Here is a 110,756-nt window from a genome sequence, read left to right as displayed (position 1 = left end):
CAAACTGACAGGAGTAGCCAACGTCCCTGAAGACAAACTCAGGATCCAAAAAGATCTAGACAAACTTGAACAATGGGCCCTATCCAATAAAATGAATTTTAATGTGGTGAAAAGCAAAGTCTTAAATTTAGGTAGGAAAAACCAAAGGCACAAATACAGATTGGGCGAGACCCGGCTCAAAAACGGCAACTGTGAGAGGGATCTTAGAGTCCTAGTGGACGATCACTTGACTATGAGCCAGCAGTGTGCTGCAACAGCCAAAAAAGCTAATACAATCCTGGGTTGCATAAACAGAGGCATAGAATCAAGATCATGTGAGGTATTATTACTGCTTTATAAAAGCCTAGTGAGACCACACCTGGAACATTGCAGCCAATTCTGGTCACCATATCACAAAAAAGATGTTGAGAGTTTGGAAAAAATTCAGAGAACAACTAAGATGATCCAAGGCCTGGAGACTAAAACATACGAAGAGCAGCTGTTAGACTCGGGTTTGGCTAGCCTAGAGAAAAGAAAAAAATAGGGGAGACATGATAGCAGTGTTCCAGTATCTGAGGGGCTGCCACAAGGCAGAGGGAACCAGGTTGTTCACCAGAGCACCAGAGGGAAGGATGAGAAACAGTGGTTGGAAACTGACCAAACAGAGAAGCAACCTGGAATTAAGGAGAAACTTCCTGACAGTGAGGACAATCAACCAGCTGAACAGCTTGCCACCAGAAATCGTGGCCGCTCTATCCCTGGAAGGTTTTAAGAAGAGACTGGACATTTACCTGTCTGAGATGGTATAGGTTCTCCTGCTTGAGCAGGGGGCTGGGCTAGAAGACCTCCAAGGTCCCTTCCAGATTCTATTGTATTGTATTGTATTCTACTCTACTCTACTCTACTCTACTCTACTCTACTCTACTCTACTCTATTCTATTCTATTCTATTCTATTCTATTCTATTCTATTCTATTCTATTCTATTCTGACTTAGTAAAGCCACATCTGGAATGCTGCATCCAATTTTGGTCACAACATTACAAAAAAGATGTTGAGACTTGGGGAAAAATGCAAAGAAGAGCAACTAAGATGATTAAAGGCCTGTAGACTAAAACCTATGAAAAACGGTTGCAGGATTTGGGTATGGCCAGTCTAAAGAAAAGAAGAAATAGGGGGGACATGATAGCATTATTCCAGTATTTGAGAGGTTACCACAAAGAGGAGGGGGTCAGCTTGCCTGGCAGAAGCCCACTCTCTTTCCCAGTTTAATTCTCTTTTAGAATTAAATAGGACAGAATGGGACAATTAAATTAAATAGGACAGAATGGGACAATTAAATTAAATAGGACAGAATGGGACAATTAAATTAAATAGGACAGAATGGGACAACTTGCTGCAGCCAACTCATCATAGGAGAACTCGCTGCAGGACAATTCAATGCAGGATAACTCAAGAGAGGGACAGATAAATCGCAGTGGGCCTTGTCTTGCTTTAGATTTGAACCTTGAACCCAAAGCAAAACAAGGCCAGCTACAATTCGCTTGTCCCTCTCTTGAGTTATCCTGCATTGAATTGTCCTGTGGTAAGTCGGCTATGGCAAGTCAGCGGGGTGAGTCGGCTACAGCAAGTTGTCCTAGACCCAGCACAGAAGTAGAGCTCTCTCATATGTCGTTTTCAATAGTTTTAATATTTCTGCTCTCCCTGAACTTTTACTAATATGTTAGATATTGAGAAAATCGTTCACAGACCTTACGCCTGTAACAAAGAAATGCAAACAAATATCAAGAAAAATATTCTGTTTGTATGATTGCGTGACTCCCAAGGGTGAAGACAATTAGCATCAATCAATTGTATTTTTTCAGCATTTAAGCACTGTAAAACTTCTGCTTAAGCTTGTATGTGATCATACTGCCATCTTCTGGCACTCAAAAGTATAGCCACCAGCATTAAAATGATCTGGCATTGTCTATTTGTGTTACAGATGGTAGGTAGGCAGGCAGGCAGACAGAAAGATATATAGATAGATTATAATAGAAATATTAATCACAAAAACAAATCATTTTTCAGAATCCTTGCAACTGTGGAAAGCATCCGTCTGTGTATTCGAAGAGGACATACAGGATGACAATTGGTCCTGTTTGGCATAGGCATTTTGTGACATCCTTTTTTCTCTTGCAGAATAACTCATTGCAGGATAAAAGCAGAAGGAATAATATTTTCCAGTGTATTCTTAGCCAGTTGCTTTTCAGTGTTTCCAGATATATTAAGTTGATAATCCTTCTTCAAGTCTAGAATGTAGAATAACAAAGTTGGAGGAGATCGTGGAAGTGTTCTAGTCTAGACCATTCCAGACAAATGGTTGTCTAATCTCTTCTTAAAATCCTCCAGTGATGGAGCACCTTCACCCTCGTTCTACTGGTTAATTGTTCTAACTGTCAGGAAGTTTCACCTTAATTCTAGGTTAGATCTCTCTTTGAGAGGTTTCCATCCATTATTTCTTCTCCTGCCCTCAGGTACTTTTGAGAATAGGTCGACTCCCTCAAATATAGGAAGGCTGCTATCATGTCACCCTTGGTCCTTCTCTTCGTTAGACTGGACATACCTAGTTTTCGCAACCATTCATCGCATACTTTAGTCTCAGACACCTAATCATCTTTGTTGTTCTTCTCTGCACTCTTTCTAGAATCTCAACACCTTTTTTGTATCATGGTGATCAAAACTGGACACCGTATTCCAAGTGTGGTCTTACCACTGCAGTATAAAGCTGTACCATCACTTCTCACGATCTTCGTGATATCCCTTTGTTGATGCAGCCTAAGACTGCATTGGTTTTTTTGGCAGCTGCAATACACGGCTGGCTCATATGAAACTGGTGGTCTACTAAGTGAGACACCTAGATCCCTCTCACTGCTATTGAGCCAGGTACCTCCTGTTCTATTCCTGTGCTTTTGGTTTTTCCTACTTAAGTGCAGGACCTTACTTTTTCCACCACTGAATTGCATTTTGTTGGATAGGGCCTAATGCTCAAATCTGTCCAGAGCCTTCTGGATCTTGAGCCTATCTTCAGAAATCTTAGCAATTCTCCCCCATCTTAGTGTCATCTGCAGATTTGATAAGTTCCCCTTCTTTCCCTCATTTAGATCATTTATGAAGATGTTGGAGAGTACTAGGCCCAAGAATGAACCTTGCAGTACCCCACTGCATACTTCTCTCCATGTAGGTGTAGTTCCATTAAAGACTACATGCTGCGTGTGGTTAATCAGCTAGTTATAGTTTGGAAATGTGGAAAACAAACAAGCAAATAAATAATTTCTGGATGACTATAGTGCAAGTGATCACTAGCAACAGAGCTAGATGATTTTTTTCATAGCCAAACCATTTTAAAATGGTTTCTAAAATTCTGATCAATTAAAGCAGGGGGGGAAAAGTTAAAACTTATCTGATTTAATAACTAAATGAGGAACTCTACCTTGATTTATAGCAGGAGTTCCCCCACCCCCAGGCCACGGTCTGTTTGGAGCTGGGCTGTGCAAGCGGCAGACACTCACACGCGTGTGTGAAGCTTCATTTGTTCGAGCAGCAGGTGCACCATTTTCCCTCCCCCGCCTGTCCACGAAGCCGGAAAGGCTGGGGACCCCTGATTTAGAGGTCCATCATTTCCATCGGAATTTTAAAGAGGCCTTTTCACCTTCTTTTCTGATACTATGTGGGAAGAACCAACATTGTAGAATTTAAAAATGCTGATAAATAGGACTGGGGTAAATATAATAATGTTTTCAATTGTGCAGAACCCGCTCCTTTTTACAAAGAAGAAAGGTCCCAGGTCAATGTAGGAAGCAGCCTCAGCTCCAAGGCTGTGATGCAAAGGAGCTAATAAATGCACAGTGGAAAGTTTCTGCTCGTTCTCCCGGTTTTCCAGCTTATGCAGCTGGCCTGTGGCTTCCGTGTTATAGTAAAGGCGACACTGCTTCAATCCATATCATCCTTGGCTTCACACAATTACACAATATGGTAGGATAATTGGGGCCCCTAATTAGTCCTATGGCTTACAGCTAGTCCTCACTTAATGATGGCACTTGGAACTCGAATTTCCATCATTAAACAATGTACTCATAAAGTGCAACATTACATTACTGCTGGCACTTCCCAGCACTGCCTGTCGCCATCATTAACTGAGGATTCTGGGTCATTAAGCATGACCCAGGTGGCTCATAAGCAGACCAGCAGGTAGGTAAGGGTGATGTGAAGGTACGGCACAAGACTCTGCACGAGCATGGTAGGGCCGGGAGTGGCTGCTGCCAGCCAGGTGTGTGTGTGTGAAATGACTTACTAGTGACTTTCTTTGCCAACCTCCCCATTGGCTTTGCTCAGCAGGAAAGGTTGCACAGGGTGATCACGTGGCTGCGGGACATGCAATCATTGTAATTGTGAGCAAGTTAGGAAATGCCCAAATTGCCACCATGTGCCTTGGGGACACTGCAAAGGCCAGAATTATGAGGATTCATCGTAGGTTTCCTTGCTCAATGCTGTTGTAACTTTGAATGGTCACTGAATGAGTGGTCATTAACTGAGGACTACCTGTAAAAGGGAGTTGGGAGCAATAGTTAGGGCCCTGCAGCCTCCTCCAGCCTCCAAGTGTCCAGAAAATGGCACGAAATTAATGGTTGGTTGCCACAGATGCCTGATAGCTGCACTTGATGGTCAAAAAAGTCAAGATGGTGGCTGCAGTGATGTAATTGAAGCTTCACATATTTTTTATGTGTAATGCATGTAAAAACAGATGGAGCATTGATTGCTTTCTACTCTGCACACACTTCTGGCAGTCACCAAAGCGGAGCTTCCTAAACTTACAATGCTTTCTCTCCCTTTTTACAGACAGACCTGGGGTGTGCCAGGCATTTCGCTGTTCAAGTTCTTATTTTATTATTTAATTTAAAAGTGAAAACAATTCATTTATTTTATATTTTGATGAATTTTATTCATTATTTAATATAACATTTTATTACTGTAAAGTTTTAAGAATTATACACAATATTTAATTATATATTCTATTTATTTTTACAAATATAAATTAAAATTAATAATACACTGGCCATTCTTCCTAAAAGATTTATTATCTAGCAATAAAGCAAATTCCATTGTATCCTCGTATTCGTGACAGTCTTAATTAAAGAGCACTGCATGTTCCATCTTTCCTCCCTTCTCAATTCTGGCTGCAAAACCTTTGACATCCACTAGGTGGCAATAAAGAGGTACAGAAAGCTCTAAAATGCTGCCATCTAGCATGTGCTGAGCTTCTTGCAGATCAGATCCAACAATTCTGCTACCAGTGTTTATTTGACAAGCAGATTCCTTCCCATTGCCTGACTTCTTAGGAACTGGAACCAGTTCAAAGGCGTGAAATGGGGAGGAAGAGACATGCAAGATCCTTTGTTCTCCTGTCTTCTCTAGCTGGCCCGGCTGTACAGAAAGGTATCCAATAAAATTGATAGGAGAAGGAAAGGCAATCAGAACATCTCACCTTTATCTCTTGCTTTCATCCCAGTGACTGGATTGGTTTCAGATCTTTGGGCCTTCCATTGGTATTCAGCTCTTTCCTTTGTGGGAAAGCAAGGGAGGCTGTTTTGTTTTTTAAAATGAGAACCTAACCCCGTGGTGGTGAACCTATGGCACATGTGCCACAGGTGGCACACAGAGCCCTCTCTGTGGGCACGCGCACCGTCGCCCCAGTCCTAGGCCTTCTGATGGGTTTTATAAAACCTTTTTGCTTTAAAAAAAGGTTCAATCAATCAATTTCAACGTCTCACAGGGGGAAAAAAAGATCTCGCAAAGTTGGAATTGATTGATTGAACATTTTAGTCCCACCCAGTCTGCCGTTACCACCGCAGCCACGCCCACCCAATGGGCCACGCCCACCCAATTGGCAACACCCACCCAAAGGGCCACGTCCACCCGGCACCCGACGATACGTAAGAGGGTTTTGAGTTGCAGTTTGGGCACTCGGTCTCTAAAAGGTTCGCCATCACTGCCCTAACCCTTAGATAGCAGATAACGAGGCATCTGAAGCATCTTCATTCTGGCTCTTGAAAGCTCGTCTAAACTGAGCCCCTAGTTCCAAAACCAGGTGTAAGTGTGCAAAGGGACACAAACAGATTTAGATTTTCCTTCCTGGGTCAGTTGCACCCTTCCAGCAACAGCCACCCCAACCCCTCCAGGGCTCTCTAGCTGTCTGGACCTAAGACTTATTTATTTATTTATTTATTTTAATTCCATTTATATCCCGCCCTTCTCCGAAGACTCAGGGCGGCTTACAAGCTTAGCAGTAGCCTTCATTCTATGTATATGCCTGCTTGTTAGGGCTTTCACACACACCCCCAAGCGGCATTATTACAAAGTCAGCTTAATTGCCCCCAACAGAAAGGACATAGTCAATCTGATTTCTGTGTTGACCGTCTGGTGATGTCCATGTGTACAGCCGAGTGCAATGACCATCATATTCTCTTGACAAAATTCTGTCAGCCTGTGCCCTGCTTCATTTTGTACTCCAAGGCCAAACTTGCCTGTTATTCACGTTGGAGGCTTCCAAGTCTTAACACTCTGCTCAAGCTGGAAAAGTTGTAACATCCTGGTCAAATGGTTGTTCATTCTCTTCTTAAAAACCAGTGATAGACCCAAAGGGGCTTTTCCAAAAGGCCACTAGACTTTTGTTTTTTTCTTTCTTGAAGATGTTTCGTTTCTCACCCAAGAAGCTTCTTGGATGAGAAGAGAAATAGGACAACCATGACCTGGATGGCTGAGAATCTCCATAGACCTCCAGCGATGGAGCACCCATCACAACTTCTAGAGACGAGCCATTCCACTGATTAATTGGTCAGGAAATTTCTCCTTATTTTTAGGTGGATTCTCTCTTTAATCTTCTGCCTGTTGCCCTCGGGTGCTTTGGAAAACAGGTCAGCCCCCTCTTCACCACTATCTGGGGAGGATCTTTATTAAAAAGGCAAGAAAGTCCAACTTCATTGGAAGGCATAAGGAGGAAGCAACAATGGAACAGCAGAGCATGAGGAAGGAGATCCTGGGTTTCAGGAGGGCAGGGGATTGGACTAGAAGACCTCCAAGGTCCTTTCCAGGCCCAGGATTCTCTGCTGTGATTTGTTCAGCCACCAACTGAAGATGAAATCCCTTGACTTCGTTCCTCCCTACCCATTAATACAGAATATATTGTTATCAATATTTATTACACGGACAGTTGCATCAGCACGATTTCATTGAAATGGCTTCATTGTTCCTTTTGCAGTTCCTTCTGTACCGCTCAGAGATTATTTTAATGATAAGTGGTTTAATGATTTAACAATAGGATTTAAATTTAGTAAAAAGAAACATGGCCTGACTCTGCCTGGCAACCCAGATGTAGAGTACCTTGATTGCAATTTGGTGTCTCTGATTCTCCTATTATCAACTTCTCACAGAAAAAAGCCCCATAAAATAAGAGCTTCTTTACCAGGAATTTGCTGCTGATGGTCAGGGTATGTTAAACTGACATTTTTTTCCCTTTTTTGTACTTGGCAGCGATCTGGTGCCTCTGAGAGAAACTAGGAGGTTAAGCAATCCAGGCCTTTCCCCTGGAAAGCTGCCAAGAGCACTCACCTGGATTCAAAAAAGGGTGGGGCTTCCAAGGTGTGGTTGCAGAATATCCAATCATTGAATCATAGCAGAGTTGGAAGGGACCTTGGAGGTCATCTAGCCCGACCCTCTGCCCAGGGCAGGAGACCCAATACCATTTCTGATAAGTGGCTGTCCAGTCTCTTTTTAAAAACCTCCACTAATGAAGCACCCACAACTTCTGGAGCCAAGTCGTTCCATTGGTTAATTGTTCTCAGAGTCAGGAAAGTTCTCCTTAATTCTAGGTTGAACCTCTCCAACCATTACTTCTTGAACCATCTTGTATTTTTGGACACTTCGCCTCCACTCCAGCAGAGGTCAATTTGCAGTTGGTGCTGCTGTTGCCAAGTCTCAGGTAATGGTACTCCTGGTGCTCCAAAAAGGGACATGGAAGAAGTTGTGAGTTGCTGGCCTCCATATAGCCACCACACCTTTGGGCAGGTAATTGAAATGCCTGCATACAGAGAGCAGCCACACTTACGGTGGCCAATATGAGGTCAGGCAGAGGAGGACATGGACCATTGAAAAGGAGGACCAAGGGGAAAAGGACACACCAATAGTTTAACCTTTTTCACATCCACGACAAAAGTTATAGGAAAAAGCTACAAAAAATGTACTTAGGACTATATGTACGGTATACGAATACACCTTTTCGAGCACCAGATAGACTATTTTTTTAATCACGTTACTTTTCCAACAAACCTTTATATTCAAAAATAATATGCTAATGATACTTCCCCTTCATGGATTACTGCCTTGTTGTGGCGAAGGGGCTTGCGTAATTCAATGAAGCTATGAGCTATGCCGTGCAGGGCCACCCAAGACGGAAAGGTCATAGCAGAGAGTTCTGACAAAACGTGATCCACTGGAGAAGGAAATGGCAACCCACTCCAGTATCTTTGCCATGAAAATCCTATGGACAGTACCAAAAGGCAAAACGATATGACGCTGGAAGATGAGCCCTTCAGGTCGGAAGGCGTCCAATATGCTACTGGGGAAGAGCAGAGGGCTAGTACTAGTAGCGCCAGAAAGAATGAAGCGACTGGGCCAAAGCCGAAAGGACGCTCAGCTGTGGATGTGTCTGGTGGTGAAAGGAAAGTCCGATGCTATAAAGATTTTTTCTCCATAGCAACCTGGAATGTAAGGTCCATGAATCAAGGAAAGCTGGACGTGGTCAAACAAGAGATGACAAGACTGAACATCGACGTCTTAGGAATCAGTGAACTAAAATAGACAGGAATGGGTGAATTTAATTCAGATGACCATCAGGTATACTACTGCGGGCAAGAGTCCCTCAGAAGAAATGGAGTAGCCTTCATAGTCAATAAAAGAGTAGGAAAAGCAATACTAGGATACAATCCCCAAAATGACAGAATGATCTCAGTTCGAATCCAAGGCAAACCATTCAATATCACAGTAGTCGAAGTCTATGCCCCAACCACCAGTGCTGAAGAGGATGAAATTGACTGGTTCTATGAAGCCCTACAGCACATTATAGAACTAACACCAAAAAATGATGTCCTTATCATCATGGGGGATTGGAATGCTAAGGTAGGAAGCCAAAAGATAACTGGAATAACAGGCAAGTTTGGCCTTGGAGTACAAAATGAAGCAGGGCACAGGCTGACAGAATTTTGTCAAGAGAATATGATGGTCATTGCACTCTTTTTCAACAACCCAAGAGACGGCTCTACACATGGACATCACCAGACGGTCAACACAGAAATCAGATTGACTATGTGCTCTGCAGCCAAAGATGGAGAAGCTCTATACAGTCAGTAAAAACAAGACCAGGAGCTGCCTGTGGCTCAGACCATGAGCTTCTCGTTGCAAAGTTTAGGCTTAAATTAAAGAAAGTAGGGAAAAGTGCTAGGCCACTCAGGTATGAATTAAATCATATCCCTGTTGAATATACAGTAGAGGTGACAAATAGATTTAAGGAATTAGATCTGATAGACAGAGTGCCTGAAGAACTATAGACAGAGGTTCACAACATTGTACAAGAGGTAGCAACCAAAACCATCCCAAAGAAAAAGAAATGCAAGAAAGCAAAATGGCTGTCTAAGGAAGCTTTGCAAATAGCTGAGGAAAGGAGGGAAGCGAAAGGCAAGGGAGAAAAAGAAAGATACACCCAATTGAATGCAAAATTCCAGAGAATAGCTAGAAGAGATAAGAATGCCTTCTTAAATGAACAGTGCAAAGAAATAGAAGAAAACGATAGAACAGGGAGGACCAGAGATCTTTTCAAGAAAATTGGAGAGATGAAGGGAACGTTTCATGCAAAAATGGGCATGATAAAGGACCAAAATGGCAGGGACCTAACAGAGGCAGAAGAGATTAAGAAGAGGTGGCAAAATTACACAGAAGAACTATACAAGAACGAGCTTAACGTCCCTGATAACCACAATGAGGTGGTCACTGACCTCGAGCCAGACATCCTAGAATGTGAAGTGAAGTGGGCCTTAGAAAAGCTGAGCAACAACAAAGCTAGTGGAGGTGACAGTATTCCAGCTGAGCTACTCAAAATCTTAAAAGACGATGCAGTAAAAGTGCTACACTCAATTTGCCAGCAAATTTGGAAAACTCAGCAGTGGCCACAGGATTGGAAAAGATCAGTTTACATTCCAATTCCAAAGAAAGGCAGTGCCAAAAAATGTTCAAACTATCGCACCGTTGCACTCATTTCACATGCTTGTAAAGTTATGCTTAAAATCCTACAAGCTAGACTTCAGCAGTATGTGGATCGAGAACTACCAGAAGTACAGGCAGGATTTCAAAGAGGCAAAGGAACTAGAGATCAAATTGCCAACATACGCTGGATCATGGAGAAAGCTAGGGAGTTCCAGAAAAACATCTACTTCTGCTTCATTGACTATGCTAAAGCATTTGATTGTGTGGATCACAACAAACTGTGGCAAGTTGTTAAAGAGATGGGTGTACCAGACCATCTTATTTGTCTGCTGAGAAACCTATATGCGGGTCAAGAAGCAACAGTGAGAACTGGACACGGAACCACTGATTGGTTCAAAATTGGGAAAGGAGTCCAGCAAGGCTGTATACTGTCACCCTGCCTATTTGACTTACATGCAGAGCACATCATGAGAAAGGCAGGGCTAGATGAATCAAAAGTTGGAATTAAGATTGCCGGGAGAAATATCAACAACCTAAGATACGCAGATGATACCACTCTAATGGCAGAAAGTAAAGAAGAACTAAAGAGCCTCGTGTTGCGGGTGAAGAAGGAGAGTGCAAAAGTTGGGTTGAAACTAAACATTAAGAAAACCAAGATCATGGCATCTGGCCCTCTCAATTCGTGGCAAATAGATGGGGAAGAAATGGAGGTAGTGACAGATTTTATTTTCCTGGGCTCCAAGATCACCGCAGATGGGGACTGTAGCCAAGAAATTAAAAGACGCTTGCTCCTGGGGAGGAAAGCCATGGCAAATCTAGACAGCACACTAAAAAGCAGAGACATCACCCTGTTAGCAAAAGTGCATATAGTCAAGGCTATGGTCTTCCCAGTTGCAATGTATGGCTGTGAAAGTTGGACCATAAGAAAGGCTGAGCGCCAAAGAATTGAAGCCTTTGAACTATGGTGCTGGAGAAGACTCCTGCGAGTTCCTTGGACTGCAAGGCGATCAAACCGGTCAGTCCTAGAGGAGATCAACCCTGACTGCTCTTTAGAAGGCCAGATCCTGAAGCTAAAACTCAAATACTTTGGCCACCTAATGAGAAGGGAGGACTCACTGGAGAAGAGCCTAATGCTGGGAAAGGTTGAGGGCAAGAGAAGAAGGGGACGACAGAGAATGAGGTGGCTGGATGGAGTCACTGAAGCAGTAGGCGTGAGCCTAAACGGACTCTAGAAGATGGTTGTTGTTGTTGTTAGCTGTGAAGTCGTGTCCGACCCATCGCGACCCTATGGACAACATTCCTCCAGGCCTTTCTGTCCTCTACCATCTTCTGGAGTCCATTTAAGCTCACGCCTACTGCTTCAGTGACTCCATCCAGCCACCTCATTCTCTGTCGTCCCCTTCTTCTATTGCCCTCGATCTTTCCCAGCATTAGGCTTTTCTCCAGTGAGTCCTTCCTTCTCATTAGGTGGCCAAAGTATTTGAGTTTTAGCTTCAGGATCTGGCCTTCTAAAGAGCAGTCAGGATTGATCTCCTCTAGGACTGACCGGTTTGATCGCCTTGCAGTCCAAGGGACTCGCAGGAGTCTTCTCCAGCACCATAGTTCAAAGGCCTCAATTCTTTGGCGCTCAGCCTTTCTTATGGTCCAACTTTCACTGCCATACATTGCAACTGGGAAGACCATAGCCTTGACTATACGCACTTTTGTTGACAGGGTGATGTCTCTGCTTTTTAGTGTGCTGTCTAGATTTGTCATGGCTTTCCTCCCCAGGAGCAAGCGTCTTTTAATTTCTTGGCTACAGTCCCCATCTGCAGTGATCTTGGAGCCCAGGAAAATAAAATCTGTCACTACCTCCATTTCTTCCCCATCTATTTGCCAGGAATTGAGAGGGCCAGATGCCATGATCTTGGTTTTCTTAATGTTAAGTTTCAACCCAAGTTTTGCACTCTCCTTCTTCACCCGCAACAAGAGGCTCTTTAGTTCTTCTTCACTTTCTGCCATTAGAGTGGTATCATCTGCGTATCTTAGGTTGTTGATATTTCTTCCGGCAATCTTAATTCCAACTTTTGATTCATCTAGCCCTGCCTTTCTCATGATGTGCTCTGCATATAAGTTAAATAGGCAGGGCGACAGTATACCGCCTTGCTGGACTCCTTTCCCAATTTTGAACCAATCAGTGGTTCCGTGTCCAGTTCTCACTGTTGCTTCTTGGCCCGCATATAAGTTTCTCAAGAGACAAATAAGATGGTCTGGTACTCCCATCTCTTTAAGGACTTGCCACAGTTTGTTATGATCCACACAATCAAAGGCTTTAGCATAGTCAATGAAGCAGAAGTAGATGTTTTTCTGGAACTCCCTAGCTTTCTCCATGATCCAGCGTATGTTGGCAATTTGATCTCTAGTTCCTCTGCCTCTTCGAAATCCTGCCTGTACTTCTGGTAGTTCTCGATCCACATACTGCTGAAGTCTAGCTTGTAGGATTTTAAGCATGACTTTACTAGCATGAGAAATGAGTGCAATGGTGCGATAGTTTGAACATTCTTTGGCACTGCCTTTCTTTGGAATTGGAATGTAAACTGATCTTTTCCAATCCTGTGGCCACTGTTGAGTTTTCCAAATTTGCTGGCAAATTGAGTGTAGCACTTTTACTGCACTGTCTTTTAAGATTTTGAATAGCTCAGCTGGAATACTGTCACCTCCACTAGCTTTGTTGTTGCTCAGCTTTTCTAAGGCCCACTTCACTTCACATTCTAGGATGTCTGGCTCGAGGTCAGTGACCACCTCATTGTGATTATCAGGGACATTAAGCTCATTCTTGTATAGTTCTTCTGTGTAATTTTGCCACCTCTTCTTAATCTCTTCTGCCTCTGTTAGGTCCCTGCCATTTTGGTCCTTTATCATGCCCATTTTTGCATTAAACGTTCCCTTCATCTCTCCAATTTTCTTGAAAAGATCTCTGGTCCTCCCTATTCTATTGTTTTCTTCTATTTCTTTGCACTGTTCATTTAAGAAGGCATTCTTATCTCTTCTAGCTATTCTCTGGAATTCTGCATTCAATTGGGCATATCTATGTTTTTCTCCCTTGCCTTTTGCTTCCCTCCTTTCCTTAGCTATTTGCAAAGCTTCCTCAGACAGCCATTTTGCTTTCTTGCATTTCTTTTTCTTTGGGATGGTTTTGGTTGCTACCTGTTGTACAATGTCGCGAACCTCTGTCCATAGTGCTTCAGGCACTCTGTCTATCAGATCTAATTCCTTAAATCTATTTGTCACCTCTACTGTATATTCAACAGGGATATGATTTAATTCATACCTGAGTGGCCTAGTGCTTTTCCCTACTTTCTTCAGTTTAAGCTTAAACTTTGCAAGGAGAAGCTCATGGTCTGAGCCACAGGCAGCTCCTGGTCTTGTTTTTACTGACTGTATAGAGCTTCTCCATCTTTGGCTGCAGAGCATATAGTCAATCTGATTTCTGTGATGACCGTCTGGTGATGTCCATGTGTAGAGCCGTCTCTTGGGTTGTTGGAAAAGAGTGTTTGCTATGACCATCGTATTCTCTTGACAAAATTCTATCAGCCTGTGCCCTGCTTCATTTTGTACTCCAAGGCCAAACTTGCCTGTTATTCCGGTTATCTTTTGGCTTCCTACTTTAGCATTCCAATCCCCCATGATGATAAGGACATCATTTTTTGGTGTTAGTTCTATAAGGTGCTGTAGGGCTTCATAGAACCGGTCAATTTCATCCTCTTCAGCACTGGTGGTTGGGGCATAGACTTCGACTACTGTGATATTGAATGGTTTGCCTTGGATTCGAACTGAGATCATTCTGTCATTTTGAGGATTGTATCCCAGTATTGCTTTTCCTACTCTTTTATTGACTATGAAGGCTACTCCATTTCTTCTGAGGGATTCTTGCCCGCAGTAGTATATCTGGTGGTCATCTGAATTAAATTCACCCATTCCTGTCCATTTTAGTTCGCTGATACCTAAGATGTCGATGTTCAGTCTTGTCATCTCTTGTTTGACCACGTCCAGCTTTCCTTGATTCATGGATCTTACATTCCAGGTTCCTATGGAGAAAAAATCTTTACAGCATCGGACTTTCCTTTCACCACCAGACACATCCACAGCTGAGCGTCCTTTCGGCTTTGGCCCAGTCGCTTCATTCTTTCTGGCGCTACTAGTACTAGCCCTCTGCTCTTCCCCAGTAGCATATTGGACTCCTTCCGACCTGAGGGGCTCATCTTCCAGCGTCATATCGTTTTGCCTTTTGGTACTGTCCATAGGGTTTTCATGGCAGAGATACTGGAGTGGGTTGCCATTTCCTTCTCCAGTGGATCACGTTTTGTCAGAACTCTCGGCTATGACCTGTCCGTCTTGGGTGGCCCTGCACGGCATAGCTCATAGCTTCATTGAATTACGCAAGCCCCTTCGCCACGACAAGGCAGTAATCCATGAAGGGGCTAGAAGATGGTAGAGGACAGGAAAGCCTGGAGGAACGTTGTCCATGGGGTCGCGATGGGTCGGACACGACTTCGCAATTAACAACAACAACAATACTTCTGAATTGATTATGTGCTTTTGAATTTTAATTTTACGGTGAGATCTGCAATCTCCAATCTACACGACTTCTAGATGCAAAGGGGCCTGGATTGAAGGCAATGTTGAAATCAGGAAATCAACAGCTTAAACCTGTCGCAGTTGCTGGCTGGGGAATTCTAGGAACTGAAATCCACAGGTGTCAAAGTTGCAGACCTTGAGAAGCCCTGATCCAGGCTGTCAAGGCCAGCAGGAGGAGGGAAAGGAGACGCAGACAACTTACTGTACATGCGCACGCTACACAAAGGTATCGACGACTACACCTGCAAAACCAGACCAAAAGACAGAGAGAAACAGAGAAACCAAGCTAGAAAGATTGTTAGATGGAGAGACAGCCAGCCAGCTATAAGTATTGACAGACCGAGAACGAGAGAGAGAGAGCGGAGCCCGCTGGCCTCGGAGGGGGGGCTTTGCCGGGAGGTGCCCAGGCCGGATCCGCTGCTCCTCGGGCGCTCCTCCCACCGGCCGCTTGCCCGGCCGCGCTGCAACCCGACCCGCGGAACTCCCGGCAGCCGCCGCCGCGAGGGCAGGCGTTCGCCCGTGGCCGCTCCCTGCAGGGCGGGCCTCGCCGTCCCTAAAAAAGGAAGCGGAGCCGGGCCTCGCGGCTTCCCGGGCGAGGACGAGCAGGTAAGGCGGGCGAGGCCAGGTGGCCGGAGCGGGTCCGGGTCGGGTTGCAGCGCTTCCCTCGACGGGGCGGAGGAGGGTCCGGGCGTCGGGGCGGCCGCGAGCCACCTTCGGGCGGTCTTCCCCGAGCGAGCGGGGCGCCGGGAGCCCGAGGGTGGCGGGCAGGGCACGGGCGCAGAGCCCGGCTGGCCCGCCGCGGACCGGCCTTGCTTGGCGCGCGGGCCGGCCCCCGGGAGGCCGGAGAGCGGCCGAGGGCTTCTGCTTCCGCCCGCTGCGCTGCCCGCAATTCAGCGGCCGGCGGACCCAGGGGGCCGCGCTGGGCTGGGATTCCGCCGCGCGTCTCTTGCGGGACGAGAAGTTGCAAAGCGGCCGCTCCGTCGATCTGCCACGAGGCGGGGGCAGGCTTGGTGGGCAGGGAGTGTTTGCCCCAGCTCCGACCTTGCTGCGAAGATTCAAGCGGAATCCCGGGAGGGGGAAGGGGCAGAAGGTTGCAGAAGCGCAACGGTCAAGTTGAGGACGGTTTGCAGTTCCTTTAGTGCAGCGTTTCCCAACCTTAGGAACTTGAAGATGCGTGGACTTCAACTCCCAGAATTCCCCAGCCAGCTATGCTGGCTGGGGAATTCTGGGAGTTGAAGTCCACGCATCTTCAAGTTCCTAAGGTTGGGAAACGCTGCTTTAGTGACCCTTCAAAGTTACAAAGGCACAGGTGACTTAGGACCGTTTTTCACCGTTGCGACTTTTGCAGCATCGCCTTGATCACGTGATCAAAACTCAGAGGCTTGGCAACTGCCAGCTGCATTGGCCGCCAGTTGTCTTCCGAGTGAGGTTCAAGGTTTTGGTAATGGTTTTCAAGGCCCTACATGGCATGGGTCCGGATTACCTACGGGAGCACCTACTGCCGGCGTCAACACCCCTCCGCCCTGTGCGCTTCCACAGAGAGGGCCTCCTCAGGGTGCCTCCGGTCAGAGAATGTCGGCTGGTGGCCCCCAGGGGGAGGGCCTTCTCTGTGGGCGCCCCGGACTTATGGAATCGGTTGCCGGTTGAGCTCCGGACAGTGCCCAACCTTCGCTCCTTCGAACGCGATCTGAAGACTCACTTGTTCGAACAAGCCGGCCTGGCCTGATGGGGGATGTGTTGGGGTTTTTATTGCGGTTTTTTTATACTATTATTTATTGTTTTAGCTCGGGCTTATATTTAATTCTCTTTTAACTTTTGTACTTGGTATTTTATATGTGCCCTGTTTACCGCCCTGAGTCCTTTGGGAGAAGGGCAGTATACAAATATAAGAGCCTTGGTGGAGCAGTGGGCTAATGCCTCCTTAAGTAACACCAGCTGCCTGCAATTACTGCAGGTTCGAGTCCCACCAGGCTCAAGGTTGACTCAGCCTTCCATCCTTCCGAGGTAGGTAAAATGAGGACCCAGATTGTTGGGGGAAATTAAGCTGACTTTGTAATAATGCCGCTGGGGTGTGTGTGAAAGCCCTAACAAGCAGGCATATACATAGAATGAAGGCTACTGCTAAGCTTGTAAGCCGCCCTGAGTCTTCGGAGAAGGGCGGGATATAAATGGAATTAAAATAAATAAAAAAAAGTAAAAGTAAAAAAACCTAATATTTATGACCATGGCTGTGTCCCAAGGTCACGGGATCCCCTTTTGCAACTTCTGACAAGCAAAATCGATGGGGAAGCCAAAGTCACTTAACAACCATGTTATTTAACAGCTGCCGTGGCCCACGACGCCAGGCTGCGCAAGCGGTGGGCAAGCACACGGGTGAGTGAAGCTGCCTTTGTGCGAGTGGCACACATGCATGCGAAACCATCCCCTCCCCTCCCTCCCTCCCTCCCTGCTGCCACCGCTGCCGCCACCGCCAGTCCGCAGAGCCAGAATAGTTGGGGAAAGGATCACTGGGCTAACTTATTGGGAAAGGATAAATAATAATATGGAGCGGTTTATCTAAAACAATCCTGCGTCCCGCTGTGATTTCAACGGTGTCCTCTTTTTCCTTTGTGCTTGCAATGCAGCGGGCCAAAGGCACATAAGCTCTGGCTCTGCTTTTGCTCAGGTCTGCACAGCTTTGCCGGGAGCCCAAATATACACCGTGTGCATGTCAATAACATTCTGTTGTACCTTCAGCTGAAGCAGTGGGCAAAGGCAAGCGGGAGTCATAAATGCGAGCTAGCCCAAATTTCGATCACACGACCGCAGGGATGCTGCAATGGCCAGAACGTTGAAAATGAGTTGTAAATCCATTTCTTCAGTGCCCTCATAACTTTGAACAGTTGCTGAATGGACGGATGTCACTCAAGGACTGCCTGTATAATCCTACAGTTAGTTCCAGTGGGTCATATCGCTGGTGCTGAGTGTCTCTGTTGCAATGCAGACCTTAGTCACACTGTAGGCTATTGAACTGAAGGGGAAACTCAAATCCTTTGGCCACCTAATGAGAAGGAAGGACTCACTGGAGAAGAGCCTCATGCTGGGAAAGGTGGAGGGCAAGAGAAGAAGGGGACGACAGAGAATGAGGTGGCTGGATGGAGTCACTGGAGCAGTCGGCGTGAGCTTAAATGGAGTCCAGAAGATGGTAGAGGACAGGAAGGCCTGGAGGAACGTGGTCCATGGGGTCGCGATGGGTCGGACACGACTTCGCAGTTAACAACAACAACGAGGCTATTGAAAGAGGGCAGAGGAGGAAGAGGGGGCTCTGGAAAGGTCAGAGAAGCTAACCCAAGGGTGCTTTTCTCAAAAGGCAGCTGGACTTTCTTGGTTTTGCTTGTTGTTTTGCTTGGAAACATTTCCCTTCTCATCCAAGAAGCTTCTTCAGTTCTGACTGTAGAAGTTGAAATCTCTTCAAGAAAAAAACAAAGTCAGTTGCCTTTTGAAAAAGCACCCTTGGGACAACCATGACCCGGGTGCCTGAGAATCTCCATAGACCTTCAGAGAAGCTGAGTTAGAGCAAGCAGGAGAACCGTCTAAAAGGGTCTCAACTTCGGTGCCAGCAGGAATGCCAAGTCTTCCCTAGCTGCTGTGGTAGAGATTTTGACCGTAACCAGGAGAGGCAGCTGCTGTGCGGTGCAGCAGGATCAGGACTTGTGACTCTGCCGACGGTCTAATGTTAGGCTGTCGGTAGTGGGATGGCTTGAAAAGGGTCAGACCAGTTCTTGAAGGCAATTGACCACACACCCTGCACAAGACGTTGCTTGCACACCTGAAAAACTGAGAGCAATCCTGTTAAAGTGACCAGATGTGTTCTTCTCTAAGCAGCCGTTTAGAGTTGCTGGCCTCTTTTTTTCCAAGCCAGGCCCAGAGTGGAACAGGCACAACCGGAAATGTGGCTCCAAAATTTTCCATCGCTCCACGTTGAGCGGTTGCAAAGCAGATGGAAATAAGACTAACTGACAGAATTATCCAGTGGGCAGAGGCTGGATTACGTTGCAAGGCAGGAAGCCAAAGTGAATTAGTTGGTTTGCATCCAGCCTCTGGGGGTTTTTATGGGTACCTTCCCTGTTTTAATCCTTTTGTTTGCTTTCAGTTACTTATTGAAGCTTCAGGGCATTAATAAGTATGTGGCGACATATAATTGATTTTCTGCCTGTGCAAAGATTGTCTCCTGGGTAGAAATTGGAGCAGAGACACATGAGGGGCTGCCTTGGGGAGATTGGGCCTGCTCATAAAATGGATGCCAGGCAGATTAAGTCTGCCAGCTTTATACACTCATGACTCATCCAGCCTGGAACAGATGTCGAAATTTCCACTTCTTGGGGAACTCCTCTGGTTTTGGCCCAGCCCACATTAGGGATGCCTTTGCAGTTCTCCCCAAGCTGTGTTGGGGTTGCCATTCTGAGGATTCCCCAGCCAGCTAGATTGGCTAGGGAATTGTGGAAAAGCATCCCCAGTATCTGGAGAGTGCCAGCCTATAGGGAAGGCTACACTGAGGACGTAGTTAGGCCAGAGGTTGGATTTATTTGCAAGAAGCTACGTAACCAGAATTTGTAGTCATACGGTGAGCTCACTAGCTAGGACAGACCGGGGAAAAAACTCTACCCAAAGGCTAAAACTATCTTTATTGAAATGGGCTATTGAAATAGAAGGGACGCGTTGGCTCTGTGGGTTAGGATGCTGAGCTTGTCGATCAGAAGATTGGCAGTTTGGTGGGTCGAATCCTGAGTGTCGTGTAGCAGAGTGAGTGCCTGTTACTCGTCCCAGCTTCTGCCAACCTAGCAGTTCGAAAGCATGTAAAAATGCAAGTAGAAAAATAGGGACCACTACGGTGGGAAGGTAACAGCGTTCCATGCGCCTTTGGCGTCTAGTCATGCCAGCCACATGACCACGGAGGCGTCCTTGGAGAAGTGCTGGCTCTTTGGCTTTGAAATGGAGATGAGCACCGGCCCCTAGAGTTGGAAACGACTAGCACGCATGTGCGGGGGAACCTTTATTGAAATAGACTGTTACCAGTTTGATTCTGCGTGACCCCTTCCTCCTCCATATACACATTTGGCTTTGGGAGGTGTCTACCTGAACTGCTTCCAAAGTTCCGGACTTAAAAATTGTTTTAGTCCTTTCGCCTAGGCTGCATCGCCTCTGTATCTACAGAAATCCCCTTTCTAGGACAACTCAATGTGGCCAACTCAGCACAGCCAATTGGCCATGGCCAACTTGCCATGGCCAATTCGCTGTGGGTCTTCAGTCAATCAAAATAGAGCTGGAAGGGACCTTGGAGGTCTTCTAGTCCAACCCCCTGCTCAAGCAGGAGAACCAATACCATTTCAGACAAATGCCTGTCCAGTCTTTTCTTAAAAACCTCCAGTGATTTAGCACCCAAAACATCTGGAGGCAAGCTGTTCCACTGGTTAATTGTTCTCACTGTTAGGAATTTCTTCTTAATCCTCAAGGTTGCTTCTCTCTTTGACTAGTTTCCATCCATTGTTTCTTGTCTTGCCTTCTGGTGCTTTGGAAAATAAGTTGACCCCCTCCTCTTTGTGGCAGCCTCTCAAATACTAGAATACTGCTATAATGTCACCCAAGTCCTTCTTTTCTCACTTCTGGTTCTGCCTCACAGCGATGCAGCTGAGGGACTGTAGGGCTTCACACACTGTGGCTGTTTTTGCCCTCCCAGGGTACCCTAAATGGGTCTGATATCACCTGGAGAGGCAACAAAGAAGGAGGGGCACCCCGATGATCACGGAACAATAGCAGTTGATCCGTTCATTCCGGGGGAAGACCTCCAACCTGACAGGAGAAAGGTTAGCTGCACACCAGCGACTCTAGCCCAAGCTGCCAGCAGCTGAAGTCCAAGAGCACAAACCAGAACAATGGTGAACAGAGTGCTTGGAACTAGGTGAGAGTATCGATCATCTCTCCTCTATTTTGTAACTGAATCATTGGAAAAGATCCCCAAAGCAAGAAATCCTCTGAAAGTGAAAGGAGGGGATCACCATAGACAGAAGCAGTGAATTAACTTCCAAGAGGGAAAGAAATATAATGAAATGAAATTAATATTACTATAGTCTGGATAAATCTGAAAATTAAGAAAATGTTAAGATTTTATATCCTAAAGAGTATTGATGAATTTTTTTAAAAAATTATTTGTTTAAAAAGTTGGAAAAGAAATAATTACTGACATCTAGTGGAGAACTAGAGCATAGAACAATAGCATAACACTGACTCAGAAATTGGTAAGATGCCTAGAAATAAAGAATAATCTGTTCCCTTGAATTTTAATAACGTTCAGCTAAATAGAAAACTGCTAGGAACAAAGAAAGAAAACATACTGGGCCACCCATAAGCTTAAGTGTCTGCAGAAAAAAAAACTTTAACTGTTGTCTAAACTCAAGGATCGTTTGCAGAGAAAGAAAATCTTTGACTCTTGGCTAATCTTCTATGGGGGGAATTTACTGGAAGGCTTTAGGGTGGTGAAACATTTTGCTGCAATTCTGACTAGTTGATAATTCAAAGACCCCTGAACAGAAGAATTGTTATAAAACACTGCTTCCACTGATGCCTTGATAATTGGAAACACATTTGTTTACAAAAACCATATATAAAGATAAGAACTATATAAGACTTGGTTGTTTGGATTTTAAGATTGACTGGTTTGATAAGGCTAAACACAGAGACGATGGTATGGGTGAAAGACTATCTGGAGAGAGGAGACAAAATGGATATTGCATACCTATCTAAAAGTGACAGGAAACCACACCTAATATTCCCTTCTGAAGGACCTAGCCTGGAACATCAGAGATCTGCAGGAGTAATACTCAGATGAGACAAATACTTTCCAGTAGGAAATGTATGCAATGCTACAACAGATTCAAGTGACAATGGTTTCAAACCACGATGAGATTAAAAACCACTTTGTCGACATAAATGAGCACATCTTCAATTTAAAATCACAAAAAACTCTCAGAAAACTACAATAAAGAATGAACAAACAAACCAGATAACAGAACACAAACTAGAAGAAAGTGACTTAAACAAGGAAGCTACAAATGAGTAGAACTATAACTTAACACAAACAGAAAAAAAAATCTATAAAATTTTGCCACAACAATGAAAATGGAAAAGATATCTGTCAGGACTTCAAAACAAAGTTGAGGATAAGAAAAAAGATTTAATAAAATGGATTATAGAGCTGCCAGGAGAATCATTAGAGTCTGGGAGACAAAAAGCAGACATCATATACAACTTGTCTTTTTCACTCCCAACAATATTTACAAAAATACAGGAATCCCCTGGCAAGTAGAATATACTAACTTGGAAAGCTACTTGGCAAAAGAAGAAGGCCAGAGTTAGATTCAAGAGACCTGATTTGACTTACCAGATGGAGTACTACATGACTAAACGCTTGTTTGAACATGGTTAAAAGAATAGATAATTTTGGATATAATGGAGCTATAGTAAGAGGGATAAGAGACATAAGTGGTATAGTATTTTTATAATATATGACCTATAAAAATATTGGCTGATGTGAATGAAAAGTTAGGACATTTAAAGGTAATTAATTTTGAGAGAAGTATGACCGAGAAGAATGATTTGAATACTGAGGGAAAATTAAGCTTAAATAAGAATTGTGAAAACAGGACATATAGTGACTTAACCAGATAACTTTTACAAATATAATTGAAACATAAGCCAACCAGAAAAGATGTTATATGTGGATGTTATAAGATATATAAGTAGTATAGTATCTTTATAATATATGAAATATGAAAATATTGGGATGGCATAGGTAAATGAAAAGTTTGGATATTTAAAGGTAATCAATTTTAAGAAAATTATGACTGATAAGAATGGTCTGAATATCAAGGGGAAATTAAGTATAAATAAGAATTCTGAAAACAGAATGCATAGTGATTTAATAAGATGACTTTCACAAATACAATTGAAATCATATATATGGATGTCATTGTTACTTGTACAAAATATAGACAAAAAATGTCTATATCCAACTTTGTATGCATCGAAAGTATTAAGAAATATCTGTCTAATGCTGACAAAGGAGAATATTACTGGAAGAAGGGAAGATCAAGAAAACAGACTTAATATATTATGGAATTATAGAAATTAATTATTATTGATTGTTTTTTAAATATATGAACCCAGATAACATGCTGTTTACTAAACACTAAAGATTGTTATTGTAAAAAAAATCAATAAAATATACTAAAAAAAGTCATTTTTTCTAGACTAGTCATACCCAATTCTTGTAAACATTCTTCATATGTTTTGGTCTCCAGGCAAGGCCGTGCTGATTTTTTCACCCAACGTATCTTTGGTGTAGCTTATGTTCAATTAAGATTGTATGAAATCACTTGCATACACTTAATGCAATTAGTTCCTCTTTTAAAACTGGCAATTCTTTGCAATTATGAGGGAGGGGGATTTGAGGGCACCCACACTGAAAGTCTTCAGGGCCCAGATATACCCATTTGGTACATGTTTCCCTGCTGTGGATGTTCATGCCCACCAATAAACTTTCCAAGCATCAGTTTAATATTCCTCTTTAATAGCAAAAAGTGCCTTTCTTCCTGTGTTTGCTGAGCCTTATCATAATTTATTCTCTTTTTTATTGCAGGGACCGTCTGCAGGGCTGACTGGTTGCTAGAGAGTTGCACAAAGTTTATTGCCATGGTACGTGGTTTTGCTTGCTTGAAGTCCCAGGCGGTGCCTGGCGTACCCTGCATCTGATCAAAGGTTCAGTGTCCTGAGCTGTTGGCTCAGGGCAATTAAACAGATGGAATAAATCTTCTGGAGAGGGTAAATGTTATTCTTGGGAACAGCTAATATGAGGGCTTGGCGTGGCAGCGAAGGTGGCAGTTGGCCAAGTGTGATGTGTAGTTGTATTCTGCTGCACAGTATAATTGCCGCTGAAGATAAAACCTTTTCTGGTCAGGGTAAATCTAAATTCAGTTCCTTTATTTTGGGTTCAATGAATAGGGTGACCCTAGCCATTGTGTGCCATGAATGGTGGTTTAAGGCTTTGTTTCTTATGCCAAGGTAGCCAATTGTGTCCTCAGCAAGCCATAGTTAAAGCTTGGTTTAGCACTAGGTGGAAAACCCAGATAACTTTCCTTCCCTTTGTTACTTTCATTGTGTAGACAAGCACCGGGGCCATTTGAAACTGCTTTGTGTCAACTGGACTTTGTCAAAGCCAATGGGGTTCAACCTGGCCTGCTCCCCTAGTGAGGCTGTGGCAGAAGATTTTCTCCAGCTTTTCTTTAAGTGGCAGCAAAGCTTCTGTTGCAGCCCAGCGCTACCCACAGGTCTCTGACCTGCTCTGCAGGTGACCCTGGAAGCTAAAAATTCACCAGCAGTTTCTGGCGTAGGATGACAGCTCCTAATTACTTCCTCGAGAGCCAGTTTGATGTAGTGATTCAAGCTCTGGAGAAGCAGCAGCATGCGACTGGGGGAATTTGGGCCAAACCCTCCCTTTTAGGTCCAGGAAGAAGAAGGCGTGAGGGAGAAACTGCCAAGGAAATTGCAGGGACTAATTCTCGAGGTCATCAGGAGTCAAGGCTGACTCAAGGGAGAGAGACAGCTTGGTGGGTTGATTAAAGGCCCCAGGCTAGAAACCAGGAGAATTTGGGCCAAGCTCTTCTCATCCCTAGAAAGAAGAAAGGCAAAACTACTTCTGAATCTGTGAAGTCTTGTCCAGCAGTCAAGATTGGTTTGGAGGCACGCACATACAAATTCCTTGTTTTGGGTCTGAAGGGCATTTGGCTCAGCGGCTGTTCCCAAATCCATTTCTGGGATTAATCACCTTTAATCTCCATTTCTTCTGATCTCGCCTGTATCATCAGAAGAGCCTGTATCATCTGAACTCGCCTGTATCATCAGAAGAGCCTCCATCTGAGGGAGGGAGATCAAGGGGTGTGTGTAAACCGCTTTCTGACTTTCTGAGAGGATAAACATCTTTATGAAACTCAGCAGGAGGGGATGCAGTGAGCAGATGGAGCAGGGTCCTTTAGTCTCACAGAGTTCAGGAAGGGGAGGAATGGTCTTCCCTTGGTGTGGGAGGGGGGAAACAGAGAGTTGCTGACTTGGCACTCTTGAGTTCAGGTACAGTCAACTGGCTCTTTGAAATTAATCTTGTTTCCTCTTCCTACTGGGGCAGGACAGCCCCCTCCCAAGGCAGCTGGTTGGTTCCTTCTGATGCCCCTGTTTGTCCTGAGCTGCAGTTTTGGGCAACTTGCTCATCAACTCTGCAACGTAGACATCCCACCCATCACAATGTCCTTGTGCAAGATGAGCACAGTGAGCGGGCATAATGGAGGAGATCCCCTTTGCCCTTACCTGCCGTGGCCTTATCCCCTGTCACCAGATCCTGCAGTTTGAACAGGATTTATTTATTTATTTATTTAATTGGATTTATATACCGCCCTTTCCCGCAGGACTCAGGGCGGTTTACAGAGTATTTAAAACAAGAAATACAAAAGTTAAAAACAATTAAAAATAATTACAACAGTCCCTGAAAAAGTAAAAAAACCCAATTAAAATTAAAATTAAAATTCTCAGCCTGGGCCAGAGAGCTCGAAGAGCCCGGTCTTCAGGTCCCGGCGGAATGAACGGAGGTCGGGGGCAGTCCTAAGCTCCACGGGCAGCTGGTTCCAGAGGGCAGGCGCACCCACTGAGAAGGCCCTCCCCCTGGGTGTTACCCGCCAGCAATCTTTTACCGCCGGCACCCTGAGAAGACCCTCCCTGTGGGAGCGCACTGGACGAAGGGAGCTTGATGCCGGCAGCAGGTGTTCCCTCAGATATCCCAGACCCAAGCCATGTAGGGCTTTATAGGTCATCACCAGCACCTTGAATCTCACCCGGAGGGCAACCGGAAGCCAATGCAGCTCGCGGAGTAGAGGTGTTACATGGCAGTATCGGGAAACCCCCATCACAACTCGCGCGGCTGCATTCTGCACCAGCTGAAGCCTCCGAGTGGTCCTCAAGGGCAGCCCCATGTAGAGAGCGTTGCAGTAGTCTAAACGGGAGGTCACGAGCGCATGAGTGACTGTGCGTAGGGCATCTCGGTCCAGGTAGGGTCGCAACTGGATGCTATTTTATGCACTGCGGTCAGCAAAGGTTTATGCTGAAATACATGTATTAGCTTTTAAGATGGCCCAAAACATTGGTTGCTTCCATTGCAGAAGTTAACACAACAAAGAATGTACTAGGACACTCTCTGTTGGCTAACCGAGATGAATTTTGCAAAGTCTAAATTGTTGATATCCTGGGAGGTTGGAGAAAGTTGGTCTGAATTCAGCACTGCTTCCTTATCCCCATCCTCTTGTGCTGCAAAGTCTTCGGCTTACAGCCATTTCTTTAATGATGGTTTAAATTTAAAATGGCATTGAAAAAAGTGACCTATGACCGGTTTTACACTTACAACCATTGCAGCTTCCCCACATGGTCTCGGGTTTGGGATTCGACGTCTTGGCAACTGGCATGGATTCATTACAGTTGCCCTCTCGCGAGGTCATGGGATCTCCATTGCAACCTTCCCAACTGGCTTCTAACAAGCAAAGTCAATGGGGGAAGCCAGATTCACTTGATGACAGCATGATTCATTTAATAAACGACAGTGATTCACTTTAAAAATGTGGCAGAAAGAAGTTAAAATGGGACACAATGCACTTAACAATTCTTTTGCTTAGCAACGGAAACTTTGGGCTCTATTGTGGTCATAAGTCAAATATTCCTTGTAAATCTGGACTTTTTTATTGCTTCCTCTGTTTTTACAACTCTCCTGGGGTTTGATTTTTGACATTCTGTGGCTTTAGGCAGGAAACAGAGGAACCATCAAAGGGACCTCCAACTTCAACCCTGAGGCTGATGCCCAGAACCTCCGTAAAGCTATGAAAGGCTTGGGTGAGTCCTCAGCTTTATTCTTGATTTATTGCTGTGAAGTTGTAGTGTTTCTGCCTCAAAGTCCCCTTTGACCAGGCCATTAGGAAGCATGAAAAGATCCTCTTTTCCTACCTGGCACCCTTGGATTGGAGCTCCCAGAATTTTCAACCAGAAGCTTATTATGCCTGCTGTGAATTCCCAAAGGTGCTTTTTTCAAAAGACAACTGGACTTGGTTTTTTGTCTTTGAAAATGTTTTGCTTCTCATCCAGGAAGGTTCTTCAGTTCAAGAAGAGAAGGAAGTCCAGTTGCCCTTTGGGAAAAGCAGCTTTGGATGATTAAGTGTCTCCATAGACGTCCTGCTGGGAATTGTAAGCCCTGCCCAGCTGGAGGTGGGAAGGCTAAACTTGTTTTGTGCAGAGAGTGTTCAGAAAAGAAATCGCACAGAGATGCATCAAAGAGACCATGAGAAATAGTAGAGCCTTGGTGGAGCAGTGGGCTAATGCCTCCCTAAGTAACACCAGCTGCCTGAAATTAGTGCAGGTTCGAGTCCCACCAGGCTCAAGGTTGACTCAGCCTTCCATCCTTCCCAGGTAGGTAAAATGAGGACCCAGATTGTTGGGGGCAATTAAGCTGACTTTGTAATAATGCCACTTGGGGGGGGCAAAAGCCCTAATAAGCAGGCATATACATAGAATGAAGGCTACTGCTAAGCTTGTAAGCCGCCCTGAGTCTTCGGAGAAGGGCGGGATATAAATGGAATTTTAAAAAAAAGCCTTGTTCTGAATTAGGTCCAAACTCTGGCATTCTCTCCTCAGATTTGTGTTTCCTGTGGCCTTGCTCTGGAGGTCCTGATTAACTGGATTTTCCTGTTTGCTAAACATGTACTTGATCTCACCTACCAGCTTCTCCCCATATTCTGCTCCATGGATTCTAGTTTCAATTGCTTGGTCCTCTTTCTTGCCCTTCTCTGAATCTTCAGTCTCTTGTCCCAGGTACTGATGAAGATGCCATCATTGACATCGTGGTCAACAGGAACTTGTCCCAACGGCAGGAGATTAAGATTGCCTACAAATCCAGTATTGGTCGGGTAGGTAGCACTGAATGTGAACTCTGGGACTGGATTCACATATAGACTGCAAATTTGAGGGGGCTGGAAATTGCATAAAACTATTAACATCAGCAGTGGAATGAATAGCGAGAAAATTTGAGAAGAGCCACATCAGGTATGTGTGAATCTGGGGCTTTCTCCTTCTTGATGTGGAACTGAATCATTCTTAGATGGTCTTCACAAAGAGTGTGACTTCTTGGTTCTCCTGGATCTTTTGCTGGGTTTTGATGCCACTTACTTCATTTTACGCTGTGTATGGACTTAAAAATAAGATGCTAATATGACAGGGATTGTTCTCATGCCTGTAGGGCTGTGTTTAGAACACCGGTGTGGGTTAAAGACCCATGGCTATAGAGCTGTGAGAATGCTGAAAGTAGACATCCTTATGGTGAAGTTCCTCCCTGTTCAGTGATGGTTGTTGTTGAGCTTTCTAAGCTTGAGGGATCAACTTAAGAGCTGTATGGGCCTGATTACTGGAGGGATCATCTGGCTTCTATAACAGTGGTCTCCAAACTTGGCAACTTTCATAATCATAATCGTAATAGTAAAGTTGGAAGGGACCTTGGAGGTCATCTAGTCCAACCCCCTGCTCAGGCAGGAAACCCTATCCCATTTCAGACAAATGGCTGTCCAGTCTCTTCTTAAAAACTTCCAGTGTTGGAGCATTCACAGCTTCTGGTGGCAGGTTGTTCCACTGGTTAATTGTTCTAACTGTCAGGAAGTTTCTCCTTAGTTCTAGGTTGCTTCTCTCCTTGATTAGTGTCAGACTCATCTAAATCATTTATGAAGATATTGAAGAGTACCAGGCCTGAGACGGAACCTTGTGGTAACCCACTGCTTACTTCCCTCAATGTAGAACTACACACTGAGTGTGGTTTGTCAGTCAATTACGAATCCCTCTGGTGATGATGCTGTCTATCCCACATTTTTCTTTTCTTACCAAGAAGTAGGTTGTGGTCTACTTTGTTGAATGCCTTACTGTGTTCAAAGCATTTCGCTGGTCTACTAATTTAGTCATTTTGTCAAAGAATGAAATAAGTTTGGTTTGGCATGATCTGTTTTTAACAAACTCGTGCTGGCTTCTAGTTATAACTTTATTTGTTTCTAGATATTCACAGATCTGTTTTTTTGGTTATCTTTTCCAATATCCTCCCAGGTATTGATGTTAGGCTGATTGGTCTGTAGTTCTGTGGGTCTGAGTTTTTTTCCCCTTTCTTGAAGATGGGAACCACATCAGCTCTTTTCCAAACCTCTGGTAGATCCCCTGTGCTCCAGGATTTTTGACAGATACAGTAAAACTCTGGGATGTAATCCATCAAAACCAATCATAAATCCCAAGAAAACAAATCAAACAATGAGGTAGGGAGTGATGAGAAAAAAGAAAAACTTAAACAATAATCAGGAGATGCAGGAAACATACCCACAGACAGGCATAAAGGTCTTAAATGCTCAAAGCCTGGAGAACAAACAGGCTCTTTTATAGGTGTCTGCATATTTTTTTCCGAGGGGGCGGAGTTATGAAAGTGATTGTTCAACTGCATTAACCCAGGGATATCTGTCAATAGAATTGATTGTTTTTATTGCTAATGCAAACCTTTTCTTTGTTTGGAGATTGATTTCCCCCCCACACACATCTGTCTTTCTCTGTTTCTCTCTCTATCTCTTTGGAAAATACACTTTGTAAATGTTTAAATAAGGAGCCGAATCAACTATTATTAAATAATTGAAATGAAAGATAAATAGTGTTGGGCAGGAATCAGGTGTGACTTAGTGCGAACAAGTGACTGAGTCCAGATTTGCCCCCAAAAGGCACATTTATTCAGCTGAACAAAGGTGGGCCCTCCCATAAAATGGAAAGAACTCTGAATGCAATTCAAAGCAAACTATAAAAATACCCATGCCTTTTGTGGTTTTGATCATACATTTAACCCACAGGCTTGTGGTTTTCTTATGGAACTTTCTACACCCTAAAGACGGGTTAGGCCCGTATTTTATTTGCAATTTCTACATAAGATTCTTTTGTCGTGAATATTAGAATCCTGATAGGTTCCTTTGAAGAGTGATTTTAGGGCTTATTTGAGGAGAATTGGCTTGAACAAATAACATAAGTGTGTGCTATGAGGTAACAGGTTTCCTAAATAATAAGGTAGATGGTAAGGTAATGGAAGATGGCAAGATAAGATAAGATAAGACTTATTGTCATTTTTTCAGTGAACACACTGACACGCATTAAAAATGAAATTCTGATACCCACTCTCAAAAGTGTATGTGCGTATGTGTATATAGATAGATAGATACACATATACATATGCTTATTTATACATAAGCACACACATCTATACATATACATACATACATACGTGTATGTGTGTGTGTATTTTGAATACATAGCAGAAAGATTGATACTATATGGAACAAAGTAGGAGACAGGGAAGAAGCAGACAAGTAAAAAAAATGGCCCTGAAAAATTTCAAGCCAAATTCATTAGTCACTGCTAAATTTACAAAGATAATGTCAAATGTGAGATTCTGTGGTCACAAAAAAGGTTAATCTTGGTTTATGTCCTTAAAATTAAAAAGCCAGCTGTCATACAGCTTTGACTTCTGCCTTGAAGGAAATATACCAATTTTAGAAGAGAATTACCAGTAGAACTAAGATTTAATTTTGGGTGGTGCACTTGAAACAAAAAATGACACTAGACATTGTGATGTTATTTAATCATTTTCTTTCCCCAACAGGATTTGATTGATGACCTGAAGTCTGAACTGAGTAAGAATTTTGAGAAAGTTATTATTGGACTGATGACCCCCATCACTCTTTATGATGTAGAGGAGCTGAAAAGAGCAATAAAGGTTTGCAAAAATTTTAACTACAACAAAGAACCAGAGACTTCTGTGGAATTGTCCATGAAGCTGTTTTATATCAGACCAAGACCTGTATCTCAAAAGGTCGTCTGGATTATATTCTTTGAACAATTTGCTTCAAGGTTCCAGGAAGTGGGTAGCATGGAGATGCCTTACTCATCTCTAGATGTGACTTGCAACATGGATCCAGCTAGGTCTTGGGGGAGGTCAAAGAGTCAAGGTGATCTCTGCAGCTACATGTTTGAAGCTCCACCCTTATTGTACAAGTATTGACACACGTTGACATTTGAGCAGGGCGTTGGACTAGAAGACCTCCAAGGTCCCTTCCAGACCTATTACTGTATGTTCCATGTAAGAAAGAGGCGAGCAGTTACAGCCATAACTGTAGCTCTACGTTTTGCTTCCTCTTCCCCTAAAGATGCCCCAGCATATTGTTGACTATGTCAAGTAGGTGTGTCCAACCTTGGCAACTTTAAGTCTTGTCAAACAAATGTGCTTCTTGGGTTGGAGCCCCCTTTGTAGAGTCTGATATTAGAGAGACAGTAAACCATGGGAATTGTTTGGAAAATGGGGATCCAGTGAGCCTCCTGAATTTGTAGGAATTTTCTCCATCCATTCCTGGTTTTTGTCCCCCTACTTTGGGGTAGGGAGCACCTATGACAGTGTGCACCTATGAGAGCAGGAAATCTAGTTTTCCATCCTTTTGCAGCCGGCATTTTCATACTATAAAATTCCACACAGTCCTTCAGCTTGAGATCTACAAGCTTTGGTTTCCACCTTCAGGTTGGTCAAAGTTATTTTGAAGCCTGGAGATGTTCCTAGAAAAACCTTGCTTTGGTTGGCATTTGCCCAGCCTTGGCGCTCTGTTGAAGTACTTTGTCTGTCTTTCAGGGAGCTGGGACAGATGAGGGCTGCCTGATAGAAATCCTGGCATCTCGTACCAATGAGGAAATCCGAAGGATTAATGACACTTACCACCGTCGTGAGTATTCTGTCCCATAGCCTTCCTCACTCACCTGCAGTCAGTTCACGGAGCTTTCTGGAATCATATGGCCAGCTATGCTCTTATGGCAGCTGGAAGTCCTGAATGCCATTTGCATGTTATGTTTGGTGATGTGCAGACCTACCCTTGACCCACAGACCTACCACAGAGAATGGTTTTAGATACATTCCCCAGAATTTGTGCAGAACCAATCTTGGAGTCTAGTAGTCATAACTGTCTGCAGGCCGTGGTCAAAAAAGTCAAGATGGCGTCTGTGACGGTGCACATGAAAAATCAAGATGGTGTCCATGATGGTGCACATAAAAAATAGGCAGAGCTGTGATTGCACCATTGCTGTCAACGATTTAAGGGAAATCAAAATTGAACACCAACGTTGTGAATATTAAAATTATATTTATTATAGGATTTCTGTCAGATCTAAGTCCAAAGATGACCCAATGAATCCATTTCTTTATTTACTTTCACCCAGTGAACATAATCTTGCCAGACTAAAGCTGTAACCTTCTACTTATCGAATATACCCTGGGAGGTTCTAGTGGCCCCACAGTGGTGGCGAACCTATGGTACGCATGCCAGAAGCAGCAATCAGAACCCTCTCTGTGGGCACCCATGCCATGCCCCAGAGATGGCAACCGTCCCTCTTCAAGCCGAGTTCCCATGTGGCTGGATGCATCCTGGCATGGCTGGCTTCCCTCCCCCCACATCCTGTCTCTCCTGCCCTCGCATGCTCTCCTTTTCCTGGGGACGACCCACTGCATCGCCTCCTCAGCTCTTGGCTGGCCATCCAGCTCAGAGGCTGCTTCTTTGAACTGCTGCTGGTGGGCTGCAGAGCCCCAGCGTGTGCCGGTCAAGGGGCCAGCAGGCTGTGGCTGCTGACGGACACCGTTGGTCCCCATGCGCTCACTGGCCTCTGTGTGCGGGGGCCGATGGTGTCAGGCAGCAGCTGCCCCAGCCCTTGCCTCACCCCATGGCAATGGCACCCCTGCCCTACCTCGCCACACCCCCCAGGATGAGCCTCCTGCCTACCGTCCTGCCTGCCAGAGACCCCCTGGATGTCCTCCATCCCTGCCCACCCCCCCACAGGCATCCTTTCCAACCAGCAACATTGAGGTGACCACCCCCAGCTTGGCCACCCCCACCCAATCTGCCATGACCACCACAACCATGCCCACCCAGTGGGCCACGCCCACCCGGCACCCGGCAATAAATAAGTGGGTTTTGGGTTGCAGTTTGGGCACTCAGTCTCTAAAAGGTTCACCATCACTGTCTGAGGGTATGATTATCCTGAATCTTTTCCTCTCTCTCCCCTACAGCTCAGGACTGCAGAGTCTAGTCTTGGGCCTCTCTCTGGAAAGGTCAGGCATGAAATACCAGGTTTACAGTTAAACTGATTTACTGGTACTCACACCTATGCGCCGGAATCTTCTCAGATAATGGTTAGCACCTGATAGGAATTACATAAGGGTCAGTGGAAATGGAGGGAGATTGGACTTAGTTCGCTTGTGGCTATATAGGGATTCTAGGCTGATCCCTCTTTTCACTCCGACCCCAGGTTCTGCCAGTCCTTCCAGTACAGGAATGTGCTGCTTTCTCCCTAACCCTAACCCTAACCCTAACCCACACAAATGCCTTCACCAGCTTCACACTCCATCACAGTTAGTTACAGAATCTTGCAACTCTGAATATGCCTCCCCCCTCCCTGCTTTTATCCTAAAGACAGGTAGGGAGGGTCCCTTCAGCCTTCTCTATCCCATTTTTCCTTTGGACTCCATTTCTTGTATCCGACCATTGCCTTGGCTGGGGCTGCTCCTCCTGTGCCTCAAGGTTATTCTCCCAACCCTCTCCATCTGCAGACACCATCCTGACTGCTCTGATCATGCCTTGCAGACTCCCCTGCAAGTGAGTGGTTGTTTTTCAAGAAGCTGCCATAGTTGTGACGCTTTCCTCAGCTCCACCAATTGTCTGAATGGGACTGTGGTGCTTTCTTGAGATAGATCTTTGGGCCTTTTTGCAGAGTATGGAACCACCCTTGAGAAAGACATTGTTTCGGATACTTCCTCCAAGTTCCGGAGAGTCCTGGTATCCCTGTCGACTGTAAGTACTTGGCTCTTCTTGTCATGCCTCCAATCACACTTCACATAGTGGATGCATTCACACCGCACCCTAAATCGTGGTAAATCGTGGTTTGTTTTTGTTGAGCAAGCATTTTTGCAGGTGTGAAAATGAATCATGGCTTGTTTGAGAACATTTTGTGTTACTTTGACCTCTCTTTGCAGTTCTGTGTAGTGGTTCAGAACTTGTGTGTGTGTGCAAAACAGAAGCTAGGAATAAGTTAGGAATGCAAACAATAGTCCACGTGTCTCTTTGGGGAACGTGATGTTAAACTATAATTGGTGTAGTAAGCCAGCAATGAACTGTGATTTCTGTGTATCCTATTCAAAAATATTCAGTGATTTTCACTACATTGATAGCATCCACTGGATTCCCATCCTTCATCTCTATGATCTTTTCAAATTGGATTGAAGACCTAGGATTTTCAGCACATTCTATTAAAAAATCATGCTCTCTTTTGGTGGGTGATAAGCTTTCTTGGGCCTCCTGCACGGACAAGGCCACAGCTCACAAATTCTAAACTGGGTTATAAGTAAAGTACTGAGAACTTGTGATGGGTTGAGAGGAACCTTCTCAACGATACCTACATCCGTGTGAGAGTTGCCCTCTTTCAAACTCGCACAGATCAGAGTTTTAGGGGAGGATTTGGCATCACGCTGATCTTTTTTCAGCTTATTTATGGCCCTCCACTTCAACCCAGTTTCTCTTTTTCACTGGGTAAGGTGGCTTGTTGGGCTACCCTCTTCTGCGGCTGGGTAAAGAGACCTGTTCTCAAGGTCCCAAGGAAAGATTTTTAAGAGATTCGTTTTCCTGCATCCCACTGAGGTGGGAGATGATTCTGCTGAAGGTCCTTCTCATTGGCTCCTTCCACCTGCTCATGCCATGTCTGGAACTGCTGCTGGGCTTCACTTGCCTCCCCCCTGCCTTTTCTCCCCAGGGCAACAGGGATGAAAGTCCGTATGCTGACCAGGGGCTGGCCAAGGAGGATGCTCAGGTGAGTACCCCATTTGCGGGAATGAGTAGGCAGTTTGCTGCTTTATTTCCAAACTGCTTTTCTTTTAAACTGGGTATAACTTAACTCCCACTCTTTGCCTCCTGAAATCCTCCAGGAGAAAGGTAGGTGAGCACAGGTGGACGATGCAGGGCCTGTTGAAGACCACCAAAATTTAGCAGCCAAATGGCAATTTGGGGTGACACCATGAATGTCTCCTTATCCCCACCCCATTGTGTGTCACATGCAGACCATTATACTGGTTGCATTAAGACCTGGTAAGCTTAAAACAATTATTGTGCACCACATTGCATCCTCAGGGCCCAAAATGATTAGTTTTACATCCTCAGTCACGTCCCAGCTTTACAACTGCGTGCCTTACCGCTCAGAGGTGGACAGTTCCATTTCTTTATCTGTCTGAAGTTGCCCATCCCTCCCACTACCTGTGAAAACACGAAGGAAGCTACCATGGGGACTGGATTGGTGCGGATGTGTTAGGTTGTGGTTCCAAACCTCAAACCCCACCCACCCCCTGCCTGTTCTTTCACCGCCTTGCAAAATCTGCTCTTTGTGCTTCTTTCCTCTAGTGCCTGTATGAAGCAGGAGAGAATAAATGGGGCACCAGTGAGGGCCAGTTCATTACCATCTTGTGCTCCAGAAGCAGGAACCATCTGCTGAAAGGTAAACAATCAGGGTGGCAGTGTATCCTTGTAAAAAAAAAGAAGCACCCTGGGAACGACGTGTATTCTAGAGCGAACGCTAAAATGGGATCTAAGCTATACTAATAGGCAACATGATGATCGGTCAGTTGTAGGCTGGGAATGAGAGTTGCAGCAGCAAAGTCCTGCTGTTTAACTTTTTTGTTTACTTCTAGTCACCATGATACAAAAAAAGATGCTGAGATCCTGGAAAGGGTGCAGGAAAGAGCAACAAAGATTGAGGCTAAATCATACGATGAAAGGGCATGTCTAGTCTAACAAAGAGAACTAGAGATGTCACAATAGCTGCCTTCCAATTCTTGAGGGGCTGTCACAGAGGAGTGGGTGTCAACCTATTCTCCAAAGCATCGGGCGGGGGGCGGGCGGGCAGGACAATGGGTGGAAGTTTACCAAAGAGAAATCTAACCTGGAACTAAGACGAAACTTTCTGAACAGTGAGAACAATTAATCAGTGGAATGGCTTGTCTTCAGAAGTTGTGGGTGCTCCATCACTGGAAGCTTTCAAGAATTGATGGCATAGCCATTTGTCTTAAATGGCATAGGATCCCTGCTCAAGCTGGGGATTGGACTAGAAGACCTCCAAGGTCCCTTCCATCTCTGGTATTCTAATGTTCTGTGCCTCAAGGCATGATGGTGTGATTCCCCTATTACCTGTGGCTACCATAGACTAGCCTAGGTCGTTTCTTATTTCAGTTCATTCAGGATATTTGCTGTTTTCAAATTGGAAATTTGAATATAGAAATAACGGAACAGAGATGCTCATAGACATAGCTGAGTTTCCAGGTTTGGGAGTTTTGGAACTGCTTTTCTTTTGTTTGCTAATAAAAATCTTTATTTATTTAGTATTTGATGAATACAAGAACATTGCTAACAAAGATATTACAGAGAGTATTAAATCCGAGATGTCAGGAGACCTTGAAGATGCCTTGCTGGCAATAGGTGAGGATTTCAAGTTTTGTAGTTCTCACTTTGTAGATAGTCCAGCTGCTCTTTGTTTAATCAACACCTTGAAGGTCACAACAACAAGGCTTCTCTTTTTCTGGGCTGTATATTTAGGGCAGTATTTTTATCCACCACTAGATGTCAGCACCAGTCCATCTTTCAATTCCCCCCCCCCCCTGTAAACTTAATTCATTGCTTCCCTTTAGAGGAGGGTGGAACAGACACACACCCCTCACATTTGGAGGAATTTAACTTCTGGGGTTTTTCTTTTTTTCTCAGGAAATCTTCTCAGGTAGAAGAGAGAAAATCAATATTCTTACCCAGTTCAGTCACACTGTTTACAATCATGCTTAGTTTGGTGCTTTTTGGCTTCAGCCGCATGTAGCTTGGGCTAGATTCCTGAATGACACTAGCCTTTCTTCTGTCAGCTTTTGGAGAGTTTTCCCCAGATGTCCTGATCGACCGCCATCTCCCCAGGATCGACGGGGCTTCCTTGCCGCCTCTGCGGGGCAGCTTTTGGCCCATTTAGGGTCCCCAAACAGAAAGAAATCAGCCGTAGAGGGATCGCGCAGAGCCCGTGATCCCTCGGCTGTTGCACTAAACTGCACAGAACCAGAAGCCTAACTGCCTTTCTTTATTCTCCTCTCTTCTCAGTAAAATGCATGAGAAATAAACCTGCCTACTTTGCTGAACGGCTGTACAAGTCTATGAAGGTAAACATCATGCATAAAAACAGCTGCAAACTGAGTAGGAGCTCTGTAATAGGAGTGCCTTATTAATGGATTGATTTCCTGTAATTACACGATCCGGGCACAGGCATTGCATGAAAAAGGCTGGTGTTTAATCCCTGGCCTCTCCAGAAAAGGCTGGATGATGCTGTCCTGGGGATTCTGCAAAGTTCTGGCATGAACAAGAGGCGCTCTGTCAGGGTTTCCCAACCTCAGTGACTTTTAAGATGTGTGGACTTCAACTCCCAGAATGCTGGCTGGGGAATTGTAGGAGTTGAAGCCCATATATTTTACAAGTTGAGAAGCACTGACTAACAGCTTGATTTAGCCCAATTAGCAGGTGCTGATAGAATATTAATAGTTCAGGGTTGAACTGTGAGGTCCTTGATGCTCTCTGAGCATGGTGGCTTTTAGCAACCGTTTCATGGCCAAACTCGTTAACATCCTCGGTGCTATCTTGAAGTTGAGCCGTGGCAACTGGACTTTTTTTCTTTTTGGTTTGAAATGATTGGCTACTTCTTCAATCTAAAGAAGCTACATAGATAAGCAGCAAAACATTTCAAACCAAAAGGAAAAAAAGCCCTGTTGCCACGGCTCAAATTCCAGATAACTGTACCTAGAGGACTGAGAATCTCCCTCAGTGCTAGCTCACCTAGTTTGATGATATTAACTAGTTTGGTAATGAAATGTCTGCAAGAAAACAACCATGCTCAGAGCGTCAAGGACTCCACCATTAGCAGGTGGCTGTTTTAAAGGGGACAAAATGTTTTGCTGGCTGAAGTCCAGCAGGTGGTTGACTTGGCGTGTCTTTCTTTTCCAACCCAAAACCAGGGGTTAGGGACCGACGATGACACTCTGATTCGCCTGATGGTCTCTCGCTGTGAGATCGATATGATTGACATTAAGGCAGAGTTCAAGCGCGCGTATGGACAATCCCTCTACTCTTTCATTAAGGTGAGCTGCGGTGTTTGACCTTATGCAATTTCTGCACAGTATCACATTGGTCCTGCACAGAGGATTGGAGGTGTGCCCAACAAACTGTTCCAATGTTACTGGAGCACTTCCAGCCAGTCATCTGTAGGTTGCGATGAAAAGCATCAAGATGGCAGTCAGAAGGGCACGACTGAAACTCGGCTTATTTTCTGTATGCCGTGGAACTTGGGCTGCATCATCACGGCACCATCTTCCGCTATACCTTGTGGGCACTCTTGCTTTTTTTAAAAAAATCCCATTTATATCCCGCCCTTCTCCGAAGACTCAGGGCAGCTTACAATTTAAAGCACAAATCAACAAGCTTAGCAGTAGCCTTCATTCTATGTATATGCCTGCTTATTAGGGCTTTCACACACCCCCAGCGGCATTATTACAAAGTCAGCTTATTGCCCCCAACAATCTGGGTCCTCATTTTACCTACCTCGGAAGGATGGAAGGCTGAGTCAACCTTGAGCCTGGTGGGACGTGAACCTGCACTAATTGCAGGCAGCTGGTGTTACTTAAGGAGGCTTTCAGGAAAGGCAAGAGTGGTTCACATTAAACACATTGTGAACTTTATTTTGCATGCCTGTAATTCAGAGGTAATGGCTAAAGTAGGGGCCGTGAACCGTGATTTGCTTGAATTTGCATCCTTTCAATAAAATGAAACGGAACTATGCTTTGTTTTTCCCTTCTAGGGAGACACCTCAGGGGACTACAGGAAAGTTCTGCTCCTTCTGTGCGGCGGCGAAGACTAAGAGATTTCCAGATTTCTTCCCCATCTTGACACTGAAGCCATCTGCCTGGCTGTCCCCATAGGACAAAGGAGGGGGAACTATGGCTCTTTTTATGACTTTGGACTTCAACTTCCAGAATTCCTAGGCCAACATGGCTGGCTCAGGAATTCTGGGAATTGAAGTCCACGAGTCACAAAAAAGGCCATAGTTTCCCACCCCACTGTAGATGACAAGTAGTTGAACCTTTTGTAACAATGCTTTTAATAATGCCCACCATATCATGCTAACATTGATTGTGCCTTCTAAATTTAAAAAGAATTTTAGTCCCTGCTTTGAAACAGGTAAACAATATGCAGTATAAAATGAACAATAGAATAAAATATTTTAAAATTTTGGCTCCTTCTCATTTATACTCCAGAAAGATGAGGTTTTTATTGAATACAGGTAATCAAGGTACAACAGGCCGTTTAATGAATGCTCAAAATTACAACACACTTCCCCAAAAAGCTACATAACAGACCTCATTTCAAAGTTGCGATGGCTGCAACAGCCCTGCGGTCGTTCACTCTTACACTCCTGTGCAGGATTCCCCCTCCTCTCCTCCCATCCCAATCCACTGAGACCCCTCAGTGCTTGGGCCTGCTTGCCACAAGCACACCATGCTGCACTTACCTTCCCAAGCTCTCCAGGCCTCAGATTGGGGGGCAGGGGGGGAAGGCCTGGTGTCCTTGGGCCCCGCAGGGACAATCCAAATGCGGTCATTTTGTCCCGGCTTTTTGTGAAGAGAAATTGCTTCATTTTGCTGCCTTAGAGAAGCGCAGAAGCTTCTGAATGCTGCAAAGATCTTCTGCAGCCCTGCGCAGACTTTGTCAAGGCAGCAGAGAGGCCCTTTGGTCCCCAGGCTGTTAGATGGCGACCCAAATTCAGACCTGTTCTGTGGTCGGGATCAAATGGTGGCCACTTTCCAAATTGCGCCACATGGCTACGCAAAGAAGGAAGCCATCCCAGCGCTCTAGAAGACGGCAAGAGCTGTTCAGAGGGGAAGGGAGGAAGAGGGGGCTGGCCACCCTCCGCTTTCCTGCAATGGTGGGACGTCTCCTTCCTGATGGCAAGATGGAGGCTCCTTGCATTCTGAGTTCCAGAGATGCGTTTCTCACCTGCACCCCCAAAAGGAGATTGATCGTCAACTGAGTTTGTGATGCTGTGTTTTACACTCCGGCAGGGAATTTCTCTAACATGGAGCTTTAACTCCAGGGCAGCAGAAATCTTGCAGGAAGACAGCTACTTCAGACAAGCTGATGCCATTTATGAGGTTCCTGCTAATTCTCCTTCCCCTACAGCTCACGTCAAGGGAGTTTTGTTAAAAAAAAACCACAAGTATAGGGGGGTACAAGCCATTCTTTATGCTGGAGTTTAGTGGTTCAAGTCAGCAGAGGGTTAAAAGAAAAGTCCATGAATCGTTTATATAGATATACATCTTCTAGTGAGCAATGAGCAATTTGGTATCCACAATGAACCACCCAGACTGAAACATGCCAAACAATCTAGAAATCCCGTCTATTGATCTTTTTTGAAGGCAATCAAGAGATTCATTTGTATATATTGAACTGCAAACAGAACCTGTCATATCTTTCCTGCACCATGCCAGATTTTGATGCTTTAGTTCCAGGGATGTAACCGATTCCCTTCCCCCCCCCCAATGTGAGCAGAGAAGTCTCAACACCATGGAGCTGAAAAAAGAGGTGTTTTAATTTTTGCCCCATCTAAACCACTCTACAAGTAATCTGTGAACAGTTAGTTCACAGTTAGTTTCCAGATCAATAAAGGATTTTTGCTGTTTCAATAAGAACCTTGTTTCAAGATGAGGAATACCATAGTAAAATAGTAAGTTTTACTCTCAACTCTGCCAGCCAGAGGCTCAAATCCCACTGAAGGCTCCTTTACAGGTGTGGTGGTCTCAACATGTCGCTCTTTACTACCCACAGCCAAACTTTCTCCTGCATAAGCCCATCTGCCAGATAATCACTCCAATGGCTCCATGAAAAGTGAAGCATATTAAGCATATTAAGGCAAATCAAAGAAAATCTGGTATCTGCTTCACAGATACCAGATTTCTCCAGATGTTGGACCATCAAAATAAATACTAAATACCCCAGACATTTATTTTTGTAGGAAATAGTATTTTTCCCTTGCATAAATAGTTGCTTAACTAGAGCAGCTAGTCCATTTTCTCCTCTCCCTCTAGGCGAGGCTGGATGTTGTCCCTCCACCTGGTAGGCTCGGGCACGCAGGGATCGAATGTCCACCTGGGAAAGACCCGCTTGTACAAGGTCATCAGCACTGTGTCCTGGGACTTCAGCTGCCCGTCAAACTGGCACTTCATGTGGCCATGGGTTCCTGGCAGCAAAGAGGAGATGGAGAGTCAGGGCACGCAGCCAGTGAGGGAGGGAGATCTGCTGGGCCAACACCCCAAAAACTTTCACCCACTTACCCAGAGGTTCCTTGATATGGCCGCGGCGGCCCCACTTGGTCCGGAGCTCCACTGGTTTGAACCACAGGACATCCTCTGCAGGGGAGGTATAAGGAAGAACTAGGAGTCCAGTACGGTTCAGAGCAACCCCCGAGATCATAGTCATAGACAAGCAAGAGTTGCATAAGTTCTATAAAGTAAGGATACCCAGCACAGACCTGTGTCTGTGTTGGGGAGGGAGTGGATTCCTACAACGCTGCATGTGGGAAGCTGCTCTAGCAGAGCGACTGACAGCTGAGCACTGCCCGTGTTCTGAATGGGTCCATTTCTCTGCAAGAAACTACTCCCCCAACTTTAGTTACAATACCTCTGTTGAAGAACATGTAGCGCACAACAGCCAGCTTGCTGAAAATCTTGAACGGGTGGCCACTGAGCACCAGCCGTTTGATGACTAGTCGGCTGGGATCTACACTGAGCAGGGAGCCCGTAGCCAAGAGATTCTGTGCTCCTGCAAAAAAAACAACAAAAAAACAAGTGAGAATCCTGTGGCTTCAGGGCCAGATGGGCCCAGGGCCCAACTTCAGGTTGGGCAATTGATAACCAGCATTTGCATTGCCTCCAAATCCAGCCCATGTGGCTCTAAGATCAGCAAAGGGGCAGAAAAAGTACCGAGGCTTAAATCCAAGCCACATTTTCAGCTACCCTCACTGATAATGTGGCCACCAAATGGGATAACTGTATGGCACAGATGGACCATAAGGCATTCAGCATAGTGGTTGGGACTGTGGGGAACTGTAGTTCAGCGACAAGTTTATTACCACTATCTGCAACTTTTAATACAGATCTGAAAGAACCAGAGTGACATCACCAATAAAACAAGTCCAAGGCAAGGCATAAGATCCTTGGCAAGCTTTGCTGGGCAGAAAGCCCCACATCAACTGTCTTTACCCCACACCACCCCTCTCGGAAAAAAGGATCTGCTCTGGGACATTCCTTTCCTAGGCCCCAGAGAGAGCCAAGCTTATAAGCTAGGACAGGACAATATGTCACAGAGGAAAACACCATTTTTCCCAACTGCTGCAGAGCAACACTTTCCCTTCCTGGCACCCTGCAGACAATCTGAAACCCACCCACCCGTTTTCAAGCTTTAGAATGAAGGAGAAGGCAGTCCTACCCATTTGTAGCTAACAGGAAAAGGAGGCAAAAATCTAGAAATGCCCGCAGAAGAGGTGGCAGCAGCGGCAGTAGCAGCTCACCAGAGGATACCAACGCATGAGAGCCCATATTGACCCAATTCTAAACTCACCGTCACTCTCTTGTTTGAACAGCAGCACCGAAGCAGGTGGAAAAGTAATGGGAGCGTAGATTGTAGCCACCACAGCAGTATCAGCATGGAAAAACTTCTCCAGCTTGTGTTTATTCGCTGAAAGGGGAGGGGGGATTGCAGGTTTAGTTTAGCTTGACTGAGAGAACATTTGTAGCTCAGGGTTGACATGAGGGGCCCTTACTGTCCCCGGAGCGTGGTTGCTCCCATGCAGCTCTTCCAAGACCCAACTATGTAACATCACCAATGCTAGAAAGTTTACTCTCAGCTTATATGCCTGTGGCTTGCCCTGTCCGTGTTGGTGGAGTGATCGTGGCGATTCCTCAATTAGGCTGTTGTTTGTCCGAGTTGGGAGTTCCTTCATTGGGGTATTGGTTACTGTTTGACTTTTGATGTAATGTTAACCTTGGTGTTTAATCTAAGCATACATTCTGACATTAAGCCACTTACTTGTCCTTTAAAATTAAAAGAATTTCTATCTCACACTTCAGCTCAGAAAAGCTTCTAAAGTGGCTTACAGAGATCAAAAGCAAACAGTGTGTATCTTTGCATTTAGAGTTTTAAATGGTATGGCACAAAAAGTGGATCAGGGAAAGAAGCTAAATAAACTTATTTTATCAGCTTAAGTTTTAAAATATGGGCTGACTCTTGCAAAGCTCGTGACTCTCAAAAGGCTGCAGTTGGAATGTGGGGAAAACCTGGCTGCAGTTTCTTCAAGGGAAACTCTTAGATGAAACCGCTGATTATCTACTATCAAACTGGTGCTGACTTTTAGCAACCACATAGACCTTCTCCATGTGGTATATCCCTAACCTTTAGCTCCTTGAAGACTGTACTCCTGTAACTAAGTCCATTCACCTCACTGCCGGTCACCTTCTCTTTCCTTCCACCTTGACTAGCATCAGAGCCTTTTCCGTGGAGATAGGCCTTCATGTGATGTGTCCAAAGAAAGATAATTTGAGTTGGTCATTTGTTCAAGTGAGAACTATGGTTTGGCGTGATCGATGAGCCACTGGTTTCACCCATCACAATATTTGAATATCTTTTCCAAATACACATGATCAAAAGGAGGCAGAAAAGAGCTGATCCACCATCTCATCTCCTTGCGTTCTGAACTAGATTTGAGCCACTCAGACAACTGGGTTGGGTGGATGTTGCCCTAAAAGAGGCCTAATAAGACACTGACTTTGATTCAACCTTGTCAAACGCCCTCCAACCAAACTAGAAATTTCACCCAGCCCTGCCCTTTCTGACCACCTCCCACTCTCAGCACAAAGGTCATTAAGAAGCAAAAACAAAAAAACAAAAAAACCCCACAAGGATTTCTATTCCTTCTTTAGACAGGATCCTGCAGGGACGGATGGAAACTAATCAAGGAGAGAAGCAACCTAGAACTAAGGAGAAACTTCTTGACAGTTAGAACAATTAACCAGTGGAACAACCTGCCTCCAGAAGTTGTGGGTGCTCCAACACTGGAAGTTTTTAAGAAGAGACTGGACAGCCATTTGTCTGAAATGGGATAGGGCTTCCTGCCTGAGCAGGGGGTTGGACTAGATGACCTCCAAGGTCCCTTCCAACCTTACTATTATGATTATGACTTCACCTCCCCTAGGAGGGGTTGAGGACACAGTCCCCCCACCTGAGGTGTGCCGAGAGTAGAGAGGGGAGGCCAGGAACCGGCGGAACCCACAATGGATTATCACATCTTCTTTGGACTTTACTGGCTCGCTGTATCCTGGATGGCGTCTCACCAGAAGGTTCAGCACAGACATCTGGAGACCATAAAAGGAGGAGTCAGAGGCGGAGCTTCTCAGGCCCCAGAAGCCTCAGACCACCAAGGGATCCTCAGCTGGATTCAGACCTCTGAGAGAAAAGTCATTTCTCCTAGGCTTTGAGCCAGTCACAATGAAGCCAGGCTTTCACATCCCTTGTCCCAAAGACAAAATATGACCACCTCTCCTCTTGGGACTCACCTTCTGCTCATAGGGAAGCAACGTGAAAAGCACCAGAGGCTCCTGCTTCTGCTGGAAACTCTCCATAACAGAAACCGGGACATTGCAAAGGTGGATTGTAACGTACCAGCCGACCTGCAGAAGGAGCACCTGGGCAGGTTACATGGAAATCCTGGCACCCTCACAGCACAGAAGGTAACAAAGCCGGATTAAACTCTGCTGGTTTGCACACTTCACTCAACATCTTTCCCAAACGTAGTGGAGAAAATCCATTCTCAAACACCAGGTTGACATTTTTCCACATTTTCTTCTCTATGTCAACCTCTTTTAGCTCAGCATTATAGGAACTAAATGCAGATGTTCCTCAGGTTAACCCATGGGTAGGCAACCTCGGCTCTTTTATGACTCATGGACTTCAACTCCCAGAATTCCTGAGTCAGCACCAGTTGAAGCCTCCGGGTGGTCTTCAAGGGCAGCCCCATGTAGAGACCATTGCAGTAGTCTATACGGGAGGTAACGAGTGCGTGGGTGACTGTACGTAGGGCATCTCGGTCTAGAAAGGGGCGCAACTGGTGTACCAGGCGAATCTGGGCAAATGCCCCCCTAGCCACGACTCCAATATGATCTTCAAAACTGAGTCGTGAATCCAGGAGGACGCCCAGGTTGCGTGCTCTATCAACGGGAGGTAATATCTCTCCTCCTATAATCAAAGATGGAACCTCTTGGACTAAACAAGATGTCGGTACGTAAAGCCACTCAGTTTTGGCCGGGTTGAGCCGGAGCCTGTTCTTTCCCATCCAAATCTGTACCGCTTCCAGGCAACGGGACATCACATCGAGGACATCACTGGGTTGGTTCGGGGGTGAGATGAAAAGCTGGGTATCATCAGCATATTGATGATACCTCACCCCGAAGCCATGGATGATCTCTCCCAGCGGCTTCATATAGATGTTGCACAGGAGGGGCGAGAGCACCGATCCCTGAGGCACCCCACAACTAAGGGGCCTTGGGGTTGACCTCTGCCCTCCTGCCAACACCGTCTACGAACGGCCCGAGAGGTACGAGGAGAACCATCGTACGAACAGAAACTTTCTGAAAACAAATTTTGGAAATAGGCAGAGTATTAGCACTACTCCATCAACGTTCATAAGTTATACTAAGGATATTATAATTATGAATTGTATCTTCAACAGTTGGGGAATGCAGATCCTTCTGGTCTCAGGTCTGTATCAGCCCCTTTCCAGATCAACATGAACAGAGAGAATCAGGAATAACAGAGTCTTTGCAACCATGAAAATTCAAGATACATTTTCAGGGGACATTCAAGCTTGGTTTTGAAACCAGAGGCAGCTGAATTCTACGCCCAAATTGGGTGCATCGTACTGAAATTAGGCTAACATCATCCTAACCAGTCACCCAACTATTAAGTTAAACGTATTATTGCTTTCTTCTAAGTAGAGAGGCCTTCAGCTTTTTTTGAATTGACCTTTCACTCGCGAGGTCATGGGATCTCCATTGCAACCTTCCCAACTGGCTTCTAACAAGCAAAGTCAATGGGGGAAGCCAGATTCACTTGATGACAGCATGATTCATTTAATAAACGACAGTGATTCACTTTAAAAATGTGGCAGAAAGAAGTTAAAATGGGACACAATGCACTTAACAATTCTTTTGCTTAGCAACGGAAACTTTGGGCTCTATTGTGGTCATAAGTCAAATATTCCTTGTAAATCTGGACTTTTTTATTGCTTCCTCTGTTTTTACAACTCTCCTGGGGTTTGATTTTTGACATTCTGTGGCTTTAGGCAGGAAACAGAGGAACCATCAAAGGGACCTCCAACTTCAACCCTGAGGCTGATGCCCAGAACCTCCGTAAAGCTATGAAAGGCTTGGGTGAGTCCTCAGCTTTATTCTTGATTTATTGCTGTGAAGTTGTAGTGTTTCTGCCTCAAAGTCCCCTTTGACCAGGCCATTAGGAAGCATGAAAAGATCCTCTTTTCCTACCTGGCACCCTTGGATTGGAGCTCCCAGAATTTTCAACCAGAAGCTTATTATGCCTGCTGTGAATTCCCAAAGGTGCTTTTTTCAAAAGACAACTGGACTTGGTTTTTTGTCTTTGAAAATGTTTTGCTTCTCATCCAGGAAGGTTCTTCAGTTCAAGAAGAGAAGGAAGTCCAGTTGCCCTTTGGGAAAAGCAGCTTTGGATGATTAAGTGTCTCCATAGACGTCCTGCTGGGAATTGTAAGCCCTGCCCAGCTGGAGGTGGGAAGGCTAAACTTGTTTTGTGCAGAGAGTGTTCAGAAAAGAAATCGCACAGAGATGCATCAAAGAGACCATGAGAAATAGTAGAGCCTTGGTGGAGCAGTGGGCTAATGCCTCCCTAAGTAACACCAGCTGCCTGAAATTAGTGCAGGTTCGAGTCCCACCAGGCTCAAGGTTGACTCAGCCTTCCATCCTTCCCAGGTAGGTAAAATGAGGACCCAGATTGTTGGGGGCAATTAAGCTGACTTTGTAATAATGCCACTTGGGGGGGGGCAAAAGCCCTAATAAGCAGGCATATACATAGAATGAAGGCTACTGCTAAGCTTGTAAGCCGCCCTGAGTCTTCGGAGAAGGGCGGGATATAAATGGAATTTTTAAAAAAAGCCTTGTTCTGAATTAGGTCCAAACTCTGGCATTCTCTCCTCAGATTTGTGTTTCCTGTGGCCTTGCTCTGGAGGTCCTGATTAACTGGATTTTCCTGTTTGCTAAACATGTACTTGATCTCACCTACCAGCTTTTCCCCATATTCTGCTCCATGGATTCTAGTTTCAATTGCTTGGTCCTCTTTCTTGCCCTTCTCTGAATCTTCAGTCTCTTGTCCCAGGTACTGATGAAGATGCCATCATTGACATCGTGGTCAACAGGAACTTGTCCCAACGGCAGGAGATTAAGATTGCCTACAAATCCAGTATTGGTCGGGTAGGTAGCACTGAATGTGAACTCTGGGACTGGATTCACATATAGACTGCAAATTTGAGGGGGCTGGAAATTGCATAAAACTATTAACATCAGCAGTGGAATGAATAGCGAGAAAATTTGAGAAGAGCCACATCAGGTATGTGTGAATCTGGGGCTTTCTCCTTCTTGATGTGGAACTGAATCATTCTTAGATGGTCTTCACAAAGAGTGTGACTTCTTAGTTCTCCTGGATCTTTTGCTGGGTTTTGATGCCACTTACTTCATTTTACGCTGTGTATGGACTTAAAAATAAGATGCTAATATGACAGGGATTGTTCTCATGCCTGTAGGGCTGTGTTTAGAACACCGGTGTGGGTTAAAGACCCATGGCTATAGAGCTGTGAGAATGCTGAAAGTAGACATCCTTATGGTGAAGTTCCTCCCTGTTCAGTGATGGTTGTTGTTGAGCTTTCTAAGCTTGAGGGATCAACTTAAGAGCTGTATGGGCCTGATTACTGGAGGGATCATCTGGCTTCTATAACAGTGGTCTCCAAACTTGGCAACTTTCATAATCATAATCGTAATAGTAAAGTTGGAAGGGACCTTGGAGGTCATCTAGTCCAACCCCCTGCTCAGGCAGGAAACCCTATCCCATTTCAGACAAATGGCTGTCCAGTCTCTTCTTAAAAACTTCCAGTGTTGGAGCATTCACAGCTTCTGGTGGCAGGTTGTTCCACTGGTTAATTGTTCTAACTGTCAGGAAGTTTCTCCTTAGTTCTAGGTTGCTTCTCTCCTTGATTAGTGTCAGACTCATCTAAATCATTTATGAAGATATTGAAGAGTACCAGGCCTGAGACGGAACCTTGTGGTAACCCACTGCTTACTTCCCTCAATGTAGAACTACACACTGAGTGTGGTTTGTCAGTCAATTACGAATCCCTCTGGTGATGATGCTGTCTATCCCACATTTTTCTTGCTTACCAAGAAGTAGGTTGTGGTCTACTTTGTCGAATGCCTTACTGTGTTCAAAGCATTTCGCTGGTCTACTAATTTAGTCATTTTGTCAAAGAATGAAATAAGTTTGGTTTGGCATGATCTGTTTTTAACAAACTCGTGCTGGCTTCTAGTTATAACTTTATTTGTTTCTAGATATTCACAGATCTGTTTTTTTGGTTATCTTTTCCAATATCCTCCCAGGTATTGATGTTAGGCTGATTGGTCTGTAGTTCTGTGGGTCTGAGTTTTTTTCCCCTTTCTTGAAGATGGGAACCACATCAGCTCTTTTCCAAACCTCTGGTAGATCCCCTGTGCTCCAGGATTTTTGACAGATACAGTAAAACTCTGGGATGTAATCCATCAAAACCAATCATAAATCCCAAGAAAACAAATCAAACAATGAGGTAGGGAGTGATGAGAAAAAAGAAAAACTTAAACAATAATCAGGAGATGCAGGAAACATACCCACAGACAGGCATAAAGGTCTTAAATGCTCAAAGCCTGGAGAACAAACAGGCTCTTTTATAGGTGTCTGCATATTTTTTTCCGAGGGGGCGGAGTTATGAAAGTGATTGTTCAACTGCATTAACCCAGGGATATCTGTCAATAGAATTGATTGTTTTTATTGCTAATGCAAACCTTTTCTTTGTTTGGAGATTGATTTCCCCCCCACACACATCTGTCTTTCTCTGTTTCTCTCTCTATCTCTTTGGAAAATACACTTTGTAAATGTTTAAATAAGGAGCCGAATCAACTATTATTAAATAATTGAAATGAAAGATAAATAGTGTTGGGCAGGAATCAGGTGTGACTTAGTGCGAACAAGTGACTGAGTCCAGATTTGCCCCCAAAAGGCACATTTATTCAGCTGAACAAAGGTGGGCCCTCCCATAAAATGGAAAGAACTCTGAATGCAATTCAAAGCAAACTATAAAAATACCCATGCCTTTTGTGGTTTTGATCATACATTTAACCCACAGGCTTGTGGTTTTCTTATGGAACTTTCTACACCCTAAAGACGGGTTAGGCCCGTATTTTATTTGCAATTTCTACATAAGATTCTTTTGTCGTGAATATTAGAATCCTGATAGGTTCCTTTGAAGAGTGATTTTAGGGCTTATTTGAGGAGAATTGGCTTGAACAAATAACATAAGTGTGTGCTATGAGGTAACAGGTTTCCTAAATAATAAGGTAGATGGTAAGGTAATGGAAGATGGCAAGATAAGATAAGATAAGACTTATTGTCATTTTTTCAGTGAACACACTGACACGCATTAAAAATGAAATTCTGATACCCACTCTCAAAAGTGTATGTGCGTATGTGTATATAGATAGATAGATACACATATACATATGCTTATTTATACATAAGCACACACATCTATACATATACATACATACATACGTGTATGTGTGTGTGTATTTTGAATACATAGCAGAAAGATTGATACTATATGGAACAAAGTAGGAGACAGGGAAGAAGCAGACAAGTAAAAAAAATGGCCCTGAAAAATTTCAAGCCAAATTCATTAGTCACTGCTAAATTTACAAAGATAATGTCAAATGTGAGATTCTGTGGTCACAAAAAAGGTTAATCTTGGTTTATGTCCTTAAAATTAAAAAGCCAGCTGTCATACAGCTTTGACTTCTGCCTTGAAGGAAATATACCAATTTTAGAAGAGAATTACCAGTAGAACTAAGATTTAATTTTGGGTGGTGCACTTGAAACAAAAAATGACACTAGACATTGTGATGTTATTTAATCATTTTCTTTCCCCAACAGGATTTGATTGATGACCTGAAGTCTGAACTGAGTAAGAATTTTGAGAAAGTTATTATTGGACTGATGACCCCCATCACTCTTTATGATGTAGAGGAGCTGAAAAGAGCAATAAAGGTTTGCAAAAATTTTAACTACAACAAAGAACCAGAGACTTCTGTGGAATTGTCCATGAAGCTGTTTTATATCAGACCAAGACCTGTATCTCAAAAGGTCATCTGGATTATATTCTTTGAACAATTTGCTTCAAGGTTCCAGGAAGTGGGTAGCATGGAGATGCCTTACTCATCTCTAGATGTGACTTGCAACATGGATCCAGCTAGGTCTTGGGGGAGGTCAAAGAGTCAAGGTGATCTCTGCAGCTACATGTTTGAAGCTCCACCCTTATTGTACAAGTATTGACACACGTTGACATTTGAGCAGGGCGTTGGACTAGAAGACCTCCAAGGTCCCTTCCAGACCTATTACTGTATGTTCCATGTAAGAAAGAGGCGAGCAGTTACAGCCATAACTGTAGCTCTACGTTTTGCTTCCTCTTCCCCTAAAGATGCCCCAGCATATTGTTGACTATGTCAAGTAGGTGTGTCCAACCTTGGCAACTTTAAGTCTTGTCAAACAAATGTGCTTCTTGGGTTGGAGCCCCCTTTGTAGAGTCTGATATTAGAGAGACAGTAAACCATGGGAATTGTTTGGAAAATGGGGATCCAGTGAGCCTCTTGAATTTGTAGGAATTTTCTCCATCCATTCCTGGTTTTTGTCCCCCTACTTTGGGGTAGGGAGCACCTATGACAGTGTGCACCTATGAGAGCAGGAAATCTAGTTTTCCATCCTTTTGCAGCCGGCATTTTCATACTATAAAATTCCACACAGTCCTTCAGCTTGAGATCTACAAGCTTTGGTTTCCACCTTCAGGTTGGTCAAAGTTATTTTGAAGCCTGGAGATGTTCCTAGAAAAACCTTGCTTTGGTTGGCATTTGCCCAGCCTTGGCGCTCTGTTGAAGTACTTTGTCTGTCTTTCAGGGAGCTGGGACAGATGAAGGCTGCCTGATAGAAATCCTGGCATCTCGTACCAATGAGGAAATCCGGAGGATTAATGACACTTACCACCGTCGTGAGTATTCTGTCCCATAGCCTTCCTCACTCACCTGCAGTCAGTTCACGGAGCTTTCTGGAATCATATGGCCAGCTATGCTCTTATGGCAGCTGGAAGTCCTGAATGCCATTTGCATGTTATGTTTGGTGATGTGCAGACCTACCCTTGACCCACAGACCTACCACAGAGAATGCTTTTAGATACATTCCCCAGAATTTGTGCAGAACCAATCTTGGAGTCTAGTAGTCATAACTGTCTGCAGGCCGTGGTCAAAAAAGTCAAGATGGCGTCTGTGACGGTGCACATGAAAAATCAAGATGGTGTCCATGATGGTGCACATAAAAAATAGGCAGAGCTGTGATTGCACCATTGCTGTCAACGATTTAAGGGAAATCAAAATTGAACACCAACGTTGTGAATATTAAAATTATATTTATTATAGGATTTCTGTCAGATCTAAGTCCAAAGATGACCCAATGAATCCATTTCTTTATTTACTTTCACCCAGTGAACATAATCTTGCCAGACTAAAGCTGTAACCTTCTACTTATCGAATATACCCTGGGAGGTTCTAGTGGCCCCACAGTGGTGGCGAACCTATGGCACGCATGCCAGAAGCAGCAATCAGAACCCTCTCTGTGGGCACCCATGCCATGCCCCAGAGATGGCAACCGTCCCTCTTCAAGCCGAGTTCCCATGTGGCTGGATGCATCCTGGCATGGCTGGCTTCCCTCCCCCCACATCCTGTCTCTCCTGCCCTCGCATGCTCTCCTTTTCCTGGGGACGACCCACTGCATCGCCTCCTCAGCTCTTGGCTGGCCATCCAGCTCAGAGGCTGCTTCTTTGAACTGCTGCTGGTGGGCTGCAGAGCCCCAGCGTGTGCCGGTCAAGGGGCCAGCAGGCTGTGGCTGCTGACGGACACCGTTGGTCCCCATGCGCTCACTGGCCTCTGTGTGCGGGGGCCGATGGTGTCAGGCAGCAGCTGCCCCAGCCCTTGCCTCACCCCATGGCAATGGCACCCCTGCCCTACCTCGCCACACCCCCCAGGATGAGCCTCCTGCCTACCGTCCTGCCTGCCAGAGACCCCCTGGATGTCCTCCATCCCTGCCCACCCCCCCACAGGCATCCTTTCCAACCAGCAACATTGAGGTGACCACCCCCAGCTTGGCCACCCCCACCCAATCTGCCATGACCACCACAACCATGCCCACCCAGTGGGCCACGCCCACCCGGCACCCGGCAATAAATAAGTGGGTTTTGGGTTGCAGTTTGGGCACTCAGTCTCTAAAAGGTTCACCATCACTGTCTGAGGGTATGATTATCCTGAATCTTTTCCTCTCTCTCCCCTACAGCTCAGGACTGCAGAGTCTAGTCTTGGGCCTCTCTCTGGAAAGGTCAGGCATGAAATACCAGGTTTACAGTTAAACTGATTTACTGGTACTCACACCTATGCGCCGGAATCTTCTCAGATAATGGTTAGCACCTGATAGGAATTACATAAGGGTCAGTGGAAATGGAGGGAGATTGGACTTAGTTCGCTTGTGGCTATATAGGGATTCTAGGCTGATCCCTCTTTTCACTCCGACCCCAGGTTCTGCCAGTCCTTCCAGTACAGGAATGTGCTGCTTTCTCCCTAACCCTAACCCTAACCCTAACCCACACAAATGCCTTCTCCAGCTTCACACTCCATCACAGTTAGTTACAGAATCTTGCAACTCTGAATATGCCTCCCCCCTCCCTGCTTTTATCCTAAAGACAGGTAGGGAGGGTCCCTTCAGCCTTCTCTATCCCATTTTTCCTTTGGACTCCATTTCTTGTATCCGACCATTGCCTTGGCTGGGGCTGCTCCTCCTGTGCCTCAAGGTTATTCTCCCAACCCTCTCCATCTGCAGACACCATCCTGACTGCTCTGATCATGCCTTGCAGACTCCCCTGCAAGTGAGTGGTTGTTTTTCAAGAAGCTGCCATAGTTGTGACGCTTTCCTCAGCTCCACCAATTGTCTGAATGGGACTGTGGTGCTTTCTTGAGATAGATCTTTGGGCCTTTTTGCAGAGTATGGAACCACCCTTGAGAAAGACATTGTTTCGGATACTTCCTCCAAGTTCCGGAGAGTCCTGGTATCCCTGTCGACTGTAAGTACTTGGCTCTTCTTGTCATGCCTCCAATCACACTTCACATAGTGGATGCATTCACACCGCACCCTAAATCGTGGTAAATCGTGGTTTGTTTTTGTTGAGCAAGCATTTTTGCAGGTGTGAAAATGAATCATGGCTTGTTTGAGAACATTTTGTGTTACTTTGACCTCTCTTTGCAGTTCTGTGTAGTGGTTCAGAACTTGTGTGTGTGTGCAAAACAGAAGCTAGGAATAAGTTAGGAATGCAAACAATAGTCCACGTGTCTCTTTGGGGAACGTGATGTTAAACTATAATTGGTGTAGTAAGCCAGCAATGAACTGTGATTTCTGTGTATCCTATTCAAAAATATTCAGTGATTTTCACTACATTGATAGCATCCACTGGATTCCCATCCTTCATCTCTATGATCTTTTCAAATTGGATTGAAGACCTAGGATTTTCAGCACATTCTATTAAAAAATCATGCTCTCTTTTGGTGGGTGATAAGCTTTCTTGGGCCTCCTGCACGGACAAGGCCACAGCTCACAAATTCTAAACTGGGTTATAAGTAAAGTACTGAGAACTTGTGGTGGGTTGAGAGGAACCTTCTCAACGATACCTACATCCGTGTGAGAGTTGCCCTCTTTCAAACTCGCACAGATCAGAGTTTTAGGGGAGGATTTGGCATCATGCTGATCTTTTTTCAGCTTATTTATGGCCCTCCACTTCAACCCAGTTTCTCTTTTTCACTGGGTAAGGTGGCTTGTTGGGCTACCCTCTTCTGCGGCTGGGTAAAGAGACCTGTTCTCAAGGTCCCAAGGAAAGATTTTTAAGAGATTCGTTTTCCTGCATCCCACTGAGGTGGGAGATGATTCTGCTGAAGGTCCTTCTCATTGGCTCCTTCCACCTGCTCATGCCATGTCTGGAACTGCTGCTGGGCTTCACTTGCCTCCCCCCTGCCTTTTCTCCCCAGGGCAACAGGGATGAAAGTCCGTATGCTGACCAGGGGCTGGCCAAGGAGGATGCTCAGGTGAGTACCCCATTTGCGGGAATGAGTAGGCAGTTTGCTGCTTTATTTCCAAACTGCTTTTCTTTTAAACTGGGTATAACTTAACTCCCACTCTTTGCCTCCTGAAATCCTCCAGGAGAAAGGTAGGTGAGCACAGGTGGACGATGCAGGGCCTGTTGAAGACCACCAAAATTTAGCAGCCAAATGGCAATTTGGGGTGACACCATGAATGTCTCCTTATCCCCACCCCATTGTGTGTCACATGCAGACCATTATACTGGTTGCATTAAGACCTGGTAAGCTTAAAACCCCCTTCATGGATTACTGCCTTGTCGTGGCGAAGGGGCTTGCGTAATTCAATGAAGCTATGAGCTATGCCGTGCAGGGCCACCCAAGACGGACAGGTCATAGCAGAGAGTTCTGACAAAACGTGATCCACTGGAGAAGGAAATGGCAACCCACTCCAGTATCTTTGCCATGAAAACCCTATGGACAGTACCAAAAGGCAAAACGATATGACGCTGGAAGATGAGCCCCTCAGGTCGGAAGGTGTCCAATATGCTACTGGGGAAGAGCAGAGGGCTAGTACTAGTAGCGCCAGAAAGAATGAAGCGACTGGGCCAAAGCCGAAAGGACGCTCAGCTGTGGATATGTCTGGTGGTGAAAGGAAAGTCCGATGCTGTAAAGATTTTTTCTCCATAGGAACCTGGAATGTAAGATCCATGAATCAAGGAAAACTGGACGTGGTCAAACAAGAGATGACAAGACTGAACATTGACATCTTAGGTATCAGCGAACTAAAATGGACAGGAATGGGTGAATTTAATTCAGATGACCATCAGGTATACTACTGTGGGCAAGAATCCTTCAGAAGAAATGGAGTAGCCTTCATAGTCAATAAAAGAGTAGGAAAAGCAATACTGGGATACAATCCTCAAAATGACAGAATGATCTCAGTTCGAATCCAAGGCAAACCATTCAATATCACAGTAGTCCAGGTCTATGCCCCAACCACCAGTGCTGAAGAGGATGAAATTGACCAGTTCTATGAAGCACTACAGCACCTTATAGAACTAACACCAAAAAATGATGTTCTTATCATCATGGGGGATTGGAATGCTAAAGTAGGAAGCCAAAAGATAACTGGAATAACAGGCAAGTTTGGCCTTGGAGTGCAAAATGAAGCAGGGCACAGGCTGATAGAATTCTGTCAAGAGAATACAATGGTCATAGCAAACACTCTTTTCCAACAACCCAAGAGACGGCTCTACACATGGACATCACCAGATGGTCAACACAGAAATCAGATTGACTATATGCTCTGCAGCCAAAGATGGAGAAGCTCTATACAGTCAGTAAAAACAAGACCAGGAGCTGACTGTGGCTCAGACCATGAGCTTCTCCTTGCAAAGTTTAGGCTTAAACTGAAGAAAGTAGGGAAAAGCACTAGGCCACTCAGGTATGAATTAAATCATATCCCTGTTGAATATACAGTAGAGGTGACAAATAGATTTAAGGAATTAGATCTGATAGACAGAGTGCCTGAAGAACTATGGACAGAGGTTCGCGACATTGTACAACAGGTAGCAACCAAAACCATCCCAAAGAAAAAGAAATGCAAGAAAGCAAAATGGCTGTCTGAGGAAGCTTTGCAAATAGCTGAGGAAAGGAGGGAAGCGAAAGGCAAGGGAGAAAAAGAAAGATACACCCAATTGAACGCAGAATTCCAGAGAATAGCTAGAAGAGATAAGAATGCCTTCTTCAATGAACAGTGCAAAGAAATAGAAGAAAATAATAGAATAGGGAGGACCAGAGATCTTTTCAAGAAAATTGGAGAAATGAAGGGAACGTTTAATGCAAAAATGGGCATGATAAAGGACCAAAATGGCAGGGACCTAACAGAGGCAGAAGAGATTAAGAAGAGGTGGCAAAATTACACAGAAGAACTATACAAGAATGAGCTTAACGTCCCTGATAATCACAATGAGGTGGTCACTGACCTCGAGCCAGACATCCTAGAATGTGAAGTGAAGTGGGCCTTAGAAAAGCTGAGCAACAACAAAGCTAGTGGAAGTGACAGTATTCCAGCTGAGCTATTCAAAATCTTAAAAGACAATGCAGTAAAAGTGCTACACTCAATTTGCCAGCAAATTTGGAAAACTCAACAATGGCCACAGGATTGGAAAAGATCAGTTTACATTCCAATTCCAAAGAAAGGCAGTGCCAAAGAATGTTCAAACTATCGCACCATTGCACTCATTTCTCATGCTAGTAAAGTCATGCTTAAAATCCTACAAGCTAGACTTCAGCAGTATGTGGATCGAGAACTACCAGAAGTGCAGGCAGGATTTCGAAGAGGCAGAGGAACTAGAGATCAAATTGCCAACATACGCTGGATCATGGAGAAAGCTAGGGAGTTCCAGAAAAACATCTACTTCTGCTTCATTGACTATGCTAAAGCCTTTGATTGTGTGGATCATAACAAACTGTGGCAAGTTCTTAAAGAGATGGGAGTACCAGACCATCTTATTTGTCTCTTGAGAAACCTATATGCGGGTCAAGAAGCAACAGTGAGAACTGGACACGTAACCACTGATTGGTTCAAAATTGGGAAAGGAGTCCGGCAAGGCTGTATACTGTCGCCCTGCCTATTTAACTTATATGCAGAGCACATCATGAGAAAGGCAGGGCTAGATGAATCAAAAGTTGGAATTAAGATTGCCGGAAGAAATATCAACAACCTAAGATATGCAGATGATACCACTCTAATGGCAGAAAGTGAAGAAGAACTAAAGAGCCTCTTGTTACAGGTGAAGAAGGAGAGTGCAAAACTTGGGTTGAAACTTAACATTAAGAAAACCAAGATCATGGCATCTGGCCCTCTCAATTCCTGGCAAATAGATGGGGAAGAAATGGAGGTAGTGACAGATTTTATTTTCCTGGGCTCCAAGATCACTGCAGATGGGGACTGTAGCCAAGAAATTAAAAGACGCTTGCTCCTGGGGAGGAAAGCCATGGCAAATCTAGACAGCACACTAAAAAGCAGAGACATCACCCTGTCAACAAAAGTGCGTATAGTCAAGGCTATGGTCTTCCCAGTTGCAACGTATGGCAGTGAAAGTTGGACCATAAGAAAGGCTGAGCGCCAAAGAATTGAGGCCTTTGAACTGTGGTGCTGGAGAAGACTCCTGCGAGTCCCTTGGACCGCAAGGCGATCAAACCGGTCAGTCCTAGAGGAGATCAATCCTGACTGCTCTTTAGAAGGCCAGATCCTGAAGCTAAAACTCAAGTACTTTGGCCACCTAATGAGAAGGAAGGACTCACTGGAGAAGAGCCTAATGCTGGGAAAGATCGAGGGCAAGAGAAGAAGGGGACGACAGAGAATGAGGTGGCTGGATGGAGTCACTGAAGCAGTAGGCGTGAGCTTAAATGGACTCCAGAAGATGGTAGAGGACAGGAAGGCCTGGAGGAATGTTGTCCATAGGGTCGCGATGGGTCGGACACGACTTCGCAGCTAACAACAACAAAGCTTAAAACAATTATTGTGCACCACATTGCATCCTCAGGGCCCAAAATGATTAGTTTTACATCCTCAGTCACGTCCCAGCTTTACAACTGCGTGCCTTACCGCTCAGAGGTGGACAGTTCCATTTCTTTATCTGTCTGAAGTTGCCCATCCCTCCCACTACCTGTGAAAACACGAAGGAAGCTACCATGGGGACTGGATTGGTGCGGATGTGTTAGGTTGTGGTTCCAAACCTCAAACCCCACCCACCCCCTGCCTGTTCTTTCACCGCCTTGCAAAATCTGCTCTTTGTGCTTCTTTCCTCTAGTGCCTGTATGAAGCAGGAGAGAATAAATGGGGCACCAGTGAGGGCCAGTTCATTACCATCTTGTGCTCCAGAAGCAGGAACCATCTGCTGAAAGGTAAACAATCAGGGTGGCAGTGTATCCTTGTAAAAAAAAAGAAGCACCCTGGGAACGACGTGTATTCTAGAGCGAACGCTAAAATGGGATCTAAGCTATACTAATAGGCAACATGATGATCGGTCAGTTGTAGGCTGGGAATGAGAGTTGCAGCAGCAAAGTCCTGCTGTTTAACTTTTTTGTTTAATTCTAATCACCATGATACAAAAAAAAGATGCTGAGATCCTGGAAAGGGTGCAGGAAAGAGCAACAAAGATTGAGGCTAAATCATACGATGAAAGGGCATGTCTAGTCTAACAAAGAGAACTAGAGATGTCACAATAGCTGCCTTCCAATTCTTGAGGGGCTGTCACAGAGGAGTGGGTGTCAACCTATTCTCCAAAGCATCGGGGGGGGGGGGGCGGGGGGCGGGCGGGCAGGACAATGGGTGGAAGATTACCAAAGAGAAATCTAACCTGGAACTAAGACAAAACTTTCTGAACAGTGAGAACAATTAATCAGTGGAATGGCTTGCCTTCAGAAGTTGTGGGTGCTCCATCGCTGGAAGCTTTCAAGAAGAGATGGCATAGCCATTTGTCTTAAATGGCATAGGATCCCTGCTCAAGCTGGGGATTGGACTAGAAGACCTCCAAGGTCCCTTCCATCTCTGGTATTCTAATGTTCTGTGCCTCAAGGCATGATGGTGTGATTCCCCTATTACCTGTGGCTACCATAGACTAGCCTAGGTCGTTTCTTATTTCAGTTCATTCAGGATATTTGCTGTTTTCAAATTGGAAATTTGAATATAGAAATAACGGAACAGAGATGCTCATAGACATAGCTGAGTTTCCAGGTTTGGGAGTTTTGGAACTGCTTTTCTTTTGTTTGCTAATAAAAATCTTTATTTATTTAGTATTTGATGAATACAAGAACATTGCTAACAAAGATATTACAGAGAGTATTAAATCCGAGATGTCAGGAGACCTTGAAGATGCCTTGCTGGCAATAGGTGAGGATTTCAAGTTTTGTAGTTCTCACTTTGTAGATAGTCCAGCTGCTCTTTGTTTAATCAACACCTTGAAGGTCACAACAACAAGGCTTCTCTTTTTCTGGGCTGTATATTTAGGGCAGTATTTTTATCCACCACTAGATGTCAGCACCAGTCCATCTTTCAATTCCCCCCCCCCCCTGTAAACTTAATTCATTGCTTCCCTTTAGAGGAGGGTGGAACAGACACACACCCCTCACATTTGGAGGAATTTAACTTCTGGGGTTTTTCTTTTTTTCTCAGGAAATCTTCTCAGGTAGAAGAGAGAAAATCAATATTCTTACCCAGTTCAGTCACACTGTTTACAATCATGCTTAGTTTGGTGCTTTTTGGCTTCAGCCGCATGTAGCTTGGGCTAGATTCCTGAATGACACTAGCCTTTCTTCTGTCAGCTTTTGGAGAGTTTTCCCCAGATGTCCTGATCGACCGCCATCTCCCCAGGATCGACGGGGCTTCCTTGCCGCCTCTGCGGGGCAGCTTTTGGCCCATTTAGGGTCCCCAAACAGAAAGAAATCAGCCGTAGAGGGATCGCGCAGAGCCCGTGATCCCTCGGCTGTTGCACTAAACTGCACAGAACCAGAAGCCTAACTGCCTTTCTTTATTCTCCTCTCTTCTCAGTAAAATGCATGAGAAATAAACCTGCCTACTTTGCTGAACGGCTGTACAAGTCTATGAAGGTAAACATCATGCATAAAAACAGCTGCAAACTGAGTAGGAGCTCTGTAATAGGAGTGCCTTATTAATGGATTGATTTCCTGTAATTACACGATCCGGGCACAGGCATTGCATGAAAAAGGCTGGTGTTTAATCCCTGGCCTCTCCAGAAAAGGCTGGATGATGCTGTCCTGGGGATTCTGCAAAGTTCTGGCATGAACAAGAGGCGCTCTGTCAGGGTTTCCCAACCTCAGTGACTTTTAAGATGTGTGGACTTCAACTCCCAGAATGCTGGCTGGGGAATTGTAGGAGTTGAAGCCCATATATTTTACAAGTTGAGAAGCACTGACTAACAGCTTGATTTAGCCCAATTAGCAGGTGCTGATAGAATATTAATAGTTCAGGGTTGAACTGTGAGGTCCTTGATGCTCTCTGAGCATGGTGGCTTTTAGCAACCGTTTCATGGCCAAACTCGTTAACATCCTCGGTGCTATCTTGAAGTTGAGCCGTGGCAACTGGACTTTTTTTCTTTTTGGTTTGAAATGATTGGCTACTTCTTCAATCTAAAGAAGCTACATAGATAAGCAGCAAAACATTTCAAACCAAAAGGAAAAAAAGCCCTGTTGCCACGGCTCAAATTCCAGATAACTGTACCTAGAGGACTGAGAATCTCCCTCAGTGCTAGCTCACCTAGTTTGATGATATTAACTAGTTTGGTAATGAAATGTCTGCAAGAAAACAACCATGCTCAGAGCGTCAAGGACTCCACCATTAGCAGGTGGCTGTTTTAAAGGGGACAAAATGTTTTGCTGGCTGAAGTCCAGCAGGTGGTTGACTTGGCGTGTCTTTCTTTTCCAACCCAAAACCAGGGGTTAGGGACCGACGATGACACTCTGATTCGCCTGATGGTCTCTCGCTGTGAGATCGATATGATTGACATTAAGGCAGAGTTCAAGCGCGCGTATGGACAATCCCTCTACTCTTTCATTAAGGTGAGCTGCGGTGTTTGACCTTATGCAATTTCTGCACAGTATCACATTGGTCCTGCACAGAGGATTGGAGGTGTGCCCAACAAACTGTTCCAATGTTACTGGAGCACTTCCAGCCAGTCATCTGTAGGTTGCGATGAAAAGCATCAAGATGGCAGTCAGAAGGGCACGACTGAAACTCGGCTTATTTTCTGTATGCCGTGGAACTTGGGCTGCATCATCACGGCACCATCTTCCGCTATACCTTGTGGGCACTCTTGCTTTTTTTAAAAAAATCCCATTTATATCCCGCCCTTCTCCGAAGACTCAGGGCAGCTTACAATTTAAAGCACAAATCAACAAGCTTAGCAGTAGCCTTCATTCTATGTATATGCCTGCTTATTAGGGCTTTCACACACCCCCAGCGGCATTATTACAAAGTCAGCTTATTGCCCCCAACAATCTGGGTCCTCATTTTACCTACCTCGGAAGGATGGAAGGCTGAGTCAACCTTGAGCCTGGTGGGACGTGAACCTGCACTAATTGCAGGCAGCTGGTGTTACTTAAGGAGGCTTTCAGGAAAGGCAAGAGTGGTTCACATTAAACACATTGTGAACTTTATTTTGCATGCCTGTAATTCAGAGGTAATGGCTAAAGTAGGGGCCGTGAACCGTGATTTGCTTGAATTTGCATCCTTTCAATAAAATGAAACGGAACTATGCTTTGTTTTTCCCTTCTAGGGAGACACCTCAGGGGACTACAGGAAAGTTCTGCTCCTTCTGTGCGGCGGCGAAGACTAAGAGATTTCCAGATTTCTTCCCCATCTTGACACTGAAGCCATCTGCCTGGCTGTCCCCATAGGACAAAGGAGGGGGAACTATGGCTCTTTTTATGACTTTGGACTTCAACTTCCAGAATTCCTAGGCCAACATGGCTGGCTCAGGAATTCTGGGAATTGAAGTCCACGAGTCACAAAAAAGGCCATAGTTTCCCACCCCACTGTAGATGACAAGTAGTTGAACCTTTTGTAACAATGCTTTTAATAATGCCCACCATATCATGCTAACATTGATTGTGCCTTCTAAATTTAAAAAGAATTTTAGTCCCTGCTTTGAAACAGGTAAACAATATGCAGTATAAAATGAACAATAGAATAAAATATTTTAAAATTTTGGCTCCTTCTCATTTATACTCCAGAAAGATGAGGTTTTTATTGAATACAGGTAATCAAGGTACAACAGGCCGTTTAATGAATGCTCAAAATTACAACACACTTCCCCAAAAAGCTACATAACAGACCTCATTTCAAAGTTGCGATGGCTGCAACAGCCCTGCGGTCGTTCACTCTTACACTCCTGTGCAGGATTCCCCCTCCTCTCCTCCCATCCCAATCCACTGAGACCCCTCAGTGCTTGGGCCTGCTTGCCACAAGCACACCATGCTGCACTTACCTTCCCAAGCTCTCCAGGCCTCAGATTGGGGGGCAGGGGGGGAAGGCCTGGTGTCCTTGGGCCCCGCAGGGACAATCCAAATGCGGTCATTTTGTCCCGGCTTTTTGTGAAGAGAAATTGCTTCATTTTGCTGCCTTAGAGAAGCGCAGAAGCTTCTGAATGCTGCAAAGATCTTCTGCAGCCCTGCGCAGACTTTGTCAAGGCAGCAAAGAGAGGCCCTTTGGTCCCCAGGCTGTTAGATGGCGACCCAAATTCAGACCTGTTCTGTGGTCGGGATCAAATGGTGGCCACTTTCCAAATTGCGCCACATGGCTACGCAAAGAAGGAAGCCATCCCAGCGCTCTAGAAGACGGCAAGAGCTGTTCAGAGGGGAAGGGAGGAAGAGGGGGCTGGCCACCCTCCGCTTTCCTGCAATGGTGGGACGTCTCCTTCCTGATGGCAAGATGGAGGCTCCTTGCATTCTGAGTTCCAGAGATGCGTTTCTCACCTGCACCCCCAAAAGGAGATTGATCGTCAACTGAGTTTGTGATGCTGTGTTTTACACTCCGGCAGGGAATTTCTCTAACATGGAGCTTTAACTCCAGGGCAGCAGAAATCTTGCAGGAAGACAGCTACTTCAGACAAGCTGATGCCATTTATGAGGTTCCTGCTAATTCTCCTTCCCCTACAGCTCACGTCAAGGGAGTTTTGTTAAAAAAAAACCACAAGTATAGGGGGGTACAAGCCATTCTTTATGCTGGAGTTTAGTGGTTCAAGTCAGCAGAGGGTTAAAAGAAAAGTCCATGAATCGTTTATATAGATATACATCTTCTAGTGAGCAATGAGCAATTTGGTATCCACAATGAACCACCCAGACTGAAACATGCCAAACAATCTAGAAATCCCGTCTATTGATCTTTTTTGAAGGCAATCAAGAGATTCATTTGTATATATTGAACTGCAAACAGAACCTGTCATATCTTTCCTGCACCATGCCAGATTTTGATGCTTTAGTTCCAGGGATGTAACCGATTCCCTTCCCCCCCCCCCAATGTGAGCAGAGAAGTCTCAACACCATGGAGCTGAAAAAAGAGGTGTTTTAATTTTTGCCCCATCTAAACCACTCTACAAGTAATCTGTGAACAGTTAGTTCACAGTTAGTTTCCAGATCAATAAAGGATTTTTGCTGTTTCAATAAGAACCTTGTTTCAAGATGAGGAATACCATAGTAAAATAGTAAGTTTTACTCTCAACTCTGCCAGCCAGAGGCTCAAATCCCACTGAAGGCTCCTTTACAGGTGTGGTGGTCTCAACATGTCGCTCTTTACTACCCACAGCCAAACTTTCTCCTGCATAAGCCCATCTGCCAGATAATCACTCCAATGGCTCCATGAAAAGTGAAGCATATTAAGCATATTAAGGCAAATCAAAGAAAATCTGGTATCTGCTTCACAGATACCAGATTTCTCCAGATGTTGGACCATCAAAAGAAATACTAAATACCCCAGACATTTATTTTTGTAGGAAATAGTATTTTTCCCTTGCATAAATAGTTGCTTAACTAGAGCAGCTAGTCCATTTTCTCCTCTCCCTCTAGGCGAGGCTGGATGTTGTCCCTCCACCTGGTAGGCTCGGGCACGCAGGGATCGAATGTCCACCTGGGAAAGACCCGCTTGTACAAGGTCATCAGCACTGTGTCCTGGGACTTCAGCTGCCCGTCAAACTGGCACTTCATGTGGCCATGGGTTCCTGGCAGCAAAGAGGAGATGGAGAGTCAGGGCACGCAGCCAGTGAGGGAGGGAGATCTGCTGGGCCAACACCCCAAAAACTTTCACCCACTTACCCAGAGGTTCCTTGATATGGCCGCGGCGGCCCCACTTGGTCCGGAGCTCCACTGGTTTGAACCACAGGACATCCTCTGCAGGGGAGGTATAAGGAAGAACTAGGAGTCCAGTACGGTTCAGAGCAACCCCCGAGATCATAGTCATAGACAAGCAAGAGTTGCATAAGTTCTATAAAGTAAGGATACCCAGCACAGACCTGTGTCTGTGTTGGGGAGGGAGTGGATTCCTACAACGCTGCATGTGGGAAGCTGCTCTAGCAGAGCGACTGACAGCTGAGCACTGCCCGTGTTCTGAATGGGTCCATTTCTCTGCAAGAAACTACTCCCCCAACTTTAGTTACAATACCTCTGTTGAAGAACATGTAGCGCACAACAGCCAGCTTGCTGAAAATCTTGAACGGGTGGCCACTGAGCACCAGCCGTTTGATGACTAGTCGGCTGGGATCTACACTGAGCAGGGAGCCCGTAGCCAAGAGATTCTGTGCTCCTGCAAAAAAAACAACAAAAAAACAAGTGAGAATCCTGTGGCTTCAGGGCCAGATGGGCCCAGGGCCCAACTTCAGGTTGGGCAATTGATAACCAGCATTTGCATTGCCTCCAAATCCAGCCCATGTGGCTCTAAGATCAGCAAAGGGGCAGAAAAAGTACCGAGGCTTAAATCCAAGCCACATTTTCAGCTACCCTCACTGATAATGTGGCCACCAAATGGGATAACTGTATGGCACAGATGGACCATAAGGCATTCAGCATAGTGGTTGGGACTGTGGGGAACTGTAGTTCAGCGACAAGTTTATTACCACTATCTGCAACTTTTAATACAGATCTGAAAGAACCAGAGTGACATCACCAATAAAACAAGTCCAAGGCAAGGCATAAGATCCTTGGCAAGCTTTGCTGGGCAGAAAGCCCCACATCAACTGTCTTTACCCCACACCACCCCTCTCGGAAAAAAGGATCTGCTCTGGGACATTCCTTTCCTAGGCCCCAGAGAGAGCCAAGCTTATAAGCTAGGACAGGACAATATGTCACAGAGGAAAACACCATTTTTCCCAACTGCTGCAGAGCAACACTTTCCCTTCCTGGCACCCTGCAGACAATCTGAAACCCACCCACCCGTTTTCAAGCTTTAGAATGAAGGAGAAGGCAGTCCTACCCATTTGTAGCTAACAGGAAAAGGAGGCAAAAATCTAGAAATGCCCGCAGAAGAGGTGGCAGCAGCGGCAGTAGCAGCTCACCAGAGGATACCAACGCATGAGAGCCCATATTGACCCAATTCTAAACTCACCGTCACTCTCTCGTTTGAACAGCAGCACCGAAGCAGGTGGAAAAGTAATGGGAGCGTAGATTGTAGCCACCACAGCAGTATCAGCATGGAAAAACTTCTCCAGCTTGTGTTTATTCGCTGAAAGGGGAGGGGGGATTGCAGGTTTAGTTTAGCTTGACTGAGAGAACATTTGTAGCTCAGGGTTGACATGAGGGGCCCTTACTGTCCCCGGAGCGTGGTTGCTCCCATGCAGCTCTTCCAAGACCCAACTATGTAACATCACCAATGCTAGAAAGTTTACTCTCAGCTTATATGCCTGTGGCTTGCCCTGTCCGTGTTGGTGGAGTGATCGTGGCGATTCCTCAATTAGGCTGTTGTTTGTCCGAGTTGGGAGTTCCTTCATTGGGGTATTGGTTACTGTTTGACTTTTGATGTAATGTTAACCTTGGTGTTTAATCTAAGCATACATTCTGACATTAAGCCACTTACTTGTCCTTTAAAATTAAAAGAATTTCTATCTCACACTTCAGCTCAGAAAAGCTTCTAAAGTGGCTTACAGAGATCAAAAGCAAACAGTGTGTATCTTTGCATTTAGAGTTTTAAATGGTATGGCACAAAAAGTGGATCAGGGAAAGAAGCTAAATAAACTTATTTTATCAGCTTAAGTTTTAAAATATGGGCTGACTCTTGCAAAGCTCGTGACTCTCAAAAGGCTGCAGTTGGAATGTGGGGAAAACCTGGCTGCAGTTTCTTCAAGGGAAACTCTTAGATGAAACCGCTGATTATCTACTATCAAACTGGTGCTGACTTTTAGCAACCACATAGACCTTCTCCATGTGGTATATCCCTAACCTTTAGCTCCTTGAAGACTGTACTCCTGTAACTAAGTCCATTCACCTCACTGCCGGTCACCTTCTCTTTCCTTCCACCTTGACTAGCATCAGAGCCTTTTCCGTGGAGATAGGCCTTCATGTGATGTGTCCAAAGAAAGATAATTTGAGTTGGTCATTTGTTCAAGTGAGAACTATGGTTTGGCGTGATCGATGAGCCACTGGTTTCACCCATCACAATATTTGAATATCTTTTCCAAATACACATGATCAAAAGGAGGCAGAAAAGAGCTGATCCACCATCTCATCTCCTTGCGTTCTGAACTAGATTTGAGCCACTCAGACAACTGGGTTGGGTGGATGTTGCCCTAAAAGAGGCCTAATAAGACACTGACTTTGATTCAACCTTGTCAAACGCCCTCCAACCAAACTAGAAATTTCACCCAGCCCTGCCCTTTCTGACCACCTCCCACTCTCAGCACAAAGGTCATTAAGAAGCAAAAACAAAAAAACAAAAAAACCCCACAAGGATTTCTATTCCTTCTTTAGACAGGATCCTGCAGGGACGGATGGAAACTAATCAAGGAGAGAAGCAACCTAGAACTAAGGAGAAACTTCTTGACAGTTAGAACAATTAACCAGTGGAACAACCTGCCTCCAGAAGTTGTGGGTGCTCCAACACTGGAAGTTTTTAAGAAGAGACTGGACAGCCATTTGTCTGAAATGGGATAGGGCTTCCTGCCTGAGCAGGGGGTTGGACTAGATGACCTCCAAGGTCCCTTCCAACCTTACTATTATGATTATGACTTCACCTCCCCTAGGAGGGGTTGAGGACACAGTCCCCCCACCTGAGGTGTGCCGAGAGTAGAGAGGGGAGGCCAGGAACCGGCGGAACCCACAATGGATTATCACATCTTCTTTGGACTTTACTGGCTCGCTGTATCCTGGATGGCGTCTCACCAGAAGGTTCAGCACAGACATCTGGAGACCATAAAAGGAGGAGTCAGAGGCGGAGCTTCTCAGGCCCCAGAAGCCTCAGACCACCAAGGGATCCTCAGCTGGATTCAGACCTCTGAGAGAAAAGTCATTTCTCCTAGGCTTTGAGCCAGTCACAATGAAGCCAGGCTTTCACATCCCTTGTCCCAAAGACAAAATATGACCACCTCTCCTCTTGGGACTCACCTTCTGCTCATAGGGAAGCAACGTGAAAAGCACCAGAGGCTCCTGCTTCTGCTGGAAACTCTCCATAACAGAAACCGGGACATTGCAAAGGTGGATTGTAACGTACCAGCCGACCTGCAGAAGGAGCACCTGGGCAGGTTACATGGAAATCCTGGCACCCTCACAGCACAGAAGGTAACAAAGCCGGATTAAACTCTGCTGGTTTGCACACTTCACTCAACATCTTTCCCAAACGTAGTGGAGAAAATCCATTCTCAAACACCAGGTTGACATTTTTCCACATTTTCTTCTCTATGTCAACCTCTTTTAGCTCAGCATTATAGGAACTAAATGCAGATGTTCCTCAGGTTAACCCATGGGTAGGCAACCTCGGCTCTTTTATGACTCATGGACTTCAACTCCCAGAATTCCTGAGTCAGCACCAGTTGAAGCCTCCGGGTGGTCTTCAAGGGCAGCCCCATGTAGAGACCATTGCAGTAGTCTATACGGGAGGTAACGAGTGCGTGGGTGACTGTACGTAGGGCATCTCGGTCTAGAAAGGGGCGCAACTGGTGTACCAGGCGAATCTGGGCAAATGCCCCCCTAGCCACGACTCCAATATGATCTTCAAAACTGAGTCGTGAATCCAGGAGGACGCCCAGGTTGCGTGCTCTATCAACGGGAGGTAATATCTCTCCTCCTATAATCAAAGATGGAACCTCTTGGACTAAACAAGATGTCTGTACGTAAAGCCACTCAGTTTTGGCCGGGTTGAGCCGGAGCCTGTTCTTTCCCATCCAAATCTGTACCGCTTCCAGGCAACGGGACATCACATCGAGGACATCACTGGGTTGGTTCGGGGGTGAGATGAAAAGCTGGGTATCATCAGCATATTGATGATACCTCACCCCGAAGCCATGGATGATCTCTCCCAGCGGCTTCATATAGATGTTGCACAGGAGGGGCGAGAGCACCGATCCCTGAGGCACCCCACAACTAAGGGGCCTTGGGGTTGACCTCTGCCCTCCTGCCAACACCGTCTACGAACGGCCCGAGAGGTACGAGGAGAACCATCGTACGAACAGAAACTTTCTGAAAACAAATTTTGGAAATAGGCAGAGTATTAGCACTACTCCATCAACGTTCATAAGTTATACTAAGGATATTATAATTATGAATTGTATCTTCAACAGTTGGGGAATGCAGATCCTTCTGGTCTCAGGTCTGTATCAGCCCCTTTCCAGATCAACATGAACAGAGAGAATCAGGAATAACAGAGTCTTTGCAACCATGAAAATTCAAGATACATTTTCAGGGGACATTCAAGCTTGGTTTTGAAACCAGAGGCAGCTGAATTCTACGCCCAAATTGGGTGCATCGTACTGAAATTAGGCTAACATCATCCTAACCAGTCACCCAACTATTAAGTTAAACGTATTATTGCTTTCTTCTAAGTAGAGAGGCCTTCAGCTTTTTTTGAATTGACCTTTCACCTGCAGATGCCTTTGAATAATAGGCTTCATTTATTTTTTTCCCCTCTAGAAATTAAACCAAGCCGATCACTAGAGGCAACTCCCAAATGCTTTGATACAACTCGGAAGATTGAACTCTAAGGAGTCAGACAAGGCTCTCGGATTAGACCTTGGATGTTCCACAGAGATCTGAGCAGCTGATCAACAATAAAAGCAGAGGTGTCAGGTGTGGCCGAGGAATCCTGGGAGTTGAAGTCCACAAGTCTTAAAGTTGCTAAGGTTGGACACTCCTGAAGTAAAGCGTAACTCTAAAAGTATGGAAAAAATAACACTTGCAAAAGTACAACTATCATTCTTTCAAAAATGAAAAAATGAAAAACCAACAATTGTTGAGTGAGACCGGAGAAAGGGCCAACCTGAGCTCCATCTGTTTCCTCCTTTTCCAACTGCCGGAAGACGTGTTTCCTCGTCCGCCAAAAGTCCTGGAACTGGAAGATCCGGGCATAGTCCCTGGGCAGGTTCTCCTTGGGATCCCAGGGAGATGTTCGGAAGCTCTTTAGTCCCCTGAACTTCTGGAACCTGAGGGAGGCAGCGGGATCACTCTCTTGCCTCTTCTTCAACCCTTCGGCCTACTGCCCTCTCCCGCTAACCCAGCACAGCCTCCAGCTTAAAGCAGCCTCCCAGGGCTGGCAAACGGGTCACCTGGGCAGTCAGGCCAGGCCTTGCCTCAGCCTCCCCCGATCCCACCAGAACTGTGCCAAGACCTCCCGTGGCCCTGGCCATCCGCCGAGGCTCTCACCGGACCCGGGCTGGCACATCCCGGGGGGTGTCCACCTCATCTGGAAACATTTCTTCTTCTCGCTCCTGTCGGTATTTCTCCAGCATTGCGGCTTCTTCCTCCATCTCCTCCTCGGCCTGCTCAGTTGTAGGCAATGTCATGCTTTCACAGTCCTCCTCCTCCGAAGCAATTTCCTCTGCACTGCTGCTCCCGTCCTGGCAGAGCAAAAGCAGCCCGGGCAGAGCACTGAGTGGGAGAGCGCGAGGAGGCCCTCCCCACCCCGTGGTCCTCAGTGCCTGCCCTGTCCTAATTCTGCCTTCAGAGCCCCTGGCCTCAGTGGGCCTGCAGACCCTCCACCAGGTGACCACCAAAATGCCAGCTCCCTTACCTGCGCCATGGCTTCTTCCATAATCTCCTCCTGCTCCTCCTGCTCCTCCTCCTCCTCCTCGCTGCCATTTCCCCATTCGTCCTTGTCCAGGATCCAGGCTGCCTGATAGGCAGATGTGCCTTTGGGGACCCTCTTGACAACCTTCTTGCTCTGCTTAAGAGATTCTGTGCAAAGTTGGGGAAGAGTTACTGCCGGAGGATCTCCCAGCATAACAAGAGAAGAAAAATACGGCATTCCTCCTGTCGGTGTAAAGCCACGATTATCGGGGCACGTCCCACTTCAACACAGAGCAGGGATTTTTTATGTGCTCCCATTAAGGTAACAAAAGCAGGGGACTGTCCGTGAAGGCCGCCCGCTTGGAGACCAGCAGGTTTCCTCGGGCATCTCTGGGCTGGCCAAGGACAGCAGACTGTGGGATGGTTAGGCCAGGAGTCTGATCCGGCAGAGCACAGCTTATGTACAGATCAAGAATCTGAAAAACTGAGAATGTTTCTTTTTGGGGGGAGAGCAAACCAAGCCACCCAAACGTACACTTGAAAAAAATTAAGCCCTTCAAAGATTTTTATCCTTAAAGCTTTATCTTAATCATCAAAGTATTAACGCCTCTTGCCAATACTATGTAAATACCAAAATAGATTCTGTATTTTATAATACAATAAGCCAGTAATAATAACGATTGAGCTCTTGAAGAAATGATTGAGACAGATATACATTGCCTCAACTCCTTCAATGGAACTGTGGTTTAAAGATGGCTGGCCCTGTTGAGGGAGGCTACGCAACATCTACACATCAGAGTTAAGTATAATCTGGTTTCTTATAGTTCCATCTTAGCCTGCGCGAATTGAACCACTGTAATTAAAGGCTAAGGCTAACAGTACAGAGTATAAACCGGGCAACCCATTTAAAAAAACTACGGCTTGGGACAGGGCTGTCCAAACGTGGCAACTTTAAGACTGGTGGACTTTAACTCCCAGCACTGGCCGGCTGGGGAATTCTCGCAACTGAAGTCCACCACTCTTAAAGTTGCCAAGTTGGAGACTCTGGGCTTCGGGCACACAAACCAAGTCGCAACCTGTACTAAGTGATCTCTGACTGACCGTCTGCCTCCCTCAGCTCCTCCTCCGAGGGCCAGGTCTGCTCTCCTTCCATTGGATCTGGAACAGCTTCCACCTGCAGGGATTCCTGCTTGGCAGGATCAGCCTTGCTCAGGACCTTCACCTCTTCCTCCATCTCAATGGCGCTGCCGCCGAGGTCACCCTGCAAGAGTCAGGAGAGAGCAGCTCAGACCGTGTCCCCCCCATGGGGGAAGAGCATCTCTGCCACACCTGCACAGGGACAGGCCTCACCTGTTCCTTCCTACTTGCCAGTTGTCCTCCTGGGCACTTGAGGTTCAGGGCAAAGAGGTCTGGGGGAGCATCCACTTGATTCATCTGGAAGTCTCCATGCCCAACAATATGCACCAGGCGGTTGACGTTCAAGCTTCGTCCCCTCACATAGCCAGACACCTTTAAGGTCCCCACCGAGGCACTGTCGGAGCTGGGCTCAAATTTGGCAGCATTAGCCAGCAGGTGAGCCCGCTGGTCTCGGAATGCCAAGTGCTGCTGTTTCTGGCTGGCCAGGTGTTGCAGCAGCAGCGCAGATTCCTGCTCCGTGTCCAGAGAAAAAAGCTTGGCCCCAGGAAATCGCTTCTCAATAACCTTGCTCAGCTTTTTCCGGTAATCAGTTTGCTTCTTTGGCATCTGCTCAGCCAGACCCTGAACAGCCAGACCTGCAAGGAACAAAAAGGAAGGAAGGCTTCCTTAAATACAGACAGCTGGAGAAGTCTGCCTTTCCTCTGGATCGTCACCGAGGCTGCTATTAGCACTAGCGACAGTACTTATATACCACTTCATAGCCCTCTCTAAGTGGTTTACAGAGCCAGCACATTTCCCCCAATCATCTGGGTCCTCATTTTACTGACCTCAGAGGGATGGAAAGCTTGAGCCAGTCAGAACTGAACTCCTGACATTGAGCAGTGAGTTAACCTGTGATACTGCATTCTAAGCACTGCGTCATCAGTTCTTTTATTCTATTATTATACCATTTTTCTTCTATTACCCACAGAACAAGCCATCCTGGCTAAACAGAGAACTCCATCTACCCAACAGATTCCTGAATTCTATGCAAGGAACAGAGTGAGAAGCGAAGCCAAGTGAGAACCCTGCCCAGCTCTTTGTGGAGTTGTCTTGCAACTGTGACAACCCCCTCAATCACTGAATTAATTCTTGGTGGCTCATACTGTAGCACCAAATACAGGTAGTCCTCCACTTACAACCAATCATTCAGTAACTATTCAAAATTATGGCGCTGAAAAAAATGACTAATAGCTGGTCATCGCGCTTGCAACCATCCCAGAACCCTGCAGTCACATGATCAACATTTGGGCAGTTGGCAACCAGCATGTATTTCCAGCTCATTTAATAATCACTTTGCTTAGCAACAGAAATTCTGGTCCTAATTGTGGTTATAACTTGAGGATTATCTGTAAGAGCATAATATAACAAGAAAAGAGTAACAACAAAGTAGCAATAATAATTACAGGGCATCAGGGGAAGCAAACTCATTCAACCAAAGACCCAAATTTACTGTCAGGGAACAGATATTTCACACAGCTGGCTTAGTTATACAGAGCTAAGTCCTACAATGAGACAAGGCAGCTTTACAGCAAGGATTGTAGCCTGTCAACCATCTCATATCTTACTAGACGGATGGAAAAACAGGCTGCATTGGGCACTATGCTCACCATAGCTGGGGAGACCCTGAGCAAAGATGCAGGAAAGGCAATGGTCGCCAACAGCATCCCAACCATCTGCGGCATCCAGCATGAAAAGGAGAGTATCAGCTACTTTGGCAAGATCCAGCACAGCATGAAGGCTTCCTGGGGAATATGAATTATGGAAGTTACAGCTCTCTGAAAATGCAGGAAAGACCACAGAACTATTTTGTAGGTGTAGAAACTGTCAAGATACTTCTGCAAAATGAGGCCCGCACCTGCGTCAGCTACTACGAAACGCCAGCGCAGCTTGGACCGGGGGCACAGCAGGGCAAAACCAGGGGGCCCCCCCTTTGCTGGGAACACAACAGAATCCTGGTTACTCTGGAAAAGGTTCAAGGCGCGGTGGGGATCAACGTGGGCATGCAGCGGCACCAGCACCACCAGGTGGGGTGGCCCACCCCTGCGCCCCAAATTCCGCTTTTCTTCCAACACCTGCAGACGGGGAAAGCAAAGATAGGTGAGATTCCTCCTCTCTCCAACCAAGCTGCCCAGATTCAGCTTCCCTGCTCTGCTTTCTGCTGCTCACTCACAGCCTGCTGGTGTTGCCGGCGGAGCTGCCAAGCCCGGTGCCTGCGGTCCTGCTTTGACCAGTTGCGTTGCACCTGCCGAGTGAGGGTCTTGACCGGGACCCGACCTGGAGAAGGAAGAGGGGAAAATGGCAGCTTTGCTGGTTTCCTGCCTGCTCAGACAAAGCTGCAGATGCTCCTTTTGATAGAGCCGGAATTTAACCTGGCAACTTTGAAGACTTGTGGACTTCAACTCCCAGAATTCCTCAGGTGGATTCTGGGAGGTTCCGCACGTCTTGAGAGTTGCCAAGGCTGGAGAGCCGTGGACTACACCGGCGTTTCTCCCTCTCGGCCACTTTGGTCTTGAAACTCCCAGAATGCCTGAACCTTGAAGTCATTCAGACTAGAGAGACGCTGAGGCCACGCGCCTCTGGGCAGACGCCGTTTCGGCCCTGGGGGACGGGCCGGGTGGGATAGACTGCTCCTGGGCGGGAGGCTTTTTCCTAGTGGCACACCGATCAAGGGGACTCCCTGCTTCCGCGGCGACCTTACTGCGAAGACTCCGCGGGAAAAAGGAGCCCCTCAGCGCGCTCACCTCCCTGCCTCCGCGCACTGCTCACGCGGTGCCTCCCGGCCTTGTGCGGCTTGTTCTGCTGCTTGAAGGAGCCAGCGCGGTGGACGGCCGCCTCCTTCGCCATGGCCACGCAGCTCTCGCGCCGGAAGTGATGCCACCGGACTTCCGGGCTCTGTCGCTCTAGGACGCGCGTCTCTCGGGCCGCCGCGTCTCCTGTTGCCCCGGACGCCCGGCCAGACGCTGGCGCATGCGTAGGAGGCGGTCGCGTCCGTCTCTAACCGCCATTCCCAAGGGGGGCGCATGCGCAGCGGACGCCTCGGCGGCTTGCCAACCGTAGCTTCCCAACCGTAGCTTTCTTCGTGAGGAAAAAGCGGCGGCGGCCGGACGGGCGACGATGGGCTCGTGGAGCAGCCGCGTGTGGGGGCCCAGGGCCGGGGTGGCCGAGGGGGCCTTCTTCCCCAAGCGGAAGCGCGGCGAGGGCCTGAGCGAGAGCGGCGAGGAGAGCGGCGAGGAGGGCGAGGAGCGGCTGCTCAGCACCCCCAGGAGGTACGGCCGCAGCTCCGGGAAGCCCCCGGGCCTGGAGGGCTGTCGGCCGAGGCAGCGGCGCTGCTCTTCGGCGGAGGGAGGGCGCTGACCGTCCCGCCCCGCTTCGCTCAGCTTTCCCTCAGGTTTCCCGCCTCTTCCCGGGAGCTGCCGCCTTTGCTTAATGCAGGGCTAGGCGACCTCGGCCCTTTTAGGACTCGTGGACTTCAACTCCCAGAATTCCTCAGCTATGCTGACTCAGGAATTCTGGGAGTTGAAGTCCACGAGTCCTAAAGGAGCCGAGGTTGCCTGTCCCTGGCCTAGTCCTAGGCCGCTTTATGACTCGTGGACTTCAACTCCCAGAATTCCTGAGCCAGCCACCCTGAGGGGAAAGGGAGAGGTTTCCAAGCTGAGCCATGCTGACTCAGGAATTCTGGGAGTTGAAGTCCACGAGTCCTAAAGGAGCCGAGGTTGCCTGTCCCTGGCTTAATGGATGCAGACGCTTTTTCTCCCGCCTTTATTAGTTTCGTAAATAACTCGAGGCGGAGAACAGACCTAAAAACTCTTTCTTCCTCCGCCCGTTTCCCCACAACAACCCTGCGAAGGGACCGAGAGCCATTGGCCCAAGGTCTCCCAGCTGTCATTCAGCCATAAATGGGGACTAGTCCTCACTTGTCTTCTCCCCCGGTGCCTTTTAAGAAGCCAGCCGAACTGGCCCTGTTGAGGTCCAGTTTTCTGAAAGGGCCCGCCATAAAGTAAGCACCCACTAACTCCCTTTCCGCCTTTGAATGAAACCTCAGGAGAGGAGCTTCCCAGACCTCTTCATAAACTGGCAGGGCAAGCTACTATATAACAACCGGCAGGAAAAGAAAAAAAAAACCCACACACAAACTGATTATGTTAAGCAATTGGGTAATGAAACATCTGCAAGGAAACCACCGAGCTGAGAGGGCCTCAATAATAATAATGATGATGATAATAATAATAATAATAATAATAATAATAATAATAAACCTTTATTGTCAAAGTGCAACATGTGTACATTGAGATTAGCTGAGCCTCCCCCATGCTCTCTCCCCCCGACACACAGTGACAACAAACCCTCCATCCCACCACACCGTGTGAACCAACAACACCACACACCGGCCTCCCAAGTCAATTCTGCATAAGTTCACAGAGATTATGTCCCATTTAAAAGCCTAACAGCCCACGGATAAAAGCTACTTTTCAGCCTGTTGGTACGTCTGGCTATACTCCTATATCTCCTACCGGATGGTAGGAGAGTAAAGAACTCCACAGTGCACAGGTGTTTTCTTCTACTGGCATTTATATCATATACGTTCAATACTTACGTGTGTGTTTTTTCTAACTCAGGAAAAAAATCAAAACCACTTCGAGGTATATTTATCAGACTCTGTTTCTGAATGGCGAAAAGAGTGATATTAAAATATGTGCCCTGGGAGAAGAATGGAACTTGCACAAGATATACCTCTGTCAGGTAAAAATTGCCTTTTTGTTTCTTGGATCTCCAGTATCATTAGGAAGCAGGTTTCAGACCTTTTTGTTTAATACTCAAATTCAGCACTGCTGCCCTGAATGTGGTCCCGAAAACCATATATATATATATATATATATGTGTGTGTGTGTGTGTGTGTGTGTGTGTGTGTGTGTGTGTAGATCTACGAAATCTATGAAAACATATATATATATATATATATATATATATATATATATATATATATATAATCTAGCCAAATTTCTTGCCAAACAACTACAGCCTTATGCAAATTCCATCACCTCACACGTACAAAACTCATTCCAATTCATAGAGATCATAAGTAAACTAAACTTACAGCCCTGTGACCTACTTGTGAGCTTCGATGTTGTATCCCTCTTCACCCAAGTGCCAATCAAAGAAGCCTTGACAGCTATCCTAAATAAATACAACCCCCCAAAACACATCCTAGATCTGACCAACCACTGCCTATCTAACACATACTTCATCTACAATGGACAAAGATACAAACAAATGGAAGGAGCACCCATGGGATCACCCCTCTCACCTGTCATCGCAAACCTCTACATGGAACACTTTGAAACCCTCGCTCTAGAAAAATCCAACCACAAACCCAAACTCTGGCTCAGATACGTAGATGACACCTTCGTAATCTGGCCACACGGCAAAGAAAAACTGGATGACTTCCTCATACGCCTCAATAGCCTACACCCCAAAATACAATTCACCATGGAAACAGAAGCTAACAATCAACTTCCCTTCCTTGATGTCTTAGTCTACAAGAAATCCAACGGCTCCCTAGGACACACTATCTACCATAAAAAAACACACACAAACCGCTATCTGAACGCACTCTCACACCACCACCCAGCACAGATCAACTCCGTAGCCAAGACACTCATCTCCAGAACAAAACACCTAGCTGACGAACAACACCTAAAAACCGAACTACACACTCTCACTAATGTACTAACAGCCAATGGATTCCAAAGAAACACGATTACCAACTTAATCCGAAGAGAGACACCCACAAAAACCCAAGACAGAGAACAAGAAAATGGCAAAGCCCTCCTCCCATACTTAAAAGGGACCACAGACAGAATCAGCAAGGTCCTCCAAAAACACAACATCAAAACAGCATTCTACACAGACAGAAAAATATCCACCATCCTAAGAAACCCCAAGGACATAATTGGGTTAGAAAACCAAGGAGTATACGAAATCCCATGCACCACCTGCCCCACCACATACATCGGACAGACCAACAGAAGAATAAGTGCACGCATTGAAGAGCACAAAAACTCACTCAGAAAGGGAGAACAAACTTCATCCCTGGTCCAACACTTTGAAGCCACGGGACATGAAATTGATTTTAAAAAAACCAAAACTATCGCCAAAATTGAACATTTTAACAACAGAATAATCAGAGAAGCCATTGAGATAGAAAAACGCCCCCACAGCATGAATAAACGAGATGATACCTCTCGTCTACCAGCCATTTGGAAACCCGCCTTGATTGACAGACGAGGCCCAACCACCAAGAATGATACCAGACCCAAACTCATGATAACATCACATGACATCACCACCACACAACCATTCAAAAAGCAAATCCGAACCCACAACGATAAAGACACACAACCACAAAACAGAAACCTAACTACAGCTGCAACATCAGCCACTCTAAACCCCTCCAAACCACACAATAAGCAAACTGACACCCACTATAAAAACATGGCACCACCACAAACACGAAGCCAAACAAAAGCAGCACAACTCACCAGCTCAGGTCTGGAGCTGGCAGCTGAGACCAGCCCATCCACTCAGAACACCCCCCCACCCAATCAGAACACACCCACCATTCAAAACACACTCCCACCCAATCAGAACACACTTGGTCCCCTACCCAATCAGAGCACACCTCCACAGAACACACCCCTCTGGCAGTTTAAAAAAAAAGAGGAACAAACAGCCACATGCTTCTCCCAGAAGAAGGAAGCTAAAGCCTGATGATGACGGATGGGATTCCGTCGAAACGTTGCGCCTACACCTCTAGTTCTACGAGGGGAAAAACCCGAAAAACCAAATATATATATATATATATATATGGTTGCCAAAATAAGCACCAGGGCTTATTTTTCAGGGTAGGTCTTAATTTTTTTTTTTTATTGAAAAGTTTTAACATACAGTTTATCTTTAACAGTCCCCCCTCCCCCTCCCCTCTCCCTCCCTCCCTACCCCTCCCCCCCCGACTTCCCAGAGCTAAATACAAGGTATAAAAAAAAACAATCATAAACAACCATATACTAACAACCATAAGCTCTAAAATCCATCACTCTCTAGCTTATATAAGATAATACAAACCTTAGTAATATTAAATGTATATAGAGAAGAAAGAAAGAAAAAAGAAATAAAAAAAGAAAAAAAGGAAGACTTATTCAAATGCTACATGAAACTTCTTAACCCTATATTTGTTCTGGATATACTCAATCCATTTTCTCCATTCCATAATATAACGTTCTTGCGAGTGATCTTTCAAGTAAGCCGAAATCTTTGCCATCTCTGCCAGGTCGGAAACCTTTAAAGTCCATTCTTCTATGGTCGGCAGTTCCTCTTTCTTCCAATACTGACCTATTAAAAGTCTTGCTGCCGTAATTAAATTTAACATCAACTTAGTGTCCACAACCATAGCATCTGTGATTATTCCCAACAAGAAGAGTTGCGGACAAAACTATCCTTTGCTTGAAAATCTTCTGCATATTCCACCAAATTTTTATCCAGAAAACCTTAACCTTTTTACAAGTCCACCATACATGAAAATATGTTGCATCTTCATCACCACATCTCCAACATTTTGGTTGATAATTCGGATACATACTTGCAAGCTTTTTAGGATCTAAATGCCATCTATAAAACATTTTATAAAAGTTCTCTCTTAGATTTTGAGCTTGTGTAAATTTTACGTTCCTCACCCAGATCTTTTCCCACGTGTCCATTGTAATAACTTCTTGAATATTTTGGGCCCATTTTATCATACAATCCTTAACAAGCTCTGTTTCTGAGTCAATCTCTATCAATGCAAGATATATCCGTTTAATATGTGCTGGACCCTGATTTCTTATTTGCTTTATCAGATTTTCATCAGTCATTGTGAAACCATTTTTCTGATCTTCTTTCCACCTGGCCCGTAGCTGAGTATATTGAAACCAATTCTGAACAATCTTCTCGTCTCGCAGGAGACTATATGGCTTCAAACACCAGACATTTCTTTCCAAGCTTAAAATCTCCTTGTACGTAGTCACATCATGTTTGAAACCAGCATGTATATTTTCTATTGCGTGTTTTGGAATTGCCCACAATGGTATCTTACAGTCTAGCTTATGTCTGTACTTCTTCCAAACTCTCAACAATGCCTGTCTTAAAATATGCACTCTAAACACATTATCTACCTTCTTATCATACAACAAATATGCATGCCAGCCAAACAACAAGTCGTGGCCCTCAAGATTTAATAATCTCTCTTGTGTCAAATTAATCCAATCACTTATACCTGCTAACGCAGCAGCTTCATAATATAATTTAAGATTAGGCATTTTAAGACCACCTCTTTCACGAGTATCCTGCATAATCTTAAGTTTAACTCGTGGCCTTTTCCCTGCCCAAACAAATTTATTGATACCTCTCTGCCATTCCTCCAAGTTAGAATCTTTCTTAAGAACCGGTATCATTTGAAATAAAAATAAGAATTTAGGCAGGACATTCATTTTTACTGCTGCGATTCGCCCCAACAAAGACAATTGCAATTTTTCCCAACTCTCCATTTCTTTTTGGATCTTTCCCCATAATTTTTCATAATTATTCTTATATAATTTTGTGTTAGAGGGCGACAAAAACACCCCCAAATATTTGACCCTTTTAACAATCTCAAATCCAGTTAACCCTTCTAAAAGGGCCTTTTGCGATGCTGTCATGTTTTTGGCCAAAATTTTAGTTTTTTGTACATTAACTTTAAATCCAGAAACCTTCCCATATTGCATTATTATCTCCATCAGGTCCACAACAGAGCTCTCCGGCTGGGTCACTGTAACAACCAGATCGTCTGCGAACGCTCTCAATCTGTAATCCTGATCTCTAATCTGTATACCCTTAATTCTTTCCGAATTTCGTATTTTTACCAATAGTATCTCCAATGTTAACACAAATAACAAAGGCGATAGCGGGCACCCTTGCCTTGTACCCTTCTCAATATTGCATACTTCTGACAAACTATTGTTAACTATTATTCGAGCTGTTTGTTTTTGATATAATGCCCTAATTGGTTGCAAAAATTTTTCCCCAAAATTCATTTTATCTAAAACTTTCATCAAAAATTGCCAATTCAATTGATCAAAAGCTTTTTCAGCATCTAAAAAAATTAGCGCCGCAGGGATCTGGTTGTTCCTTTCCAAAAATTCCAACACATCAACTATATGCCTCACGTTATTTTTCATTTGCCTACCACTAATAAACCCAGTTTGACCCCCATGAATCACCCGTTGCAGAACCCTCGGTCTTAATTTTTTGTGGCCACAACAGAGCAGGAGGCAAGGCAGGGTGGGTGGAGGATGAAGTCAGATGAAGGAGAGGTGGAGGACAAAGCGATGCACTGGTGCCGCGGCCACTAAGCAAGGCAGTGGGGGATGGCGTATGAAGCTTCTCCTTACTTGGCGCCATAACGAAGCAGGAGGCTGAACGATGCACCGGTGCCACGGCCACTAAGCAAGGCAGTGGGGGCTGGTGGAGGACGAAGCCCCAACAGTATCCTTGGCCGCCCAACTGCCTCACTCCGCTAGCATCAGGGCTCCTCCACCACCCCAACCGTGGCACCGGTGCATTGCTCAGCCTCCTGCTTTGTAGCATTGGCAAGTAAGGAGAAGAAGCTTTGTCCTCCACTCCTCCCACCTTGCTTTGTCCTCAACCCCCCCTTTCCGCCTCGCTTAGTGGCCATGGCACCAGTGCATTGCTAAGTCTCCTACTTCGTTCCCGTGGCAAATGAGGAGGAAAAGCTTCATCCTCCACCCCCCCCACCACCTTGCTTTGTCCTCCACCTCCCCACCGCCTCACTTTGTGTCTGTGACACCCGCCCACCACCTCATGTCATCAGCAAGCAGGCAGAGCGGGCGGCTGCACACACTCAAGTAGAGCTTACTTTCGGCATAGGGCTTATATTTGGCCCAGGCGTAGGTCCTATTTTCAGGGAAACACAATGTATGGTTCTCCTTGAGATTCAGTCCATACACTTGTAACCCAAAAGATAGTTTGTTTCTCTGCCATTCGCAGGCCTTTCAAACCTACAATTTATAAATTCATCCAACTTTATAATATTTAATAATGGTGCTTAAGCAAACCATGTTTAGGTGTATTGTATGAGTATTACAGGTAATGCTCAATATACGATCTTTCCATGGTGGTTTAAAATTATGAGGGTCTTGAAAAATGTGACTTATTACCTATCCCCAAAGTTATGACTGTGGCACCATCCCCAAGGTCACAATTGCAATTTGGGTGCTTGGCAACTGTCTCACATTTATAACATTTAAAGCTTCTTATGGTCATGTGATCACCATTTGTGACCTTCCCAGCCAAAATCTGGTCCGGTCATGTGATGACTTGCTTTTATGACCATACTGACTTATGAAGGAAATTCTTGTCCCAATAGTATAGTTTAATCTCTCAGGCTAAACATCAGTGAGTGACAGCAGCTCATAATGGGTCACCTCCAGCTTTGATGTGAACTTCTACTAAACAGTATTTTTCTCCTCTTTGGATCAAAACTAGCTATTTCTAGATTTATAAGAAATGCACTTTAAGGGAAAGGTATACATTTATTTATTTTTTTATTTTTATTTTATTTATTTTAATCCCATTTATATCCCGCCCTTCTCCGAAGACTCAGGGCGGCTTACAATCTAAGCACAAATCAAATGTGCTTAGCAATAGCCTTCATTGTAAGCCGCCCTGAGTCTTCTGAGAAGGGCGGGATATAAATGGAATTAAAATAAATAAATAAATAAATATGCCTGCTTATTAGGGCTTTCGCCCCCCCCCAAGCGGCATTATTACAAAGTCAGCTTATTGCCCCCAACAATCTGGGTCCTCATTTTACCTACCTCGGAAGGATGGAAGGCTGAGTCAACCTTGAGCCTGGTGGGACTCGAACCTGCACTAATTGCAGGCAGCTGGTGTTACTTGAGGCATTAGCCCACTGCTCCACCAAGGCTCTGTATGTATTAATTTATCTACCTGTATGTGTGCTTATAGAAATTTATATACAATATAATACTCTGCCCCTCCCCCCATAATTGTATGGATGCTGTTATTTTTTTTCCTGATCACTTATCTTTCTAGGATGCAATCTGTTCACTTGTATAAATAAATTATAACACAGGTTTGGCCTGGCCCCTTCCCTCTTTGCTTTGCATGCTAGTTCAGTTCCAGTCTAAGTAAGCTGCAGTGCCCTGTTACAGCCAAGTTGATAAAGGGTGGCTTAATACTAGTTTACTAACTAAATTTGAGACCACAGCTTGATCTTAGTTTCACTTCCTGGAGCAATTGTTCCATCGTTTCCTATTTTAGATCCAATGAAAACCCATTTATTCTGTTCAGATTGAAATATTAAAATCAGTGCATGGAGATGAAAGGGGTCGGCTGGCAAATGAATCAATTGGTTCAGAAAATATAAGATTGAAATTTAAGAAACATATCTTCGAATTAGGAGTGACAAATGTAAAATTTAATTCAAATTTAATTCTTAGTTCCTCTTGCTATGAAAATAATATTGTGTTATACCTTATCATATAAATTCTTTAATTCCAAGGTTTGTAAAATTATTAAAAACATGACTTTTATGTTTGTAGTCTGGCTACTTTTCAAGTATGTTCAGTGGGTCTTGGAGGGAGTCAGGAATGGACACAATAGAATTGGAAATTCCTGATCAGAATATTGACGTTGAAGGTAAGAAAGGAATCCTCATTGAACTTTTTCTAACATAAAAGATTCAAATTGAAATAGATTACTTGGATCAGGTGTTCTGGAACAAAGCTGGCCAGTTATAAATGATCTTTGGAAGGACTTTCCAGTATTTTATCTCATTTTTGCAAAATACATTTTAGCAAAACTCATTTTTCTAAATAATTCATCAGAAAAACAGATTTCTCATTTTGGGGACTATTAACCAACTACACAAATCTAAACTATTCAGTACTTCTTTCATGGTTTTTATTATAAATGAACAGCAAATTATGAAAAATCACATTTTTATGGTCTGGGAGATAAAGCTCCTAATACTTTGTCACTACTGTGATTCCCTGAAAATAAGGCCCACCCAGAAAATAAGCTTTAGCATGATTTTTAGTGTGCACCTAATATAAGCCCTACCCCCAAAATAAGCCCTAGTTAAGAGCCTGCCTTTCCCACCGTCTGATGAGGCGAGGCAAGTGGGTTGGGTGGAGCTGCTCCCTGCACCGACATCTCAGGACCCCCGCAGCCAGGCCACTCCACCCAGCAACCTCCTGCCTGCCTGCCTGCCTGCCTGCCTCTTCCCTTTTACTCCCCTTCCGAGCCAGACTGCCATGATATGGAGGATGGGCGGGGGAAGCTCGCTTGCCTTACCTGGTCCCCCTGCACCATTTCAGAGGCAGGGGGGAGTGACAGAGAAAGTCCTCTGCCCCCGCTGCGCATCAGCCACATCCCCCACTGGAGGGGCTTTCTTTGGTCCCCGCTGGCCCTGCCCTGCCCTGCGGATCAACTACCCAGCAGTGGCCGCCACCTCTTCCTCCACCTCTAGCTTGGGTCCTGCAGCACTGCGTCGTGCTGCCTGCTGCCAGTTTGCCGCCTGTATTTTATGGCTTCAATGGCGGCAGCTCTGGAGGCCAATGGTAGGCGCTCTGCATTGTCCCTGGGCTGGCATTTTTGGCCACCTTTGCAGCTCTGCCCACCCAGCCACGGGAGAGTTATACCAGGGGTGGGGGGGTGTGCTCCAAAGACAGTGATATCATGACACAGGACCTCAACCTTTTGGGCACCAGGGACCGGTTCTGTGGAGAGAGGTTTTTCCGTGGACCGGAGGATGTGTGGTTTTGTGTGCTGCCTGCATCCCGTGGATGGGGCTTTGCTTGCTTGTGCGGACCAGTTGCTGGCAAGCCTCAGCCCAGTACTGGTCCACGGACTAGGGGGTGGGGACCCCGTAGTAGGATATAAAGTGAATAGATCATATTTAAAATGGCATTAAATCTCATTGTGCATGTGCCTGTCAACATCTCAACTGAATTCCAAACAACTATGTGACTAATGTTAGTAATTAAGCAGGTGATACTATTAAACAGGAGAATTTGGCTTAATTGATGGGAAAAACATAAAACTGCCATTATTGATTAGATATTGTGGAGCATACTTCTGCCTGAAGCATTGAATTAGTATCTTGAGCCACACATGCCTGCATTATTGATGCTGTTATGAACTAAGCCCTTGCCATGGCTGCTTTCGGAAGCTTGCTTCTTTCAACAAAATGTGGAATGCAATCTGCTACAAATTTGGAGCCTTGGTTACATGCGCGTGACTTCACAATATAGGGAGTAGGACTCGCATTGTAACAATGCTTTTTTTGTCATTGTACCTGTTGTGGATGCACATTTTTCAACCTGATTGAAACTGTCAGCGTTTTTAAATGAAAGTACAAAACGTAACACTCAGTTTATTTTGAAGTGCCTACTTTTTGATCAGCTTCTGAAGTTTTGCGCGGTGTCCCATAATCTCAGCTGGTGAAATCTGCAGGCGAATGGGAGTTTTCTAGGGTGAGAGGTGCTTACGGTAGACCCCAAATGTGGTGACTTCGGTACTTAACCATTTGTCCCGCTTAGGGTTTTATATTTTTTAAATGGCATCTGATTTACCCCCTCTCAATATTCTAGGCATCTTGTTGTTGTCACTATATATAAAATAATTTGAGAAATAACATTTTTTGAATATCACTCTTAATAATCCTACGGAATTGGAAAAAAATAAATGTATAACCTGTCTTATATGTATGAGGAGACTTAGGATGTGGTTTTCTTTAGCCTTACAGGTTGCCTTTGGCTCACTTTACCGGGATGAAGTGTTAATAAACCCTAGTAGAGTGATTGCCCTCCTGGCAGCTGCCAGCATGTTACAGCTGGTAAGTGGAAATGGCTCCATTTTTTCCAAATCTTTGCTTGGCAAAGTGCAGGGCTTTCAGTCCCATCTTCATTTGTATTCCAGGGACGAGCACATGGTCATGGCCACATGGCTTCCGTTATCCTCGGGGCGTTTTTTCAAGCACATGCTTAGCAGTCCTGACAGAGCTGGGAAAGTCGTTTTCTCGCTAGCTCTTGCCCCTCCTCCCCTTTCTAGATGGGAGCATATAAATGAAGGATGGATGCTGCAAGCCAGCACACTTACACAGGGACTTCTTATGTGGCCTCTGAGCTTCAAAATTAAGAATCAGGGTATCAGTCCTTCTCATTTCTCCTGTTACAAATAGGGTATCATTTTGTATAATTATGGTTGAGACTGGTAGTATGCCTATCTGTCCAGAAGAAGCCAAAATATCTCTAGATAATCACTGTTTGCATTTTTGCCAGTTAGCTTGAGGTGAGGGCATTATCTGTAGCATTAGGCCTGGGAGTGAGGATTTGTTTTGCATCATTATATGTTTACGAAGGGACGCGGTGGCTCAGTGGGTTAGGACGCTGAGCTTGTCAATCAGAAGGTCGGCATTTTGGCTGGTCGAATCCCGAGTGCTGGTAGCAGAGTGAGCGCCTGTGACTCGTCCCAGCTTCTGCCAACCTAGCAGTTCGAAAGCACGTAAAAATGCAAGTAGAAAAATAGGGACCACTACGGTGGGAAGGTAACAGCGTTCTGTGCGCCTTTGGCGTCTAGTCATGCCAGCCACATGACCACGGAGACGTCCTCGGACGAGCGCTGGCTCTTCGGCTTTGAAACGGAGATGAGCACCGGCCCCTAGAGTCAGAAACGACTAGCACGCGTGTGCGGCGGAACCTTTACCTTTTTACCTTATGTTTACAGGATGGCTTAATACAGCAGTGTGGTGAAACAATGAAGGAAACAATTAATGCAAAAACCGTGTGTAGTTACTATAATTCTGCGGGAACATATGGATTAGATTCTTTGAAAAAAAAGTAAGTATTGGCACTAAGAAAGATTTTGTTGAAGAAGAACATTTTTATGATCTCCCCCTTGATTTTCTAATGTGATGTGGCTTTGAGAAGCATCTGGTGTGATGTTTTCCAGCAGAAACCTTTCTGCTTATTTCTCCCTTCAAATATAAAAATGTGTTTAATTTTAGAAGCATAATATTTTCAGCTTGTGCAATAGTTAATATTCTGTGGCTGACATGAAATAATATTAGGTATTAGTAGAACCTAGAGCTGTGTGTTCAGCGTAAGACACAAACACTTAGAATCCTGGAGACAGAACTGAAATTCTTACGGATTCCTTTTCCCAATTTGCAAGTTTCTTTTTGTCTCTGCAGTAAATAACCTGGAAGGAAAAGGGGGAATTTCACTCCTTGTTCTCAGAGGTAGCTTTTAATTAAATATAATAGGGCAGCCACAATTAAATAATAAATGAAAGAGATTGTAGTTCGAATAGGACAGACATCCAAAATCAATACTAGCAGTCCAGATAAATAAAAATACAAAGACAACCAGTGTGTTTTTTCTGCTGAAGAAAGAAAGCAGCAGCAGAGGAAACAGACATGAAGTTTCAACAATTTGTTTCTTGTTGATCCTTCTGTGTGAAATAATCATCTTCTTGAAGAACTGGTTGTTTCTCCTGAGTATTTGGGCTTTATATTTATCAGGAGCTGCTAATGGGATTTTCACGTTCTCTCATTCTGACAGAACATTGGAAGCAAGCAAGCATAGGAAGTGAAAAGTTAAAAATAGAGCAGAAGCAGTGTGTAGTCCCTTATGGTCTGAAGAGGGTCGTAGTTGATTGGATGGGCTTTGGAGTATGATGGCTGTGGGGTCCCTATTTTACTATAACATCTGGGGGAAAGTGCTCAGCAGCTTATTAGAAACGTGCATTGCATCTCATTGCATTTACCTTACCTATTTTAAATCTAGGTGTCTTGAGTGGCTCTTGAATAACCTGATGACCCACCAGAGTGTGGAACTCCTCAAAGAACTCAGGTATTGAGCTTTTGAGATTAACCCAGATACTATGGGAAGTCGTTTAGCATAATAAAATGGAATTCAGATAATCCGTTGAACTGAACACAATTCATGCCCTTTGCAATTCAGAGGTCATATTGTTTGTTTCAGCATAAACCTCATGAAACAGCTGATTAGTTCCTCTAACCTGTTTGTCATGCAAGTGGAGATGGACATATATACTGCTCTAAAGAAGGTACCAACATTTAATAACATCAGTTTAATCCAGGTTTTGTTTTGATGTGGAAATAACCGCACTGCCATTTCTTCCAAATTGACAGTATTCTCACAGACCGATGTCACCTCTCCTGCCTCTTCTTTCCTGATAGTTTAGTACAGGGGTGTCAAACTGCCGGCCCATAGGCCGGTTGCATCATGCGAAGGCCGCACCTGCCTCAGCTTCAGCAATGTGAAAAAAGTTGTGATACATCGTGACACGTCACGTGATGCAGCATGGTTTGGTATCTTTGATAGGTAGTCATAGTCTTTGTTTGATTACCGTATTTTTCGGACCATAAGACACACTTTTTTTTCCCAAAGTGGGGGGGAAAACGAGGGTGCGTCTTATGGTCCGAAGGTGATCCGTATGGCCAGCCCCATCCTCCGCAAGTGGAAAGCAAGGGAGATTGCCAGGAGCACGAATCGGCACGTGCTGAGAAAGGCCGATCTCACGCTCCTGCACTCTCCCTCGCTCGGTTTCAGCTTCCCTTGCTACAAGAGAAAGCAGGCTGAAACGGAGTGAGGGAGATTGCCTGGAATGCGAATCGGCTGATCTCGCGCTGCTGCAATCTGCCTCGTTTCAGCCTGCTTTCTCTTGTAGCAAGGGAAGCTGAAAGCGAGCGAGGGAGTTTGCAGGAGCGCGAGATCGGCGGATTCGCATTTCTGGCAATCTCCCTCACTCCGTTTCAGCTTGCTTTCTGCAAGAGAAAGCCGGGCTGCAGGGCCGCCTCCGCGGGTACTGCTCTAATGCAGAGAGGGAAGGACAAAGAGGGAGGGAGGGAGGGAAGGAAGGAAGGAAGGAAGGAAGGAAGGAAGGAAGGAAGGAAGGAAGGAAGGAAGGAAGGGACAATGGGAGAGAGAGGGAGAGAGAGAGGAGGAGAAAGAATTTTTTTTCTTGTTTTCTTGCTCTAAAAACTGGGTGCATCTTATGGTCCGAAAAATACGGTATTTAGAGTACTAATTTATTAATGACCCATTAAAACTGATCTAAGAATAACACTGGATTACAAGATAGCACAGAATACTTAAAGTATAAAAAAGGTTTGTGCATACAGAATAACTATTTCTTTGGTTATCTTCTTTCCCTTTTTACTCCGTAAAAACTGTCAGCTGCCTCTTTCTTTTCTGTTTTCTTTGTTGCTTGCTTTCCTTATAAGGATGCAGTCAGTTACCCCTTTAATTGCATTCTAACAGAAGAACAAACTCATTTCATAAAAAATCAGTTAAAGTGGTACTGTGATGTTTTTATTCCCAAATACAACTCACTATCTGTAAACAATTTTTTGTAGAAACAGCGTATGTACGTGTTTGTGTAAAGCTTTAGTTAATACTACATGTTGGGATCGTGCGTACTGATCGTAAGGTTTCAATGATGACATCACTGTTGCCTGGGGAACACCCTGTTGGGGGCTCCTTTCATGTTTTAAGTTGCCCACCGAGGTGGCACCCATTTATCTATTTGCAACTGCCCGCTTTCAAACTGCTGGTCTGAAGGCATGAGCTGGAGGGTGTGATGGGAACTCGCCCTGTTCCGCAGCAGCAACCAGGTCGCAAATGCAAGCTTGCCGACAGTCAGCCCAGCATCATAACCTTGTGAGCCACCGTGCTCCTCAAGCTTTAGTTATTCAGTGTATACCTCAAGTGAACCTTACAGCTGTTTCTTTATTTTATGTAGTGGATGTTCCTTCAGATGGTGCCTTCTTGGAATGGATCATTGAAACAGCTTTTAAGTGAAGCAGATGCCTGGTTTTCCAAGCGCAGGAAAGGTCTTTATGAAATGCTTTGTGAATAGTTTGGATGTTAGAAACCTTTGAAGCAGGATTTACAGTATCTTTAGCTCTCTCTTCATTATGGGTTGTTCCCTATTGGCCCAACATGCATTCCTTTTGTGCGAGATGGGAAACCTGTAAACCACAATCTTTTTTGGGGGGGGGGAAATCCACCTTCCACTAGTGAGCCATTTTTGCTTTTAAAAGCAAATCAGGATAATCCTGTTAAACCTTGTCTGAATTGCTTTCTCTGCTGGGATTGATAAACTGCTCACAGACTGCAGTGCTGCTTTTTACTTAATAGTAAAAATATATTTGAACTCTTAAGAATCTGCTTTAATTTTTCAGATTTTGAGGAAGGCATCTCATTCTTGGAAACTGAACAAGGACGTGTATTTATGCCAGTGTTCAAATATCTGAGGCTGCAGTATATAATCAGTGATCTGACATCAGCAAGAATTGTTGAACGAGACAGGCTGATCCCTGCAGGTAAGAATGGAATCGCTTGTTTTCTTTCTCTGTCATGCCATAGGCTTGAGAAAGGGAAATCAGAATTGAGTTTGTGGGTCTTTGAAAGAGTCCCCACATACAGCATATAAAAACCTGTGTGCCACTAGCAAGTGGACATGGCCTGGGTAGTAAAATTGGCGAATCATTGAATCCAGTTTCAGGCACATAAACTAGTTTGTGGTTAGGTTTAAGCTATTTCTCTACTTCTCTTACATCCCACTGTGTGGGAAAAGAGTAAAGGAGGTCATAGCCTCTTCTCTTCTTGCCCCCCCATTTCGTTCTCTAAACTTGTTGCTACAGGGTCTGCTGGTTAATGACCACAATAACATGATTTGAATTTGTTGCTACAGTATTTATTTTTAGACTCTGTTTTTTAACTTTTGCATACATGGGGTAAATAAACTGCTAAGAGTCAGTTTTGATGGGGACAGTGTAAAAGCCTTGTAAAAATATTAAGTGCTGCTTAACTTTCTTTGCCTTGTTTATAAAAGGCCCACTTTGGTCTTTCTAAATTTTAGACTGGCTGTTCTCTGTTTACAAACAGCAGTGGTTTGCCATGCTTAGAACAGAACAAGACAATGACATTGGGTATGTATAATGCCTCTTTCTCTGTAACTGAGAAACACATCTTGCAATGTTCCTATAAAGAGAAAACAAATTTAAGTTTCCGTATGCTAACTGCTTTCACCTTAGAAAGCTAACAAGCTTGTTCACCAGCATCCTGCTGGATGGAGCTGGTTTTGTGAATAGGTAACATGACTGGGGTTTTATTTAATAAAATAAGGAAAGTTGTTTCTTTGGATGTGCTTGAACAGTTTTGTTAACAGATTTATCAGCGCTTTATTCATGCAAAAAATTCTTGTCCGCACTATATAAAACATAGTTGAAAAAAGTTCAGGGTTTGCATTTGAGCATCCAAGAAGGGACAGCAGAGGAGAAAAGGAAAGAGGAAAGACAAACAAAAAGAAGGGAAGCAGAAGGAAAGAAGAAAGGAAAAAGAAGAAAAGGGGGGAGGGAGGGAGGGAGGGAAAGAAGGAAGGAAGATTACTCCTGGTGCTGTTCTGTGAGTCACAATAAGTCCTCTTCGGGTATTCACATTATGGCATTTTAGCCTTGGGTTAAAGTTCGGCAACCTATGTATTGAGGGGCAGGTATAAGTCCTTTGCCAGGAGACTTTCAGTGCATGGAAAGTACTTCTTGCTCACCTTTGTAGCTTAAGGGAGAGCATAGAGTTCAGAAATGTGGCTCTTTTTCTCATTTGAACATCATAAACCACAATATTTGTTCTCCCTGCTTTGGGAGTGTGTGCAAGGGATTGCCATGTCCTGCCGGGGTGCTGGCTACCCCACCAAGATGTACTTGGGTGGTCATTTTAGCACGGCCCAGGAAGATAACTCTTTGATGCATTGGCCGGGAAAGAATTTCAGGACACTTAACAAGATAGGTTTCTGGGGGAAAATGAATTTATTCAGGCGTTAAGATCTGTGTGCAACCAGTTAGAATACTTTTCTTGTGCTTTCCTTTGATAGAATGCCATTTTATAGAAAGTTATTTTGTATGTTCAAGGCCTCAAGAGATTAATAAAGAGGAACTAGAAGCAAACAGTATGCGGTGTGGCAGAAAACTTGCCAAAGATGGTGATGTAAGCACAAATATTTTTCCATGTCCTTTTAAAAATGTGTAATTTATTTACAGTTTTTGTAAGCTGTTTGTTTCCCCAAAACAGTGTTTTCTTAGCTAAATTATTTTACAAGGTTAAATACTTTCTTATTGGAAAATATAAAAATGATAACAATGCTCGTATAGCTTTCTTAAACCACCAACCTTGACTTTCCTGAGGTGATGCAAAATATACAAGGTGTCAAGTGGAGGTCCTTTGCAAGTTAAGTTCAGAATTTAAAGCCACTCTTAGAATACAACTATTTCTTCAATTATCTTTTTTTCTTTCTTGCAAGTATTGCTGGCGATGGACAGGCTTTAATTTTGGCTTTGATCTGCTGGTCACATACACCAACCGTCACATTATCTTCAAACGCAACACACTAAATCAGCCCTGCAGTGGCTCTGTCAGTTTGCAGCCCCAGAGAAATATCGCTTTCAGGTGGGTTCCCTCTCTTTTTGGGCTGGTTCTCCATTGCTAGAAGGTAAAAGGATCACATCGGCACTCGCTCTTCTTGTAGACTTCGGAGTTCATCAGCAGTCATTGGAGGGAAGCAGGTCAGTATCATTTGCTCGTTGGAATCAGGGAAACAATAGGTAAGAGGGGGGGAAAATGCCGAAGGTACTTGCCAGATTCATAACATTCAAATCTCTGCAGATTTACGGAGGTTTGTCTTAAGGATAATGACAGACATTAGCCTGTCACCATTACCCATAAAAGTAATGGGTAGGTCTTCCCAAGCACAAAGATGTGTCATCCATTTTGCCAAACAAGGGCAGTGGATGCAGTGGTGGGATTCAAATATGTGAACAACTGGTTCTCTGTGTTGATGCCACTTCCGGAAGTCAATTCTGGGCCTGAGCAACAAAAAATTAGCTACCGGTTATGCCGAAGTGGTGCGAACTGGCTGAATCCCACCACTAAGTGAATGGCTCAGCAGTTAAAGACACCGAGCTTGTCAAATGGAAAGTCGACAGCCCAGGTTTGAGAGCTGAGTGCCATGCAATGTGGTGAGCTCCTGTTCTTGCCTCAGCTCCTGTCAACCTAGCAGTTCCAAAGCATGCAAATGCGAGTAGATAAATAGGTACCACATCAGTGGGAAGGTAACAACAAAGAATAAATTATAAATAAATTATAAATATATTAACATGCATATACGTATACGTGTGTGTGTGTATGTATGTATGTATATATATATTCGAATCTCAGAAGGGTATGGCTGACTGATGAAAACAAATAAGTTTGAAATGCATATCAGTCTCCCTTTAATTCTTTGTTAGCAATCTAAAATTTACACAAATATGAGCTGTCACTGTTGTGACTACTGCCTGTGGATGGCCTTCGGTTAGGCCGAAACAGGAAATAAAGATTTGTCCCATGTTTGGGGCCTAGCAAGGTAATCTAAATAGTTAACAAGCATTTAACATATATATATATACATAAAGCAAAATTTATTTGCTGCCCACATCATATCCAACAATTCTTTCACCCTCTCTTAACAATCACCACCTCCTTTCCATTGATTTTATTTCATATATTTATCAAATTTTGAAACCACCCATCTGGATTCCAGAGGGAGCTTGCTTAGTGTAATTTCTCTTCTGTCCTTAGGCTGCGACTGGCTTCTTTTCATAGCAGTGGAAAGCTTATTTGTAGCAGAACTGCAGGATATCAGATGCTAACCCTTGAAAAAGATCAGGTTTGTATGTGCAAAGCTTTTGGTTCATTTTAGCTAGCAGTGTCAGAGAAGAAAGAGTAGGATTCTCATAAGAAGCAGGAGAGATGAACAGAAATGAACTGGGTTCCACCATTGACTACGCTGAAATTATGTTGTCCTGTGACACAGTATTTGAAAGACTACCCTCTCACAGGGCTTCTGATTGCTTCAGCTCAACTGAGAATTAACTGAGATTTCCTGTTTAGAGGGCCAGATTTCCACGGGGACAGCCTAAGTAGCAAGTAGTGGACTCCTCACATTAAAATTTAAATTGGAAGCGGGCTTCCGGTTTTGCGCAGTTAGTGCAACAGCCGAGGGATTGCTGGGCTCCTCACCCTACGGCTCATTTCTTTCTGTTTGGGGACCCTAAATGAGTCAAAAACCACCCCATCCCTGTCACAGCAAATTCTTTGTGATACCTCAGGTTGTTCTTTGTATTTTCATCAAATCTAAGGGCCTGATTGGGTTAATAGTATCAGCATTTCCTGAACAGACTGTCAAATGTTCCAAAATGCACCTGGAATCCGAAGGGGAGTTTCAGTCTCTCCAGGCCCTGAACACTTAACTCTACTGTCTGGGATAAGTCAAGAATGTGTCACATGCTCAAAGCTAGAAGGCTACCTCCCCCCCGCCCCCCTTTCTCCCTGCAAAAGAGAATAGCATCAGATTGCTCCTTCCTTCCTGTGGAGCACTGAGATGAAAGTCAGGTGAAAAGCAGTATTTCTTACAGCTCTCATCAAATGATTGGAGAGAATTCCTTTCCTCGCAAACTCCAAAATTTCTAGGCACAAGAAGGAATGATGTTCGTAAGAATATCACTTGTGGGCAACAAGCAATTGCAACAGGCAGCCAATTCCTTTCATTGTGTTCAGGCACTTAAACCTTCGAGAAATACTGATTTGAAGTCTCCTGATACAGTATAAATGAAAACTGACGGGATAAGCTGGCCACTTCAGCGGTTGCTGTTCGGGTGGATGGTGCTGGAAAGGTCTAGAAAAATGCAACTAGAGAAAATATTTAGAGAAATAACGGTTTTCTCCTTTTGTATGGATTCAGCTGATGGATGCTTGATTGAAAATTGCCTCTGAAGTTACATGAGTAGGTTAAAAATTACTTTCAGAATTTCTAGCGTTTTCTCTAATCCTTTCTGCAGGGTTTCTGAAAGCATTTTTATGTTCAGTCTGATACCTGTTTATTTGCTTTTTAGGAACAAGTAGTGATGAATTTGGACAGTAGACTGCTAGTCTTCCCTCTGTATATCTGCTGCAACTTCCTGTATACTTCCTCAGACAAGAGAAGAGATAACAATGGACAGTGAATAACGCAGCCAGCTGAGATTGACTTTTGAAATGTCTTTGGGCTGTCCTGATGCCATGAAAGAAACATCATGAAATAGTCTTATCGAAGAAAAAGAGAGAGGGACTTGGTACCCTGCGATTGCCAGGATACAAGCCCCGGCAGCTCCACCTGGCATGACTAACTGGTGAGGTATGTTGGAAGCTACAGTTTTGTGGAATTGTGAGCCACAGGCTCCCCTCTCCTGCTTTAGCAAATAAATGTAACTCCCACCTCATCTCTCAACATTCCTACGCACATCTGAATAGCTGAATACTTACGATGACCTCGTTTTCTCCTGAGAATTCTCAGCTCTAGCAAACAATACCAGTCTCCTGAACAGTACAGAAAGACTTAGTTCATTAACTGGGCCTGCTTAATTAAAGGGAGTAGGATGATATATCTATAAAGCCCACATTAATTTTAATAGAACACACTTTTTATGCTCTCTTGATTTGTTCTTCTGGTCAAGCCCTTAATTTTTAAGAGTCTGTTACTGGTTTGGTGAATATCTGGATTGTTTTAAATTTTTTAAGAGTCACTTTGTAGAATCCAGCTGCCTCAATTCAGCATTTTTAATTCATCAGAACCCAGACCATTGTTTTATTCTTGGATATACTCAGTGGGTTAGGATGCTGAGCTTGTCGATCAGAAGGTCGGCAGTTTGGCGGGTCGAATCCCGAGTGCCGCGTAACAGAGTGAGCGCCTGTTACTCGTCCCAGCTTCTGCCAACCTAGCAGTTCGAAAGCACGAAAAAACGCAAGTGTGAAAATAGGGACCACTCCAGTGGGAAGGTAACAGCGTTCCGTGCGCCTTTGGCATCTAGTCATGCCGGCCACATGACCACAGAGACGTCCTCGGACGAGTGCTGGCTCTTCGGCTTTGAAACAGAGATGAGCACCGGCCCCTAGAGTCAGAAACGACTAGCACGCATGTGCGGGGGAACCTTTACCTTTTATATACTTTTTCACTTTGGGGTTTTTGACTTGAAGCAAAAAAGCACTCCCAAGCCCCGAAGCAAGTAGGTCAGCCTCTGCTAGGCTCTGTACTGTTAGCCTTAGCCTTTAATTACAGTGGTTCAATTCGCGCAGGCTAAGATGGAACTATAAGAAACCAGATTATACTTAACTCTGATGTGTAGATGTTGCGTAGCCTCCCTCAACAGGGCCAGCCATCTTTAAACCACAGTTCCATTGAAGGAGTTGAGGCAATGTATATCTGTCTCAATCATTTCTTCAAGAGCTCAATCGTTATTATTACTGGCTTATTGTATTATAAAATACAGAATCTATTTTGGTATTTACATAGTATTGGCAAGAGGCGTTAATACTTTGATGATTAAGATAAAGCTTTAAGGATAAAAATCTTTGAAGGGCTTAATTTTTTTCAAGTGTACGTTTGGGTGGCTTGGTTTGCTCTCCCCCCAAAAAGAAACATTCTCAGTTTTTCAGATTCTTGATCTGTACATAAGCTGTGCTCTGCCGGATCAGACTCCTGGCCTAACCATCCCACAGTCTGCTGTCCTTGGCCAGCCCAGAGATGCCCGAGGAAACCTGCTGGTCTCCAAGCGGGCGGCCTTCACGGACAGTCCCCTGCTTTTGTTACCTTAATGGGAGCACATAAAAAATCCCTGCTCTGTGTTGAAGTGGGACGTGCCCCGATAATCGTGGCTTTACACCGACAGGAGGAATGCCGTATTTTTCTTCTCTTGTTATGCTGGGAGATCCTCCGGCAGTAACTCTTCCCCAACTTTGCACAGAATCTCTTAAGCAGAGCAAGAAGGTTGTCAAGAGGGTCCCCAAAGGCACATCTGCCTATCAGGCAGCCTGGATCCTGGACAAGGACGAATGGGGAAATGGCAGCGAGGAGGAGGAGGAGGAGGAGGAGATTATGGAAGAAGCCATGGCCCAGGTAAGGGAGCTGGCCTTTTGGTGGTCACCTGGTGGAGGGTCTGCAGGCCCACTGAGGCCAGGGGCTCTGAAGGGAGAATTAGGACAGGGCAGGCACTGAGGACCACGGGGTGGGGAGGGCCTCCTCGCGCTCTCCCACTCAGTGCTCTGCCCGGGCTGCTTTTGCTCTGCCAGGACGGGAGCAGCAGTGCAGAGGAAATTGCTTCGGAGGAGGAGGACTGTGAAAGCATGACATTGCCTACAACTGAGCAGGCCGAGGAGGAGATGGAGGAAGAAGCCGCAATGCTGGAGAAATACCGACGGGAGCGAGGAGAAGAAATGTTTCCAGATGAGGTGGACACCCCCCGGGATTTGCCAGCCCGGGTCCGGTGAGAGCCTCGGCGGATGGCCAGGGCCACGGGAGGTCTTGGCACAGTTCTGGTGGGATCGGGGGAGGCTGAGGCAAGGCCTGGCCTGACTGCCCAGGTGACCCGTTTGCCAGCCCTGGGAGGCTGCTTTAAGCTGGAGGCTGTGCTGGGTTAGCGGGAGAGGGCAGTAGGCCGAAGGGTTGAAGAAGAGGCAAGAGAGTGATCCCGCTGCCTCCCTCAGGTTCCAGAAGTTCAGGGGACTAAAGAGCTTCCGAACATCTCCCTGGGATCCCAAGGAGAACCTGCCCAGGGACTATGCCCGGATCTTCCAGTTCCAGGACTTTTGGCGGACGAGGAAACACGTCTTCCGGCGGTTGGCAAAGGAGGAAACAGATGGAGCTCAGGTTGGCCCTTTCTCCGGTCTCACTCAACAATTGTTGGTTTTTCATTTTTTCATTTTTGAAAGAATGATAGTTGTACTTTTGCAAATGTTATTTTTTCCATACTTTTAGAGTTATGCTTCAGGAGTGTCCTACCTTAGCAACTTTAAGACTTGTGGACTTCAACTCCCAGGATTCCTCGGCCACACCTGACACCTCTGCTTTTATTGTTGATCAGCTGCTCAGATCTCTGTGGAACATCCAAGGTCTAATCCGAGAGCCTTGTCTGACTCCTTAGAGTTCAATCTTCCGAGTTGTATCAAAGCATTTGGGAGTTGCCTCTAGTGATCGGCTTGGTTTAATTTCTAGAGGGGAAAAAAATAAATGAAGCCTATTATTCAAAGGCATCTGCAGGTGAAAGGTCAATTCAAAAAAAGCTAAAGGCCTCTCTACTTAGAAGAAAGCAATAATACGTTTAACTTAATAGTTGGGTGACTGGTTAGGATGATGTTAGCCTAATTTCAGTACGATGCACCCAATTTGAGCGTAGAATTCATCTGCCTCTGGTTTCAAAACCAAGCTTGAATGTCCCCTGAATTTCCATGGTTGCAAAGACTGTTATTCCTGATTCTCTCTGTTCATGTTGATCTGGAAAGGGGCTGATACAGACCTGAGACCAGAAGGATCTGCATTCCCCAACTGTTGAAGATAACAATTCATAATTATAATATCCTTAGTATAACTTATGAACGTTGATGGAGTAGTGCTAATACTCTGCCTATTTCCAAAATTTGTTTTCAGAAAGTTTCTGTTTGCACAACTACATATCAGAAATCCAGATGCTGTGTTGATATGTTGAACTACAGTTAGTTCTTGGTTCTCAGTGGTAATTGGGACTGGAATTGCAGTTGTAAAGCATGATGTCATGTCATCCTATTGCTTAGTGACAGCAGTTCCAGCAGTCCAAGAGAAGACCATACATGACCAAGGCCAATATTCTAAATATGGACAAACAAACAAGAAATGGAAAAGCTTGAAATGTTTAAGAAGTTCAGAGAATGTATGAAGTTTGACTCATACTTTATTAACCCAACATACGAATTAGCTATTCTGATAAGGTAGTCCTCAACCTATGACCACAACTGAGCCCAAAATGGTTAAATTTGCCAGTTTTCCTTCCTATCAGCGAGTTTTCCTTTTGGTCCACTTTGTGGCTGCTTCAGATATACTGTAGTGAAATGAAATCTCTCCAGTATTCTTTCAAACCAAGTGCCCAAAAGGTATTCGCTCTCAGAAACCTTTACAGGACCTTGATCAATTATAGCTGGATTATACGGAATTTATGATAAACGTGACTTAGGTGGAAGTAATATTTCATATCCCAGACATGCATTTTAGTCTCTCTGCTCAAGTCAGTCACATAAAGTCATACATAAAGATTCTGTTTATACCAAGAGCCAAAATAAAATATTTAAGGCTACATGGGGTGGCAAGCATGTGCACCATTGTCCTGCCCCAATATTCCCAGACATATTTGCTTCTGCAGCATTTCTCTTTTTTATTGCTCTTATGAAAACATATATTTAAACAACAAAAAATACATATAAAAAACAAGACATAACATAAACAATACAATCAACAAAAATACAAAAAGAGTACTTAACTTCCGTCATTCCTAATCTTTCTAATCATATTCAGGTGACTTCCTCAAGTCCCCTCTATCTGCGTTTCATCGTAAATCATCATTAGCAAATTCTATTTCATAATTTTAATTTCTTATCATTTAACAATCATTCTTTCATATTATCCTTAATACTAAACATTAAACTCTAAAACTACAACCTATAAGCACTTCCAAGTCCATTTCAAACTAGTTAATATAACAGTATTTCTTCAAATAGTCCTTGAATTTCTTCAGACCTTCTTCCACCAACTCTTCACCCTGGTCACGGATTCTCCCAGTCAGCTCAGCGAGTTCCATATAGTCCATCATTTTCATCTGCCATTCTTCCACCGTTGGTATTTCTTGTTTCTTCCAATTCTTGGCTATCAAAATTCTCACCGCTGTTGTGGCATACAGAAAGAAAGTAACATCGTTTTGGGGAATTTCTTTTCCGACTATACCCAATAAGAAGGCTTCTGGTTTCTTAATAAATGTGTTTTTCAAAACTTCCTTTAATTCATTATAAATCTTTTCCCAGAAGTCTTTTACTATGGGGCAAGTCCACCACATGTGGTAAAAGGTTTCTTCTACAGCTTTACATTTCCAGCATTCAGGGCAGCAGTGCTGAATTTGAGTATTAAACAAAAAGGTCTGAAACCTGCTTCCTAATGATACTGGAGATCCAAGAAACAAAAAGGCAATTTTTACCTGACAGAGGTATATCTTGTGCAAGTTCCATTCTTCTCCCAGGGCACATATTTTAACATCACTTTGTTCCCCATTCAGAAACAGAGTCTGATAAATATACTTCGAAGTGCTTTTTAGTTTTTTCCTGAGTTAGAAAAAACACACACGTAAGTATTGAACGTATATGATATAAATGTAAACTTAATACCCTTTTTCCACATCCTCTCCCAGTCCTCCATCGTAATGTTATGCCCCACGTCATTAGCCCAATCAATCGTCACTGATTCTTCTGCAGCATTTCTCTTGCAGAAAGGTGCTATTCAAAATCAATCAAATCCCTGAGAAAGTGAAGAACCCAAGGAGTAAAATGCCATGTCTTATGAAGTATTTAATTTGCTTTCACCTGAAAATGTCAAGAAACTGTCACTTTTTTGCTGTAATGACTTAAGAGGTCACCGAGGGTTGGGAAAACTGCATTGAGCTGCAGCGTGCATACCTCTGCATTAATGCTTACATGTTTTAATATGTACTTACTGATAGGTCTTCTTCTAATCTTTGATGCCAGGGAAGCTTTCAACTTTGCTCTTTTTAATCCTCTGTTTTTCTTTTTTTTCATCCGTTCCGACTCCATTCTTCAAGAATGTGTGTTCCGGGAACATTTTTTTCTAACAGTCCTGCCAAGTGCATAGAGAAACAGAGATATCAGACAGCATCTTCTTTTTCTAGTCTACAAACCTTATTTTTGTTTTGTTTTGTGTTTTGTTTCTTTAAATGTAACAAGCAAGAACAAGTGTGTCACACGTATCCACTCAGAGTTAGACATCTGACTTCATCCTGGTTACAAAGCTGCATATAAAAGAAGCCAGGATTAACAATTGTTTTTAATCTTCCCCAAAACAAAATAAACAATTAAGAATTCTAAATGAACAGATAAGTTTATTTTCAATCTGTCATTGATACACTGTCCTGAACCAGCCATAAACTCATGAAAGGTATATTTTGAATTAAACATTTGTTTAAGGATAGACAATGTTTGAAATAGCAATCTTATCTTATGCAAGGTAAAGGAAGTGTTCAAATAAAAAATACAACTCAAAAGTTCTAAATTCCTAAAGAAGGGATTTATATTCAGCCCCGAGTCTGATTTCAGTAAAAAAAAAAAGAGAGAGAGAGAGAAGAACGCTTTCCAATGCTTGTATATAGTGACCATTTGGCTTCTTGCAGTCCTGAGGCCTGTTGCTCTGCTCCGTGTATCTGCAGACTCATGGAATTTGGCTGCCTTGAAAACTACACAGGATCCAGGATTTCCCACAGGGTGCCTTCTGGCCACAGAGCGGAAGCCTTCAGAGAGACCTGGGGGTCAAAAGGCAATTCTCAGCTGCAGCCCCATTTCCCCTGGGCTGGACGTGGCCTCCTGACTAGCAGAGCCTGACCTACTTGAAAAATAAGCCCTGGTGCTTATTTTGGCAACCAAATATATATATATATAAGACTGGGTCTTGGAGAAACACGGTAGTGCCTGTGTTTTCAGGACCACATTCAGGGCAGCAGTGCTGAATTTGAGTATTAAACAAAAAGGTCTGAAACCTGCTTCCTAATGATACTGGAGATCCAAGAAACAAAAAGGCAATTTTTACCTGACAGAGGTATATCTTGTGCAAGTTCCATTCTTCTCCCAGGGCACATATTTTAACATCACTCTGTTCCCCATTGAGAAACAGTCTGAAAAATATAGCTCGAAGTGCTTTTGATTTTTTTCCTGAGTTAGAAAAAACACACACATAAGTATTGAACGTATAAGATATAAATGCCAGTCGAAGAAAACACCTGTGCACTGTGGAGTTCTTTACTCTCCTACCATCCGGTAGGAGATATAGGAGTATAGCCAGCCGTACCAACAGGCTGAAAAGTAGCTTTTATCCGTGGGCTGTTAGGCTTTTAAATGGGACATAATCTCTGTGAACTTATGCAGAATTGACTTGGGAGGCCGGTGTGTGGTGTTGTTGGTTCACACGGTGTGGTGGGATGGAGGGTTTGTTGTCACTGTGTGTCGGGGGGAGAGAGCACGGGGGAGGCTCAGCTAATCTCAATGTACACATGTTATACTTTGACAATAAAGGTTTATTATTATTATTATTATTATTATTATTATTATTATTATTATTATTTATTATTATTAGAGGCCCTCTCAGCTCGGTGGTTTCCTTGCAGATGTTTCATTACCCAATTGCTTAGCATAATCAGTTTGTGTGTGGGTTTTTTTTTTCTTTTCCTGCCGGTTGTTATATAGTAGCTTGCCCTGCCAGTTTATGAAGAGGTCTGGGAAGCTCCTCTCCTGAGGTTTCATTCAAAGGCGGAAAGGGAGTTAGTGGGTGCTTACTTTATGGCGGGCCCTTTCAGAAAACTGGACCTCAACAGGGCCAGTTCGGCTGGCTTCTTAAAAGGCACCGGGGGAGAAGACAAGTGAGGACTAGTCCCCATTTATGGCTGAATGACAGCTGGGAGACCTTGGGCCAATGGCTCTCGGTCCCTTCGCAGGGTTGTTGTGGGGAAACGGGAGGAGGAAGAAAGAGTTTTTAAGTCTGTTCTCCGCCTCGAGTTATTTACGAAACTAATAAAGGCGGGAGAAAAAGCATCTGCATCCATTAAGCCAGGGACAGGCAACCTCGGCTCCTTTAGGACTCGTGGACTTCAACTCCCAGAATTCCTGAGTCAGGACGTGGCCTCCTGACTAGCAGAGGCTGACCTACTTGCTTCGGGGCTTGGGAGTGCTTTTTTGCTTCAAGTCAAAAACCCCAAAGTGAAAAAGTATATAAAAGGTAAAGGTTCCCCCGCACATGCGTGCTAGTCGTTTCTGACTCTAGGGGCCGGTGCTCATCTCCGTTTCAAAGCCGAAGAGCCAGCACTCATCCGAGGACGTCTCCATGGTCATGTGGCCGGCATGACTAGACGCCAAAGGCGCACGGAACGCTGTTACCTTCCCACCGTAGTGGTCCCTATTTTCCTACTTGCGTTTTTTCGTGCTTTCGAACTGCTAGGTTGGCAGAAGCTGGGACGAGTAACAGGCGCTCACTCTGTTACGCGGCACTCGGGATTCGACCCGCCAAACTGCCGACCTTCTGATCGACAAGCTCAGCATCCTAACCCACTGAGTATATCCAAGAATAAAACAATGGTCTGAGTTCTGATGAATTAAAAATGCTGAATTGAGGCAGCTGGATTCTACAAAGTGACTCTTAAAAAATTTAAAACAATCCAGATATTCACCAAACCAGTAACAGACTCTTAAAAATTAAGGGCTTGACCAGAAGAACAAATCAAGAGAGCATAAAAAGTGTGTTCTATTAAAATTAATGTGGGCTTTATAGATATATCATCCTACTCCCTTTAATTAAGCAGGCCCAGTTAATGAACTAAGTCTTTCTGTACTGTTCAGGAGACTGGTATCGTTTGCTACAGCTGAGAATTCTCAGGAGAAAACGAGGTCATCGTAAGTATTCAGCTATTCAGATGTGCGTAGGAATGTTGAGAGATGAGGTGGGAGTTACATTTATTTGCTAAAGCAGGAGAGGGGAGCCTGTGGCTCACAATTCCACAAAACTGTAGCTTCCAACATACCTCACCAGTTAGTCATGCCAGGTGGAGCTGCCGGGGCTTGTATCCTGGCAATCGCAGGGTACCAAGTCCCTCTCTCTTTTTCTTCCATAAGACTATTTCATGATGTTTCTTTCATGGCATCAGGACAACCCAAAGACATTTCAAAAGTCAATCTCAGCTGGCTGCGTTATTCACTGTCCATTGTTATCTCTTCTCTTGTCTGAGGAAGTATACAGGAAGTTGCAGCAGATATACAGAGGGAAGACTAGCAGTCTACTGTCCAAATTCATCACTACTTGTTCCTAAAAAGCAAATAAACAGGTATCAGACTGAACATAAAAATGCTTTCAGAAACCCTGCAGAAAGGATTAGAGAAAACGCTAGAAATTCTGAAAGTAATTTTTTAACCTACTCATGTAACTTCAGAGGCAATTTTCAATCAAGCATCCATCAGCTGAATCCATACAAAAGGAGAAAACCGTTATTTCTCTAAATATTTTCTCTAGTTGCATTTTTCTAGACCTTTCCAGCACCATCCACCCGAACAGCAACCGCTGAAGTGGCCAGCTTATCCCGTCAGTTTTCATTTATATCAGGAGACTTCAAATCAGTATTTCTCGAAGGTTTAAGTGCCTGAACACAATGAAAGGAATTGGCTGCCTGTTGCAATTGCTTGTTGCCCACAAGTGATATTCTTACGAACATCATTCCTTCTTGTGCCTAGAAATTTTGGAGTTTGCGAGGAAAGTAATTCTCTCCGTTTGATGAGAGCTGTAAGAAATACTGCTTTTCACCTGACTTTCATCTCAGTGCTCCACAGGAAGGAAGGAGCAATCTGATGCTATTCTCTTTTGCAGGGAGAAAGGGGGGCGGGGGGGAGGTAGCCTTCTAGCTTTGAGCATGTGACACATTCTTGACTTATCCCAGACAGTATTTATTTATTTATTTATTTATTTATTTGATTTATATACCGCCCTACTTCTAGAGGACTCAGGGCGGTGTACAGGGCAATAAAATAAGAATACATTAGATAAATAATTTTAAAACCCAAATCCATCAGGCCAGGACGGCTTGTTCGAATAGATAAGTTTTTAGATCACGCCGGAAGGAGCGAAGGTCGGGGGCCATCCAGAGTTCAGCTGGTAAGCGGTTCCAAAGGATTGGAACACCCACCGAGAATGCTCTCCCCCTGGGGGTCACCAGCCGACATTCTCCGACCGGTGGTACCCTGAGGAGGCTCCTCTAGTCACAGCTCCTATATGATCTTCTAAGGAGAGCTGTGAATCTAAGAGGACACCCAGATTGTGAGCCTTATCTATGGGGGGTAATAACTCGCCCCCAATATTAAGAGATGGAATAATCTGAATTTCCTGACATGCCGGTATGTACAGCCATTCAGTCTTGTCCGGGTTGAGTTGAAGCCTGTTCCTCCCCATCCATTCCCGGACCGCTTCCAGGCAACGGGACATCACGTCAAGGGCATCACTGGTGTGGTTTGGGGTCGAGATGAAAAGCTGGGTGTCATCAGCATACTGATGATATCCCACTCCAAAACCACGGATGATCTCACCTAGCGGCTTCATATAGATGTTAAACAGGAGAGGTGAGAGGACCGACCCCTGAGGAACTCCATAAATGAGAGGCCTCGGGGTCGATCTCTGCCCACCCGCCAACACCCACTGTGAACGTTCCAGAAGGTAGGAGGAGAACCACTGGAGAACAGTGCCTCCCACTCCCAATCTTCTGAGACGCCGCAGTAAGATACCATGGTCGATGGTATCAAAAGCCGCAGAGAGGTCTAATAGGACCAAGACAGAGGAATAACCCCTGTCCCGAGCTCGCCAGAGATCATTCGTCAGATAATCAGTATCTTCGAGGAACAGAGGAAGCTGATGCGCCACTACGCTCTCAACAACCTTCGCGAGAAAGCGAAGGTTGGAGACTGGGCGAAAGTTGTTTAAAACAGCTGGGCCCAGCGAAGGCTTTTTGAGGAGGGGTCTCACCACCGCTTCTTTCAAGGCGGCGGGAAAACTGCCCTCTTTCAATGAAGCAGTTATCACTGCATGGATCCAGCCTCGTGTCCCATCTCGAGCCGCATAATCCAGCCAGGAGGGGCACGGGTCCAGTAAGGATGTAGTGGAGCTCAGCTTCCTCATGATCTTGTCTACCTCATCCAGAGTCACAGGATCAAACTCTTCCCAGATAACATCAACAAGACTGTCCATGTTCTCATCGTCAGATTCTGCCCAGTCGGAATTTAGACTGGTCCGGATCCGAGCGATTTTGTCCAGCAGATGTTGGCTAAATTCCTCGGCACGACCCTGTAAGGCAGGGGTGTCAAACTCAATTTCATTGAGGGCCGCATCAGCATTGCGGTTGCCCTCAGGGGGCCGGGTGGGCGTGGCCTACTGGGTGGGCGTGGCTAGAGTGCGTATGGCCTACTGGGTGGGCGTGGCCAGCTCTACATCATTTACATCAAGGGTGCCTATGGGGGGGCCTGGGCAGGAGTGGGACAGATCTGAGGGTCTCTGGCAGGAGGAGGGTCTCTGGGCCAGGGCCAAGGCAGTGGGGGCCGTTCCCTCACTGTTTCCAGGATGGCTTCGCGGGCCACATGAAACCACTTCGTGGGCCGGATCTGGCCCCCGGGCCTTGTGTTTGACATGTCTGCTGTAAGGGATCCTCCTTCACCTCTAGATTAAGGAGGGAGCGGGTCACCCTAAACAGGGCGGTCGGGCGATTATCTGCGGACGCGATAAGGGTAGCAAAGTAATTAGACCTTGCCCTCCTCAGCGCCGCGAGATAAGACCTCGTAAAGGACCTTAGTCGCGATCGGTCGGATTCAGATCGGCTGGATCTCCAACAGCTCTCTAGGCCCCGTCTCTGACATTTCATCTCCCGGAGCTCCGTAGAAAACCATGGAGCCCACAGGGGCCGCATGGGTACAACTCGGTCGAGTGCTTCTGTGGCTGCCTTTTCCCAGGCTTCCACCATGGCATTGGCCGAGCTATGAGCAAAGGAGGCAGGTGGGGGACCAAGCGCTGTTTGGAACCGTCCAGGGTCCATTAGCCGCCTGGGGCGGTACCATTTCGTTGGTTCAGTAACCCCACGACGGGGAGTGGCAAAGCGGAAGGCCAGCCGCAGGAGATGATGATCTGTCCATGACAGGGGTGTAACAATTGGGGAACCCCCACCCAGATCATCCAACCACCGTTCAGATAGGAAAATCAAATCGAGCATGTGACCTCCTACATGAGTCGGGCCCTGGATTACCTGCGTCAGGTCCATGGCCGTCATGGAAGCCATGAACTCCCGAGCCAACTCAGATGATCCCCCCAGGGATGGTAGGTTGAAGTCACCCAAGATCATAATCTTGGGGAACTCAATCACCAGTCCCGAGAGGATGACAAGAAGCTCGGGCAGGGCTGCCGCTACGCGTCTAGGTGAAAGGTACACTAGCAGCAAGCCTAACTGAGCCTTAGGGCCACATCTTAGGAGGAGAGACTCACACCCGGCTATTTGGACAACAGTGGCCTCCCGCGGATATAGGTTCTCCCTCACCGCTACCGCCACTCCCCCGCCCCTTCCCTGAGCCCGAGGCCTGTGTAGCACCCGGAAACCTGGTGGGCAAAGATCCACCAAAGGGACACCACCCTCAGGTCCTAACCAGGTTTCCGTAATGCAAGCCAGATCCGCATGTTCTCTCTCAACCAAATCTCGGATGAGATGAGCTTTATTGATTATGGATCTGGCATTAAGATATACAAGCCTGAGCTCAGGTGGTTGTTTCTCTTTGCTCCCGGCACCACGGGCCGAAACCAGAGGGTCGGAGCGCATCACCGCTTGAAGATAGCGGGGACGCACTCCCGGATGTTGATGCGGTCCTCTGTTCGTACACCTACTGCCATTCCCTACCGTCGTTGGAATAGGTAATCCCACACTCCGCCTTGGGGCCCCGGGGGTAGTTAGTTCAAGCTCCCTTTCGGCGTGATCAATCTCAGGCCTGGCCTGAGTAATGGTTGGTGGATACCTTCCAGTATCTGACCAAAACTCTAATCCCTCCCCTCTCCCTAACCCCACAAAAAATTTAGCCAAAAAATTAACCAGGGGCCTCTTATTAGGTTTGTAACCGAGGCCCCTATCCCTGCCCAGCCATCTCTCAGGGTTCCAACAATTGGGCCCTTCATCAAGTAGAGTTAAGTGTTCAGGCCCTGGAGAGACTGAAAGTCCCCTTCGGATTCCAGGTGCATTTTGGAACGTTTGACAGTCTGTTCAGGAAATGCTGATAGTATTAACCCAATCAGGCCCTTAGATTTGATGAAAATACAAAGAACAACCTGAGGTATCACAAAGAATTTGCTGTGACAGGGAAAGAACGAATACAGTAGATCTCTGTTGGGCTTTTTTCACAGCTTTGCAGTGTATTTCAATATCAATCTACCCTAATACGTCTCTGGACACCTTATCTACATGGTCCAGAATTGGATCATTCCAGAGTGCTTCTTTTAATATGGTGGGGTCACATAGAGTTCAGATTCTTCCCCAAAGAACTGCTCCACAGTCTATGGAGCTTCTATTGTATTCCATGACCATCAGCCTCAGAGGCATCAAATTTTTAATTTGTCTTCACCGTTTTCTAAATTTTTCAGAAAATGTTTGGACTGTGGATGATCCTTCAGTTTTCAACTTATCTTCCTGGAATTCTGTGTGACTCTTGACTCTGCAGATTTTGGAGGGGACATCAGAGTAGCTGGAAGGGACCTTGGAGGTCTTCTAGTCCAACCCTCTGCTCAAGTAGGAAGCCCATTTCAGACAAGTGACTGTCCAGTCTTTTCTTAAAAACCTCCAGTGATGAAGCACCCACAATTTCTGGAGGCCAGCTGTTCCACTGGTTAATTGTCCTCAATGTTAGGAAAGTTTCCATCATTTCTTGTCTTGCCTTCTGGTGCTTTGGAAAATAAATTGAACCCCTCATTCTTGTGGCAGCCTCACTGGAATATTGCTATCATGTTACCCCAGTCCTTCCTTTCTCTAGACTAGCCAAACTCAAATCCTGCAACCGTTCTTCACGTTTTCTCTCCAAGCCTTTGATCAACTTAGTTGCTCTTCTCTGAACTTTTTCCAAAGTCTCAACATCTTTTTTGTAGTGACCAAAACTGGATGCTGTATTCCAGATGTGGAAACAAGGCTTAACATGACCCGACAGAGGCACTGAAGATACAGAAAATGATGACTGCAGCTGAAAGTTTCAAACTGATCTGGTGCAGCCTTGCACACACCCTGAAAAGTAAGTCCCTGGCTCTGGGCTGCACCTGAATACCTTTGCATAGGTACGTGGAGTTGTCAGAGGCTATCTGCTGTTTGTAAAAATTGGACCTTTTGCAAATGGAGCAACTGCTAGTAACATCTGGCTACTGGATTACACTTTCCTTTGGGGTTCTGAAAATCCAGGCAGTTCAGGCATACAAGATGGATGCTGGCATCTTTTCTAGAAAACTGGCATTTCCCTATCATGTTTGATGCCATTGCCAAGATTGTGTTCAGAGGCTGGTTGGCATACCTGTAGCTTCTCCCCAGCAATTTTCAAGACAACCAGGTGAAAGGAAAGAGAAGAGGGTGGTCAGCAGTTAAGGTGGACAGACTCACAGCAAGCAATGGGTGCCCTGCTGGAAGACCAAGAGGACGACAGTTCTGCTTGGAGAAAATCTAGCTAAGTAGTTGCTAAGAGTTGACATCAACTTAAGGCACATAACCAATTTAATGGCTTCCAATTTATTTTTTTTAAAAAAATGTTTTATTGATTTTTTTTTACATGTCACCATCAATATTTGGCAAACAGCGTGTTGTCTGGGTTTGTATTTACAAATAATCAATAACAATTAGTTTCTATAATTCCATATTCCACATAGTAGCTTTCCTTGATTTTCTCTTCTTCCAATAATATTCTTTTATCAACCTTGAATTAGTATATTTCTTGATAATTTTAAAAGATAAAATTAAATATCTACAAGTAACCTCCACCTCATTAAGCTTTTCTAGTTACCGTAATCATCTCAATCACCTTGTCATAGATCCTCTTTTTAGAGTTCTCATTTAAATTTATTTTCCTCACATTTTACCTGTTAAAATTTTCTTAATTACACTTGTTTAAATCTTTTTCCTCACATGAACCATCCCAACATACATTTTTATATCTTGAAACATAAATAATATACCGTTTTTTAAAAAAGCCATATCCCTCTTAAGCTAAAATACATTTATATTCAATGTTTTATTCTTTATAAGCATATTCAAGTCTTCAAAATCCATTTAAGTATCTAGTACATTTCCCTCATATAAATCATCCCAAACATTTTTATGTTTCTCATACCATAAACAAAAAATATTTTCTTGCTTAAGAAGCTTATCCCTCCTAAGCTAAGATTCGTTTGTATTCAAAATTTTATTTCTTTAACCTTATTCAAACAAGTGCTTAATCTTTAAGTATTCCATCAAATGAGTCCATCTCATTTCTTAATTCTGGCTTTAGCCCTTTTTTGCCAAACATCTTTCCTAATCAGTATGTTCCATTGAATCCAAAGATCTTCCCATGGTTTGTAGATATTCTTTTGGTACAAAAGATGAGTCAAGTAAGGTATAGAAGTATTCCTCAGAAATCTTTTTCTTTCTTTCTTAGTTTCTCCCATCTCCTTTTTTCTCTCAAGTTCTTGGAATCTTGAAGTATTAGTTATCTTTTCCGTGTCCAGTATTTCCTGCAAGCTTTTCTCCATCTGGATTAAATCACAACTCCTTCCATTATTAAATTCCACCTCTAAGTTTCTTTCCTCTAGTTTATATTCAGTTATCTGCTTTACTTGATCTCTCTTTTTGTTTTCTAATCATGTTTGTTGTGACATTAAATTGAGAATATGATCATTTAAGTTTTCAAAGTTATTTTTAATTTCCTCATGGTTTGAAGTTAATGTCATTTGTATTTATTGTAAGAAAACATACATTTCCTCCTGGAAAGTATTTGTTTTTTCTTGATGTTTTTTCTGCAGACCTCTGATGTTCCATGATAACCCAAAATCCAAGTTTTCCTTTCTCTGCCAACCAATTTAAGGTCACAGTTTAATAAGTATTCCGCTTTTCTTCCAACACCTGCAGAGGGAGAAAGCAAAGATAGGTGAGATTCCTCCTCTCTCCAACCAAGCTGCCCAGATTCAGCTTCCCTGCTCTGCTTTCTGGTGTTGCCGGCGGAGCTGCCAAGCCCGGTGCCTGCGGTCCTGCTTTGACCAGTTGCGTTGCACCTGCCGAGTGAGGGTCTTGACCGGGACCCGACCTGGAGAAGGAAGAGGGGAAAATGGCAGCTTTGCTGGTTTCCTGCCTGCTCCTTTTGA

General features: G+C 44.8%; 6 protein-coding genes and 1 long non-coding RNA gene across 9 annotated transcripts in view; 3 read left to right on the top strand and 4 right to left on the bottom strand.

Moving 5' to 3' along the window:
* Positions 1-15,079: 15,079 nt before the first annotated feature.
* On the top strand, positions 15,080-39,394 carry LOC310644004 (annexin A4-like). Of its 3 annotated transcripts, XM_083368755.1 has the most exons (14): positions 15,475-15,493; positions 17,211-17,260; positions 23,562-23,617; positions 26,758-26,845; positions 27,818-27,912; positions 30,672-30,785; positions 31,689-31,779; positions 33,815-33,894; positions 34,850-34,906; positions 35,491-35,584; positions 36,466-36,561; positions 37,219-37,277; positions 38,124-38,246; positions 38,963-39,394. In XM_083368755.1, exons 3-14 carry the CDS (start codon positions 23,615-23,617, stop codon positions 39,020-39,022), a joined length of 960 nt encoding a protein of 319 aa, XP_083224881.1. In that variant the 5' UTR covers positions 15,475-15,493; positions 17,211-17,260; positions 23,562-23,614; the 3' UTR covers positions 39,023-39,394. The 3 variants fall into 3 exon arrangements, with proteins under 3 accessions (XP_083224879.1, XP_083224880.1, XP_083224881.1); XM_083368753.1 differs by lacking the exons at positions 15,475-15,493; positions 17,211-17,260 and adding an exon at positions 15,080-15,113; XM_083368754.1 differs by lacking the exon at positions 17,211-17,260 and having other exon boundaries at positions 15,274-15,493.
* Positions 39,395-41,138: 1,744 nt separating this feature from the next.
* Positions 41,139-42,406, bottom strand: LOC310644006 (pre-rRNA-processing protein TSR1 homolog). The gene is made up of 3 exons (XM_083368757.1): positions 41,839-42,406; positions 41,493-41,567; positions 41,139-41,398 (listed from the first exon to the last, which is right to left on the bottom strand). The coding sequence occupies exons 1-3, from the start codon at positions 41,852-41,854 to the stop codon at positions 41,220-41,222; spliced, it is 270 nt and encodes an 89-aa protein (XP_083224883.1). The 5' UTR covers positions 41,855-42,406; the 3' UTR covers positions 41,139-41,219.
* A 235-nt stretch (positions 42,407-42,641) lies between these two features.
* LOC310644101 (pre-rRNA-processing protein TSR1 homolog) lies at positions 42,642-45,447 on the bottom strand (the record flags this gene model as incomplete). Its single annotated transcript, XM_083368873.1, has 4 exons — positions 44,769-45,447; positions 44,435-44,567; positions 42,778-42,894; positions 42,642-42,655 (listed from the first exon to the last, which is right to left on the bottom strand). Exons 1-4 carry the CDS (start codon positions 44,832-44,834, stop codon positions 42,642-42,644), a joined length of 330 nt encoding a protein of 109 aa, XP_083224999.1. The 5' UTR covers positions 44,835-45,447.
* On the top strand, positions 45,124-62,428 carry LOC310644100 (annexin A4-like; the record flags this gene model as incomplete). The annotated part of the gene is made up of 12 exons (XM_083368872.1): positions 45,124-45,127; positions 46,557-46,640; positions 47,614-47,708; positions 50,467-50,580; positions 51,484-51,574; positions 53,610-53,689; positions 54,645-54,701; positions 58,514-58,607; positions 59,500-59,595; positions 60,253-60,311; positions 61,158-61,280; positions 61,997-62,428. 12 exons carry the CDS (start codon positions 45,124-45,126, stop codon positions 62,054-62,056), a joined length of 957 nt encoding a protein of 318 aa, XP_083224998.1. The 3' UTR covers positions 62,057-62,428.
* Positions 62,429-64,131: 1,703 nt separating this feature from the next.
* Positions 64,132-74,457, bottom strand: TSR1 (TSR1 ribosome maturation factor). Its single transcript, XM_083368746.1, has 15 exons — positions 74,339-74,457; positions 73,768-73,871; positions 73,453-73,669; positions 73,205-73,339; positions 71,769-72,190; positions 71,520-71,679; positions 70,423-70,586; positions 70,056-70,249; positions 69,673-69,835; positions 67,806-67,919; positions 67,472-67,604; positions 65,815-65,931; positions 64,876-65,016; positions 64,530-64,604; positions 64,132-64,435 (listed from the first exon to the last, which is right to left on the bottom strand). The coding sequence occupies exons 1-15, from the start codon at positions 74,439-74,441 to the stop codon at positions 64,257-64,259; spliced, it is 2,421 nt and encodes an 806-aa protein (XP_083224872.1). The 5' UTR covers positions 74,442-74,457; the 3' UTR covers positions 64,132-64,256.
* Positions 74,458-74,696: 239 nt separating this feature from the next.
* LOC310644009 (germ cell-less protein-like 1) lies at positions 74,697-96,916 on the top strand. The gene is made up of 16 exons (XM_083368760.1): positions 74,697-74,863; positions 76,214-76,337; positions 83,252-83,348; positions 85,451-85,548; positions 86,439-86,551; positions 87,500-87,565; positions 87,698-87,782; positions 89,481-89,571; positions 89,923-90,063; positions 90,603-90,672; positions 91,651-91,726; positions 92,040-92,185; positions 93,356-93,443; positions 94,669-94,949; positions 96,556-96,707; positions 96,881-96,916. Exons 1-14 carry the CDS (start codon positions 74,712-74,714, stop codon positions 94,777-94,779), a joined length of 1,458 nt encoding a protein of 485 aa, XP_083224886.1. The 5' UTR covers positions 74,697-74,711; the 3' UTR covers positions 94,780-94,949; positions 96,556-96,707; positions 96,881-96,916.
* Positions 96,917-109,629: 12,713 nt separating this feature from the next.
* LOC310644011 overlaps positions 109,630-110,756 on the bottom strand; it is a 1,776-nt gene continuing 649 nt past the window's right edge. The window contains exon 2 of the long non-coding RNA XR_014493210.1: positions 109,630-110,517. This is a non-coding gene — a long non-coding RNA (uncharacterized lncRNA). The remainder of the gene's footprint in view (positions 110,518-110,756) is intronic.

This window comes from Vipera ursinii, assembly GCF_947247035.1.
Source record: "Vipera ursinii genome assembly, chromosome: 8".
NCBI classification, from domain to species: domain Eukaryota; kingdom Metazoa; phylum Chordata; class Lepidosauria; order Squamata; family Viperidae; genus Vipera; species Vipera ursinii.
The sequence above is the reverse complement of the archived record's forward strand: the minus strand, read 5'-3'. Positions and strand labels throughout refer to the sequence as shown.

What these genes read in the sequence shown, in the direction of transcription:
- LOC310644004 (XM_083368753.1), top strand. An exon ending in CAGGAACCATCTGCTGAAAG is followed by an intron (nt 35,585 to 36,465) that starts GTAAACAATCAG and finishes TTATTTATTTAG; the next exon opens with TATTTGATGAATACAAGAAC. An exon ending in AGATGCCTTGCTGGCAATAG is followed by an intron (nt 36,562 to 37,218) that starts GTGAGGATTTCA and finishes CTCTCTTCTCAG; the next exon opens with TAAAATGCATGAGAAATAAA.
- LOC310644006 (XM_083368757.1), bottom strand. An exon ending in CCATATCAAGGAACCTCTGG is followed by an intron (nt 41,399 to 41,492) that starts GTAAGTGGGTGA and finishes CTTTGCTGCCAG; the next exon opens with GAACCCATGGCCACATGAAG.
- TSR1 (XM_083368746.1), bottom strand. Translation starts at nt 74,441, where the DNA reads ATGGCGAAGGAGGCGGCCGTCCACCGCGCTGGCTCCTTCAAGCAGCAG. An exon ending in GGAGCTGAGGGAGGCAGACG is followed by an intron (nt 70,587 to 71,519) that starts GTCAGTCAGAGA and finishes AACTTTGCACAG; the next exon opens with AATCTCTTAAGCAGAGCAAG. An exon ending in TGGAAGAAGCCATGGCGCAG is followed by an intron (nt 70,250 to 70,422) that starts GTAAGGGAGCTG and finishes TTGCTCTGCCAG; the next exon opens with GACGGGAGCAGCAGTGCAGA.
- LOC310644009 (XM_083368760.1), top strand. Translation starts at nt 74,712, where the DNA reads ATGGGCTCGTGGAGCAGCCGCGTGTGGGGGCCCAGGGCCGGGGTGGCC. An exon ending in CAGAGAAATATCGCTTTCAG is followed by an intron (nt 92,186 to 93,355) that starts GTGGGTTCCCTC and finishes TTCTGTCCTTAG; the next exon opens with GCTGCGACTGGCTTCTTTTC. An exon ending in TAACCCTTGAAAAAGATCAG is followed by an intron (nt 93,444 to 94,668) that starts GTTTGTATGTGC and finishes TTTGCTTTTTAG; the next exon opens with GAACAAGTAGTGATGAATTT.